General features: G+C 38.4%; 5 protein-coding genes and 3 long non-coding RNA genes across 11 annotated transcripts; 2 read left to right on the top strand and 6 right to left on the bottom strand.

Annotated features, from left to right (window-relative positions):
* Window positions 1-17,845: 17,845 nt before the first annotated feature.
* On the bottom strand, window positions 17,846-19,507 carry LOC119769159. Its single transcript, XM_038261062.1, has one exon. It carries the CDS (start codon window positions 19,505-19,507, stop codon window positions 17,846-17,848), a length of 1,662 nt encoding a protein of 553 aa, XP_038116990.1.
* Window positions 19,508-56,295: 36,788 nt separating this feature from the next.
* LOC119769158 lies at window positions 56,296-63,068 on the bottom strand. The gene is made up of 5 exons (XM_038261061.1): window positions 62,363-63,068; window positions 59,806-60,772; window positions 58,989-59,225; window positions 57,757-58,787; window positions 56,296-56,376 (listed from the first exon to the last, which is right to left on the bottom strand). The coding sequence occupies exons 1-5, from the start codon at window positions 63,020-63,022 to the stop codon at window positions 56,296-56,298; spliced, it is 2,976 nt and encodes a 991-aa protein (XP_038116989.1). The 5' UTR covers window positions 63,023-63,068.
* A 2,058-nt stretch (window positions 63,069-65,126) lies between these two features.
* On the top strand, window positions 65,127-115,961 carry LOC6053863 (unconventional myosin-XV). 2 transcript variants are annotated; one of them, XM_038260183.1, is made up of 6 exons: window positions 65,135-66,322; window positions 91,101-91,469; window positions 113,716-113,944; window positions 114,006-114,322; window positions 114,385-115,204; window positions 115,279-115,961. In XM_038260183.1, exons 2-6 carry the CDS (start codon window positions 91,267-91,269, stop codon window positions 115,438-115,440), a joined length of 1,731 nt encoding a protein of 576 aa, XP_038116111.1. In that variant the 5' UTR covers window positions 65,135-66,322; window positions 91,101-91,266; the 3' UTR covers window positions 115,441-115,961. The 2 variants fall into 2 exon arrangements, with proteins under 2 accessions (XP_038116112.1, XP_038116111.1); XM_038260184.1 differs by lacking the exons at window positions 113,716-113,944; window positions 114,006-114,322; window positions 114,385-115,204; window positions 115,279-115,961 and having other exon boundaries at window positions 65,127-66,322; window positions 91,101-91,234.
* On the bottom strand, window positions 78,260-85,345 carry LOC119768828. Its single transcript, XR_005278243.1, has 3 exons — window positions 85,200-85,345; window positions 80,220-80,358; window positions 78,260-78,442 (listed from the first exon to the last, which is right to left on the bottom strand). It is a non-coding gene; the product is annotated as an uncharacterized LOC119768828 (long non-coding RNA).
* On the bottom strand, window positions 82,040-82,765 carry LOC119768826. Of its 2 annotated transcripts, none has more exons than XM_038260186.1 (3): window positions 82,612-82,765; window positions 82,433-82,518; window positions 82,040-82,274 (listed from the first exon to the last, which is right to left on the bottom strand). In XM_038260186.1, the coding sequence occupies exons 1-3, from the start codon at window positions 82,693-82,695 to the stop codon at window positions 82,112-82,114; spliced, it is 333 nt and encodes a 110-aa protein (XP_038116114.1). In that variant the 5' UTR covers window positions 82,696-82,765; the 3' UTR covers window positions 82,040-82,111. The 2 variants fall into 2 exon arrangements, with proteins under 2 accessions (XP_038116114.1, XP_038116115.1); XM_038260187.1 differs by having other exon boundaries at window positions 82,506-82,518.
* On the top strand, window positions 97,323-100,356 carry LOC119768827. 2 transcript variants are annotated; one of them, XM_038260188.1, is made up of 3 exons: window positions 97,323-97,487; window positions 97,567-97,740; window positions 99,956-100,356. In XM_038260188.1, exons 1-3 carry the CDS (start codon window positions 97,460-97,462, stop codon window positions 100,072-100,074), a joined length of 321 nt encoding a protein of 106 aa, XP_038116116.1. In that variant the 5' UTR covers window positions 97,323-97,459; the 3' UTR covers window positions 100,075-100,356. The 2 variants fall into 2 exon arrangements, 1 of the variants encoding a protein (XP_038116116.1); XR_005278242.1 differs by having other exon boundaries at window positions 97,323-98,092.
* Window positions 115,962-120,284: 4,323 nt separating the features above from the next.
* Window positions 120,285-121,181, bottom strand: LOC119769821. The gene is made up of 2 exons (XR_005278534.1): window positions 120,689-121,181; window positions 120,285-120,626 (listed from the first exon to the last, which is right to left on the bottom strand). It is a non-coding gene; the product is annotated as an uncharacterized LOC119769821 (long non-coding RNA).
* Window positions 121,182-121,864: 683 nt separating this feature from the next.
* Window positions 121,865-124,067, bottom strand: LOC119769898. Its single transcript, XR_005278567.1, has 3 exons — window positions 123,947-124,067; window positions 123,542-123,866; window positions 121,865-122,344 (listed from the first exon to the last, which is right to left on the bottom strand). It is a non-coding gene; the product is annotated as an uncharacterized LOC119769898 (long non-coding RNA).
* Window positions 124,068-144,179: the final 20,112 nt, after the last annotated feature.

The following is a 144,179-nucleotide window of genomic DNA, read 5'->3' as shown; positions in this document are numbered from 1 at the left end:
CCACGTTGGCTTGGTTTTCATGATGACCTAGCTGGTGGAATGGAAACGGATCGTAAACCTTTGACCACCGCGGGTCAGAGTCGAGACGGCTGAAAAAAAGGGGCTCGACAATGTGGGAAAGGGAAGTAATTTGTGATTGTAGACGGTATTGTTTTGATTCGCTGTATGTTGAGTCAACTGCTGTGGATGTACCTGAAACATCGCACAACGGGGTTTCTCTTCTCTTCATTCTCAGCTACCACCTATCTCCTATTTTTATTTTGCTCTACTGATTCTCACTTCTTCACTGATTCTTCTATTTAATATCCATCATTTGATTTTGATTTTACTAACTTTTGATTCGCTTATATCTCAAAGCTTTTCCACTCTTTTTTACCAATTGATACTGCTAAAACAAACTTTGTTTTTTCCTTTAAAATATACTTTTCCTTAATGTACTAGAGCAGCGATTCTCAACCTTCTTCTAGGCTGGTACCCCCTGCCATGTAAATCAAGTAGGCCCGGTACCCCCGTTGAGAATCGCTGTACTAGAGCAATTCTCTGAGATTTCGGTCTTTCGATTTTTTTTGTATTTTTTAATCCGGCTGAAACTTTTTTGGTGCCTTCGGTATGCCCAGAGAAGCCATTTTGCATCATTAGTTTGTCCATATAATTTTCCATACAAATTTGGCAGCTGTCCATACAAAAATGATATGTGAAAATTCAAAAATCTGTATCTTTCGAAGGAATTTTTTGATCGATTTGGTGTCTTCGGCAAAGTTGTAGTTATGGATATGAACTACACTGAAAAAAAATGATACACGGTAAAAATAAATTTGGTGATTTTTAATTTAACTTTTTGTCACTAAAACTTGATTTGCAAAAAAACACTATTTTTTATTTTTTTTTCCTTTTTTGATATGTTTTAGAGGACATAAAATGCCAACTTTTCAGAAATTTCCAGAATGGGCAAAAAATCTTTGACCGAGTTATAATTTTTTGAATCAATACTATTTTTTCAAAAAATCGAAATATTGGTCGCAAAAATTTTTCAACTTCATTTTTCGATGTAAAATCGAATTTGCAATCAAAAAGTACTTTAGTGATTTTTTGATAAAGTGCACCGTTTTCAAGTTATAACCATTTTTAGGTAACTTTTTTGAAAATGGTCGCAGTTTTTCATTTTTTTTAAATAGTGCCCATGTTTGCCCACTATTGAAAAAAATATTTTTGAAAAGCTGAGAAAATTCTCTATTAGAGTGTAACAAAAATGACTTTTTGGCGGGCATTCAGGGGTTTGTTCCGGTGGGCATACTGAGCCCAAATCCCAAATATGAGCTTGATTGGACGTAACAGGAGCTTGCGCTCTGCCTTTCAATTTTAAATGAGATTTAATCCGTAAAAAAAGATTTTTTCAAAAATGTCAATTTTTGAGGCATTTTGGCCACTGAAGCGTTTACCAAAAACATCACTGGCGTGTAGGCCGGATCTTTGCGCATCTTTTGGTATATATAACATTGAAGTTTGGAGCACCCTGGAACTCGGTACAGACCTTCAAAGTTTGGCATTTTTTCGAAAAACCGGCCCCGGCAAAAAAGATATGCGTCGCGTCTCGCGACGCCCGAGACGCCATTTGATTTTGCTGGGACCGATTTTTCGAAAAAATGCCAAACTTTGAAGGTCTGTACGAGATCCAGGGTGCTCCAAACTTCAATGTTATATATACCAAAAGATGCGCAAGGATCTGGCCTACACGCCAGTGATGTTTTTGGTAAACGCTTCACTGGCCAAAATGCCTCAAAAATTGACATTTTTGAAAAAATCTTTTTTTACGGGTTAAATCCCATTTAAAATTGAAGGGCGGAGCGCCAGCTCCTGTTACGTCCAATCAAGCTCATATTTGAGATTTGGGCTCAGTATGCCCACCAAAACAAACCCCTGAATGCCCGCCTAAAAGTCATTTTTGTTACATCCTATTCTCTATATTTTGCTTTTTCGGACTTTGTTGATACGACCCTTAGTTGCTGAGATATTGCCATGCAAAGGTTAAAAAACATGAAAATTGATGTTTTCTAAGTCTCACCCTAACATCCCACCATTTTCTAATGTCGATATCTCAGCAACTATAGGTCCGATTCACAATGTTAATATATGAAACATTTGTGAAATTTTCCGATCTTTTCGAAAAAAATATTCAAAAATTCAAAATCAAGACTAACATTTCTAACGGGCCAAACATTCAATATTATACAGTGTAAACTAACAGGATATCGTTTCAATAAAATTACAATTACAATTACTTTAATTCAATAGGAAGATAAGAAATAGATCAGTGTAGTATACACAATTTAATCATTAATTCAGAAATGATTTAAACATTGATTCTGGATTAGGCACAAGTATAGTTTTTAGTGATTAAGGTATCGTTTAGATTTATATAAAACTAATCAACCTGATTTGATTAACCATTTTTTTAAATTTTGCGTTCTGTAGCCCTTCAAATTTAAATGTTATTGTAAACCAGCATAGAAATTAGAAATGTCAAAGAAATTAATTAAAAGCAATCAACATTAGAGTCTAGTTTAACGCCAAATGTGCAGTAATCAGATTTTCATCCATTCGAATATTGAAATAAATTCATCTAAATTAAATAATAGGCGTTTGTGAAAGTTCTCATTGCTCACATTCCTTTTTGAGTGTTTTGACTTTTTAAATCCCTCTAAATTTATCTGAATCAAGTTAAAAACTCAACCAACCATGAAAGTTACTTTTTTTCCTGACAGGTAGACTTTCAGGTATGTCCAAATTACCCCACAAGCCATGTCCAAATTACCCCCATAGCATGTTCTATCGAAACGAAACTATTGGCACTACGCCCCCCGGGGCATGGCCTTCCTCTAACGTGGGATTTCTGCTCCAGCGCCTCTGACGAGACAGGAGAAACCGGGACCGACGTTTTACTTCACCATCCGATAGAAGCTCAGTGGATAAGGCGGGAATCGAACCCGCGTCTCATAGCATCATCGGGATCGGCAGCCGAAGCCGCTACCCCTGCGCCACGAGACCCATGTTCTATCATAAATTGCAATTTTTGATGATAAAAATGGATAAAATGCACAACTTGTATACGTACATATCTCAGGAATCGTCCAAGCAACCCCCTTAAACAAGAATTGTCCACTTTTTTGCCATATAACCCCGGCAAAACCTTATTTCCCAACCCTCAAATATTAGAACTTAAGGCAGTGCCAACCGGCCTTTGGCAACTTTTACATATTAGACCAAAACTACTTAACCTATTCTAACTTTTTTGGTTTGTCCATACTCCTAGGCCATTACTAGTACTAGCCTTATCACTTAAATTGCTGTTTTCACTTTATATCCGAAGAAAACGTGATTTTTAAAGGGGTGTCCAAATTACCCCCACTGTCCATATTACCCCAAACTCCCCTACTAGCAATGGTGGTCGACAGCTATAAAGTCAACTTCGTTTTTACAGGATTAACACAAATATTACTATTGTACTTTTGGTAAACTTTTATAACATGCTTAGGACCAAAAATTGTAACAAAACACTGCGACAAAAGAAATAGCAACATATAAACACGACTCAACACTAGGAAAGATTTCAGGAAAAAACAATACACAGTAAAATAACAACTAGTTTTTGAATTCAAACTAAAAATAAAACAGTTATTGCTTTAATGAAAGTTGATAGGCACACTATAAATGGTTAGGCGCTTATAGGGGCAGGGGGCAGAATGGTCAGCCTAAGTAAAATGTACCGAAAACCCTTACAAAAACTAACTTAATCCACCTATGTGGTTGGTGCCTTCCTCACTTTTTACCAACATTTGGTGATATGATGGGTTTGGACACAAATTCTATCTATTTCTAATAAAAAAATACTCAAATGTCACTTAAGCGGTCAAAACTTGAAACTGAGCGTTGCCAGATCTTCAATGTTTTGGACTCATTGGAAAGGTCTTTCGATTACCTAAACAACGATGGGTCGGATGATGGATCCGGACATTGTTTACATACATTTAAGTGAGATCCGGCTTCAAAAAAGATCATAATTATCACTTAAGTGGTCATAACTTGAGACAGGGTTGCCAGATCTCCAATGTTTTGTACTCATTTGAAAGGTCTTTTGATAACCTCACCAACGATGGGTCGGATAATGGATCCGGACATAGTTTACATACATTTAAGTGAGATCCGGCTTCAAAAATGTACATAAATTTCACTTAAGTGGTCATATCTCGAGACAGGGTTGGCAGATCTTCAATTCGTTGGGCTCATTGGAAAGGTCTTTCGATTACCTAACCAACGATGGGTTTGGTGTTGAATCCGGACATAGTTTTCATATAGATAAGTGAGATCCGGCATCAAAATTCCAGCACTCGATTCGCAACTCTGACACTTTTTTCTACATAACTTTTGAACTACTTATCGGATCTTCAAATAATTCAATAGTGCAGTATGGGGCACAAAACCGAATCGAATGCAACTTGTTTGACTCAAATCGGATCAGCCAGTGCCGAGAAAACACACACACACACACACACACACACACACACACACACACACACACACACACACACACACACACACACACACACACACACACACACACAAGTATAGTTTATTTTTGCTGCGCAATAGTCACGATTGACGTCAAGAACGCGTTCAACAGTGCGAGCTGGGCGGCCATAGCAGCAGCGCTGCACAAAATGAAGGTGCCTGACTATTTGTGCATGATCTTGAAGAGCTACTTCGAGAACCGCGTGCTGGTCTACGACACTGACGATGGATAAAAAACCGTTGTTGTTACCGCGGGAGTTCCGCAGGGATCCATTCTGGGTTCAGCACTGTGGAACGGAATGTATGACGGAGTGTTGACACTGGGGCTACCCAACGGCGTAGAGATTGTTGGCTTTGCAGACGACATAGTGCTGACGGTAACCGGCGAAAATGTCGAGGAGGTCGAAGTGCTGGCTATGGAGGCAATCGCAATGATCGAGAACTGGATGCTCGAGGTGAAGCTGCGGATCGCTCACCACAAGACGGAGATGATACTGGTTAGTAACCACAAAAAGGTGCAGCAGGCCCAGATACACGTTGGAGAACACGTCGTGCACTCCAAGAGAGCGCTTAAGTACCTAGGGGTGATGGTGGATGACCGGCTGAACTTCAACAGCCACGTCGATTACGCCTGCGAGAAGGCGGCTAAGGCGATCATGGCACTGTCGAGGATTATGCCGAACAACGCTGGACCCAGGAGCAGTAGGCGCCGCCTCTTGGCAAGTGTCGCGACGTCCATACTTAGGTACGGCGGACCGGTATGGTGGACGGCGCTGGGGACGAAGCGAAATCGAGCACTGCTCGACAGAACGCAGAGACTGATGGCCATGCGGGTTGCAAGCGCGTACAGGACCATTTCGTCGGAAGCAGTTGGCGTCATAGCCGGAATGATCCCCATCGGCATCACACTGGAGGAGGACACCGTGCGCTACACCCGGAGAGGCACGAGAGGTATCCGGGAAGCTGCGAAAGCCGAATCGCTGGCAAGGTGGCAACGTGAGTGGGACACCACGGAGAAAGGCAGATGGACGCATCGGCTTATCCCGTCCGTATCCACGTGGGTGAGCAGAAGGCATGGAGAGGTCACCTTCCACCTCACACAGTTCCTGTCGGGCCATGGCTGCTTCAGGAAGTACCTGCACAGGTTCGGACATGCAGAATCTCCTCTCTGTCCGGACTGCGTCGATTGCGAGGAAACACCGGAGCACGTGGTGTTCAGCTGCCCTCGCTTCGAGGCAGCGCGAAGCGAAATGCTGGCCATTATCGGAGCAGACACCAGCCCGGATAATGTGGTGCGAAGAATGTGCAGCGACATCGCCAAGTGGAATGCGGTCGTCGGAGCGGTGACGCAGATCACTTCGGCTCTCCAGCGGAAATGGAGAGACGACCAGAGGAGGAACGACTAGAAGCCTAGTCGAAAACCCACGAGTGTGATTTAAAGAAGCTAAAGAATGCCGAAGCGCTACTCGCAAAGCCAGGCAGTTTGAGCAAGGACGCTCAAAATTCGTCTGGAAACCAGTTCGCTACCCTCCCTGTGGACGTGAGCGAGAAGGAAGAATTCGAACGACGGGAAAAGTTGCCACCCATTTTTGTTATTTTGTTATTTTTATTTTATTGGGGGGGAGGTGTCCACGTGCTTCCATCCCGCCAGTTCATATGTATAGCCTTAGTGTTGTGTTTGCTGTATTTGATATTTTGCGAACCACACCGTATGCTGTACTCGACAGATATGGACTGGTTCCCGGCCGGGCTGATGGGACTCGCAGCTGGCTAGTTGAACGTACCTGTTAGAACATCAAATCATGATGTTTTATCCTTTTGTATCCTTAGTAACAGGAGAATAGTTAGTTCAGCAAGGGAAGCAACAGTTTGATCCGTTCAGCTGTTGAAGCAATTGCTTTCGATTCAAACTTGTGCTGAACATTGTTGGACTACCTAGACTACTGATCAAAGGAAACAAACACGAGGGTACAAAGGGATAAGCTCCCCCCGGATGGGGCTAAATTGTGGAACGCTCCCAGTGAGTTTTCCTGAGCTGCTTTGGACAGTTTAGGTAATAGTAGTATAAAAATAGTTAAAGCTCGGTATTAATTCACTGGGAGGTCGTGTGGAAATTCCGTGCTTGTGAAGTTCTGTTTCTGTGTCACTGTTGTGTTAGCTAGTAACATGTTCGACATTACACTACGAACCAGCAGTGATTAGTTATGCGGAATTCTCCAAGTACGGGAACACGACGAAAATTAGACGACCCGAAGAAATAGTGAATGTGATAGTGAAAGCAAAATAAATAAAGTGTCTATAAAGAATCATGAAGTGAACTATTTATGTTTAATATTATATTACACTTAACATCTGAGTTGAAACTCACTATCAGAATCTAATGTTTTCTTGTGCTCTCTTTTGTTCTTTTGAGCATGAGCATGAGCATGAGCATGGTTGACTGCCAATGAGCTGCTACTCCGTTATTGACAGATCAGCTGAAGTTAAACAATGAATCAAAAATGATCAGTGGGAGCCAACCATCCGTTCACTGTTTAACCTCTGAAGATCCCTTCTTTATTAGTCAATACCGGCGCCCTCCCAAGAAGCCTGCAGTTCAACGAAAGGGAGGAATGTTAGTCCGATAGTTGAAGTTGCAGACTCATCAAGCACACAGTTTTTCGCTATATACTTGTTGATACCGCATGAGACCGTTGAATCCACAGCATCTCCTTCAAGCATCACGTGATTATTATTTTTTGGGTTAGTAGGATAAGGTATTGGCTTTTCGATGCCTCCCGAGCTACGATGCTATGGGGAGGACTTTCATAACAGACCCGTCGGCGAGCCTTCCGAGCAACGATGCTATGGGAAGGTCTTTCTGGTTAACACACAAAATCACTCACACACAATTATTTCACTCCACTATTAATTAATCCAAAATGTCAGTGCGTCTTTCGATCATGGCTCTTTAGAAATGGCTTTTTTACCATACAAAATAAAACCTTATTCGAAAAAATTATACACAATTTACCCGACACCGTGCCTTCCGATCAACGATGATATCGCTTTGAAAATCACAAAACAATTAATTAAGATCACAAAAAAAAAATCACAAAAAAAAACACCAATTACTCAACGAAAAACACGCTCAAGACACAAATAATTCAGTAAGGCATGCTATTATTCGATTACCACAATCACTCACCCCATACGAATAGCGACACAAAAGCACACACAAAAATTAACCTGCATAATCACGACTTCGCGTCCCCACTTCCAGCGCACCAATGATGCTATTATTCGATTACCACAATCACTCACTCTATACGAATAGCGACACAAAAGCACACAAAAAAATTAACCTGCATAATCACGACTTCGCGTCCCCACTTCCAGCGCACCAATGATGCTATTATTCGATTACCACAATCACTCACTCTATACGAATAGCGACACAAAAGCACACACAAAAATTAACCTGCATAATCACGACTTCGCGTCCCCACTTCCAGCGCACCAATCTTGTGTTCTCTTTTGTTCTTTTCGTTTCAAACTGAATGAGCGAGCATCTGACTTGCTACGCAGCCGCAGGATACAACAGACGACGACGGAGCGTCAAACTAACACCAGCTGTGATCAATACCACACCGACTGACGAAGATTGATACCAAGCTTGGTGTTCACGGCTAGATGTCCAACCGAGAGACCTCCAAGGTCGCAGGGAAGTATTAATTAGTATCGCCTTTTTACGTTTGATCCTTTTGTTAATACAAATTCCTTTGCAGATACAAACCACTTTAAAAGTATGCCTCGCGGCCTGCTTTGATCTTTTGCTTATTCTATCCGCTTTCTACCCCCAATGTGTCCTGCACGGAGAACCTGGGGTAGCTTATGGTTGACCTGGGGAGCCCGAGGAATTATGCCGTAGGTGGCTCGTATAGTCTTACTCACCTATCCTCGCGGCAAGGTCTTCCGTAGGTCTACACCCGAACATGCGACGTGGGACTGCATGAATCTTCAGCTGCTGCCGGAAGGGTGTATTCCGAAATAACCGAATTACCGAATTGTTATTTTTTAATTTTATTGTCCATCCGACATTTATGTCTTAATGGACTGGGTGGTAAAAGCCCATTCGAGTTGGATCGCTAAATTCGCCACTCTCGAATAGGCATAAAACCCACCGTCTTTTAAACATGGTCAATACATTTCACGAGATACAATATAAACTTAGATCTAAACAAAAATAGTACGGCGTAAGTTAGAAATAAAGGAATCTACAGACATCGAGTAATCAAATAAATCGTCAAAATCATTGAAAACGTCACACATCGCCCGGATAGGTTCCTGCTGTCCATATTGAGTACGATGAAAGTCTAGGCGGAGTGCGTTCCACGTTCTGAGCGGGCGCGGGATGACGTTGAAGTTGATCCTGGCGAGGATATTAGGAGCGTCGATGGCACCTAATAACAGTTTCCCCACGAAAGCCGCCCGTAAGAACTGCCTTCTCTTAGAGAGTGTTTCCATCCCTAGAGCCTCACAGCGTTGTTCGTAGGATGGCGCTACAACTTGATCAGGCCATGAGTGGAAGCGCAATGCGAATCTTGTGAACTTCCTCTGTACCGACTCGATTCTAGTCACCCATTCATCAGTGTGCGGGCTCCAAGCCACCACAGCAGTCTCGAGGTGAGAACGAACGAGTGCGTAGTAAAGAGCTTGTAGGCAGGCAGGATCACGAAACTCGTTTGCGATCCGAAAAATGAACCCGAGATTGCGGTTTGCTTTGGAGATAACGGCGTTGTAGTGGGCGGAGAGGCTGTGCATTTCATCGAGGAGTATGCCAAGATCCTTAACGACGGTCACCCTCTCCAGCGGCTGGTCTTCGATGGTGTAAGGCCAGCAGATGGGGTGTTTTTTGCGTGTGAAAGAGATAATAGAACATTTAGAGAAACTTACTGACAACAAATTTGAATCACACCACTGAGTAAAAGACTCAATCAGCTGTTGGAGCACCCTGCAGTCGTCTACGTTGTGAATTGGCTGGTAAATCTTTAGGTCGTCGGCGTAGAGAATTCTGCTTCCGGGTGGGAGCACAAAGGTAACGTCGTTGTAGTAGACAGAGAAGAAGCTTGGTCCTATATTACTCCCTTGAGGAACGCCGGACGTCATACAGAACGGAACTGATTCGGAAGCACCGATTTTGACCGAGAGTGTTCTGCCAGTCAGGTACGATGCAACCCAGTTGACGACTTTGCATGAAACGCCGAGGTGGTCGAGCTTGGCGAGTAAGATGCGGTGGTCGATCCTGTCGAACGCAGCCTTAAGGTCGGTGTAAACAACATCCACTTGTCCTCCGCCTTCCATGTTTCGTTTGCAGAATGAGATGAAGTCGACTAAGTTTGTACTTGTCGAGCGTCCCGAAAAGAACCCGTGCTGTGCTGTTGAGATGTAACCCTTCGTTGCGTTTATCAAGAGCGTGTTTACGATGATTTCCATCAGTTTGGAACCGGCACAAAGAGATGTTATTCCCCGGTAATTGGAAACGTCCCGCTTATCCCCTTTCTTAAAGATTGGGAACATGTACGATGATTTCCAGCAATTTGGGAAGGTTTCGGATTGTATGGACAGGTTGAAAATTCGCTGCAACGGTTTTGTAACGGCGACAGCACAGGATTTCAGCACAATTGATGGGATTCCGTCAGGTCCGGCAGACGATGAGGACTTCAGCTTTGCGATCGCCGTTCGTACGTCCTCCTCCGTGATTGGTACAGCGCTCAGGTGAAGTGCGTCTGCGGGGACAGCGCGGAGTGCGCTGCGCACTTGATCCGGAGTTGCAGGCGATGGACGAAATACGCTCAAAAAGTGCTGAGCGAACAAGTTGCACGTCTCCTCCGTGGAGACATCGTCATCGGATTCGGTGCGAAAGTGGCTGACCGGGTTTATCAAATCTGGTGCTTTACGAGCTTCCATACAGCTACGTTCGGGATTTCCTGAACAACACAAAGATTGAATACTACAGCCATGACGATCCAGGTAAACGCCCCATGAAACAGGTCCTCCGAGGCCTGTACGACATGGATGTGAGTGTGCTGAAAGAAGAGCTCAAAATTCTTAAGTTGAACGTGATCGAAGTCTTCAAGATGACGATACACAACAAGGACATCAAGTATCGTGATCAACTGTACCTGGCTCATCTCGAGAAAGGATCGACAACGCAGTCTGAGCTGAAAGCAGTTCGGGCAATTTTCAACATCATCGTGACTTAGGAACGTTATCGTATGGTGCACCGTGACGTGACACAGTGTTTGAACTGTTTGCAGTTTGGACATGGTGGAAGGAACTGTTTCATCAAGAGTCGTTGTGCAACCTGCGGAGGTGAGCACAAAACTCAAGCTTGCGAAACAATCAACGAGAACATCGAAGCGAAATGCTTCAAGTGCGGCGGCGACCATTCGACCAAGAATCGAAGCTGCCCAAAACGAGCTGAGTTTGTAAAAATTCGGCAGCAAGCGACGACGAGGCACCAACCAAATCGTCGCAAAACACCACCAACTTTCACGGACGTGGATTTTCCTGCTTTGGCGTCACCTGGAGCGGGATCTGTTCGAGTGGTTCCAAATCTGCAGCCATTGCCGTTGAATCAGCGGCAAAAAGTTGCAGAGAATACAACACCTCCTGGCTTCAGTCAGCAACCAAGGGAAAACCAACCAGCATCAACGGATGAAGGCAGTAGTGACCTGTTTTCACCACAAGAACTTCTGAACATTTTCATCGAGATGACAACAACACTGCGTGGTCGCCAGGAACAAGTAAGAACTCTTGGAGCATTCATCTTAAAATACAGTTCGTAGTTTACTCGTTCTAGTGATTTTGAATATTTGATTCAATGCAATAATGTAAAACAATTTGAAGTAAATAAAATAAATGTGAACAGTTAATAATAAAACGAAAAATACAACAAAGATGAAGAGCATATAGCCATACCACTTAGAATGTAAATGATATGTACCGTAAACTGGGGTCAATCGGGACACATGGGGCGAATTGGGACAGCAGTTTTTACCATGTTGGAGCACAATATTTTGATTTTTCTGGTTGGTTTCGGTTAGAACAGATTCAGGCCAACAAAATGTATACATCCATATCCAAATTTAAAAGCTTTAAGTGCTCTAAAAACTGCTGTCCCTATTCAGACTGTAGTCCCGATTCACCCCAGATTACGGTAATTATTATAAGAAAGTTCAATAAAGACATATTTAATCAAATTAAAAATGATTGCTAAGTCTCACCCAAACAACCCACCATTTTCTAATGTCGATATCTCAGCAACTAATGGTCCGATTTACAATGTTAAAACATGAAACATTCGTGAAATTTTCCGATCTTTCCGAAAACAATATTTTATTTGTTTAAACCAAGACTAACATTTTAAAAGGGTTTAATATTGAATGTTTAGCCCTTTTGAAATGTTAGTCTTGATTTAATTTTTTTTAATATTGTTTTCGAAAAGATCAAAAAATTTCACACATGTTTCATACTTTATCATTGTAAATCAAACCATTAGTTGCTGAGATATCGACGTTAGAAAACGGTGGGTTGTTTGGGTGAGACTTAGAAAACATCAATTTTCCTGTTTTTAAACACTTGCATGCCAATATCTCAACAACTAAGGGTCGTAGCAACAAAGTTCAAAAAGGCAAAATATAGAAAATTTTCTCAGTTTTCAAAAATATTTTTTTTACAGGTGGGCAAACATGTGCGCTAATAAAAAAAATGAAAAACTGTGACTATTTTCAAAAAAGTTACCAAAAATGGCTTTAACTTGAAAACACTTTATCAAAATTTCACTGAAGTATTTTTTGATTGCAAATTTAATTTTATATCGAAAAATTAAGTTTAAAAATTTTTGCGAGCAATATTTCGATCGAGTATTGATTAAAAAATCATAACTCGGTCAAACATTTTTTGCACAACCTGGAAAATTCTGAAAAGTTGGCATTTATGTCCAGTAGAACATATATATATATATATAAAAAATAGTGTTTTTTTGCAAAGCAAGTTTTATTGACAAAAAGTTAAATAAAAAATCAATCAAAATCAAATCAAAATCAAAATTTTTTACCGGGTAAATTTTTTTTCAGTGTAGTTATTCCATACCTACAACATTGTCGAAGACACCAAATCGATCAAAAAATTCCTTCAAAAGATACAGATTTTTGAATTTTCATTCATCATTTTTGTATGGACAGCTGCCAAATTTGTATGCAAAATTATATGGACAAACTAATGATGCAAAATTGCTTCTTTGGGCATTCCGAAAGCACCACAATAGCTTCAGCCGGATTAAAAAATACAAAAATTCAAATTCTACAAAAATGACCGATTTCGCAGAGAATTGCTCAGCTGTGAACATAACTGAATATTCCTTCCCCGACATTAAAAAATTTCCAGTACGCAGATCCGAAGGAACGCAAAACTCCATATAGTCAAGGCACGAAATCAAAGAAGGTGCTCATTTTTCGTGTCTAGAAGCAAATCGTGTAACAGGCCATTTTTTATGGATCTAGACTAAATCGACCCTCCTGAATCCGAATCTGTTTGTTGATTATCCCGATTTTCAAAGGGAACCGAGATATTCAAGATGGCGTCCAATATGGCGGCTGAATGGAAAAATCACAATAAAAGGATTTTTAAGTTCAATCAACTACTCAAATTTAACTAAATTGGGGTCGCTGAACTCGAATATGATCCCTAGAATACTCCAAAGTACTCAGGGAATGTGCAATCCAAGATGGCGGCCAATATGGCGAAGTTAGAATATTGAAAATGTTTATACAGAAATGTAACAGGCTATCAACAGGTCAAATTTAACTACTTTGGGATCGCTGAACTCGAATATGACCCCTAGAATACTCCAAAGTACTCAGGGAATGTGCAATCCAAGATGGCGGCCAATATGGGGAAGTTAGAATATTGGAAATGTTTATACAGAAATGTAACAGGCTATCAACAGGTCAAATTTAACTAATTTGGGGTCGCTGAACTCAAATATGATCCCTAGAATACTCCAAAGTACTCAGGGAATGTGCAATCCAAGATGGCGGCCAATATGGCGAAGTTAGAATATTGGAAATGTTTATACAGAAATGTAACAGGCAATCAACAGGTCAAATTTAAATAATTTGGGGTCGCTGAACTCAAATATGATCCCAAAAATACTCAAAAGTACTCAGGGAATGTGCAATCAAAGATGGCGGCCATTATGGCGAAGTTAGAATATTAGAAATGATTATACAGAAATGTAACAGGCTATCAACAGGTCAAATTTAACTAATTTGGGGTCGCTGAACTCAAATATGATCCCAAAAATACTCCAAAGTACTCAGGGAATGTGCAATCCAAAATGGCGGCCAATATGGCAAAGTTAGAATATTGGAAATGTTTATACAGAAATGTAACAGGCTATCAACAGGTCAAATTTAACTAATTTGGGGTCGCTGAACTCAAATATGTCCCCTAGAATACTCCAAAGTACTCAGGGAATGTGCAATCCAAGATGGCGGCCAAAATGGCGAAGTTAGAGTATTGGAAATGTTTATACAGAAATGTAACAGGCAATCAACAGGTCAAATTTAACTAATTTGGGGTCGCTGAACTCAAATATGATCCCAAAAATACTCCAAAGTACTCAGGGAATGTGCAATCCAAGATGGCGGCCAATATGGCGAAGTAAGAATATTAGAAATGTTTATACAGAAATGTAACAGGCAATCAACAGGTCAAATTTAAATAATTTGGAGTCGCTGAACTCAAATATGATCCCAAAAATACTCCAAAGTACTCAGGGAATGTGCAATCCAAGATGGCGGCCAATATGGCGAAGTTAGAATATTGGAAATGTTTATACAGAAATGTAACAGGCAATCAACAGGTCAAATTTAACTTATTTGAGGTCGCTGAACTCGAATATGACCCCTAGAATACTTACTTACTTTTCTTTAATTTATCAGCAACAGGTCTATCGACCCAACGCTAAACTAATCGAAGATTTCCAGGATGCTCGATCTTGGGCCGCTCGTCTCCAGTCGCCTACAATGTTGGCCGCTCTTGCATCTTCGTCGACTGCACACAGCCAACGCGTACGAGGCCTTCCACGAAGCCGACGACCGCGTCCAGGTTCGCTGCTGAATATCGTTTTAGCCGCCCGCTCGTCCGACATTCTGGCTACATGTCCAGCCCACTTCAGCCTGTCGTGCTTGATGACTTTTACGATATCAGCATGTTTGTAGTCTTGGTACAACTCGAAATTCATGCGCCTGCGCCACCGGTCTCCTACTTGCTTGCCGCCGAAGATAGAACGCAGGATTCTCCGCTCAAAGACCCCAAGTGCTCTCTGGTCAGCCTCCTTTAGCGTCCACGACTCGTGACCGTAAAGAGCTACAGGGAGTATCAAGGTCCTGTACAGCGTGATTTTCGTAGGCGTTCTTAGGCTGCGGGACCTTAGCTGGCTACGAAGACCGTAGAAGGCCCTGTTTGCAGCACTAATCCGCCGTTTCACTTCGCAGCTCACATCATTGTCGCACGTCACAAGTGTACCAAGATATACACGGAAAGAAGGTTTATCGTGAATCTTACTAAATTTCGGTTAAAAATCATAAAAACCACCAATTTTTTTAGCTGGAAATCCTAAAAATAAATCCTGGATTTGACAGCTGGATCCAGATCCTAAAAATGATAAATCCAGCTAAATTTTTAGTAAATTTTACTAATTTGCAAGCTGGAAAAATGCTGTCAGTCTCAAAAGCTGTATGTTTTGGAAGGTCTGTTAGCTATTTTAGCTAGATTTTATGGTATTCTAGGAAGTTTTATAGTTAGCCCAGCAAGTTTTTAGGCTGTTTCAACTAGTTTTTTTGGAATCATTCTCAAAATTTTCCATTGATGGCTGCGAAGCCAGGTATTTTCACACATCTTTTTAGCTAGTTTAGCTATTTTTACCACTATTCTTGGTAGGTGTTTTGGTTGGAATAGCTAATTTCTCCACTATTTCTACAAGTTTTCTTTCAAAAGCCTCCGTTGCTGTCTGCAAAGCACGCATTATTCACCCAGCCTTTTGGCTGATTTAGCTCGTTTCTTTTTTGTTCTTGCTTCGTTTTTCGGTAAGTCCAGCTAATTTTTCGACTGTTTTAACTGGTTATTTCGAAATCATTTTAAAAATCCCTTGCTGCCTGTAAAGTTGTTTTTAATTTTCAAAAAGACTTTTTGCTGGTGTAGCATGATTTTCCGCTATTCTTGGTACGTTTTTTGGTAGTCCAGCAAGTTTTTTGGATGTTTCAATAGTTTCCAGGCTTTTTAAACTATGTTCTAGTTGATCATCCTTATAGTACGGCTTTGTTATTCTATTGACAAATTAAAAAAAAATGAATACAAAAATACAAAAATACAAAAATACAAAAATACAAAAATACAAAAATACAAAAATACAAAAATACAAAAATACAAAAATACAAAAATACAAAAATACAAAAATACAAAAATACAAAAATACAAAAATACAAAAATACAAAAATACAAAAATACAAAAATACAAAAATACAAAAATACAAAAATACAAAAATACAAAAATACAAAAATACAAAAATACAAAAATACAAAAATACAAAAATACAAAAATACAAAAATACAAAAATACAAAAATACAAAAATACAAAAATACAAAAATACAAAAATACAAAAATACAAAAATTCTAAATAAACAAAAATACAAAAATACAACAAAACTTACAAAAAGTTATTTTGGTTAAATTATATTAAACTGAAGTTATATTTAAACTATGTTTTGCATTCAACAAAGTTTAAATATAACATCAAATTACTTTAATTAAAACTTAATTTAACTTAATTTAACCTAATTTAACTTAATTTAACTTAATTTAACTTAATTTTACTTAATTTTGCTTAATTTTACTTAATTTAACTTAATTTAACTTAATTTTACTTAATTTTACTTAATTTTACTTAATTTTACATAATTTTACTTAATTTTACTTAATTTTACTTATTTTACTTAATTTAATTAATTTTAGTTAATTTTACTTAATTTTACATCATTTTGCTTCAATTTACTTAATTTTGCTTAATTTTACTTAATTTTGCTTAATTTTATTAAATTTACTAAATTTAACTTAACACAACTTAATTTAACTAAATTTGGGCAAATTCAACTAAATTTATCTGAATTAAACTAAATGTTGGCTTAATTTAACTTATTTTTATAAACTCTTCTTAAATTAACTAAAATTAACTAATTTAATAAAACTTAAATTGATTAAACTTAATTTCACTTAATTTAACTTAATTGAACTTCATTTAACTTCGTTTCTAACAATATTTAACACTATTTTTTGATGTGCTTAAAAGGCGTTAGGTGCCCTATTTGTTCGGATTTGTCAAACATCGGCCAATCTATGTCTAGACATTCTGTACCAGCCGCCCCTCCAGGTGGTCAGATGTCCATACAAAAAAGTAGAGTGTGGACAATTGCCAGTCTCCCCTTTCCCCTGCCAAAGTGTTCACGTGGTTTAGGGATGCCCCCACTTTATGTTAAGTACATGTTTTTACCTACGCATCCTCCAAACAGTAACGAGAGGCTCAACTTCTAACCACTTTCCCTCAACACAAAAAACTTCTCACCTTATCAACTGAAACATTCCTTCAGGTGCCGATCCGCAGAAAATCTTCCTGGCTTTTAATTTATTCACTCACACAACACATTCTATCACCTTTTGCACTTGCACTCAAACAACACACTTAATCATCAAAAAAAACTTCACGAACTGAGCGGCTCAAACAGGATCGAACACGACACAGGACGTTGCTTTGTTTTGTTCTCGAACTGATGATCTGTCAAAAATCCATGCTGCCGGTTCCAGCTAGTTTTTTTTTGGTAATTTTAAACAAAATTGTGCTGAAACACCATTATTTTTGGTAAAATCTCTCCTGTCATTTTGGTTTGGGCTGTCAGTTTTGGATAGCAAATCAGCAATCAGGGTTAGCTATTTCACCAATCCCAGATTGGTAAATTTAGCTGAAATTTTAGCTGATTCAACCAAAAAATCACTGTTTCACCAATTTGAAGCCAGCTAATTTGAATTGTTAAATTTTAGATGGAACTCCTTTCCGTGTACAAACTCATCCACCACCTCATATCTTTCTCCATCTATTTCCACCTCCGAAACACCATCACCTGCACTGCCACACGCTCTGCCAGCTACCAGATACTTGGTCTTGGCAGTATTGATGGTCAGTCCGATCTTCGCAGCTTCCCGCTTGAAAGGGACGAACGCCTCCTCCACTGAACGACGGTCGATACCAATGATGTCGATGTCGTCAGCGTATCCAAGCACAGCATGTGCGATTTAGTGATGAGTGTTCTGTTTCTTTGCACGCCTGCCCTTCGAGCAGCACCCTCCAACGCTATGATGAACAGTAAGTTCGAGAGAGCATCGCCCTGCTTCAATCCATCCAACGTAACGAAAGCTTCTGATGTCTCGTTAGCTATTCGCACGCTTGATTTTGCTCCGTCGAGCGTTGCACGAATCAGTCTTATTAGCTTCGCCGGAAAGCCGTGTTCTAGCATAATTTTCCAAAGTTCGTTTCTTTTGACTGAATCGTACGCCGCCTTGAAGTCGATGAACAAATGGTGTGTTTGCAGGTTGTACTCCCGGAACTTGTCGAGGATTTGTCGCAGAGTGAACATCTGATCCGTCGTTGACCGACCCGCTCGAAAACCGCACTGGTATTCGCCGACAAAGGTCTCGGTCATCGGTCTCAGCTTGCTCCACAGGACGCGGGATAGTACTTTGTACGCTGCGTTGAGGATTGTGATGCCTCGATAGTTGGCACAATCGAGTCTTTGCCCTTTCTTGTAGATTGGGGTGACGAGCCCGTCTAACCAGTCGGTCGGAAGCTGTTCTTCGCACCAAATGCGTAGGATGATTTGGTGCAGAATCTCGGTCGTCCGCGTACTCCCGTGCTTGAAAAGTTCGGCCGGAAGTCCGTCCTTTCCCGCGGATTTCCCGTTCTTGAGCTCTTTAACAGCCTTAGCTACTTCCTCCAACGTAGGCGGGTCCACAGCTTTTCCATCTTCCTCAACGTGTATCCTGTCCTCGACGATTCCCTCTCGTGTCTCACCGTTCAACAGCTGCTGGAAGTGCTCCTTCCACCTAGCAGCCACCGCAGTCTTGTCTGTCAACAGGTTGCCTTCCGTGTCGTTGCACATCACAGGGGAAGGCGTGGTTTTCCTTCTTACACCGTTGACAGTTGCGTAAAACCTCCGCTTATCGTTCGCGTTGTACTGCGCTTCCGCTTCGGCGAGTACCGTTTCGTCGTACTCCCGTTCTTTTCGGCGGTGGATTCGTTTCTCTGCTCTTCGTAACTCACTGTATCGCTCACAGTTTCGGCGCGTACCCTTCACCAGCATACGCTTCCTGGCCTCGTTCTTCTCGTCCGTCACTCGCTGGCACTCCGCATCGAACCACCCTTTGGGTTTGCGTCCTCTGGTCGTGCCGATCACTTCGGTAGCCGTTGTGTTGACGATGCTCTGGAGGGCTCCCCATTGCTCGTCCAGGTTACCCGTAGGCGCGTCCTCGTTGATCCGCTCGTCGAGCTTCCGACTGTACTCTGCAGCAACGTCGCTGCTCGCGAGGCGCTGGACGTTCAACCGCGCTATCCTCGCAGTCCGCGGGGTCAACACGTTCGACAGCCTAGCTCGGATCTTGCACGCTACCAGGAAGTGATCAGAGTCGATGTTCGGTCCTCTGTACGATCGGACGTCCATCACGTCCGAGAAGTGTCGACCATCCACCAAAACGTGATCGATTTGTGTGCACGATTCGCCATTCGGGTGGCGCCAGGTGTGCTTCCGAATGTTCATGCGCGCAAAGAAGGTGCTACAGATAGCCATTCCTCTGGCTGCGGCGAAATTGACCAAACGGAGGCCGTTGTCATTCGTGCGAGGATGAAGGCTCTCCTTGCCGATGACAGGATGGAAGAAGGCTTCCTTCCGACCTGCGCGTTTGCGTCTCCGATGACTATCTTCACGTCGTGTCTTGGGCACTCTCCATAGGTCTTGTCGAGACGCTCGTAGAAAGCGTCTTTATCGTCATCGGGCTTGTCGTTCGTCGGCGCGTAGATGTTGATCAGGCTGTAGTTGAAGAATTTGCCCTTTATTCTCAACACGCAGATCCGGTCATTCACCACCTTCCACTTGATGACTCGGTTCTTCTGATCCCCAATCACTACGAAACCGACTCCGTGCATCGCCTTTTCGCCGCCACTGTAGTAGATGTGGTACTTGAAAGAGGTGTTGGCGATGGGGTCCACCGCCGTGAATTCTCGCTCTCCATGACCGGGCCATCGAACTTCCTGGATGGCGGCCACATGCACGTTCAGCTTGTGCAGCTCCCGGGCAAGAAGGCCAGCACGTGCAGGATCTTGGAGAGTTCGAACGTTCCAAGTACCGAGTTTCCAATCGTTGTCCTTTTTACATCGCCTGGTCTGATGCCGATTAATCCGTCCTGAATTTCTTCTTTCGTTTTTCTGAGTTGGTGTTTCGCTTCGGTATGCCGCCTAACCAGGGCTGCGAATACCTAGTCTCGGGGTGGGGCTGCCACCTTGCAGCTTCCGGGACCCAGCTGCGGTTTTCTCTCGACACCGTAACGGGGGCTTTTGTCTCGAAGCTTAACGGTACAGCTACACCCTCCGAAGAGGGTGGAGCCCCCCTTACCCTGTCAGCATACTACCATAGTTCCCACCGGGGTTGGTTACCCGATCTCTCCAATGGTTACTAGTATCCCGGCCAGCGCCGCGGGGAGGCCAGGGTATCGGAGTTACTGAACAAGAGGCTAAAGGACCACTTGGTGGGTCTATTTTATACCTACGGTACTCGAAGTACCTATGGTACGCGTTGTCCAGTCGTTCGCGACCCCAAATTAGTTAAATTAGACCTGTTGATTGCCTGTTACACTTCTGTATAAACATTTCCAATATTCTAACTTCGCCATATTGGCCGCCATCTTGGATTGCACATTCCCTGAGTACTTTAGAGTATTCTAGGGGTCATATTCGAGTTCAGCGACCCAAATTTAGTTAAATTTGACCTGTTGATTGCCTGTTACATTTCTGTATAAACATTTCCAATATTCTAACTTCGCCATATTGGCCGCCATCTTGGATTGCACATTCCCTGAGTACTTTGGAGTATTTTTGGGATTATATTTGAGTTCAGTGACCCCAAATTATTTAAATTTCACCTGTTGATAGCCTGTTCATTTCTGTATAAACATTTCCAATATTCTAACTTCGCCATTTTGGCCGCCATCGTGGATTGCACATTCCCTGAGTACTTTGGAGTATTTTGGGATCATATTTGAGTTCAGCGACCCCAAATTAGTTAAATTTGACCTGTTGATTGCCTGTTACATTTCTGTATAAACATTTCTAATATTCTAACTTCGCCATATTGGCCGCCATTTTGGATTGCACATTCCCTGAGTACTTTGGAGTATTCTAGGGATCATATTTGAGTTCAGCGACCCCAAATTAGTTAAATTTGACCTGCTGATTGCCTGTTACATTTCTGTATAAACATTTCCAATATTCTAACTCGTCATTTTGGCCGCCATCTTGGATTGCACATTATCTGAGTACTTTGGAGTATTTTTGGGATCATATTTGAGTTCAGCGACCCCGAATTAGTTAAATTGGACCTGCTGATTGCCTGTTACATTTCTGTATAAACATTTCTAATATTCTAACTTCGCCATATTGGCCGCCATCTTGGATTGCACATTCCCTGAGTACTTTGGAGTATTCTAGGGATCATATTTGAGTTCAGCGACCCCAAATTAGTTAAAATTTGACCTGCTGATTGCCTGTTACATTTCTGTATAAACATTTCCAATATTCTAACTTTGCCATATTGGCCGCCATTTTGGATTGCACATTCCTGAGTACTTTGGAGTATTTTGGGATTATATTTGAGTTCAGTGACCCCAAATTATTTAAATTTCACCTGTTGATAGCCTGTTCATTTCTGTATAAACATTTCCAATATTCTAACTTCGCCATTTTGGCCGCCATCGTGGATTGCACATTCCCTGAGTACTTTGGAGTATTTTTGGGATCATATTTGAGTTCAGCGACCCCAAATTAGTTAAATTTGACCTGTTGATTGCCTGTTACATTTCTGTATAAACATTTCTAATATTCTAACTTCGCCATATTGGCCGCCATTTTGGATTGCACATTCCCTGAGTACTTTGGAGTATTCTAGGGATCATATTTGAGTTCAGCGACCCCAAATTAGTTAAATTTGACCTGCTGATTGCCTGTTACATTTCTGTATAAACATTTCCAATATTCTAACTCGTCATTTTGGCCGCCATCTTGGATTGCACATTATCTGAGTACTTTGGAGTATTTTTGGGATCATATTTGAGTTCAGCGACCCCGAATTAGTTAAATTGGACCTGCTGATTGCCTGTTACATTTCTGTATAAACATTTCTAATATTCTAACTTCGCCATATTGGCCGCCATCTTGGATTGCACATTCCCTGAGTACTTTGGAGTATTCTAGGGATCATATTTGAGTTCAGCGACCCCAAATTAGTTAAAATTTGACCTGCTGATTGCCTGTTACATTTCTGTATAAACATTTCCAATATTCTAACTTTGCCATATTGGCCGCCATTTTGGATTGCACATTCCCTGAGTACTTTGGAGTATTTTTGGGATCATATTTGAGTTCAGCGACCCCAAATTAGTTAAATTTGACCTGTTGATAGCCTGTTACATTTCTGTATAATCATGTCCAATATTTTAACTTCGCCATAATGACCGCCATCTTGGATTGCACATTCCCTGAGTACTTTGGAGTATTTTTAGGATCATATTTGAGTTCAGCGACCCCAAATTAGTTAAATTTGACCTGTTGATTGCCTGTTACATTTCTGTATAAACATTTCCAATATTCTAACTTCGCCATATTCTTCGCCATTTTGGATTGCACATTCCCTGAATACTTTAGAGTATTCTAGAGATCATATTTGAGTTCAGCGACCCCAAATTAGTTAAATTTGACCTGCTGATTGCCTGTTACATTTCTGTATAAACATTTCCAATATTCTAACTTCGCCATATTGGCCGCCAACTTGGATTGCATATTCCCTGAGTACTTTGGAGTATTCTAGGGGTCATATTCGAGTTCAGCGACCCCAAATTAGTTAAAGTTGACCTGTTGATAGCCTGTTACATTTCTGTATAAACATTTCCAATATTCTAACTTCGCCATATTGGCCGCCATCTTGGATTGCACATTCCCTGAGTACTTTGGAGTATTCTAGGGATCATATTCGAGTTCAGCGACCCCAATTTAGTTAAATTTGAGTAGTTGATTGAACTTAAAAATCCTTTTATTGTGATTTTTCCATTCAGCCGCCATATTGGACGCCATCTTGAATATCTTGGTTCCCTTTGAAAATCGGGAAAATCAACAGGCAGATTCGGATTCAGGAGGGTCGATTTAGTCTAGATCCATAAAAAAATGGCCTGTTACACGATTTGCTTCTAGACACGAAAAATGAGCACCTTTTTTGATTTCGTGCCTTGACTATAGTGGCCAGCGGCAACCGGATCTGGCGTTACCAGGTTGGGTTAAAGAATAGCGGCATGTCCTTAGATGGTCATTATTTGCTATTTCATGAAGTTTGATATGTCGCATGATTTGCTTCCTGCATACTCCGGAAGTGTCCCCAGTGGCTACCGGTAACCGGTTCCGGCGTGACCAGGTTGGGTCATAAGATATTGGCATGACCTCAGATGGTCATAATTTTCTATTTCATGAAGTTTGATATGTCGCATGATATGCTTTCTTGCATACTCCGTAAGTGTCCCCCCGTGTCCACCGGTAACCGATTCCGGCGTTTGATATGTCGCATGGTAGGGTTCTTTGCATACTACGGCAGTGTCCCCCAGTGGCCTCCGGTAACCGGTTCTGGCGTGACCAGGTTGGGTCATAGGATATTGGCATGACCTTAGATGGTCATAATTTTCTATTTCATGACGTTTGATATGTCACATGATATGCTTCCTTGCATACTCCGGAATTGTCCCCCAGTGGCCACCGGTAACCGGTTCCGGAGTGACCAGGTTGGGTCAGAGGATATCGGCATGACCTCAGATAATCATAATTTTCTATTTCATGAAGTTTGATATGTCGCATGATATGCTTCCCTGCATACTCCGGAAGTGTCCCCCAGTGGCCACCGGTAACCGGTTCCGGCGTGACTAGGGTGAGTCAGAGGATATCGGCAAGACCTCAGATGGTCATAATTTTCAATTTCATGACGTTTGATATGTCGCATGATATGCTTTCCTGCATACTCCGGAAGTGTCCCCCACTGGCCACCGGTAACCGGTTCCAGCATGACCAGGTTTAGTCAGAGGATATCGGCATGACCTCAGATGGTCATAATTTTCAATTTCATGAAGTTTGATATGCAACATGACGGGTTTCTAGCGATACCATTATTGGAACCGTTTTGGTGGTATCCTGGAACCGGTTCCGGATTGGCCACAGTTGGCCGGAACGATCCCAAACAGTCAGGGGTAGTGTGTAGAGTGCGTATGTAATGTTTTACAAAAAATCTGGTTGAAAAAATTGACTAATGTGTTGATTTTATAACAAAAGCTAAAAAATTCATGTTTTTCGGATGTTCCGGGTTAACGGAACCGGTGTCCACTTTTGACAAATCATCTCTACGGGAGCTTAAAGTTGAGGTTATTACCCGTCAAATGCAACTGGAAGCAACCCGCTATGTGTTATCGTTCCGGAGATACAGGTCCTCAAAGTCGGGGCCTCAAAAAGGACTTTTTTCGTTTGTAGCAGGTTCCCGGTGGCCACAGTGCCCAAAACCGGTTCTGCCAGTCGGAATCGCAAAGTAGACATTCTAACCTTTCATTTGCGGCCATGACATCCAAAATCGGTCAAGATTCCGAATTTTGGCAGCCAAAAACATTTCTGGGTCATATAGACCCGAGTACCATAAGTGTATGTACGAAACGAAGACCATGGCCAGGTTAACGTTTTGATAATTTTGTATTCAACAGAATAATATTGCGAATCCCAGCGAATCTCAAAATGAAGAATCTTGAAATTAAAAGGACAGAATTTTTTGGTCGAAATGGAGTAAAAAAATGAAGTTGTCTTTATTGCTGTCGGCCCACGTGTCGCCAACTATTATTTGTACAAACCAGCAACCTTTGAATTGTAAGTCCACTGCGGAGTGAAAATAATCATACGAAAATTTATTTTCTAAATGAAAAATTTAATAATAATCTGATATTTAACAAAACATATGTTTCAAAAATAATAATTCAAAAATATGGAAACACAAACATTTCAGAAATTTTAAATAAAACAAAACAAAACAATTTTTAATACCTTAATTTTGGAAGTTTAAAATAAAATTAGGCAGGATTGAAACATAATTTTAATATTAAAGTCGAGATTGAAAAATTTATAAATTCAATAGCTCAAAAAATTTAAAAAAATCGAACCTAAAAAATGTCAGCAATTACAAGTCATAATTTCAAAAGTTTTTAAAAATCAGGAATTTAGAAATTCGAAAATACATATTTACGATAAACCCGAAATTCTTACAATCATAAACTATAATTATTAAAAATTCAAAAACTTCATATTCCAGATTAAAAATGTGGAGTTCAGAAATTTAAGAATTTAAGAATTTAAGAATTTAAGAATTTAAGAATTTAAGAATTTAAGAATTTAAAAATTTAAGAATTTAAGAATTTAAGAATTTAAGAATTTAAGAATTTAAGAATTTAAGAATTTAAGAATTTAAGAATTTAAAATTTAAGAATTTAAAATTTAAGAATTTAAGAATTTAAGAATTTAAGAATTTAAGAATTTAAGAATTTAAGAATTTAAGAATTTAAAATTTAAGAATTTAAGAATTTAAAATTTAAGAATTTAAGAATTTAAGAATTTAAGAATTTAAATTTAAGAATTTAAGAATTTAAGAATTTAAGAATTTAAGAATTTAAGAATTTAAGAATTTAAGAATTTAAGAATTTAAGAATTTAAAATTTAAGAATTTAAGAATTTAAGAATTTAAGAATTTAAGAATTTAAGAATTTAAGAATTTAAAATTTAAGAATTTAAGAATTTAAGAATTTAAGAATTTAAGAATTTAAGAATTTAAGAATTTAAGAATTTAAGAATTTAAGAATTTAAGAATTTAAGAATTTAAGAATTTAAGAATTTAAGAATTTAAGAATTTAAGAATTTAAGAATTTAAGAATTTAAGAATTTAAGAATTTAAGAATTTAAGAATTTAAGAATTTAAGAATTTAAGAATTTAAGAATTTAAGAATTTAAGAATTTAAGAATTTAAGAATTTAAGAATTTAAGAATTTAAGAATTTAAGAATTTAAGAATTTAAGAATTTAAAATTTAAGAATTTAAGAATTTAAGAATTTAAGAATTTAAAATTTAAGAATTTAAGAATTTAAGAATTTAAGAATTTAAGAATTTAAGAATTTAAGAATTTAAGAATTTAAGAATTTAAGAATTTAAGAATTTAAGAATTTAAGAATTTAAGAATTTAAGAATTTAAGAATTTAAGAATTTAAGAATTTAAGAATTTAAGAATTTAAGAATTTAAGAATTTAAGAATTTAAAATTTAAGAATTTAAGAATTTAAGAATTTAAGAATTTAAGAATTTAAGAATTTAAGAATTTAAGAATTTAAGAATTTAAGAATTTAAGAATTTAAGAATTTAAGAATTTAAGAATTTAAGAATTTAAGAATTTAAGAATTTAAAATTTAAGAATTTAAGAATTTAAGAATTTAAGAATTTAAGAATTTAAGAATTTAAGAATTTAAGAATTTAAGAATTTAAGAATTTAAGAATTTAAGAATTTAAGAATTTAAGAATTTAAATTTAAGAATTTAAGAATTTAAGAATTTAAAATTTAAGAATTTAAGAATTTAAGAATTTAAGAATTTAAGAATTTAAGAATTTAAGAATTTAAGAATTTAAAATTTAAGAATTTAAGAATTTAAGAATTTAAGAATTTAAGAATTTAAGAATTTAAGAATTTAAGAATTTAAGAATTTAAGAATTTAGAATTTAAGAATTTAAGAATTTAAAATTTAAGAATTTAAAATTTAAGAATTTAAATTTAAGAATTTAAGAATTTAAGAATTTAAAATTTAAGAATTTAAAATTTAAGAATTTAAGAATTTAAGAATTTAAGAATTTAAGAATTTAAGAATTTAAGAATTTAAGAATTTAAGAATTTAAGAATTTAAGAATTTAAGAATTTAAGAATTTAAGAATTTAAGAATTTAAAATTTAAGAATTTAAGAATTTAAGAATTTAAGAATTTAAAGAATTTAAGAATTTAAGAATTTAAGAATTTAAGAATTTAAGAATTTAAATTTAAAATTTAAGAATTTAAGAATTTAAGAATTTAAATTTAAGAATTTAAGAATTTAAGAATTTAAGAATTTAAGAATTTAAGAATTTAAGAATTTAAGAATTTAAATTTAAGAATTAAGAATTTAAGAATTTAAGAATTTAAGAATTTAAATTTAAGAATTTAAGAATTTAAAATTTAAGAATTTAAAATTTAAGAATTTAAGAATTTAAGAATTTAAGAATTTAAGAATTTAAGAATTTAAGAATTTAAGAATTTAAGAATTTAAGAATTTAAGAATTTAAGAATTTAAGAATTTAAGAATTTAAGAATTTAAGAATTTAAGAATTTAAGAATTTAAGAATTTAAAATTTAAAATTTAAGAATTTAAGAATTTAAGAATTTAAGAATTTAAGAATTTAAGAATTTAAGAATTTAAGAATTTAAGAATTTAAGAATTTAAATTTAAAATTTAAGAATTTAAGAATTTAAGAATTTAAGAATTTAAGAATTTAAGAATTTAAGAATTTAAGAATTTAAGAATTTAAATTTAAGAATTTAAGAATTTAAGAATTTAAGAATTTAAGAATTTAAGAATTTAAGAATTTAAGAATTTAAAATTTAAAATTTAAGAATTTAAGAATTTAAGAATTTAAGAATTTAAGAATTTAAAATTTAAGAATTTAAGAATTTAAGAATTTAAGAATTTAAGAATTTAAGAATTTAAGAATTTAAGAATTTAAGAATTTAAGAATTTAAGAATTTAAGAATTTAAGAATTTAAGAATTTAAGAATTTAAAATTTAAGAATTTAAGAATTTAAGAATTTAAGAATTTAAAATTTAAGAATTTAAGAATTTAAGAATTTAAGAATTTAAGAATTTAAGAATTTAAGAATTTAAGAATTTAAGAATTTAAGAATTTAAAATTTAAGAATTTAAAATTTAAGAATTTAAGAATTTAAGAATTTAAGAATTTAAGAATTTAAGAATTTAAAATTTAAGAATTTAAGAATTTAAAATTTAAGAATTTAAGAATTTAAGAATTTAAGAATTTAAGAATTTAAGAATTTAAGAATTTAAGAATTTAAGAATTTAAAATTTAAGAATTTAAGAATTTAAGAATTTAAAATTTAAGAATTTAAGAATTTAAGAATTTAAGAATTTAAGAATTTAAGAATTTAAGAATTTAAGAATTTAAGAATTTAAGAATTTAAATTTAAGAATTTAAGAATTTAAGAATTTAAGAATTTAAGAATTTAAGAATTTAAAATTTAAGAATTTAAGAATTTAAGAATTTAAGAATTTAAGAATTTAAGAATTTAAGAATTTAAGAATTTAAGAATTTAAGAATTTAAGAATTTAAGAATTTAAAATTTAAGAATTTAAGAATTTAAAATTTAAGAATTTAAGAATTTAAATTTAAAATTTAAGAATTTAAAATTTAAGAATTTAAGAATTTAAGAATTTAAGAATTTAAGAATTTAAGAATTTAAAATTTAAGAATTTAAAATTTAAGAATTTAAGAATTTAAGAATTTAAAATTTAAGAATTTAAGAATTTAAAATTTAAGAATTTAAAATTTAGAATTTAAAATTTAAGAATTTAAGAATTTAAGAATTTAAGAATTTAAGAATTTAAGAATTTAAGAATTTAAGAATTTAAGAATTTAAGAATTTAAGAATTTAAGAATTTAAGAATTTAAGAATTTAAGAATTTAAGAATTTAAGAATTTAAGAATTTAAGAATTTAAGAATTTAAGAATTTAAGAATTTAAGAATTTAAGAATTTAAGAATTTAAGAATTTAAGAATTTCTGTAATTCTGTAATTTTGGAATACATTCGTCCGGCTTCAGCTGAAGATTCATGCTGTCCCATGTTGCATGTTCGAGTGTAGACCTACGGAAGACCTTGCCGCGAGGAGAGGTGAGTGAACCAGTACACGAGCCACCTACGACATAATTCCTCGGGCGGCCCAGGTCAACTCGAAGTTACCCCAGGCACCCCCAGTGCAGGACACATTGGGGGTAGAAAGCGGATAGAATTTTCAGTGAATACAATAATTATGACAATATAGGTTCATATAATCCTTATTTCTTGATCTTACCTTTTGACACTATCAAACCTAGCAATATTACTATTGCATCTTACCATTCCCTTTTGATAGTGTCAACTTCAAACCTTCACCCATTGTGCAATTAACACATAATTTCCGCTATGTTCTTCATGCGGAATCTTCGTCTACTTTCTTCGCCTTATTATCACTGAACCACGGCGCGATATTGTTCTCACATTTTTTTGAGCTTCAACGACCGATTGTTATTCACGCACTTATAAAAATACTTGTTCTGTTTCGCGGCTTTGTGAAAAATACACGTGTCTTGGCTGATACAATGACTTTTTTGGTCATCGTATGCTCGCAAGGTACATGAAAGAGAAAAAGAGAAAAAAAAATTGGATAAGTACAATGTAAAATAAAATCGAACATTGAATAACATACTAACACAGAAAGAAAGAATAAAGAAACCTTATTTTGCAACTAGACAGAACTACCAACTTGTAACGAGAAGTTTACAAGAAAACAACTGAAGTTGTGAAATATGGGACAGGACAAACAAACTAGAATAGTTAATAATATTAATACAACATATTGAACGTACTTTTAATCATATTAATAACAGTTATGCCCAAATTTCTTACCATTTTTTTCAGCAGTTACATTTCTACAATAATGTATTGCGATTCCAAGATTGAAGAATAGAGTACTTAAAGTTTGTGAAGCAAGGGACAAGTTATAGCAATAGCAAAAAATAGATAGATAGATTTTACTAAATTTTATCTTAAAATAATAGGAAAAATCTAGCTTGTTTTGAAAATAGCCAATGCACCAATTGCAAACATACAGCATTTCACGTTCACACCATATGGAGTAAGTGTGATAAACTATATGTCCACATTCGGCGCATCACCTTTTTCAAAATACAGGAAATGATAGAAGGAAGACCCCATTTTGTATAGTGGAAGATTTGTGCAACACCTTGGATTCGGACCAGACATTTTGTCTGAAATAAGAGAGAAAGACAAATATTAAATTGTGGTATTATCACTAAATCCTATCATCCTTTCACCCTCCAAGACATGGTCTATCCTTTCTGCCTTCGTGTCTTGGGTGATGGCGAATTCTCCCTTTTTCAATGATCTTCGGACCACCTCCAACTAGAATTCACAACAGGACCTCCCTCGGCTCCAGTTTACAACATGACAGCGACGAGAACACAGCCGAATGGGAGTTGACAGTATCAAATGCATGCTATACCCTTTGCTTTGCTGGATACTTACTAATAGCAAAGGGCGAGAGTCCTGCGACTCTCAGCAATCATGAATACTGCCCATTTGCCACAAGAATTTAAGAATTTAAGAATTTCTTGACCGCGTTCCTTCCTATCTGCATACTTAGCTAGAAATGTAAATGTGAAGACACGTTGCAATAAATAATATATTTTTCGTGGATCATTTGTTTAGTCTATTTTCAACAACTATTCCAGGTTTTACCACCAGCGCCATCTGGCCCTGCGCCACCACCTCCTATTCGCCCTCCAAATGCAATGCCTCCCGCTCCTCCGCCACCGCTTTTCGCTGGAAATACACATTTATCATCCCAAATTATGCCAATTCTGCAAGAGGTGCCGTCTTTTGTGCAGAGACAGGAACGTGACACTTTCGGTGTCAAGGAACATTTCAATGATTCATGGAATCGTGCTGAAGCAGCCAAATTGGAAATGGTTTATGAGACAAGTAAGTTACATAAACAAAATTGGTTATTTTTGACATTGAAAAATATGGATATTACAGATTACAAAAAGGAAACTGCAATGCAACGTGAAAGGTCCCGGTCTCGGTCAAGATCAAGAGACCGTGAGATTTTTTCCGAGTCAGTATGGGACAGATCAGAGGTCGAAGGTCCATCATCATCCAATAGTGACCGCGAGAATAAAGAACGCGAAAAAAATTATGAAATGTCACAAATTCAACGGGAAAAGGAGAGCAATAAAGTTTATCAACCCCCGCAACTGAAAGACAGGCCCAAGCCAGTGAATAATTATCATAACAACAACAAACAATCAGTAGCCACATTTAAAACCCATATGGTGCAACGGAGTGTACAAGAAAAAGAACGTAAAACGTCGGCGACTACAATATCCTCAATTAATAATGGACTATTTGACGAAGAAGACATGATTGGCCATGATCCTCCAGCACCAGTATTACCATTACCCACTCAATTAAACAATCCTGCTTCTGCATGCTTAACATATAATAAAGTGACATGGAAACTTCATGTACGTAAAGAAGTTTTTCGTCCTAACGAATCTGTCAATGCACCAGCTGCATTAAACCTCATTTTCTCTCAAATAACCTCGGATGTATTGGGAATGACTCCATGTCTTCGAATTACATCTCAAGAACGACGAAGTGCTATTAATCTTTTAAGCAGTCATGGCATAACGAGAGACAATTTGAATATACCTGTGCGTGCTATTGTAAAACGGCATTTATTGGATATGGTTCGAGGATGGCCTCTCTATTTTTCACGAATGTTTGCACTGAACAGTTCGCCTGTAATTCCCAGTGGCACATTGTTAGCAGTATCACATGCGGCCGTATATTTGTCCAGGAAAGAGCAAGATGTTATTTCTGTTCAAAAAGTTATTCCATTGAGTGAAATTAAGGATGTGACGATGTTACCACGTATTTCAACATTCCAACTGACCATAAGTAACGGCAATAGACTTGTATTTCATGCACCTAAAGCTGTAGCTATTCAAAGTATGATACAATCTTTTGTAGCAGAATACAGTCAGGTATGTGGTAATTTGTCGCATTGTATGATTATGTCCTATTATCCACAATCATGTGCGTGCCCAATAGGGTGACAAAAAAATGGATTATAGGGATACCCCTTGCACAAGGTAACCCAGAGGGAGCACTGGCATTTAATTTATTGTTGCGTTATGCGGTGCATCATGGTACATCCCCCCTACAGGCCCGTATCCAGGATTCTTCAATGGGGGGTGTTTCCTCCAATAAGGCGTTAGGGGTGTATGTGTGTTATAGGAAAGGCGTATATAGTCATCAAATGAGTACCAAAAAACGTGAAATTTGCTTTATATATTGTAACAGTAATGCTAAAAAATTATCTAAACATCATTAAGTTTATGAAAACATTGTTATTCATGCACATATTATTGATGTGATATATGTGATTGAAAATATTGCAATAACGTTATTGCATCCTTAATAGTTGAGATTGTTTTTTTTTTCAATCATTTTTTTTATCATCAGTAATTTTTTTTGCCCTCAAATTTTTCGGGAAAATTTTAAAGGAGAGCCTTTTTACCTGTACACAACTTGTACCATCCCAAGCCAAATCAATTTAAAATGGAAATCAACTCGTAAGATCTATCCCAAGTAACCATCCAGCACTAAGAAAAATCATAAATTGGCTGTTTATTAGCATTCAACAGCAAGTTAGCTCTAAAACAACTAAGATGATGACAAATCAGCTCTAAAACAACTGCTGTAGTATAAGCTGAAATGCAGCTGTTTTAATGCTTCTGCTAGCAACACTGCTGTATTTTTTTTCATTTAACTGGCAACACAGATGTGGTGTGAAAGAGAGAGAACTAAGCAAACGAGAATAAAAATATCTATTGCTCGTTCATCCCTTCATCCCCCAGCGGAGAGAAATAAAAATCGGCTGTCAGTCGGTGTGCGAGATTCATCGTAATTTCACGCTTTTCAGTTGCAATTCATGTTTTTGGAAGAATCTCTTCTACAGGATGCATTTCTACGTTGGCTTACCCGGGCCTTTCCGGTGCCAAATGTAAAAGGCAATCGCTTGCTTCAGGATTACCAGGGGGAATCAAAACTTATTAAAGTTTTTTTTACGATCCTTGGCAGGATTGGAGGAATCTTTCGCCTACAGTGTCTGTCTGAGTGAATAAAAATAGGTTTTACGCAAGGCACTACCAGGCCCATATCCAGGATTTTTCAATGGAGGGTGTTTTCCTCCATAGGGCGTTAGGGGTGTATGTGTGTGATAGGAAGGGCGTATACAGGGCGTACCATACAAATTCATTTGTTTTCAGATTTTTTTTTGAAATAACCCAAACGTCTAAGCTGACGGAGTTTTTTTCTTTGTATAATTTGTCATGATAATACAGTAACATACCTCCCAACAATTAATTTGTTTCAATGCTCAGGCATATTACAACAAAACATTTTAGAATCATTCACATCCCGAGCAGGGGTAAATAACACGGAATACCAAATTCTGGTATTACTTGGGCAAATAACAGGGACCAAAATGTGCCCTTGGTTGCCCAGTAATAGATGGTAAAATACCATGAAATCATACCAAAGTGTTATATGTGGAATGTTATTCCAAAGGTAAAATAATACCACAAAATAAAACCATTTCAATACCAAGTTGAGGTCTTCTGGATTTTTGAACATTGCTTGAATACCAAAACTTGGTATTGCCATGGTTTTATTTTTAGGTATTCCCGCGCCCTTGGAAAATCAGATTTTGGTATTCCTGTGGTCTTCCACATACATGATTTTGGTATGATTTCATGGTATTTTACCATCTATTACTCAGAGGCGTACTAAGGCCGGGTGTCACCCGGGGCGGGCTGACTGGTGTCATCCCTCAACCCCCCCCCCTTCTTCTCACACCCCCCTTTCTAGGTTTAATCCCACCAAACTTATGTCACATGGTATTCTTCTTACAAACTGGAATTCTAAATAATACTCTGCAATGAGCAAAAATCTTACAATATAAAAAATACAAATATTTTTATAATGAAAATTAAACTTTTATATTAAAGCAAAGACTTTTTCAAAAGTGTTTATAATTTGATTTTTTCTCATATGCAAATACACGTATTATAATTATCGAAATAATTATATCGAAAAACTAGTTCAAAAAAGAAAATATCATTCAGCTCGGCGATTTTCCTCATAAATAACAGATTTTTTTAAATGAAAAATATTCAGAATATATGTTGTGTCATCAAATACACAAAACATTATTTTTATCGTTTGATAGTGTTTACACAGAATATTCGTTTCATCAAAATCAAAATCATTTTCCTTAAAATTTAGATAGATTAAAAATTCATATACGCTCAACAATCGATACGAGATTGAAAAATTCGTAAATTTTAAATTCAAATATTTATTTTGAAAAAAAAAAAATGCGCGGTATTAGTATTCTCCAGAAATTTTGTTAAGATAAATATTTTTTTAATAATTATAAGACATGACATTTGTTCAAGCTTTATAAATCTTTTTCCAAAGGCAACAAATTTAATAAAGCAAACTGATTTGATTTAATATTCATAATGCATAGCCGTAATTAAAAAAACCATCTATTCCATATTTTCCAAAATCTTTGGAAGCTAAAATAATTGTCAGTTTAAACTTAAAAAGAATTAGAATAAATTAAAGCTAAGCAAAATATTTTAAGCGGTTAAGGGTAGGATATTTTGAAACGTAAATTTCCCTTTGTTGTTTTTAGAAAAGACACTTCTAAGTTTTTTTTTCTAAGAACTGCAGCCTGCCCCTGATCGCATAAATGTCCCATATGCATTTTCTTCGTTTTTGAGTTATTGATGCAGTTTGGTTCAAAATCGTGTCCTCTTTCAGAAAAGCCTATAACATCCAGTACTTTGTTCTAGAAATCAGGAGGAAATCCAGTTTTTGCGCAAAAACTTAACACGTAGCCTTATGCGTGGGACAAACTTCACACGCGTTTTTCTTAGCTTGCTGTTTTTGCATATGGGACATTTATGCGAACATGGGCAGTGCAGATCAATAAAAACATTTTTGGACTTAGGGTTTCTTGAATTGAAATTTTGACACCAGATAAACTGACATTTCACTAGTTTTTTTAAACATTCCAACAATTAGTTTGATCAAATCTGTATTCTTTGCGATCAAAAACGTCATTCCAAGTTTTTTTTTGCCCCGCGGAATTTTGGGCGATTTTTTTAAACGCTCAAATTGCGCAAATTGAATCGAGTAGGGGAACAGCATCTAATTCCAGCGTGCCTCTAATGTTGGCATGTCAGCACTTTGACATTCAATTACAGCTCATTAAAAGCGTTTTCAACAGAAATCGAGTGATAAATAGCAAACATACGAGAATTTCCCCTACTTCAAATTTCTAGGATCATTTAGACATTCTTACAAATCAAAAAAGAAAAAAAGAATCGTCCAAATTGATTGAATTATGCACAAGAACCAGCGAGTAGAAGTTGCCGTTGGGCGTCCGTGCAAGTTTTACATGCGTTGGGTGTTTTAGTGTTAACATAAAACTTCAAATTGTAAAATTTGTTAATCAAATAAAAATGCTCAATAACTTTCTGTTAAGTTATCAAAATAATAAAAACGGAAAAACACAAAAAGTGTAAATTTTTCAACTATTAATAAATTTTATTTCAACCAATAATTTAAATTTTTTTTGCTTTAAATATATTTGTTCATTTAAAATAAAACAGTTTGTTCAAAAAAGCTTGAAATGGTATAATTTTTAAAAATACATATTTAAAAGTTAATTTTTAATTATTTTATAAATTAAAAATTGATTCCGGAAAGTTTAAGAACGCAATGATGTCTTTAAATGAGAATTGAAATGTTATTTTTTTTATTGTGCAAATATTTTTGATGCATGTTTTCCCATCAATCAAAACATCAGAATTAAAAAAAAGTGGTTAACACTGAATCCAAATACTTGAGACATTTTGCCTTGAATTTTCCTTGAAAAGCGTTAATTAGTTTCATTCATATTTTGTTTAACTTTACTGAAACATTATAGAATCTTTCCGAGGACCAGACAAATCATAAGTATGAGGGAAGTTTAGAAAATTAGTTTCCCTTTTTAAAAAGCATATTTTTCAAAATTAAAATATGAATGAACTCATTTCTGATTTTCATGGAAAATTCGAGAAAAAATGTCTGAAGTATTTTTTCAGTGTTAACTGCATTTTTTTGAAGGTATTCTAATTTTTTGATTGATTGATGGGAAATCATACATCAGAAATATTTGCACAATTTAAAACAAAACAAACATCTAAAGATATTTACGAAATCTGAATCTTTTTGTAATAAATTTTTATTTTATGAAATAATTTAAAAACTTTTGAAGATGTATTAAAAAATAAATCAATCCACTTTAATTTTTTTATCAAGCTGTTTTTTTATGCAGCAATTCCCCACGAAAACAGCATGATTCGAAAAAAAAGTTCTCCGATCGGACTCAAATTTTTTCTGGGGGATCCTTGGCCGAAATAATTAGACCCGTATTTTTTTGTTTGGCCATTAGGGTGACCTACGCCGTGTTAGGGTGGTTCGAAAAATGGCAATTTTCGTCGATTTTCGCAAAAACCACTTTTTTCAAAAAATCATATCTCCGCGCCATTTCATCCGATTTTAGCTGTCCTAGACGCAAAAGAAAGGTGATTAGTTTGGCTATTTGGGAAAAATAGTAAAACGTTTCAAAAATCTAGATTAACTTTTGAAAAGGTCGTATGAAAAATTAAAATGCTGTTTTGAAGGTCTCGGGACCAAAGAGCCTATGTCTGAAAATATTTTTATCGGATTCCTCGGAAAATTTCACATAACATATCAAAAAATGGTGAAGTTATGTTTTCGATACTCTGAGATACGATTTTTTGAAAATAAAAACTGGATTTTTCGACGCGCCACGCGCAAAAATGGGAAAATGACGATAACGGCAAAAAATCGGCTTTTTTCGGCCCCCCCCCCTCTTCAAAATTGCCCCGAAACTTGGCCAGGGCCGAGGGACAAAAACTTTTTTAAATATTTGCATCGGCCTTATAGCAAATTTTATGAACTTTTCAAAAAAATATTTTTAGAAATGGTCACTCATGGTCACTATTTTTAAAAATCGAAAAAATGCAAATATTTCGCTAAAATCAAACTTTCGGTGGCTATATCTTGAAAACGGAGCCCTTTATCAAAAAATTTGTAAAGTACTTTTCGATTGCAAATTCAATTTTGCATTAAAAAATAATTAAATTTGTTTTTGCATGAAACTTCGATTTTTTCCAAAAATCACTATTTTTTCTAAAAATCATAACTCGGCGGCAGATTTTTTGACCATGTTTCTCTATGGCTCAAAAGTTGCGGATTTTTGTCCCCTAAAACATATCAAAAATTCTCGAAAATCAAAAAATACGTATTTTGGGAAATTGAGTTTTAGTGAAAAAAAAGTTGATTAAAAAATCAGATTTTTTTTCCGTGTACCTATTTTTTTCTCAAAAGTCCTCAACAATACCTACAACTTTGCCGAAGACACCAAATTGATCAGAAAATTTACTCAAAAGTTACAGCTGTTTGAATATTTACATACCATTTTTGTATGGACAGCAGCCAAAATTGTATAGAGACTTGTATGGGTGAACCAATGACGCAAAATAGCTTATTTGGTCATAGGGAAGGCCCCCACAAAGTTTGAGCCAAATCAAAAAATACAAATAAAATCCATTTCCGGTTTTGGTAGAGAATTGCTCAAATAATAGTTGAGATATAACCTTGCTGACAAAAAACATTAAGAAAAAACTTCTATTGAAAAATGAAAGGTATTTGAAAAAAAAAACATGAAAATACCTTTGTTATGTTGAATTTTAAAATTTCCAAAATCTTAAGTAAGAGAATTTCATATCTTTTCAAATCAACAAAAATGTACATACTTGGGACTACTTAAAAAAATGCATTGGTCTTTTATTGCCTTTAACTTTAAAATAATGCCTTTTAGTAAATTTCTAAAAACATTACAATGTTAAGTTTACTATATAATTATTTTGAAAATAAAAACAAAAATATACTTTTGAAAGTGCTATGAGAACTTCCTAATATTTTTTTTTTAAAGCGCATTTTGTATCATACCGCCATGAAATTTTTTGACTATCTCTTTCATAAAATCATGTGTTTTTGATTATCTTAAATTTACTATAATCTAAAACAAAAAAAAACGAATACAAGGATTTTCATATGATCTAGAAGCACGGCAACAATACGAGCAATGACTGCGCATTCTGTATTTTAATGTAATTGCCGATTACTCTACCTTTTTTGATTTACGGTGCTGTTTTTCAACTAAATTCAGCTAAACTAAATATTGAATAAGCATTAGCACATTTTCCAAAAAGATTTATTAAACGTTAAAAACTAAAAAATATAAATGAAGGGAAGATAATGGAAAAAAAAATATTTCCCTTGTTTAAACATAGATTCTAACTATTTTCAAAAAGTAAATTTTATCAATTTCAAAATCATAATTCTGTGGACTCCTTCGGATCTGCCTGACAATTTTTAAAATAAAATTTAAAACATGGCCGTTAGTGCTCGGTCGAAGGAAAGTTCGATTAAACAATTTCATTGAAACAAAAATAATAAACAATAAACAAATTTAAATTAACCTGACAAATGGCGATATTTTTAAATCTATATTATGCAAATAATATCTCGAATCATGTGTATCTATCTGAAATCAATACTATCTAACAAGTAGGAGTTACAAATTTTAATCATTATACACAAAAAAATCATAATCCTAACAAATGTTGTTTAGGAAACGAATTCGGATTTTTCGTACCTATTTGAAATTGTCGTTAAATTTCCCATCAAAATTATTATTTTCATGTTATATTCTACTACCCGAATAACAAAAAAAAAAGATTATACAATTATATTTCATTTTATTCGTATGTTTATTCGTTATCTTTTTTTTATCTTTTATTAATAATTATGAAATGATAAAATTTGGTACAAAAAATAGTCAATCTAATTAAATTCATTTTTTAAGAATTTTCAATTTTAAATATTCTCTGTCAATTTAATGAAAAAGAAAACAATGGTAACGTGTAACCGTTGGTTACAATTCTTCAACGAACCTTCACTTTTCTACTTGATTCCGTACTTACAACATCACACAATACATGGCAGTAGAAGGGTTTTCGTGCCGCTGTAACGAGATAGTCCTTGACAGCGATAGGGCAGGACTACTCGAATTGGGTGGAAAAGAAAATGGAGCTTTTCCCCTCCCGTTTGGAATTCGAGCGGGAAATGTCTTCTTGGCCCGCCGATGTTTAGCATCGGCCTCTTTTGCCATTCAGGCTTCCGTGTGTTAAGTCGTGTCCGTTGTACCAGTACCAGTACCAGTACCTCTTTGTACTGTGTACACAGCAAAAAATCCGATGGTAAAATCGCATGCAAAAGCATGCACATCACCTTCGTCAAAATAAACACTTAATATTACACACTGCATGTACAATTTTTGCAAACACAAAAAAAGGTGCAACCGATAGGATTCAAACCCAGCACCAACAGTAAGGACTGGCGCCTTAGCCCACTTGGCCATCAGACCGATGTAAAGCTTCAAGGATAAACTTTTCGGTCAAGAAGGTTTCCCATACTGATGGGCTACATATTTCAGGGTGTAAAATCACATAAAATTGCATAAAATAATGCAATATTTATTTTACACCCAAGCCTTTTACACGCAGCTGGATTACTACTTTTTTAGCTGTGTACGTTTCGCCTTCCGGAAGTGGAAGTGCCCACACGGAAGTCTAGTTCCGTCGGCGCGACGGCACACGGGTATCCGGTGAACCTAGCCTTGTGAATGCGCAAGAGCCATCGGCTACGTTTTACGTCAAACACCGACCCCGAATCTCTGGCGCGCGGCGCCATAACACGTCAAGGAGATTATCCCCTCTCGGCACGCCCAAATCAGTGGACTCTGGGGCTGCCGAATCCGCCACTGAGGGAAGACGCCTGCCGCAAGTAGGACCAGCAACGCCCGCTGGCCTACCTCTGCGTTCCAGCCCAACCCAGCAGCAGCTCACGCCATTCGGAAGTCGACGACCAACCAGCAGCTCAAGAACCCCCACGGGATCGCGGCGGCACAGTCGAGGGCGCTCCTGTGACCGGCCTTAGAACAGGTGAACGCCGAAGGCGTTCGAGGATTGGAGTGGAGCCAGCAGCCTCGCTGCGAGTCCAGCTGCTGAACGGTACGTTGTCCCTGGAGTGCCTTACATTCCCCACACACACCCACACCCTACACTTACCCAGAAAATACACGTTTTGATTAGAAAATTGTGGTTCTTGATTTTTATTTCATCCGTGTCTCACTTGAATCGCTGAGTAGAAATGCCGACCCTGAGTGATGAGTAGTCAGTAGCTTAGGTCTACGACTACTTGGGAAACGGTCTCAGCCCTGAAAAGGACTTGAGCTAGCCTAAAACCCCTTGATACTGAAGGACAATAAGTTTCAAACGTTTAGATTGTTTTGTATCTCTCTTTATTGCCTAGTAAAGATTTAGCTGGAATATTTATCTATTGAAAAAGCGTGTGTTTTCTTCCAGTCAGATCGTTTAGATTTAGAAAAAAAAATATTTGGATCTTTTTCTACAATTAAACACTGAATTTCGAAAAACATCATAATATGCATTGTTTTGCAAAACATAAATTTCTCTGATGTAATTTTTGATTCAATTTATTTTTTTAGATTTTGTTGTTTAAATGTATGTTTCAATATTCATTCAAATTGAAAAGAGTAGTAAATAAAATGGGAATTTCTGTACAAACATATTTGTTAAACTGAAAAATAGATTACTTTCTAAAAATCTTAAATTCGGTGAAACAATCCTTAAACTTAATTGAATTAAAGTATCGAATTGAATAACAATTATTTTTTGCACAGGAAATTTTATTAGAAGGAAATTTATAGAAAGGAGACGGACGTAAATCTTGCTAAATATTAAAATTTAAAACATTTAATTAAATCTTAAATTCATATCAAAGGTTGTGCAAAATATAAATACTAAAGAATAATAAATATAATCAAATATTGTTCAAAATGTTGTTGAATACATGAATAAAAGTACATGTTCAAATAAAAAAAAATCGAAAAGGAACATGGCTCTTCTTAACCGTGCACGAAAGATCGGTAAAATGTAACCAAAAAAACATCAGTCCGTTCGGTGAAACACCGATTTTATTACTACACTTTCAGATGTAACTTCATACTAATCTAATCTAATCTAATCAGACCCTAGCGCAGCCAATCTTTCGAAGGGATCCTGGAGAGTGCCTTAGGTTAGATGACGCCTAGCACTCTTCTTGTCATTTATTATCATTTGTAGTGCGCCATTGCATTAGAATGCATTGAAACAACACAAGCGTTAAAGCGGCCAGGCCTACTGCGTAAAGCCATATCGCAGAGATGACTCGTAATTGGGTTGAGTTTGAGCACAGAGTGTTCGAACAACAACACAATTCTGAATCGACAGGGGAGGAAGAAGCGTGGGGACACACCACCATACGCTCCGAGATTTTGGTTGTATTCGTTGGGAGTACCATGCTAAGAAGGTTTGGTACTCCGGGACCCTCTGGGATGGGACATTGTATTTCCACGAATGCCCTGGACACTATTTGCCGTGGTTATAGCGCCACAACTCGCTCTCTTTCAGATGTAACTTCATACGTCGAAAAATGGCTTGTCTCATTTCGTAGAGTAACAATGTATGTAAGCAAAACGATATAAAATAATTCAAGTGTTGCTAACAATCAAACTCACAAAAAAATCTTCCACTGATTTTTTTTAGGTTCAAGGACAATTTTCTCTTGCGTGTTTCGGCTCCGGGTGATGAAAGTTCGTAAGCGAAAAAGTTTTTTTGGCGATTACTCCATCCCTGATTGTCATTAAAATAATTTGCCGTTTTCTGCACCCTTTTATTAGCTTCCAGTTTTGATAGCAAACAGTTGTTTTATTAATTTTTCAATTCAAAGTGTTTTTTTTTATTATTTTTGCTTTCAATTGATACATTGCCGAAGAAAACAAAAATAAACCCACATTCCGAGAAAATTTAAAAAAAATCAAACTCAAACTTTGTCACAAGAACATTTGTATGAGAAAACATTTAACTCTTTTTATAAGCTTGTACATTAATAATATAGGGGTGACACCCCTTACATATGAGTATCTTTATCAAAATTTATTTATTTGATGATCGGGTGTCACCCCTGAAAATTAAATTTTTGAAGTCTTTAGTCTTCATATAAGCATGCACTTTTACTAAATGTGAATACTTAATTTCATCGTTATAAGTATACTATGTAAACATATTCTAAAACATGAGTATTACTTTTGGGTGTCACCCCCATTCAAAATGAATGTTTTAGAAAATTTACCTTGTATGTTTTGTTTATATTAGTTAGATACTTGATGATTTTGTTATGAACATATTTTAGGTCAATTATATTTTTCTTCGTCCGAGTCAGGTGTCACCCCATCAGCTCGGGTGTCACCCCAAGATGGGTGACACCCGGGCGGCCCCCTTAGTACGCCACTGCTATTACTGGGCAATCAAGAGCACATTTTGGTCGCTGGTATTTGCACAAGTAATACCAAAATTTAGTATTTGCATACCATTTTTAGTGCAATTTGGTATTTTCATACCATTTTTAGTGCAGCAGTTGCAGTTAGTGAAAAAACAGAAATGATCCATAAACAACAGCCAAATCTACTCACCTGATGATTCCATGTTGTTCTTAGTGATATTCTTCACCACATCGAATGCATTTGTCATTGATGAACGGCCTGTTTGAAGTTTTTGAAGCTTCTGAAAAATAATAAGAAAGAAAAATAACTGTGAATAAAATGAACCTGTATTGAAATTAACCAAAATTCAATAATCTGCACGGAAAGAAGGTTTATCGTGAATCTTGCTAAATTTTGGTTAAAAATCCTAAAAAATTGGCTGTTTTTTCAACCACCATTTTTAGCTGGAAATCCTAAAAAAATCCTGGATTTGTCAGCTGGATCCAGGTCCTAAAAATGTTAAATCTAGCTAAATTTTTAGTAAATTTTACTAATTTACAAGCTGAAAAAATGGTGTCAGTCTCAAAAGCTGTGTGTTTTGAGAAGGTTTGTTAACTATTTTAGCTAGATTTTATGGTATTCTAGGAAGTTTCATAGTTAGCCCAGCGAGTTTTCAGGCTGTTTCAACTAGTTTTTTTAAAATCATTCTCAAAATTTTCCATTGATGGCTGCGAAGCCAGGTATTTTCACACATCTTTTTAGCTAGTTTGCGGCTTCTGCCTCGAAAGCAGAAGGTTCAGGGATCAAATCCCGGTCGGTACCCTTGAAATTTGGAATCAGGAATTGAACTTTGAATATGCTTTAAGAATCATTCGGATTGGTGGTCTGGGACGCTAGCCATCATGGAGTTATTGCTCTAGAACTGAATTGATCCGTAGTGGCGAAATAATGTCACATCAAACCATTATTAACTACTAGCTAGTTTAGCTAACTTTGTCATCTGCATTACCTATGTCTGTACAAGGATGTTTTGGTCTTTGAAGTAGCAAATTACATACATACATCTTTTTAGCTAGTTTAGCTAACTTTGCCACTATTCTTGGTAGGTGTTTTGGTTTGAATAGCTAATTTTTCCACTATTTCTACAAGTTTTCTTTCAAAAGCCTCCGTTGCTGCCTGCAAAGCACGCATTATTCACCCAGCCTTTTGGCTGATTTAGCTCGTTTCTTTTTTGTTCTTGCTTTGTTTTTCCGTAAGTCCAGCTAATTTTTCGACTGTTTTAACTGGTAATTTCGAAATAATTTTTAAAAATTCTTGCTGCCTGTAAAGTTGTTGTTATTTAAAGTTGTTGTTATTTAAAAAAAACTTTTTGCAGGTGTAGCATGATTTTCCGAAAAAAAAAAATACAAAAATACAAATTAAAATTAACATAATTTAACTTAATTCAACTTAATTCAACTTAATTCAACTTAATTCAACTTAATTCAAAAAAAAATACAAAAATACAAAAATACAAAAATACAAATTAAAATTAACATAATTTAACTTAATTCAACTGAATTTAACTTAATTTAACTAAATTTAACTTAATTCTTCTTAATTTAACTTAATTTTACTTAATTCAGCTAAATTTTACTTAATTCAACTTAATTTAACTTAATTTTACCTAATTCAGCTAAATTTTACTTAATTCAACTTAATTTTAATAAATTTTACCAAACAACTTTCAACAACAATCGAACTTAATTCTACCAAATGTAACGAAATTTCAAAAAATGCATCTTAGTTTAATCAAATTTAACAAAAATTTCTAGATATAACCACATTTGACTAAATTTATTTCTTTTTTACTATGTTCAGTTTAATTATACTAAACTTAACTTTACTTAATTAAACTTGATTTTTAATTAATCATAATTTAACTAAATTTAATTAAATTTATCTAAATTTTACTGATTTTAACAAAATTTAATCAATTTAACTGAATTCTACTTTTTTCTAAATTCAACCAAATGTAATTCAAATTAACTTTCACTTAATTTAAAGTAATTTAACATTATTCAACTCTATTTTTTTATGTGCTTCAAGGGCATAAAGTGCCCTGCTCGTTCGGATCTGTCAAACATTGGCCAGTCTATATCTGGACACTCTGTACCCGCAGCCTCCCCCCCACGTAGGCAGATGTCCATACAAAAAAGTGGAGTGTGGACAAACGCCAGCCTCCACCTCCCCCGCCAAAGGGTTCACGACAAAGATGCCACCAATCGTCCAAACAAAAATTAGAGGCTCAACTTCTAACCTCTTTCCCTCAACACAAAAAAAAGTCAAAGTAGTTATGTCACAGACATAACCGGAATGGCGTAGACTACGTAAAGTTTAGATGTTTGGGTTTGGTGAGAATCAAATCGGGTAGCAAAATGTTTAACTTTCGACACTTTCGAAAAAATGAAATTCTTAGAAATTTTCAATAGGATTAAAAAGATTAATAAATTTTTAGCATTTCTTGGCATGAATCAATACATAATTATTGATTTTGAAGGAAAACGAGAGCAAAAGATCAGGGAAGGTATTTGCCGATGGGCCTCAAAAAAGCATTTTTAATTTATTTCCTTCTATTTAAAGAATTTACTAAAATCATGTATGGAGCACTCCTAATGAACAACTTTGTAGAACATTGGAATGCCATTTTCCAGCAATTGTTTACGCTACCTAATGGCAGATGATAAAACCCATATTTGCCTCCAGCGGTGGGCTTGTTTCAGTGGCAAATTTGCTACCTAGCGGTGGCGATGACGGAGTTTTTTCAAGGTGGCAAATTTGATCTCGGTATTCTTAAGCCGGATGCAAAATTTGATTTGCACTCCAGCGTTGCAGATGCCCTGGGGGCACAAGCACTAACAATTGGAAATTGATTGCGTTTATTGGATGAATTTTTGCAAGAATGCTAAGAGCAGAATGGGGGGAGGGCAGAGGGGTTGGGGGCGAGAGCAGCCTTAGAAAGCTGTGCATTCCGTCGCCACCGAAGACCAAAATTTGTTCCTGAAATTTAAATTCAAATTAGCTCGCTGCCTCGTCCCGGTTGGGACGAGGGCAATTCTTTCAACACTTTAGAATTGGATGAGACGTAAATCTTCCAGAAGTGCTCGCCGCGAATGCGACGAGCTAGTTGGATGTCCTGATTGTTTCACAACCAAGGCTTGACCCACGAGAGGCTTTTCGGCGGAAGGCAGCAGGCGCGCGCCTCATCTTGTTGATGCCTCGTCCCGGGTGGGACGAGGGATGGGGATTGAGGCACCTCCGAACCACAGCAACCACGAAAGATCCAAACGGTCCGGCCATCGAGAGGCAACTGGCTGAAGGTGACGACGAGAAGGCGATGCGCACTTCTTTTCCAGTTCTGGTCCCTCTCTCCTGCTGCTGCTGCTCTGGTTTCTCTCCTGCTGCTGCTGCTCTGGGCTGAGCTTTCCAGCTGCTGCTGCCGGTCCGACGTCTGAGACGTGAATATTGGAATGAAAACTGGCGCACTTTCTTATATATGATTTCGGCCCGCTACTTCCCCTCCTTTTTTGCGACCGACACTCGGTCGCGTTGCTCGGATGATTTTCCCCTCAAAATAGGTACTTGACATTCCCATCCGTGAGTGGGAAGCGCTAATTTTGCTGGCAAAATCTCTGCATTTTGAAAACATTTTAAAACATTCAATTGTTTCAATAGGTAAACTATTTTGCCAACAATGAAAGTTTTATAGAAATTGCTGAATAATTTTCGAATCGAATGGAACATAAATCGTGTCGATTCGATTAGAGGGAAGGAAGATATAATCGTTTGACGGATGACGCAGTAATCCAGGGCCTTCGGCCCGGGTTTTTTGAAATGGCACCCCAGTACCTTCGACAAAGACGTAGTCTACGTCAAAACTTCTAACCTAATCAACTGAAGATCTCAGCCCGCAGAAAGTCTTCCTGGCTTTCAATCCATTCACTCACGCACCATCTCCACCTTTTGCACTTGCACTTTCGACTTTCAAACGCAGAATCGTCACAAAACTCCGCGAACTGAGCGGCTTAAACAGGATCAAACACGATACGAGACGTTCTCTTGCTTTGTGTTGGTCTCGAACTGATGATCTGTCAAAAAATCCATGCTGCCGGTTCCAGCTAGTTTTTCGGTAAAAGTAGGCAAAATTGTGCTGAAACACCATTATTTTGGTAAAATCTCTCCTGTCATTTTGATTTGGGCTGTCAGTTTTGGATAGCAAATCAGCATTCAGGGTTAGCTGTTTCACCAATCCCAGGTTGGTAAATTTACCTGTAATTTTAGCTAATTTAACCAAAAGAATCACTGTTCCACCAATTTGAAGCCAGCTAATTTGAATTGTTAAATTTAAGTTAAGTACAATTAACTATAGTTTTGATTAATTATAAATTCTTACGGCTTCAGCATTTTTGGTACTTTTAACATGAAAACAGCTATATTCATACTCATAATAGAAAAAATATGCGCTTAGGTTGATAACAACAAGCATTTATTGTATATTTTAGAGACACTTTTGCTTGAATGCACAGTTTTCATCATTTTTGAAGGTTTAATTTACAGGGGTCCACTTTTGGAAAAGTTTGGATTTTCGTTGTCCTATATTGGACCCCCCCCCCTATTTTTTGCTCGAAAATTGCAGTTCTTCGTTTTATTTTAGTAAAGATCCTTAAACTTACATTATTTCGACTTGCTGAAGTTAAATAATAAGTCAAAAAATGATTGAATGGTTAATTCAATCATAAAATATAAATGCAGTTTTGTTGTGAAAATGCTAGTGGCCATGGCTGATTTCAGATGTCGAACTAAAAACACTTATTTTGGTGAAAAGGAAAATTCAATGTCAGTCAACATTGTTCTAAATGATGCTGAACATGCCAAATAAAAGATTTGTAGACAACAACACGCTTGAAATTGTGATTTTATTGAATTTTCCATTAAAAACCCTTCGGAGGGTCCACTATAGGAAAGGGGTCCACTAATGGATAACGTACCCTACTCAAAAGTCAAAGTTTTCTTTTTAATCAGCAAATACATAGAGAAAAAGAAAAAGAAAAAGCTTTCGATAAAGTAAACCATTCTTTCTTGTGGGACGTGCTAAAGAAATTTGATTTTCCGGAACCATTCATCAACTGTTTAAAAAATTTATACAAAGAAGCGACATCGAAAATATTCTTTAATGGTTTTTTAACCGACTCCATCGAAATTAAATCATCCGTACGTCAAGGTTGTCCATTAAGTATGGCCCTTTTCGTATTGTACGTCGAGCTATTGATACGTTTGATTAGTGATAATGTTAGAGGTTGTTTCATTGCTGATACCTTTATTAAGGTAATAGCATATGCAGATGATCTCAACATTTTCATTCTCAATGATCATGATTTCGATACGGTACTGGAGATGATCAATTATTTTAGTATATATTCTAAAATAAAACTGAACGTTAACAAATCGCACTTTATGCGGTTAAATAACTGTGTCTCCGGTCCGCATTTAATCCCGGAAAAGGACGCATTAAAAATACTAGGAGTTTATTTTGAAAATTCTTTTTCTCGAACAGTTAAATTAAATTATGATTCTGTTATACAAAAATTAAAACATTGTTTAAAATTGCATTCTTCGCGTCATTTGAATTTGATACAAAAAATTTGGATATTAAATACATTTATACTTTCAAAGATTTGGTATTTGGCTCAAGTTTTTCCGCCAAATAAAGTGCATATTGCTCAAATTAGCAACTCTCTGCGAAATCGGCAGATTTCGACCATTTTTATTTTTTGTATTTTTTGATTTAACTCAAACTTTGAGGGGGCCTTCCCTATGACCAAATAAGCTATTTTACGTCATTGGTTCACCCATACAAGTCTCCATACAGTTTTGGCAGCTGTCCATACAAAAATGGTATGTAAATATTCAAACAGCTGTAACTTTTGAGTGACTTTTCTGATCAATTTATTGTCTTCGGCAAAGTTGTAGGTATTGTTGAGGACTTTTGAGAAAAAAACAGGTACACGGAAAACAAATTGCAGATTTTATCAACTTTTTTTACTAAAACTCAATTTCCCAAAATACGTATTTTTGATTTTCGAGATTTTTTGATATGTTTTAGGGGACAAAAATCCGCAACTTTTGAGCTATAGAGAAACATGGTCAAAAAATCTGCCGCCGAGTTATGAATTTTTAAAAAAATAGTGATTTTTGGAAAAAAATCGAAGTTTTATGCAAAAACAAGTTTGACATTATTTTTTAATGCAAAATTGAATTTGCAATCGAAAAGTACTTTACAGATTTTTTGATAAATGGCTCCGTTTTCAAGATATAGCCACCGAAAGTTTGATTTTAGCGAAATATTTGCAGTTTTTCAATTTTTAAAAATAGTGACCATGAGTGACCACTTCTAAAAATATTTTTTTCGAAAAGATCGGAAAATTTCACGAATGTTTCATGTATTAACATTGAAAATCGGACCATTAGTTGCTGAGATATCGTCATTAGAAAATGGTGGGCTGTTTGGGTGAGACTTAGAAAACTTCAATTTTCGTGTTTCTATTTCTTTAAGCCGCTCTATCTCAGCAACCCAAGGTCCAATCTTCAATGTCAAATTTATAGCAAATTTTCTGAAATTTTCAAAAAAAATATTTTTAGAAATGGTCACTCATGGTCACTATTTTTAAAAATTGGAAAACTGCAAATATTTCGCTAAAATCAAACTTTCGGTGGCTATATCTTGAAAACGGAGCCCTTTATCAAAAAATCTGTTCGATTGCAAATTCAATTTTGCATTAAAAAATAATGTCAAACTTGTTTTTGCATAAAACTTCGATTTTTTCCAAAAATCACTATATTTCAAAAATTCATAACTCGGCGGCAGATTTTTTGATTTCATGTTTCTCTATGGTTCAAAATTTGGGGATTTTTGTCCCCTAAAACATATCAAAAATCTCGAAAATCAAAAAATACGTATTTTGGGAAATTGAGTTTTAGTGAAAAAAAAGTTGATAAAAAAATCTGCAATTTTTTTCCGTGTACCTATTTTTTTCTCTAAAGTCTTCAACAATACCTACAACTTTGCCGAAGACACCAAATTGATCAGAAAATTCACTCAAAAGTTACAGCTGTTTGAATATTTACATACCATTTTTGTATGGACAGCTGCCAAAATTGTATGGAGACTTGTATGGGTGAACCAATGACACAAAATAGCATATTTGGCCATAGGGAAGGCCCCCACAAAGTTTGAGCCAAATCAAAAAATACAAATAAAATCCATTTCCGGTTTTGGTAGAGAATTGCTCAAATATATTCAAGTTGTTCGATGTTTCTATGGAATAACCATTTTTTTACTGTAACCCGTAATCAGATGTTCTTAGATGTAAGTGATGGAGGTTTAGGATTAGTAGATGTAGATTTGAAATCGAAGGCTTTATCTATAAAAAATATTTTATTCTCTTATCCTGATGCTAATGACCCTATGGACCGTTTCATGATGGCACAATGACAAAATACTTCTCTAACAAAAACAACACGAGAATGGCTGAGCGAAGTTTCGCGTATTGCTCTATATCAAGATTTAATAACAACTAAGTCAATTTATAGATTTCTACAATCAGAAAAAATATTTGTACCAAAAGTGGTTCAAGAAAACCCTGATCTTGATTGGAAGCTTATTTGGGAAAACATTAGTAGTAATTTTTTTACATCAAATTCAAGAGAGGCTCTTTTTTTTAGTAATGAATGACGTCATTTGTACAAAATCTAAGCAGTTTAGAAATAACGTTAGAGGTGTAGAAAACAACATTTGTGATTTTTGTAATTCTATCGATACTACGGAGCAAAGGATAAAATATTGTACAGGATCAGTAATTGTTTGGATTTGGCTGAAGAATGTACTCAATGTAAAATTAAAAATTATGATCGATGATCCTGAAGAAATATTAGCAACGGATATTGATAGTAAGGATAGTAGATTGAAGGCAGCACTTTTTCTTATAGGCGAGGTAATTAGTTTTGACACAAACGTGTAGTGCAGTAGTGCGCGCTAGAGAGCCTATATGGAGAGGCGAAATGTCACTCTCAGGGTTCCAATCGAACTGTCAAATCGGGGTTCCAATCGAGCAACAAGATCATGCAAGTACAAGGTCGGAATCAATTTAAAATAATTTTGGAAAAAAACGAGACTTATAACAATCACAAGTGTTGTAAAACTGTTGTTAATAATTATCTGGTAGTTTTTGTTATGTTTGTGCTTGTTCGGTACAAGAAAAGTGCCAGCACCAAAGAAAAACTACAAGTTTTCCAACCTTAAATTTGAATGACTTTGGGTATTTGAAATTTTTCCCAGAACATTTCATTTCCCTATGTAGGTCCCTAGTGCGCGCTTGTTGTGCCTCGATACGGCTCCGCGAAAGTATCCTCAAAACCACGGTTACTCGGTTTTATCGCGACCCAAAGTGATACTAATCAACGCGGGAAGGTGCCGGGAATCAGTGCAGTGAATTATATTTCCCCTGCGACCGGTGGCGGAGCAGAAAAGTGAAGGTTATTCTGCTGCACAGCGGCGGCATCGTGGGAAGAAACAAAGGAAGCAAAACAAGTGATCGGTCGTGGCCTGGGCTAGTGTTTCGCTACGGGTGACGACACGCACACCATTAAAGGTCGATCGCGGTGTGTCGAGAGTGCATTTTTTGAAAAAAGTGGTAAAAGTTTTGAAATTGTTGAAAATTTAAAAGTGGTTTCGGTAGCGCAAAAGCACACAACTCCAAAGCAGCAAATTTATGTTTTGCTGCTACGTTCGCTTCCGGATATGAAGACCGTTAGGCTTCGAGACAAAAGCCCCCGTTACGGTATCGAGAGAAAACCGGAGCTAAGTCTCGGTAGCTCGTAGGCGACCTCGTCGCCCCGAGGCTAGGTAGCGCGGCCCTGATAAGGCTGCCTACCGAAAAAGAGGATCGCGAATGGCAAGAAGATTGGAAATCCGGAGCAAACGGCAGAAGCCAATTAAAAGCAGATCACCGATTGGCGACTCGGTTCTTGGAACTGCAGATCCCTGAACTTTTGGGTTTCCAGTTCGCATTGGCGAATGAGTTGCAACCTCGCAACTTCGATGTTGTGGCACTGCAGGAGGTGTGCTTGGAGGAGGAGCAGGTGCTCGACTGGCCAGGTCGGCAGACCGATTCCCGTTTTTCTGAGCGGCGGCAAGGACAAGAAGCTGGGTACCGGCTTTATTGTGCGGGGCAAGATGCAGGATCGCGTGTTCGGCTTCACGGCGATCAGCGAGCGGATGTGCAAGTTGAGGATAAGAGGCCGTTTCTTTAACTACAGCATAATCAACGTGCACTGCCCCCACGAGGAAAAGTCCGATGATGAAAAGGAAGCATTCTACGCGACGCTGGAGGAGGTGTATGACGGCTGTCCGCGGCAGGATGTGAAAGTCATCATTGGGGATATGAACGCTCGGTTTGGGAGGGAGGAAATGTATCGGCCGACAATAGGCCCAGAAAGCCTGCACTCGGTCACGAACGACAACGGCCAACGCTGCATTGACTTTGCAGCCTCCCGAGGAATGGTGGTCAGGAGCACCTACTTCCCTCGCAAGGACATCCACAAAGCCACCTGGACATCACCTGACCAACGGACGAAAACGCAAATCGACCACGTCCTGATCGACGGCCGATTCTTCTCGGACGTAACGCACGTGCGCACCTTTCGCGGTGCGAATATTGACTCGGACCACTACCTAGTTGGAGTTGACATGCGCTCGAAGCTGTCGACGGTGTTCAACCAACGCCGAAGCCGGCGGGCCCCTCCGTTCAACACCGCATGTCTGCAGAACGGGGAAGTGGCCCACAGTTACGCGCAGCAGCTGGAAGCGAATCTGCCAGGTGAGGAGGAACTTGGCGCAGCCTCGCTCGAAGATGGTTGGAGCCGTATCCGCTCAGTCATCGGCAGTGCAGCGGAAGCCACACTGGGTAGTGCGATCCGAGTCAGCCGAAACGATTGGTACGACGACGAGTGCCAACGGATTACCGCCGAGAAGAAGGCAGCTTACGACAGGAAGCTGCACAAGGCGACGAGAGGGAACGTGGAACGATACAGGCAGGCTCGGAATCGGCAGGTCACGGTCTTCAAGCTCAAGAAGCGTCAGCAGGAAGACCGGGATTGCGCAGAAATGGAGCAGCTATTCCGAGCTAACGAGTCGCGAAAGTTTTACGAGAAGGTGAACCGGTCCCGCAAAGGCTTCGTGCCGCGAGCCGATGTGTGCAGGGACAACGAGGGAAACCTGATCGTGAACAAAAGCGAGGTGTTGGACAGGTGGAAGCAGTACTTCAACGAGCACCTCAACGGCGATGAAGCGGACGGAGACGGCGTTGGAGTCAACCTTGGAGCGCCCGCAGCTGATGAACAGTTCCCGGCGCCTGATCTAGAAACGGTGAAGAGGAGATCAGGAAGCTGAAGAACAACAGAGCTGCCGGCAAGGATCGGTTACCCGGTGAGCTCTTCAAATATGGAGGAGAGAAACTGGCGAGGGCGCTTCACTGTGTAATCTCCAAGATCTGGGAGGAGGAGAAGCTACCGGAGGAGTGGATGGATGGTGTCGTGTGCCCCATCTACAAAAAGGGCGATAAGCTGGACTGCGGCAACTACCGCGGCATTACGCTTATCAACGCGGCCTACAAAATCCTCTCCCAGATCCTCTGCCGCCAGCTGTCACCCCATGCAAGGAGGTTCGTGGGGCCCTACCAAGCGGGCTTCACAGGCGCGCGCGCCACCACGGACCAAATATTTTGTCTCCGACAGATCCTCGAGAAATGTCGTGAGTACAACGTGCCCACACATCACATCTTCATCGACTTCAAGGCAGCCTATGATACAGTCGACCGCGAGCAGCTATGGCAGATCATGCACGAGAACGGATTTCCGAATAAACTGACTCGGCTGATCAAGGCTACCTTGGATGGTGTGATGTGTCACGTGCGTGTTTCGGGGGATTTAGCGGAACCCTTCGGATCATGCCGAGGGCTGCGGCAAGGTGATGGCTTATCCTGTGCGCTGTTCAACATCGTCCTTGAGGGCATCATTCGAAGAGCGGGCATCGACACGAGTGGCACGATCATGAACAAGTCCTACCAGTTGCTTGCTTTTGCCGATGACATCGACATTGTGGCAAGAAACCTGGAGACGGTGAAGGACGTCTACACCCGACTGAAGGTACAAGCAAGGCGTGTAGGACTTGGCATGAATACGACGAAGACGAAGTACATGAGAGGAAGGGGTTCGAAGGACGTTGGCCCCCCGTGTCTCACCCCTCTAGCTGTGGATGATGATGAGTTGGAGGAGGTGAGCGAGTTCGTGTACTTGGGATCGCTGGTAACCGCCGACAACGACACCAGCAAAGAGATCCGGACTCGTATTTTTGCCGGGAATCGTGCGTACTTCGGATTACGGAAGACTCTCACATCAGATCGAGTGCAACGCCGCACGAAGCTGACGATGTACAAAACACTGATTAGACCGGTAGTCCTCTATGGCCTATGACTTGGACGATGCGGCAGGAGGACGAACGTGCCCTTGGAGTTTTCGAACGGAAGGTGCTACGAACGATCTACGGTGGAGTGCAGGTGTCTGACGGAGTGTGGCGAAGACGCATGAACCACGAACTGCACGCGTTTCTTGAAGAACCGACCATCGCCACCCAGGCGAAGATCGGGAGGCTCAGGTGGGCCGGCCATGTCGCCCGAATGGACGAGAGCCAGCCTGTCAGACTGCTTTTGACCGCGCTGAACCAGCTGGCGGAACAGGCAGAAGAGCAGGGAAACCGCGCGCACGGTGGGGAGATCAAGTGAATGGTGATATCCGGAAGATCTGTAACCTGGGAAATTGGAGAGTAGCAGCTCAAGATCGAGAAAGATGGAAGCGTCTTCTTGCTACAGCACGCGTACCTGGTGCGCTATGCTGATTGGTATGGTATGTATGAGGTAATTAGTTTTAACTTAAGGGTGCACAGCAACGAAGGAAGTTGTTGTCTTCTTATACCAAAATAGTCAAACTTACGGACCCAATCCTGCAATATTGGGAATGTAAAATTAATCAAACTTTGTTGTAAATTACTTTGTGGACCGTACTTTAGGGATGAATAAAAAACAATTTCGATATAACCCGTAGTTTTGAAGATACTAAAATGTCTGTTACAAAAATCTGGGTGCAAAAGCTCTGGTTGATGTGCACCGTTAAAGCATTATTTTGGTAATTTTCTAAACATACTTTGAGATTATGGACAGATGGATTTTCAATAAAAACAGTTAATTTGAAAAAGGTGATGTGCATGTTTTTGCATGCGATTTTACCATCGGTTTTTTTTGCTGTGTGCTCTCAAATAAAAGTGCGGAATCCAATCGATGTAAAATTTGTTGAGAAGTTTGATCGAGTCGTGAACACTCAGTTGGAAAAATAAATTCGAGTGAAATGGTCAATAAATCATTTGGGAGAATGATTCTGAATGATCCCTCACCAATTTTGAGAAATTTACTCTGTATATAAAGAAAAATCACACAGCTCTAACTTTTGAATCAACCGTCTGATTAATATCAAAATTTACTCGAATACAATTCATACACCCAAACGGCGGTCGCATGATTGTGATGCATGGCGGCATGAAAGTATATCAGAATCTGCATGAAAACTGTCCTCATGCATTTTTTGCGATATAGGGGTATGACATTTTTGCCCGTTACCGACAATTATCGACATTACCGACGGCTATTTGGTTCTATTGCACAAGAAAAAAATCTTACCAGAACGAGGATAGAACCATCAACTTCTTGGTAGTTGATCCGACACGCTACCACGACATGGACGCTTGATGAATTGAGAGGGATTGAGCACCAATATCTTTTTCTCTCTGAAGTTTTGCTCGAGAACGCGCTAGCATTATATGTGTTGGTGAGAACTGCAGATCGCTGACATGTTTACACACGAGCAAAAATGAGCTATGAGCTTGCTGCAAAAAATGTTATAAAATGTAACATTTTCTGCAGCAAATCCACTGTTGCAAATTTTGAGATATATTTTTCCTTTGGGTATATAGCAATTGAATTTTCACTTTTTGTGCACATGGCTTGTAATAGGCCAGATGGTTCAGATTACGAAGAAATTCCTGATTACAATAAAACCAATTATTCCTTAATAAAACGTAGATTACTGGAAGTTGGCTGGAAAAATTGTTCAGAATAATCCCGTAAATTGCCAAATTCCGGGTTTTACCGGAGTACCGGGAACCGGTCCCAAAGTGGCCAGTTAGGTCAAAAGTGGTTTTGGGGATCATGGATGAGCTTGATTTTGAAAATGATGAACTTTGACATCCATATACGAAGTTGACTTTATAGCTGTCGGCCACCATTGCTAGTACCAACCACTAGTGTCTTCCTTTTTATCTACAAGGACTTCGCCGCCCTGGGCTCCTAAGTGTATGAAAGTATGGCACGGAGCGACGGCGCCGAATACCCATATTTACACAAGGAATTTTAGAGCGCCCGCCGCGGGATTCGAACCGGCGACCTCTGGATTGTGAGTCCAGTGCGCGGTCCGACGGGCGGGACAATCCACATTGCCCTGTCAAAAATTATTCAGAAATAATCCCGTAATTTGCCATATTCCGAGTTCCACCGGAGTACCGGGAACCGGTCCCAAAGTGGCCATATCGGTTCAAAAGTGGCTTTGGGAATCATGGATGAGCTAAATTTTGAAAATGATGAACTTTGACATCCATATTGCCATGATAGAAATAGTTTTATTCCTGGCCGTCCCTTTACCGGTTCCCCCGGGGTAGGGAACCTGCCCACTCAATCCGGAACATCCCCGGTGGTACAAAATCCATGGTCAGTATTGTCTGTTGGTAGAACAAAGATCGTAACATGAAAAATGTGTTTTTTCCAAGTTTTCTATTAACAAAATAGTGCGGGACCCAAAAATGGCCATTTTTGACCCTGTTTGACCCAGTGACCCACCGGAATATCTCCGGCCACCGGAACATTTCCGGGTTCTGCGGGTCATTTTCGGAAAATAGACATTCTAACGAGTCCAACTAATAAAGAAGCATGCAAATTGGTTGAGTTTTCGCTGAGTTATGGCCATTTTAGTGATTCCAATTTCACCCAGGCCTATACGGGTTAAATGTAACATTTTCTGCAGCAAATCCACTGTTGCAGATTCTGATATATATATGTATTTTTCCTTTGGGTGACCAAATGCTTGCGATCGAGAATGGGCTGGGACTTTGAATTTAATGTTCAGTATATGATTATGTATAAAACAAAAATTTAATAGGAAAAAACACGGTAAAAATAAGACGTAAATCACTAATACTCGGGTGAGTTTTCAAAAAGCCGTAAGAGCCATTGGTAAACAAAGCCTTTTTTGCATCGGTATTCGACCTACTTACAGAAAACCAATTTCAAAAATGCTTGAGATTGTTCATTTACACTTGAAGGACGTGCCCTAAACTAAAAACAAATGAACTATTGTTTCAATTTGAAGAAAAACGAAAATTGGTGTCGGAGGTCACGGTGGCTCTTACGGCTTTTTGAAAACTCACCCGAGAATATGGCTATATCTCAACTCAACACGAGCGGTTTTCCAACGATGGAAGACACAAATTTTTAAGAGCGGATATAGACATCGCACAAGTATTTCAGAAAAAGAGCTCTCAAACATCAGGCTTTGAGTTCCGGGTTTCGGGCCAAAATTCAATCGAAAGAGCGCATCAAAACCTTCAAATTAGTAAAAAGGTTTTTTTTCTGGGACGATTCCCCGCTGTGCACGATTTTTTAAAGATTTATGAGAAAAGCTTTTTTTTTAAGCAAACATTAAACCTTTCTTTTGTAAGAAAGGCAAAAAGATGTAATCAATGTTTTTTTTTACAAATATTGTTGAAACTTGTTCAATAGAGACTCTTACAACATAAAATAGCATATTTATAAAAAATAGTTGTTTATTAACTAATGTTTTGATAAGTTCATCTTAAAAAACTAAATGTTATCCAATCTATCTATCTATACATATATATAAAAAAATTCGACGGTTTTGTTCGAACGCGAATCAGTTCAATACGGAGCGTCGGATCGAAGTGCTTTTTGTTGCGTTGTGTTGTTGTTTATTTTCTCAACAGGCACTTGTTGCCCAAATGAACTTAATACTAAAACTAAAACTAAAACAGTCGTCTTAACACTGATAAAAACTTAGATTTTAACACATCACGGGACAAACTGACATCAAAAACATTGGACACTTTATTGAAGGACCGCTTAAGTCCGATGATAGCTCCGTTGGCACTGTAATTGGTACGGCGGAAAGGAATCTGCATGATTGGCGTGTGACGTAGCTGGCGGGCAGGTGCGGTCAAGCTGATCTTTTCTCGGAGAGAAGGGCAGTCAATTCTGTCTGTCAATACGTCTGACACAGTCAATGCACGGGCCAGATCACGACGCAGCTGGAGGGTGTCCAGATGCATGAGCTGGCAGCGGTCTTCGTAGGGCGGCAGCTGATGGGGATCTCTCCAAGGCAGTAATCTCAAGGCGTATCTGACGAACCTTCTTTGTATACTCTCGAGCCGGTACACCGCATTGTTGTAGTGAGGATTCCAAACCGACGAGCAGTATACAAGTGATGACCTGACCAGCGAGCAAAACAGCGTTTTCAGGCAGTGGATGTCGGTGAAGTGGCGAGTCATACGGATCACCAGGCCGAGCTGTCGGGATGCTTTGGCAGTAATGAAGGAAATGTGCTGCTTAAAAGTTAGTTTTGAATCCAGTATGACACCAAGATCCTTGACGTGATCAACTCGTTGCACCAGCGTGTCGCCCAGGTTGTAGTTGTAGAGAACTGCAGTGTGCTTCCGGCTAAAGGTGATCACTTGGCAATTTTCGGGGTTTAGGATCATGCAGTTCGCCTCACACCAACCAGCAAACTTGTCCAGATCGCGTTGCAGGGCTTCGGCATCTTCAAGACAGTCGATCTTGGCGAACAGCTTGAGATCATCCGCATAGGAAAGTCGGGGTCCGCTCAGGGTAAAATTGGCGTCGTTGAAGTAGAACAAGAACACCAGCGGACCGATGTGACTGCCTTGAGCTATACCAGAGGTGGAATCGAAGCTTTCGGAAAGCGCGTCATAGATTTTTACCCGCAACGAGCGTCCCGAAAGATACGACCCAAACCATGCCAGCAGACTACCACAGAATCCGAGCTTCTCAAGTTTGGCGATGGCTATACTGTGGTTGATCTTGTCAAACGCAGCCGACAAATCTGTGTAAACGGCGTCAGTTTGAGAACGATTATCGAAGCGTTCAATAATGAACTCAGTGAAGCAGAGCAGATTCGTGGCAGTGGAACGATTTGGGAAAAATCCATGTTAATCGCTGGATAGTTCCTGGCGGCAATGGGCGAAGATGGGATCGATCACCACCAGCTCGAACAATTTCGACGCGGCGCACAATGTGGAAATACCTCTGTAGTTCTCGATGTTTCTCCGGTCGCCTTTTTTGTGCACTGGAAATATGAAAGCCAGCTTCCAGGCACGCGGGAACTTTCCGGATGCGAGAGAAAGACGAAACAGGTGCAGCAGGGGCGCTAAAAGCACCGATGAGCATCGCTTTAGCAGTGTCGAGGGGATCCCGTCCGGACCTGGGGAGCTAGAGTGCTTCAGTTTGGTCACTGCTGCTGAGATGGTGTCTTCGTCGATGTCTATCGCAGCAAGAGACCTGGCGCAGCGGGGAACGTTGTTGGCAGCAGTTAGGATTTCCTCTTCGGTTAAAGGTTGATTCGAGAACAAACTCGCGAACTTTTTGGCGAACAGCTGGCATATTTCTTCGTTGCTTTCAGCTTCTTCGTTATCCAAGTGCATGGTCGATGGCAGCCCAGATTCTTTGCGATTCTCATCAACAAATTTCCAAAATTTCTTCGGGTTAGATTTTAGCTCGCGCTGCTTCCTGCGTTGGTAACTAGCCTTGCAACTGCGGCTCAAACGTTTGTATCTGCTGTTGATTCTGAGGTAGTAGTCACGAAGGGGTAATGATCCACACCTGGAGAAGACTTTAAAAGGCGGCTCGCTGAGGTTTCGGAGCTCCGGCGTTTGCCACGAAAGGTGAGACGAGATGATTTTCCTAACCTTGGGCACGAACTGCTCGATGTGGTCTCGGAGGATTGATGAGAACGTATCGACAGCGGCATCGACGTCGACGGAATCCAGCACACTTCCCCAATCGATGTTACGTAGTGCCAGAGACATCCCCTCGTAATCAGCACCTCGAAAGTTGTAACTTACAGTGTCCGGTCGATCTCGAGCCATAGAGCTGTGACGGCCGTCTATGGTGACCACGCGCGGGATGGCGATGGACGATCTTAGCGAGCGGAGCCGGGGCAACGATTAGCGCTGGGGCGAAATCTTGTGCGCTTACAAAGCAAAGATCGAGTCGGCGACCGTCTTCGTTCTCGACATGGTTGACTTGCTGCAGGGTAGCCAAGTTGTAACCAGCGAGAAGGTCACGTGCACAAGGGTGGAATTGAGAGCGATCAGGATCCGGGTAAAAGAATCCGTTGTGAGAAGGTGTCCAGGTCAATTTAGGCAGGTTAAAGTCACCAACGATGATGATTTCGTCCATCGGGCGCGTTCGTTCTGCGATAGACGCTACGGAATCGAGGTGGGTCTTGTACAGGTCCTTGTCGTAGATACGATCCGGAGGGAAGTAGACCACACAGAGGTATAGGACACGGTCCGACAGCTTCAAAGACACCCATACCTGCTCGACCGCCTTCCAAGCACCTTTGGAAATCCGGCGTGGCTTGAAACATCGGCGTGCAGCGATAAGGACACCTCCTCCGTCCGTTTTCCTGCTGTTGTCTGGTCCGCGATTACAGCGAAATACTTCGTAATTCGGTCCGAAGATCTGCGAGGAAAGCGTGTTCTCCTTAAGCCAAGTTTCCGCCAAGGCGATGAAATCGAAGCATTCTCCTGAGCTGGCGTGTAGGTAGTCGTCGATGTTGCCATTCATGCCCCCAGCGTTCTGATAATAAAGATGGCATTGCTGAGTGCTCGATGAATCTCGAGCCAACAAGCGAGGTTGAGTGAGCGGTGCGCCAGAGAAATGCTGAGAGCTGGAAGGTTGTGAAGCGTCAGGGAGCATCGACTGAACGGAAGAACGCGTATACATGCCTGGGAGCGCATTGTGGAAGCCCCCTTCTCTTGTACCGTACACAGGGCCGGGACGACTTTGATGGCCGGAACATGATGAGTCGCAGCAGAGCGGTCACTCCCTTGTGGACCACCGATCAGTGAGGTACTCCTGGATATTAGCTCCTGAATAGTGCTTTAAAAGTGCAAAAAATGCCTCACGGCAAGAAAAAGAGGCGGTCCTCACCAGCAGGATCGGCAGATTTGAAGAAGCTAAAGAATGCCGAAGCGCTACCTGCAAAGCCAGGCAGTTTGAGCAAGGACGCTCAAAATTCGTCTGAAACCAGTTCGCTACTCTCCTGTGGACGTGAGCGAGAAGGAAGAATTTGAACGACGGGAAAAGTTGCCACCCATTTTGTGAAAACATCGTCATCGGATTCGGTGCGAAAGTGGCTGACCGGATTTATCAAATCTGGTGCTTTACGAGCTTCCATTCGCTTGTGTGCTGATGGACTCAAAATTCTGCTACCTACCAGAAAGGATTACAACTACGTTCGGGATTTCCTGAACAACACCAAGATTGAATACTACAGCCATGACGATCCAGGTAAACGCCCCATGAAACAGGTCCTCCGTGGCCTGTACGACATGGATGTGAGTGTGCTGAAAGAAGAGCTCAAAACTTTTAAGTTGAACGTGATTGAAGTCTTCAAGATGACGAGACACAACAAGGACATCAAATATCGTGATCAACTGTACCTGATTCATCTCGAGAGAGGATCGACAACGCCGTCTGAGCTGAAAGCAGTTCGGGCAATTTTCAACATCATCGTGACTTGGGAACGTTATCGTCCAGTGCACCGTGACGTGACGCAGTGTTCGAACTGCTTGCAGTTTGGACATGGTGGAAGGAACTGTTTCATCAAGAGTCGTTGTGCAACCTGCGGAGGTGAGCACAAAACTCAAGCATGCGAAACAATCAACGAGAACATCGAAGCGAAATGCTTCAATTGCGGCGGCGACCATTCTACCAAGAATCGAAGCTGCCCAAAACGGGCTGAGTTTGTAAAAATTCGGCAGCAAGCGACGACGAGGCACCAACCAAATCGTCGCAAAACACCACCAGCATACACGGACGTGGATTTTCCTGCTTTGGCGTCACCTGTAGCGGGATCTGTTCGAGTGGTTCCAAATCTGCAGCCATTGCCGTTGAATCAGCGGCAAAAGTTGCAGAGATTACAACACCTCCAGGCTTCAGTCAGCAACCGAGGAAAACCAACCAGCATCAACGGATGAAGGCAGCAGTGACCTGTTTTCTCCACAAGAACTTCTGAACATTTTCATCGAGATGACAACAACACTGCGTGGGTGCAAAACTCGTGCGGAACAAGTAAGAACGCTTGAGGATTTATCTTAAAAATACAGTTCGTAGTTTACTCGTTCTAATGATTTTGAATATTTCAATGAATTTATTTTTAGTTTTAAGTTAGGATTAGTTGTTAAAGTGATTTTTTTCTTTTTACCCAAATGTATTCGATTAAATGCAATAATGTAAAACAATTTGAAGTAAATAAAATAAATGTTATCAGTTAATAATAAAACGAAAAATACAACAAAGATGAAGAGCATTAGGCCATACCACTTAGCATGTAAAAGAAATGTAATTATTATAAGAAAGTTCAATAAAGACATATTTAATTTCAAAAAAAAAGTCGCAGCAGAGCGGTGGCACGACTGTGACGGGAGAGTCGGGGTCTTCCATGATGCGTAGGTTCGTGCGTCCCGGGGCAGCAGGGTCCATTGGCCAACGGGGCGGTGGCTGGTAGCGATAGCTACAGCTCGGTGGGAGGTCGCGCTGCACTGGCGTTGTCCGGTCGTTGAGGTGCATTGGCGTCGTACGACCTGAGACTGGTATTTGGAGGACCCGTTCTCTTGTACCGTACACAGGGCCGGGACGACTTTGATGACCGGAACATGATGAGTCGCAGCAGAGCGGTGGCACGACTGTGACGGGAGAGTCGGGGTCTTCCATGATGCGTAGGTTCGTGCGTCCCGGGTCAGCAGGGTCCATTGGCCAACGGGGCGGTGGCTGGTAGCGATAGCTACAGCTCGGTGGGAGGTCGCGCTGCACTGGCGTTGTCCGGTCGTTGAGGTGCATTGGCGCCGTACGATCGTCGCTAGAAATCAAGCGGGCATCAGGGTCCAACACGTAAATGTTGCAGAAAGCGGGAATGTACTTGCCTGTGTTTGGCATTTGGAAGTCTCCTTCTCTGGTACCGTACACAGGACCGGGACGACTTTGATGGCCGGAACGAGAAGGGTCGCAGCAGAGCGGTGGCGCGACTGTGACGGGAGAGTTGGAGACTTCCATAATGCGAGGGTTTAAGCAAACATTAAACCTTTCTTTTGTAAGAAAGGCAAAAAGATGTAATCAATGTATTTTTTTTACAAATATTGTTGAAACTTGTTCAATAGAGACTCTTACAACATAAAATAGCATATTTATCAAAAATAGTTGTTTATTAACTAATGTTTTGATAAGTTCATCTTAAAAAACTAAATGTTATCCAATCTATCTATCTATACAGACATCCCTCATATTCGGAACAGTTTACAGATCGGCCAATGATCAAAAAATCATAGAAAATCAATGATTGAACTTAATGATTCGCATTTACCTTCATTTGAAAGCTTTTCTTGCGATCTTTCGAATGCTGTATCGAACAACTGCAAATTTTAACTTTTATATCAAGTTTTTGAAGAAAAACTTTGACCCTTGAAATCCACAAATTCGGAACAGTTTTTTCTTACGGATGTAAACAAACTTTGGTTCTCTCCATGAGTACATAATTTTTAAAAAATAATGACTTCAGGCACTGAAACCAACGAAACTCATTCTTAGTTATGTTTTATGAATGGTCTGATAACTTTTTTTGTAAAAATATCAGTTAAATTCAGGTGTTCCACAATTGTGGGAGGCACAATAACATCCCACAATTATGAAACAGGCAATTTGGAGGCAATGTTTTGATGCTCTGGATAAAATTATCTTGAAATGAGGTTTTGTTTAAAAGTACTACTTTTACCAGTGAAATAGCAAGAGAACGTCCAAATGAAGGTCCTACAAATAGTAGGGTCGACAGAAAAGCTGCATTTGGCATGTTATTGACAAATTACCACAAAGTGTTCCGAATTTGTGGGTGTTCCGAATATGTGGGATGACTGTATATATAAAAAAAATCGACGGTTTTGTTCGAACGCGAATCAGTTCAATACGGAGCGTCGGATCGAAGTGCTTTTTGTTGCGTTGGGTTCATATAAGCTCAAGGAAGGTTCTTACGCTAATTAATTGACACTTTGGCCACTCTGGAACCGGTTCCGGAGCATCGGCAAATTGTATGGAGAAAATTACGTAAAATCATATTTTGATCACAGGAGACTGAATAAGCAAAAATCAAAAACGTCAACAAACGAAAAAGGCAGAACGAAGTTTGTCGGGTAAGGCTTGCTTTTTTCAAGGCCCACCACACTCCCCATACCAAAGAGTTCAATTTGAGCCCCTGGTTATGGACTCCTTACTGTCAACAGCCCTTTAATATGCAGCACATTAACAAATAAACTAATTTTAACAGGGCTGAGGCGTTTACATGTTTCATACAAAGCGCGGATTACAAAAAAAGAAAGGTGTGTGGAGGACGTGACACATTTATTAGCTAATGAATATTTATTTAATTTTTATATAAACTTGCTAAACACAAAGTACACAAGAAGTAAACAAAAGTTCACAGTTGTTACAAACTGGCTAGAGATACTTGTATTTGACACAGAAACAATATTTCATACAAGAATTCACTTGAAACGATCAGGTTTTGTACTTTTATTACGGACAATTATTTGACCTCTTTTGTTAATTTTTTTCAGTAAACTATTTTTGTATTTTTTAGAATAAGTTTCATTACAAATCCAATGAGTGGATCTTGAAGAGGACATAAAACTTGGTACTTTAGTCGAATTTTATGAACTTTTACATCACAAAAAGTTTCCGTACGGGGAGGATTCGGACAAATATTTGACTATTCACACCATTCACTTTTGCCCTGTAGACCAACAAGACGGCCTTTTTTAAGATCAATGTTGACATGTTGACTGAAAATTTTACATCAGGTCGAGGTGTTGCAGCAAGAAAGTATAAATATTGATATTGGTCCAAATTAGCCACTAACTTTCCTGTAGGCACAGCACAGAACAGGGCAAATTGAAAATTTGTTATTCCGCTGTTTTTTGTTTCTTTTCATTTTATTTTTTGTTATGCGGTGCGTGCAGAAAATAAATATCGGATTTTTCTTCATCTTGAAAATGGGAGCTTTATTTCTGCTCTCTCACGAGAGATGCTCATGTACACACCGTTTGCAGAGAGAAAATTTGCTATCAATAGGAAAGTATGTTGGAGAACGGGCGGGTGCTTTCACGTATGCTAGGCTGCAGTGTCTGGCCTTACTTTGACCAACGCATTACGTTTTACCGTTTGATAGCTGCGGTTATTCGTGATTTCTTTTTTCATTATTTTTTAATTCTGGATTATTTGTTTTTCGTTTGCAAAGTGCTCATTTAAATGATTGGCAAGATTTCGAGAAAAATTAAAGATTTCTGAGTTAATAACTACTATAGCTATTAAAGTAAAATTAAGCTATTCCAATTTAATGACGATTTGTATATAGTGATATGTGGAGAGAGTGTAATTGCGTGCATCAAGATTTAAAATGTCAAGCAAATTAATACTAGTGCAAGTGATGAACGAGTTGTTGAACGTGGCAAATATGTGATTAAAAAGTGAATTGCAAGTTAGCATACATTTGTGAATACTTTTGCGAAATATATTCAATTGTTGAAGATAATTTTGCTTTAAATACATTACACCATAAATGATCAGCGAATTAAACGAAAACAAAACATAATCAGAGCAAAGAGTAGAAAGTGGTCAGTGTTTTCGTGTGCTTGCAACACCATTTAAAATATGGGACTAACAGACGATGAAAGAGTTGCTCAAAACTTGCTACATTCGTACGATCCAAATAGCTGCAATAGTAGCAGTTCGTACAAGTGTTATGAAAGTATTCCGACGCCGAGCCCAATCTCTCAGGCGGATTGCACGATGATTCAAAGCAGCGGTGATCTGCAGAGTAGATCTGCCATTTTGGAAGTTTTAATGAACTTTTCCGAATCTGCACCTATTTTGGACGATAAACTTGATCGGTTGTCCGATTCTGACTCTGTAGCAGAAATAGGCGAAATAACTGGTGAAACTCACGCAGACATACACCGCAAGAGCGATTTGGATGACTCACCAAACGTCAAACCTTTAGACGAACCCGTCATCAAAGCATATTTGGAGAAATCCCACGTCAAGTGTGAATTCAAAAACTGTGGATACAAAAAAGAGCAAACGGACCAAAACGCAATAGATGCCATTGAAAGTGATTTTTCAGTAATGACAAATTCTAACACCAGTACGTCATCCTTGATTCAATCACCGTTGAAAAACAGACGTAACAGTATCGCGAGCACAGGATCAATGGGTAGAATGGAGACCATCATTGAAGAGCCTTTAGAGCCTAAAGTATCCGTAAAAGAAATTTTAGCGCGCTTCGAGACACTTCGAGAAACCGCTGAGGTAAATTTAACCACACGAAGTTTTCAATTAAAGCACAATTTCATAACTCATTGTACAGAACCATGAAATATCAAGTTCTACATGTAAAAACTAACTAGTTTTTCATTACTTCAATGCAAATATTTTTCAAAGTGTTTTTCTCTCAACTCTGGCCGAGGTCCAGAGGGTTGGGTGGTGAGGTGAGAGAGGTGAGGGGGAGGTTTGCATTCAAATAACAAAAAATATATAAATTATAAGCCAAAATTTCAAAATTTCAATGAAAAAGTAGCTGGACAATAGATTATAGACTAGTACAGTTGGTATGCAATCAATAATTTTCAAAAATCTAGGTTAGGGTAGCGTAGTCGTCCATGAGACACTTTTGGTTTTCAACTTTCAATAATTTTTGTATTTTTATCATCTGCATTTTTCAATGAGCTTTTGTTACATTTTCTTTCTATTAAAGTGTTCTAGCACTGACCAAAATATGAGATCGATCTGATGTCTCCAGCCAGAGTTATTCAACTGTCTCATTGTAGACGCACTTGGCAGGAACAATGAGACAGGTGGGGAACAATGAGACACTCTATAAAAATCAAAACTTTTCGAGCTAAACATCATGTTTTTGTGTTGTATCATTGCAGGTGACTTGGCTTGAACATTTTAAAGCAATTTTGTCAACTTGAAACTTTAATTAACAAAAGTTATATTAAAAAGTATCTAAATTTTGTAAAATCCATATATTCATACCAAATAACTTTATATTTTGGTTAAATGAAGTATAAACTCAATAAATATGCCAAAAATCACTTTTTGAAAGATTTGCAAAGATTTTGAAAAGTTTAATGAAGAAAAATCAAAGTCTCATTGTTACCCATGGGCTGAAAAGAGTGGGAACAATGAGACAGTCCTAATTCTGGGTATATTCTTAATTTTGGTCAAAACTGATGAAAGGACATTGTAGCCCAACTCATTCCCTATGAATAGTCGAAAGAAATCTGAAGAAAAAATAGTTTTTGTGTTAATGGCAGCCTATGAGCGAAAATGTAATTTTTGTCCATAATTTACTTTTATACCCCAGAATCAAATATTTATGAATAACTTTGCAAGGGAGCGTCCATAACCAAAGCCACTATTATGGCAAACGTGTATCAAGTAGACACACCTTTCCCCCAAATATGCATATGATGAGCCTGATTGGTGAAACTACGATGACTACGATGACTACTCTACCCTATGCTGTACACTGAAAATTTAAAATATTTTTAAACGAACCTAAAAATTATAAAATTAACGCAGAGGCACTTCAAATTTTGCTGAAATGGGGGACAACAACTTTGAAAAATATTTGCAACAGCCTTAATCAATTGTTTCTATGCTCAGAAATAAACATTTCCGAGAATAAATTAAGTTTGCCCGTTTGCATATCATGGATGCACGTCTATAACCCGCGTCCATTAGAAGACTATTTGAAATTGTAGTGGCAGTGCGTGGCCGAATGGTTACGCTGTCCGCTTTGTGAGCAGATGATTCGGGATTCGATTCCCATCTGCTCCTACCTTCCATCGGATGAGGAAGTAAAATGTCGGTCCCGGCCTTGGTTGTAAGGTCGTTAAGTCATTCCAGGTGTAGGAGTCGTCTCCACGCCATAAGTACAAACAACACACCAAACCAAGCCTACTCCGGTGGAATCGCTGGCGGCGGTTGGACTCGCAATCCAAAGGTCGTCAGTTCAAACACTGGGGTGGAAGGTTCCTTGGAGTATAAAGAGGTTTGGGTGCTCTCCCATTCAAGCCTTCGGACTCCTAGGTTCGAGCAGAAACTTGCAATAAAGACCCCAGGTCGTTAATGTGGATGGTTTGATTTCTTGATTTTTTTTTTAATTGTATATGAAATAAAACTTAAACATAATGAATAATATCTCGAAAAATATTGAAAAATATTGTGCCAAAATTGTCAAACTTGCTTACTCAATCCTGCACCAATCTGATAGTGCAAATAGTATTTTTTTTTTGTATTTTTTCTTACTTAAACATACTGCCGCTCTAATCGTGTCCGTCCCATATGAAAAAACAACAAGCCGAGAAAAACGCATGTCAATTTTGTCCCGCCCATAAGGCTACGTGTTAGAATTTCACGAAAAAGTGGATTTTCTCCGGTTTTCTAAAACAAAGTACTAAATTTTATTGGGTTTTCTGATAGTTTACATGATTTTGAACAAAACTGCATCATTACCTCAAAATTGACGAAATCACATATGGGACGGACTTGATTTGAGCGGCAGTATATCTTTATTAAACTTTCTTATAACAATTACATTTCTCTTACATGTCAATTGGTATGCCTAAATGCACTTCATCTTTGTTGTACTTTTCCTTTTATTATTAACTGATCACATTTATTTTATTAACATTCTAAATTGTTTTACATTCTTGCATTGATTACATTTGGGTAAATATATATATATATATATATATATATATATATATATATATATATATATATATATATATATATATATATATATATATATATATATATATATATACAGCAATTCCATTTCAAAAGAGCCTAAACCGAAAAAAAAGTTCTCCGATCGGGCTCAATTTTTTTCTGGGGGTTCCTTGGCCAAAATAATTAGACCCGTATTTTTTTGTTTGGCCATTAGGGTGACCTACATCGTGCTAGGGTGGTTCGAAAAATAGCAATTTTCGCCATTTTTCGCAAAAACCACTTTTTTCAAAAAATCATATCTCCGCGCCATTTTATCCGATTTTAGCTGTCTTAGACGCAAAAGAAAGATGATGAGTTTGGCCATTTGGGAAAAATAGTCAAAAGTTTCAAAAATCTAGCTAAACATTTAAAAAAGTCGTATGAAAACTTAAAATGGCGTTTTGACCGTGTCTGGACCAAAGAGCCTATGTCTGAAAATATTTTTATCGGATTCCTCGGAAAATTTCACATAACATATCAAAAAATTGGCGATGTCGAACCGTACGTTTCGGAGATATGATTTTTTGAAAATAAAAACTGAGTTTTTCGACGCGCCACGCGCAAAAATGGGAAAATGACGAAATCGGCAAAAAATCAACTTTCTCCACTAAAACTGCGATAACTTTAAAATTTTAGCGATGACCTATAGATGTTATGGTACCAAAAGTTGCGTCTTTCAATTACGAAAATTTTGATACCCAAACATCTATAGGTCATCGCGCGAAAGTTATCGCATTTAGTGGAAAAGTCGATTTCTTGCCGATTTTGTCATTTTCCCGTTTTTGCGCGTGGCGCGTCGAAAAACTCAGTTTTTATTTTCAAAATATCATATCTCCGAAACGTACGGTTCGACATCGCCAATAAAAAAAGTTTAATTCTTTTATTTGAAAACAAAACTTTTGGTATACTTTTTAATGATTTTTGCGCAATATTTATTACCAAGAATTGCAAGTTCAACTCTATAGTTTTAATACAAATTATATAGCCCAAATGGAAATACAAATTAACAAAAGGCATAGAAATAGAAACCCTGTGATGTTATTTACACTGCATGTCTCGATTAGATAAAACAAATATCATATGGACCATGTACTCACAACAAAAAAGTGAAAATGTAATGTAAACAGTACATTTTATAACCAAAACACACAACAATATGTTGATTCGGTTGAAATCCAAAATTCATAAATGTGACTTACAGTTGAGCATAAACCCAACCAATTAAACTTTTCTGTAGTGATTAATATACACTCAATGGGCCCAGAAACATTTCTCAAAAAAGAATTCATCGAAATAATGATCTGAATATCAAAAACATTGCGGTTTTTGGGAAAGGGGTGTGCAATTTTATCAGAAAATCTCCCAAATTTTCAATCAAACCTTTATAACTTTTTCCCTTATTTTCAATCACTTTGCGTGCTTCAGGAAAAATATTCCTTGCATCATTTCCTATTAGAAATTATATGATCTGAACCATAAATCATACCCATGTAGACTTATAACAATACTAAATTGAAATAGACGAAATTTTGCCCCATAGGAAAAAAGTTCAAAAACTTCAAATGAGGATAACTTTGATTTTTCCCGACCAAAGATTTTCGTTCGCCCCGCAAATGAACGGAGATGTTCCACACTTTCATATGTATATGACAGTTTTCTTGCTATTTCTCAAAAAATACTACCCCCCTGAAAAAGACGCCGTGTATGGTGACCATTTGACAAATAGTCTTCAAGGTCCGCCAAATAACATTATTACAAATGGTGACCTTATCTCATAAGGTTTTTTTAAGTTCCTCATCTCAGAAGGTCGAACTTTATGAAAAATGGTAGGGTACCATTTCCGATATGGTATTTTTAAGGTTTTCCTACCATTTTTCAAATAGTGGTTACGATCTCTGAAATGGTGAGAAAACCATTTAACAAAAGTTTTTTAAAGTTCTCGTTTATGCGGGTTCGGAAAAGTTGTTCTAAATTTAATGAAGGTTCTACATTTGAGCAATGGTAAGAATCGGATAATTAGGGCCTTCCACAGGTAAAAAAGTAAAACAGTTGCTTTTCTCCATACATTTGGACGATTTTTCCCATACAAACTTTAAGCGATTGGATGGAAGGGTTCCCGTGGTCAGAATAAGCATAAGCATAAGCATAGGTGCCCACCCGCAGTTGCTACTCCGTTATTGACCAGGACCTCCAGAAGTTACATCCACGAGCCGTGGAAGATAAGTGGGTGCTATCTTTCCTCGCTTCGCAACTTCTCAAAGGCCCCTATCATGCTGATCAATACCGGCGCCGGCCACGACCAGTGGTAGGGTCACGGGGAAGTGGATGGGAATGTTAGTCCGATACTTGAGTGATAGAGACCGCCCAATCGACTGCTTCTCCGACAAAGTATCACATGAGTTTTGAGGGGATTAGTAGATGGGTATGAGGTCAGGATTCACGAGTGGCAGTGATGTGACCATGAGCATTTTGTTTATCGGTTGAAATTTTAAATCTTAGGCAGCCGGCTGCGGAAAGATAAATAATTGATTATTTAAAAAGTTTGTTTTAATCGAACGCGTGCCAACCGAGCGGTAATGCTATGGGCTGGACTTATCAGTATATTTTACTGTTGGTACAATTAAGATAACGCAAGCAAATGTCAAAAATAGTAGATGAGTTAATACTAAAGCTGCCAGTTGGAATAAATTATTACGATCAACGAATATAAACGAAAAGAAAACAGGACACCACGTAACCGATTGTAATGAAATTAAAACAATAACTTAAACGAACTTAACCGGCGACGTGCCTTCCTATCAACGATGATAAAAGAAGGACTTATAAATTTAAAATATAAAAAGACTCCAAAATACGTTGCATAGTAACCGCGAAGTCCCGCTACTCACAATCGAATCCGAAAGATAGCTATCTAGAATTTTAAATATAGTATTAATTCGACCGCGATCCTCCAGAAATTCTTCGTCGGCGTGCCTTCCGATCAACGGTGATGTAAGAAGGGCTTTATTCATTAAAATGATTTTATACCATAAGCCTTAAAACATATTCGTCGGCGTGCCTTCCGATCATCGATGATATAGAAAGGACTTAATCCAGCAATACGACTTGCTTGTCTCGAAAAAAAAAGAATTCGGATCGTTTCTATCGAAAACTATGTAAAGAGAACAAAAATAAACTCATTGGCCAACGAACGCGCGAACTAAAAATAAAGAAAAAAGAAGAAGACCAATCACCCCATGCACACAAACAGCGACACAAAAGAGATGAAAACAACACGAATCAGAAGAAATCCAATCACCCCATGTACACAAATAGCGACACAAAGAGATGGAAAATAACACGAAAAACAGGACTGCGCGTCCACACAGGCACCACACTACTGATGCCATTATTTAATTATAATGACCAATCACCCCATGCACTCGAACAGCGACATAAAAGAGACGGAAAATAACACGAAAAAACAGGACTGAGCGTCCACACAGGCACCGCACTACTGATGCCATTATTTAATTATAATGACCAATCACCCCATGCACTCGAACAGCGACACAAAAGAGACGGAAAATAACACGAAAAAACAGGACTGAGCGTCCACACAGGCACCGCACCACTGATGCCATTATTTAATTATAATGACCAATCACCCCATGCACTCGAACAGCGACATAAAAGAGACGGAAAATAACACGAAAAAACAGGACTGAGCGTCCACACAGGCACCGCACTACTGATGCCATTATTTAATTATAATGACCAATTACCCCATGCACTCGAACAGCGACACAAAAGAGACGGAAAATAACACGAAAAAACAGGACTGAGCGTCCACACAGGCACCGCACCACTGATGCCATTATTTAATTATAATGACCAATCACCCCATGCACTCGAACAGCGACACAAAAGAGACGGAAAATGACACGAAAAAACAGGACTGAGCGTCCACACAGGCACCGCACTACTGATGCCATTATTTAATTATAATGACCAATCACCCCATGCACTCGAACAGCGACACAAAAGAGACGGAAAATAACACGAAAAAACAGGACTGAGCGTCCACACAGGCACCGCACCACTGATGCCATTATTTAATTATAATGACCAATCACCCCATGCACTCGAACAGCGACATAAAAGAGACGGAAAATAACACGAAAAAACAGGACTGAGCGTCCACACAGGCACCGCACCACTCAGGAAGGGTTCCCGTGGTCAGAATGAGCTCAAATTTGGAATTTAGCCTAGTTATGGGTCAATATTTGATTTCAGGGGGTAGCCCCAAAAAAACCCGGATTTGAAACACCCTCCTCTACATACCTCGTATATCGTACACAGTAAAAAAAATCATGGTAATATTACATCTGGGAAGGGGTACATCTTTTATTTCAGAAAAAATTGTAATTTTACCTCTGAAAATATGTAATTTTACCACATTTCTATTGTAATGTCACTTTTTCAGTCTAAATTAAGGTGAAATTACATCATAAAAGAGGTAATATTAAACCTTCCAAAATTACACCTTCCAAATTTACACCATTTTTTACTGTGTATATTAGGGTGGTCCAAATCCGGACTTTTTGGGGCTACCCCCTGAAATCAAAGATTGACCCATCACTAGGCTAAATTCCAAATTTGAGCCCATTCTGACCACGGGAACCCCTCCCTCCAATCGCTTAAAGTTTGTATGGGAACAATCGTCAAAATGTATGGAGAAAAGCAACTGTTTTACTTTTTTACCTGTGTAAGGCGCCATAGTTATCCTATTCTTACCATTTCTCAAATGTAGAACATTCATTATATTTAGAACAACTTTCCCGAAGACACCATATTTTTAGGATTTTTTCCCGCGAAGTTATTAGCGCCCAAAACTGACCATTTTTGCGCGGCTAGCTGTAAGGGGCTACCTAACAACGATGTTTATTTCCAATTCGTACACGCTCGTGCTCTCTCTCAGTTTCAAACTCTCTCACGAGCTTGCTCGCCTGCCTGCCTGTTTACCTTAGCGCGCGCTGTTTCTCTGCTTGGATTTTTGTCGTCGTCGTCGTTTTCGTTTGCTATCCGCTGCGCTGCGTTCCTGGTATGTTTATTATAATTTTCAAGATATATTTCGATATTTATTTCGAGATATAAAATTAAATGTAATATATGTAATAAACAATAAATATCTTATTATCAGAGCGTGTGTGAGAGAATACAAATTTCGATAAATTAGTTCCTCCATGAATTGTCATCTGTTATTATTAAGTAAATTTTTAAATAGGGATATTGTAATTGAAATTTATGCCTTTTTTCAAATTATTTTTTTCAGTGCATTTTTTTTTTAATTTTGACATAATCTAAGAATTTATATGCTAAATATATCTCAAAACAAACCTGCTATTTTAGTTGAAAATCATAAAAAAATAGATCGTTTCCATTGTCCCCTACTGGTATCAATTTCATGTAAAACTCATGCCTTTCGAGCTTCAAGCTGCAGCTTTTTCCACGATTTTAACAACGCTGACTTTGCTGGTATGTGTGTCTACCTGAATAACATCAACTGGAACGATTTGCTGCATAACCTCGACGCGAATGGAGCCGCCGAAACTCTGATGAACATCTTACGTCAAGCAATCGACACGTTCGTGCCCAGGAAGGAGCGACAACCCGCTAGATATCCACCATGGACAAACGAGCGCCTACGGATCTTAAAGACAGCAAAACGGGCTGCGCTTAGGAAGTACTCAAAACATCCAACCGACCGCTGGAGAAACTTTTTCTGGGCAGCTAGTAACCGATACAGCCACCTGAACAATCGGTTATACCATCAGCACCTACACTCCATCCAGAATCGCTTGAAACGGGACCCCAAGAAATTCTGGAACCACGTCAACGAGCAGAGGAAAGAATCCGGCCTACCAACCGTGATGGTTCGTGATGACACCGAAGCGACGAACCCGGAGGATATCTGCGATTTATTCCGCTCCCAGTTCAGCAGTGTTTTCAACGACGAGATCGTAGACGACGCGATCATCTCTAAGGCTGCCAACAACGTCCCAGTTCGCCCTCCGATTGGACAACATCCGTTTGTGAATCCTGATGCGGTCCGCCGAGCTTGCTTGCGCCTGAAAGGATCTACAAGTTGTGGTCCAGATGGCGTTCCCGCCCTAGTGCTGAAGAAATGTGGGGACAGCTTAGCAGCACCATTGTCTCTCTTGTTCAACCTCTCGCTTCGTACTGGTGTGTTCCCGTCTTGTTGGAAGAAATCTTTCGTTTTCCCGGTACACAAGAAGGGGCCAAAACGTGATGTTCGCAACTATCGTGGCATCGCCGCTCTTTGCGCAACAAGTAAATTGTTTGAGCAGATTGTTTTGGACTTCATCAAGTTCCAGTGCTCCAGCTACATTGCGCAGGAGCAACACGGGTTCATGGCTAAACGATCCACCAGTTCCAACCTAGTGGCATACACTTCCTTTATCCTGCGGACCATGCAACATCGAAAGCAGATCGATGCCTTATACACGGACCTGTCTGCGGCTTTTGACAAATTGAATCACCGTATAGCTGTGGCAAAACTGGAGCGTCTGGGATTTGGTGGTTCGCTTCTTGACTGGCTAAGGTCCTATCTCGCTGGTCGAACGATGTGCGTCAAGATCGGTGATGTTGTTTCTGCTGCTTTCGCTGTATTTTCAGGCGTACCCCAAGGAAGCCATCTTGGTCCATTCATTTTTGCTCTATATGAACGATGTACATCTACTTTTGAAGTGCCACAAGCTGTCTTATGCTGACGACATAAAGCTGTATGCCGTCATCGAAACGCGTAGTGACGCATTGTTCCTGCAGGACCAGCTTAACATGTTCGCCAACTGGTGCATGGACAACAGGATGTTGTTGAACGCTTCCAAATGCGCTGTAATCACTTTCACTCGGAAACGCTCCGCTATTGCATTCGACTACAAACTTACTAACACACTCTTGTCCAGGACATCTTGCGTTAAGGATCTCGGCGTAATGCTAGATAGCAAATTAACATTTTCTGATCACCTAGCATACACCACAGCGAAGGCTTCAAAACTCTAGGTTTATTTTTAGAATCGCTAAAAATTTCGCCAAATAAGCTGCCTCAAGGCATTGTACTGTTCCCTTGTCCGATCCACTTTGGAGTACTGCTCGGTTGTGTGGTCGCCCTTTTATCAGAACAGTATCCAGCGGATCGAGTCTGTTCAACGGAAATTTGTTCGTTATGCACAACGGCACGTTTTATGGGCCGACCCGTTGAATCCTCCATGTTACGTCGAGCGCTGCAAAATGTTACAACATGACCTTCTCTCTACTCGACGTGATGTGGCTAAAGTAACATTCGTTACCGACCTTCTCCAGTCCTCAATCGATTGCCCATCAGTTTTGGAACTCATCGACTTCAACATACGCCGGCGCACTCTCCGCACCCACTACTTTCTGAGGGTTCCCTTGAGCACTTACGAATTACGGACATCATGAGCCACTATCCAGCATGTGTCGTATTTTCAATTCCTGTTCTGATTTTTTTGATTTCTCTCTCCCCTCGCAACACTATCAAAAATCGAGTCCTCAATCATCTTAGGAATTTGTAGCGAAGATCTGTGATATTATTTTTAAGGAAAGTGACATAAATGTTAATCGTTAATTGTAATAATTTGTTAGATTTAAGTATGCTCGTCTTGTATCATTGGAGTTTGTAAACTTGTTGATGCGTTAAGACGAGGTGGTTTTGTGCCTCTCTGAGAGAGTGTCCTCTGACACAACTGAAAGGGGCTTTTCCCCACCTCCAAATAAAAAAACAAACAATAAACATGCCAGGAACGCAGCGGATTTAAACGAAAACGACGACAAAAGTCCAAGCAGAGAAACAGCGCGCGCTTGTTGGTAAGCAGGCAGGCAGGCAGCCAGACAGGCAAGCAAACTCGTGAGAGAGTTTGAACCTGAGAGAGAGCACGTGCGTGTACGAATTGGAAATAAACATCGTTGTTAGGTAGCCCCTTACAGCTGGCCGCGCAAAAATGGCCAGTTTTGGGCGCTAATAACTTCGCGGGAAAAAATCCTAAAAATATGGTGTCTTCGGGAAAATTGTTCTAAATTCAATGAAGGTTCTACATTTGAGAAATGGTAAGAATCGGATAACTATGGCGCCTTACACAGGTAAAAAAGTAAAACAGTTGCTTTTCTCCATACATTTTGACGATTTTTCCCATACAAACTTTAAGCGATTGGAGGGAGGGGTTCCCGTGGTCAGAATGGGCTCAAATTTGGAATTTAGCCTAGTGATGGGTCAATCTTTGATTTCAGGAGGTAGCCCCAAAAAAGTCCGGATTTTGACCACCCTAGTGTATATGCAGTAAATACAATAAAACAATAAAAAAAAATAAAACAATACAATAAACACATAGAGGTACATTGGCTTTGATCATCCAATTTTCACAGTTGGCCGTGCGGGTTGGGGCGCGGACTTAGTAAGCTTGATATAACTACCGCCGATTTGATATTTTTTGGGATTACAGGTATTTTTTCTAAATCTAACGACTAATCGGCAGACTAAATCGGCCGACTGCAACCGACGAAATCGATTGATGGATTTAAACAGCGTTCTGAAGTAACCCGGCTGGCCAGATCAACCGGATTGAGCCGGATGTCAAGGTCACAAGAGCAGACTCTTCCACAGTGTTGAAATTCGAGCGAGAAGAAGGAAAGCATTTCTCGCTCGCGAACGAGGGAGAGAACTTGTAGTACTTTTCTCTTCTCGCTCGCGCTCGCATTTTCGTTCGCGTTCTCGCTCTCGACGCGAGCGCCTCTGGCTATCCGTTCGTCCCAAGCTAGCAATTTGTTTATCAGGCTTATGAATACGGACCAGGCGATGGTATAAAGGTGTAACTTCAATCGCTGTGTTGTTTTTTGTTCGTTTCTAGCACGTTCGACTTCTCGCGAACGGGCAATTTTGGCTCGCGAGAAAGCCCGTTCGCGAGCGGAGGAGAGCACGGGCAATCGGTGAGTTTCTCTCGGCATCTCGAGACTCGCGGCGAGAACACGAGAGAGAGAAATTTTTCTCGCGAGAGCGCGTTAATACCAACACTGCTCTTCCAACACATTTACACCCTGTGTAGCACCCAATTGGAAGCTGACCAGGTTTTGAATTAAATCTATAAAACTAACCTCAATTCTCTTCGATGTCTTCAATAATGTTAGATGTTCCGGAAACCTGCAGCAGGAACAAGAACTGTCATCATAAACTATTTGTCAAAATGGGCTATCTTCCGGATCTCCCAAAAGTAAAGTTTATCCGGGAGACGTTTGTTCTTGTGCTTTGTTTAATACAACTTTTACAAATCTATAAAAATAATTTAAAAAAAGAATAATCCATCAAGATTATTATTAACTCCACTTACTGCTAAAACTTATGCAATTAGTGATTTCATTATGAAAAACATACCCATAATAATTGCTCTCTAAACGAATTAATTGAAAAACAAGCTGCCACCAAAATTTTCACTAAGTCCTCTTTGTAAACAATATTGTTTACCACGGTGGATTGCTCGGTGAGATTATTTGATAGATTTGATAAATCTATTTTGCTCGTTTTATTTGAGTGGGTAATACAGGAGTATGCCTCTATAGGATCAATTGCACATTCTGCTAAAAAAAATTAAATTTTGAAAGAAATATGGATATTTTTTTAAATGCAGGGAGGATGTGGGATATAAGATTGCGCTCTCCCTGTACCGAGGCTGCGTCAAAGCTAAGTGACGCATGTGACGTTCACACACACAAAGAAAAAATACTCTAAATTTAAAAAGATCGTTCGTTGGATTAAAAGTTCGCGTTGGTGAATATTCGTAGAAAGTTCAAACTTTTTAATTCAAAAGTTAAAAAGTTGTTGATACTACCATGCATTTCTGGAACAAAATCGTTGTATAGGTAAAAGTTTTTTACTTTTAATATAAGAAAAAGCTTGTTATGGCAAGAGTAAATAACATTTAACATTACAGTGATGATTTTTAAAACATGTGATGGATTTTATTTCAATATTTTAATATTAAAACAGTATGTTTTCGATTTTTTTTTGTATTTAACGGATCTGCTTATGGTTGGCCAACTTCCGCGTCCAAGCTGTACCGATTCTTACGGTATGCCACCGGTCACGTTCGAAGGCCCCAGGCTGAGCAGGTTACGGATGGATGTTTCGTTAGGAGCAACATCGCGGCCTTTATTTTGGAGCGCGACAGCGATGTAGAGAACAGGGTGGTCTCGTTGCCGGCCATCATCAGGACAGGGTTGGAGAAGTTGGCCATTGGTTGTTGATTCGGGAAGGGAAGTCGACATTTTCGGCAAGGAAGTGAAGCGCATGAACGGATAGTTCACGATCACTTCGTAAATGAAATTGGCTAGACACTGAACACATTCTCAATACTCACCTGTAACTTCTTCGTTGATGTTTTTGATCAGGTTCGTCGGATCTCGCTCTAACCTCTGGAAGTAATCTGAGTACGACAGCTCCAAGACCTGCGGCTTTCGTACAGACGGTCCTTCCAGAACTAGTGCAAACTGTTCTTCCGGATGTTTAGGTAATACTCGTCCCGCAACGAGAAATGGACTGCGGACCCTCGGGACATCCCACACTGTCCCGTCATCACTTCTGGCACATAATGCTGCTGATGGTCGTAAACCGCCGGCACCGAGTGCAACATCCGCGCTGACCACCTCCGATTATGCTGCTACTCGTCGTTTCCCTCTTCCGTCGGATCCTTCTCCACACCGTGAAAATTAACTTTTTCGTACTTGTTCAAAAAGCGGATGTAAATCTGCTTCAACGTCAATCTCGTCTATCCACCCCGGGCCACCACCACCGAATACAACCGGTGCAAATCCATATCCCGACCTCCGATCTTCGGCAACCACATAAACGGCGTCCTACAAAAACAAACAAAATAATCTCAAACGCCATCAAACACCCAAGCTTCATTCTTACCCATATCGATCGTGAAACAGCTGCAGGTCCTGCAGGAAGCTGCAGCCATGTCCTATCCTTTTGAAAACCAACTTTCCCCTAATCTCCCAACCTTGTTCCGCACCCGCACCCGAGCCCGCACCATCCTCTTTCGAAGGTTTCCGCGTCCAAGTCCTGGCAGCGGCCGCGTTCGGTTTTGATAGTCGTCGTGGACCACCACTCACCGGAATCACCAAAACGTTTGTTTACATTTTGGACTTAGGCGAACACGGTTACACGAGGACGACAAAATGAAAGAAATTTTACAGTCGAATTAAAAGTGAAAACTTTTAAATCAGTGAGCAATGAGATTTTCAAAAACTGTAGCAGTAAAAGTTTTCTTTTTCAAAACAAGAAAAAAACTTTTAATGTAGCAAATTTTAACAACTTTTTAATTCTAAAGTAAGTTACTTTTGTCATTACCGTAATATTTTTTTGTGTGCAGTCAAGCTGTGGGCCCGCCGCATTGTGGTGTGTGTGCGACATCAGCTGGCTCGGCCTCTTTGATCTGTCAACCGCCGATGATGAGCGGCTGTAGTTTTTGGCAGGTGGCATGCTGTTTCTGTAAAGAAATAAAGATCATTTATTTCATTTTAATGAAAATAAGAAAATTTATTAAGCCACCCCGTATGTAAGCTATATATCTATTATCCGCGCACCACCAAACCAAAGTGCGCATCTCTTCTGCTGCGCGAAAAAAATCTGTTGCGCCGTGCAAAAATTGAGTGGTTTGTCTTAAGCGTGTACATCCGCCCGTGTGGATCAATCGGACCGCGCACTGGACTCCATTATGAGCCGAGAAAAAGATGGTCGAAACTACGACTAGCGAGAGCCATTTTATCATTGTCCCCGTGTCTCATTGATGACTACTCTACCCTACAGTATTAAATAAACCATTCATACCAAGGGGCTGGAAACTCTTAGAACTTTACCTATGTATATTAATAAGTATACTTAAATAATGTTAGTATACTTACGCTCTTCCACCCTAACATGAATCATCTTGAAAAAACGTCGGTGTGACGTCTAGAAATGTCACAACGTTTTTTTGTTTATTTTGGTTTTTGCCAAACCCGCCAAACCTAACCAACAAATCGACGGAACCGGCAAGTTGAGAAATAGTTCCTCCAGGGCTTGAGAATCGTTCTGGAATAAATTAATCAAAAATCCCCTCTTATTCTTCAGGGCAGCGCCAAACTTACATCCGGTTTCAAAGCTCTCCCGGAGTGGTGACTTTCGTTGGCTTGGAGGGGGCTTCTGGCGATTACATTTTGATTTTTTTTCAATGATATTATCGCAGATTAAGCGCGGATACGAGGACTGTGCGAACCCGTTGCGGGAATGATTTTGGTGGAGAAGATTGCGCCAGTTGCACGGAATTATGCATGAAGCGATTGATCACTCAATGGACCGGCAGGCCAGTTCGGTACTGCCGAGAGGAGAGCTTATAGTACATTATAAGGAGGAATCCGTCGTGGGTTACTGAAGTGGGGACCTTACTTTTGGGACAAAGTATTTGTAAAAAGATGAAAAATTCTTGATTAACTGGGCTCTTGACCCGGAACCCGCGGCAATATTATATAAATAGTCACAGACCGAGGAATTGCCCTTTTCGGTACATAAAAAAGGGGATATGCTGTCTGGGTGATCGAATGGTGGTTCTATCATGTGAACCATGTCGTTTTCAATCAATTTTCAGCTTTAAATCTATGATTAAACTAAAAAACTGCCACCTCTTGAAAATTTTAATGCTCAGCCTCGTGCTCAACGTAAACATAAACACAGGCAAGCAAACGAACGAATCGAACTGTCAAAGCCAAGAAGCGTATAGTTAAGGTGGTCTCGTGTTTCGAATTTCGTTAGTATATTAACAAGTATATTAAAATAACGTAAGTATACTTAAATTGACTAATTATACTTGGAGTTTCCTGCCCCTTGATTCATACACGCAACCGAGGTCGGCCGATATTTGAGAGGGATCCCTCCCGAACTGAAGGGAAAAAACTTCCGTGCTCGGACAGGCGAGTTTTACCGCACGATGCTTGTGAGGGAAATCCACGAAAAAAAGCTTCACGCCGAAAACTGAACTTACACTCACACATCCAAACTACTCACATGTATTGGTGGCATTTTATTTTTTCCTTTCATGTCAATGTATTGGTGAACAGGGATCGTGTGTGTGAGTATTAGTGAGTTATTATGCTGATAAAAATGCTTCTTCCAAAAATGAAAAAAAATTAGAAAAATTTAGGAACACATATTTTATTTCAATTTATTCACATTATCACAATAAATTCACTTCACTTTAAACTCACTCACTTTACATCGGCTGTGGTTGCTACAGCTGCGACGGCTTTTTTTTCTGTTGCTGCGACGGCTTGCTTTAGACCGGGATAATCCGGAGCAACCACTCCAACCGCATTATATCTGGCCTTCCAACGGTGCCGACTGGCGAGCAGTGTCGATGACTTGTCCATCCTGTGTCAAGGCACAGAGTAAGACAGAGTTACCACTGCCTCTTGATTTTTGGTTCAACTTGGTGGTACATCGCAGGTACATCACACGCCTGCTACCAGCAAACCTTATGGAGCCATAAAATGAAATGACTTTTCTTCGGACTGGTCACTCTGTGTTACTCTGTGGTCAAGGTGTGGCCAACTGAACTTAACCCGCGACATTCCTGCAGTCGCGATGAAGTTCCGATGGCACCTGGGTGATGACGCTGAAAATTAAAGGGAAATTTAGGTTAGTTTAACAAAAACAGAACAAGTCGTAGCACCACAATCTAACTGTGAAGCTGCAAATTAAAAATTACCTGGTATACGCTGCAAACTCCAACTAGTTGAGAACTCATCAGTGCACTGCACTGCAGTGTTATATTTCGATTTGGTTCCGGCATGTTGCAACTTGAAAAAACACAGCCTCTCAAGTTGGAGGCTCTGGCGAACTGTCACTTTCATTCCACAGTGCAAGGTACATCAACGGTAGCGGGTATGGCAGATTTGATTTGCAAATAAAATAAAATTTAAAAATTAATCTTTCCTAATGCATTGTAGATGTTGTTGATATATAGGGGAACTATACCCTCTCTCAGCCTATTTCTATTATCGGCCTATCAGCACTTTGAACATGAATTAAAGCTTTCATAAAGTGTTTTTGACTGTTCCAAAGTAATAAATAGCTCAAATAAAAGTGAGCAAGCAACTCTCCATTGTTGATACATGTGAAAATGTTGATTTAATAGCGGAAAACGGCAAAAGTGATGAGAATTGGAAAAACGGCTTAGTGTGATTAAAATGGGTATATTTCCCCTAATTGATTTTACATTATTTGTAAAAAAAATGTTTTTATTTGATCTACTTGTATTAAGTCAAACTATGTATCTCAACAATTTAAAAAAAAAGAAAAGTTATACCTAAAAAAAGACAATTTGACAATTTGACAATTTGAAAATTTGACAATTTGACAATTTGACAATTTGACAATTTGACAATTTGACAATTTGACAATTTGACAATTTGACAATTTGACAATTTGACAATTTGACAATTTGACAATTTGACAATTTGACAATTTGACAATTTGACAATTTGACAATTTGACAATTTGACAATTTGACAATTTGACAATTTGACAATTTGACAATTTGACAATTTGACAATTTGACAATTTGACAATTTGACAATTTGACAATTTGACAATTTGACAATTTGACAATTTGACAATTTGACAATTTGACAATTTGACAATTTGACAATTTGACAATTTGACAATTTGACAATTTGACAATTTGACAATTTGACAATTTGACAATTTGACAATTTGACAATTTGACAATTTGACAATTTGACAATTTGACAATTTGACAATGTGACAATGTGACAATTTGACAACTTGACAATTTGACAATTTGACAAAAAAAAGGAACAATTTGACAATTTGACAATTTGACAATTTGACAATTTGACAATTTGACAATTTGACAATTTGACAATTTGACAATTTGACAATTTGACAATTTGACAATTTGACAATTTGACAATTTGACAATTTGACAATTTGACAATTTGACAATTTGACAATTTGACAACTTGACAATTTGACAATTTGACAATTTGACAATTTGACAATTTGACAATTTGACAATTTGACAATTTGACAATTTGACAATTTGACAATTTGACAATTTAACAATTTGACAATTTGACAATTTGACAATTTGACAATGTGACAATGTGACAATGTGACAATGTGACATTGTGACAATGTGACAATGTGACAATGTGACAATGTGACAATTTGACAATGTGACAATGTGACAATGTGACAATGTGACAATGTGACAATTTGACAATGTGACAATGTGACAATGTGACAATGTGACAATGTGACAATGTGACAATGTGACAATGTGACAATGTGACAATGTGACAATGTGACAATGTGACAATGTGACAATGTGACAATGTGACAATGTGACAATGTGACAATGTTACAATGTGACAATGTGACAATGTGACAATGTGACAATGTGACAATGTGACAATTTGACAATGTGACAATGTGACAATGTGACAATGTGACAATGTGACAATGTGACAATGTGACAATGTGACAATGTGGCAATGTGACAATGTGACAATGTGACAATGTGACAATGTGACAATGTGACAATGTGACAATGTGACAATGTGACAATTTGACAATTTGACAATGTGACAATGTGACAATGTGACAATGTGACAATGTGACAATGTGACAATGTGACAATGTGACAATGTGACAATGTGACAATGTGACAATGTGACAATGTGACAATGTGACAATGTGACAATGTGACAATGTGACAATGTGACAATGTGACAATGTGACAATGTGACAATGTGACAATGTGACAATGTGACAATGTGACAATGTGACAATGTGACAATGTGACAATGTGACAATGTGACAATGTGACAATGTGACAATGTGACAATGTGACATTTTGACATTTTGACATTTTGACATTTTGACATTTTGACATTTTGACATTTTGACATTTTGATATTTTGACATTTTGACATTTTGACATTTTGATATTTTGACATTTTGACATTTTGACATTTAAACAATAAATAATTGCTTTGAGTCAAGTTAATTCAGCGCCTACCTGTTAGATAAATTTATCCTGGTTGACTGAAATAAGCAAGCACGCATACATGTACACATCACCGACTTGTTGGGTGTTTGGTATGGTGTTTACGAAATAAAACTGAAATAATTTGAGCTTTTCTTGCAATAGTATGCGTGAATTACAAAGTTCGCTTTGAACGTGAGGGATTTCCGTACGATTTGACTGGGACAATGCACAATTTGATTTGGGAGGGCCACCCTCGCGGATTTCTCGTTTGCGTGTATTACCTTCGATTCTGCCAGGCGAGAAGCCTCGTGCTGCTGCCGTTGCTGGGTCCAGCTCGTCCTGCAGCTTTTGCAACTGATGCTCGTGACCCTGCAAAAAGTAATCCACTTTAACGACCCCCGGGTCTTTTGTGGTCTCTGTTGCAAGTTTCTGCTCATTTCTAGGCGTCCGAAGGTTATGTGGTGAGTCACCCAAAACCTCTTTTACGCTAATGGACCGACGTTTTACGTCCCCATCCGATAGAAGGCGTGGTCAGGCAAATCTCGTCTCGAAAAATGCCACCGGGTCCGTCTGGGATTGAACCCAGGCCATACTGGGGTTTAGAGGCTACCACGCTAACCACTGAACCACCGGACCCTGCACGATGTCCTGCTGGTGCTGTAAAAAAATAAGATCATATTTTTCATTCTGGGTTCGATTCCCACACAGAAAAAAATAATGTAAATTTGGAAGCTGTAATTTTGGAAGGTTGAATATTACCTCTTTTATGATGTAGTTTTACCTCAATTTAGACTGAAAAAGTGACATTACACCAGAAAAGTGGTAAAATTACACATTTCCAGAGGTAAAATTACACCTTTTTTCTGACATAAAAGATGTACTCCTTCCCAGATGTAATATTACCATGATTTTTTTCTGTGCATCTGCTCCAACCTTCCATCGGATGAGGAAGTAAAATGTCGGTCCCGACCTTGGTTGTTAGGCCGTTAAGTCATTCCAGGTCTAGGAGTCGTCTCCAGTACAAACAACACACAAAACCAAGCCTACTCCGGTGGAATCGCTGGCGGCGGTTGGACTCGCAATCCAAAGGTCGTCAGTTCAAACACTGGGGTGGAAGGTTCCTTGGAGTAGAAAGAGGTTTGGGAGCTCTCCCCATTCAAGCCTTTGGACTCCTAGGTTCGAGCAGAAACTTGCAATAGAGACCACAAAAGACCCGGGGGTCGTTAATGTGGATGGTTTGATTTTTTTGATTTTATTTCAATGAAAATAAGAGCATTTATTAAGCCACCCCAATTGAAAGTTCTCAATCTTAAAGGCTAATTTTGAAGCCACCAAGTTCTAAGTTTTATTTGCTCATTATTAAGTCATCCCATTTGCAAGTTCTAAATCTTATCTGCTCATTTATAAGCCACCCCATTTGCAAGTTCTCAATCTTATCTGCTCATTTTTAAGCCAACCCATTTGCAAGTTCTACATGTAATCTGCTCATTTTTAAGCCATCCATTTGCAATAAACCAACTCATAATACCTTCGATTCTGCCAGGCGAAGCCTCGTGCTGCTGCCGTTGCTGTTCCAGCTCGTCCTGCAGCATTTGCAACTGCTGCTCGTCACCCTGCACGATGTCCTGCTGGTGCTGAGCAGTTCTCTCAGATTTCGATCATTCGATTTTTTTGTATTTTTTAATCCGGCTGAAACTTTTTTGGTGCCTTCGGTATGCCCAAAGAAGCCATTTTGCATCATTAGTTCGTTCATATAATTTTCCATACAAATTAGGCAGCTGTCCATACAAAAATGATATGTGAAAATTATCAGGCAAGACTCCTGCTTTTAATTGCTCATCTTCTTGCAGTTGCTCCTCTTCTTGTATTTGCTCCTATTTTTGTTGCTGTTCCCGTTCCTTTTCCAAAGCAAGTTGAAGTGATGACACTAGAGGGTGACGAGCGGGAATTCCCGGAAAAAAATTCACGGGAAATCGACAATTTTTGGACCTCTCGATTCCCGGGAAATTCGGTCGAGATTCCCGGGAAATTTTACCCTAATAAATATCGAAGCAAATATATATATATATATATCCGTTATCCGGATATCCGGATATCCGAATCCGGATAGATGACCCGGATAAAAGCCGGATCCACGGATATCCGGATAATTATCCGTAATTATCCGCTATCCGGATATTTTTTTCATCAAAATAAAAAAAATACAGGAAAAATAGCCGCCGCGGCAGGGGGTGCTGGATTTAGACAAATTATAAAGCTAATTTGCTTAAGGTCTTGGAAAAGACCTGAAATAACAGCACCACCCCGAAAATGACGCTTAAATTTACAAAAATTTAAATTGATCGGCATAACAACCCAAAAATTGATTTCCTTTGACAGCATTTCCATTTAACTCGTTTTCAATTGATGTAAGCTAATTTACTATTATGAGTCTGGCAGCACTGTGCATGAGTTACACCCCTTTGGTCACTTACATTGGCAACGCATGATTGAAATTTCTTTTATATGAAATGTAACAAAAATCCACGGAGTTTTTTAGGTTTTTATGGAATATTTCAAGATTGAAATCGAATTTTGGGGATCAGTGAAGGTCAAAAGGTATCCCTAATATTTAGCAGTTACACCCTAGAGATGAAATCAAATGTTTTATTCTCAAATATTTTTTTATTATTTCTAAGAGGGAAAAGCTTTTTCATGTTAAGTTCAATTTCCATATCTTTTTTCGAGCATAGTAATCCTCATAATCTAGTTTTTTTGTGAACATTTGGGTTTTCCTGATAACTGTAAATATGTTTTCATTGAATATTTACAGTTACCTTTAAAATTACAAAAAAACAGTTTATTTTTTTTTATTTGAGTCGTTGTTTATCATATTGCAAAATTCCCGATACAGTGAAAGCTTTTTCTACCCGGTGCGTTACGTTTTTCTAATTTGTCGATTTCTCTGGAACGACGCAACATTTTTGCAATGTTTTAAAGGCAATTTGTAGGTTTTGTTCAGATCTACAAAACGCTTTTTGAAGCTTGCAAAAATATTGTATGGTTTAAGTTACGAAACAAAAAGCGTAACGCCACCGCGTAAAAAGAGGTTTCTCTGAACTGGGAAATAAGCTATATTAGTCTTTTTATACAAAAATCTAATTACAAGTTTGTCCAACTTTTGAAAAATCACTCAGTGCAAATTAAAATTCGTAAATAGTTTAAAATACAATTTTGCGTCTTAAAAGCGCAAGAAACGATTATGTATTTGCAGATTCAGAAAAAAATCAAAAGGTTTTATATAGTTCCTCAAAATTATGAGGTTACTTAAATAATCGTTTTATAGAATTAGTATGAATTAATTGTAACTGAATTCATTGAAAAACAAATATGTTACTTTTCATTTTAAATTTTGCACGATTGGCATAGTCAAAAAAATCCGGACCAGGAATTCCCGGAAATGGCAAATTCCACTCTCGATTCCCGGAAATTGAAAATCTCGAGAATCGTCACCCTCTAGATGACACAATTATTTACCTTTGGTGGTGTTTCGGCAGGCCCGGAATGATAACTCCATAATTAAGCGGCTATTTTGGTATTCTTCTAATTTCAGGTGTTTACACTTGTGTTTTAAAAGTGCTTCGTAGTTTACGAACGTCGAGTTGCATATTTCGCAACCCATGAGATTCTGGCATGACTTTTCCGGAAATGTTTGGTTGTGCCTGATAACACATTTCGTATTTGGGTAATTCTCCGCCAACTCACACAGCAGTTGCCCCGACCCCTCTTCGATTTGCGTGAAACTTTGTCCTAAGGGGTAACTTTTGTCCTTGATCACGAATCCGAGGTCCGTTTTGATATCTCGTGACGGAGGGGCGGTTTGACCCTTCCATTTTGAACATGCAAAAAGAGGTGTTTTTCAATAATTTGCAGCCTGAAACGGTGATGAGATAGAAATTTGGTGTCAAAGGGACTTTTATGTAAAATTAGACGCCCGATTTGATGGCGTACTCAAATTCCGAAAAACGTATTTTCATCGAAAAACACTAAAAAAGTTTTAAAATTCTCCCATTTTCCGTTACTCGACTGTAAAAATTTTGGAACATGTCATTTTATGGGAAATTTAATGTACTTTTCGAATCTACATTGTCCCAGAAGGGTCATTTTTTCATTTAGAACAAAATATTTTATTTTAAAATTTCGTGTTTTTTCTAACTTTGCAGGGTTATTTTTTAGAGTGTAACAATGTTCCACAAAGTTGTAGAGCAGACAATTACAAAAATTTTGATATATAGACATAAGGGGTTTGCTTATAAATATCACGAGTTATCGCGATTTTACGAAAAAAAGTTTTGAAAAAGTTGGTCGTCATCGATCATGGCCGTTCATGGTCACCCGCGACAGACACGGACGACGAAACAAAGAGAAACGCAAAAAGTAACTTTTTCAAAACTTTTTTTCGTAAAATCGCGATAACTTGTGATGTTTATAAGCAAACCCCTTATGTCTATATATCAAAATTTTTGTAATTGTCTGCTCTACAACTTTGTAGAACATTTACACTCTAAAAATAACCTGCAAAGTTAGAAAAACACGAAATTTTAAAATGAAAATTTTGTTCTAAATGAAAAAATGACCCTTCTGGGACAATGTAGATTCGAAAGTACATTAAATTTCCCATAAAATGACATGTTCCAAAATTTTTTACAGTCGAGTAACGGAAAATGGAGAATTTTAAACTTTTTAGTGTTTTTTCGATGAAAATACGTTTTCGGAATTCTGAGTACGCCATCAAATCGGGCGTCTAATTTTATAAAAGTCCCTTTGACACCAAATTTCTATCTCATCACCGTTTCAGGCTGCAAATTATTGAAAAACACCTCTTTTTGCATGTTCAAATGGAAGGGTCGTACCGCCCCTCCGTCACGAGATATCAAAAAACGGACCTCGGATTCGTGATCAGGGACGAAAGTTACCCCTTAGGACAAAGTTTCACGCAAATCGAAGAGGGGTCGGGGCAACTTTTCCCGATTTCGTGTGAGTTGGTAGAGAATTACCCATTTGCTGTTGCCAAACAGCAGAAACTACAAAAATATCGAGGCCCTTTAAGGAATTTGATGTTACGATGCTGCTCTTTGCAAATGATGGCCATTTTTATTGGAAAATGCCAATTCTTCCTTTCCGCATAAGTCCTTCCGCCCAATCATTCATATTGTGCCGAAACGTCGGACAATCTAAAATGAACTACTCTACTAGTTTCTGACTGATACGCCGAAAAAACAATCGCAACTTGGAACTAGATTTTATGTTTTGTCCAACATTAAATATTATTGACACATTCTCTAACAACAAAAAACGACACGTTTTGGCTGATAGGTCATTTTAATTATTTATTCGTTGTTTTATTGGTCCAATCATGAAGCGCAGCTGGATTAACATTAATTAATTAATGTCGATCCCGGCCTTGGTTGTTAGGCCGTAAAGTCACTCCAGCCCAGTCAAATCAATTCGAATTCTGAAACGGAATCTAATTAGAATCGTATACAAATTCCGTTTCAAACGCAACAACCGGCTCGAACACGGAACCGGTTGTTGCGTTTGAAACTGGAATTTGTATACTAATTAGATTCGTTTCAGAATCGGATTGATTGACTGAAATGTTGAATTGGAGCCATCTCCATGCCATAAGTACAAACAACACACCAAACCAAGCCTACTCCGGTGGAATCGCTGGCGGCGGTTGGACTCGCAATCAAAGGTCATCAGTTCAAACACTGGGGTGGAAGGTTCCTTGGAGTAGAAAGAGGTTTGGGTGCTCTCCCATTCAAGCCTTCGGACTCCTAGGTTCGAGCAGAAACTTGCAATAGAGACCACAAAGACCCGGGGTCGTTAATGTGGATGGTTTGATTTTTGAGCTGGATTAACAATTATAAATGTGTATAATAACTAAAACTTTACTTATTAATTTGTATGAAACCAAAAAGTGTCGAAATTTCGCTATTTCTCACTCCGTTGCAACGTCAGTTTTCCATGAAAATATTAAAGTTTGGGACATATTTTGACGAGACATATTTCTGAGTTTGTCACATGTTTTGATATCATACGAGACATATTTCTGAAAAAATCGTGACGTTGCAACGCCGGAATGTGTCTATTACATTAGAATTGAACACTTTTTACTGAATAGCATATTTTTTTTACAGACACAAACCAAAGGATCCACAATTTCTTCGGGTGTGCGCCAGGCGGCGGGCTACTCTTAATGTTCCCCTCGAACGGCTAGAAATATCTTCAAACAGTCCAAATTCGCCAAACCTTCTAACTCCAACGGAAAAGTCTCACCATGAAACAGAAGGCGATTTTGAAAATATGCACACCGATAATAACATACACCAGCTACATAGCCACGAAAATACTACTTCTCAAAACAGCCCAAGTGACTATGGTCATAATGGATATCAAAAGCACTCAGTTAGCTCAATGGGCAATGCTGTAAATCAAATGGATTCATCTTCACCGCCTATGTCCAAACACTCGTTGCTACAATTCGCAATGCAGCATTTTAGAAATGAGTAAGTAGCACGACTTTTTAATAAGATATTTAGGGTATTTTAACTAGAAAGTTTATTGGAGAACGGACAACTCAAATCCAGTACCAATCGAAGCAGGAGAACTGTCAAATGGAGGTACCAATCGAGCTAAAGACAATAGAGGTTTCTACGTGCGCATGTATTGCGTGTACGTACACGAAAAAGATTGAGGTTAAATTTTGTCCGGCCAGCAAAATCAAATGGTGCGCTAGTGTGCGTACGCGAAACGTCATAAAGCTCTATAGAGCTATCTAAGCCCGCTCTCACGCACACTAGCACACCATTTGTTTTGCTGGTCGGTACAAAATTTAACCTCAATCTTTGTCGTGTACGTACACGCAAAACATGCGCACGTAGATAAATCTATGGATTTTGCTTGATTGGAACCTCCGTTTGACAGTTCTCGTGCTTCGATTGGTACTTTTGATTTGGGTTGTCCGTTCTCTATTCAACTCAAGGTTCACTAATTTTAATCATTCCCAGTCAAATCAATCCGAATTCTGAAACGGAATCTAATTAGAATCGTATACAAATTCCGTTTCAAACGCAACAACCGGTTCGAACACGGAACCGGTTGTTGCGTTGAAACGGATTTTGTATACGACTCTAATAGATTCCGTTTCAAATTCAGATTGAATTAACTAGGTTAGTGGACACTAGAGGTAACACTAGGATGCCGGGACTGCTTGGGCAGTGGTAAGCGTGGTTGCCTCTCACCTAGTTGGACTGGATTCGATCTCAGACGGTCCTGGTGGCATTTTTCGAGACGAGATTTATCTCATCACGCCTACCGTCGGATGGGGATGTAAACTCGGATGTAAATGTTGACCCGGTCTAACCTAGAGGTAGGTCGTTAGCTCAAGTTCAGGTCGTCTCCCTGGGTCTTGGCTCGGTAGAGTCGCTGGTAGGCAGTTGGACTCACAATCCAAAGGTTTCGAGTAGGAATCTCGCAATCGAGAACGCTTAGGCAATGCTGTAGAGTGCGAACATTTTTATTTGATGCTACACACAAAAAAAATTCCGAATATTACATCATTTATGATGTAACACTTTGGCACGTAATTAAAGTAATCACGAATGAGCGAAAAGTGAGCGCTTTTGCATTGTGTGGTAGCAAAATAGTGCCATTCAGCAATAAACCCCTAAATCTGCCTTACGGTTTGAAAGATTAGGCATGATCACATGAAACCGATTTTTATATAAACTATTCCGTTCCCATCGCTGTCGTCTGCGCCCAAGAACTCGGTGGAAAGTATGCAGTTTCAGAGCAGTTAATCGTCAGTTGCATTGCCAGGACTTTATTGAGCGCTGTCGTACGTCATCGGAAGGATCACCACATTACTCTTCCATAATCTGAAGAGCACCAGTTGGGTGGAACCTGTCCTCCGGAAATTTGCGGGGAGATATTGTGGACAGCAACACTGCGCTGAGTGTCATTTTAATATGTTGTTCAATTTGTTTATCTTGTTCGTTTCGTCAATAAAGTAAGCCGCATGTGTTTTAGCTCGTAGTAATTATGATGTTTTAATTGTGTTCCCTGTGCAATTGTCCGTCCAAGAAAGTGGGACGTGGTCCGAAAGGGACCGCACATCAGGACACAAAAGAAATAAAGTGCACCGTTTTAGAATATTTTTTTTCTACAAATATTCGTTTCAAAGGAGAATGGGCCAATTTGTATGGTAGCTGGTCCAAGGATGTACACGAACGGGAGAAACTTTATTCGAAAGATCTCGCCGAGACATCAAAAAAAGTCTTCTGGACGAACTCTCTAAACCCCGGGGTTCAAAAGTTACAAGTTGTTGAAGTTTAAGTATTTTGGGTTAAAATGTACAAAAAATTGTATTTTTGCTATTTCTAAAATCATTCATAAAATCCTTATTTTATTATACATTTTGATCATCTTGACTTCATTCGACGCGTATCAGCAAAAACTATAAGTTCTGATGTGTTTTAGCATGATTGAAACATGACTACTCTTGTCTTTATACGTTCGAACCGTTTGTGCAAGAGGCTTACCATAGAAACAAGTCGAAACTTGAGGATTTTGAAAACGGATCTTTCTGTAAGTTTTTTGAAAACTTTTTCTTACTCTTGCCTTCTATTTAATATTTATAAGTGGGTAATTCTCTACCAACTCACGAAATCAGGAAAAGTTGCCCCGACCCCTCTTCGATTTGCGTGAAACTTTATTTTAAGGGGTAACTTTTGTCCCTGATTACGAATCCGAGGTCCGTTTTTTGATATCTCGTGACGGAGGATATGAACATTGTTCATATATTACACTCTAAAAAATAACCCTGCAAAGTTAGAAAAAACACCAAATTTTTAAATGAAAAAAATTGTTTTAAATGAAAAAATGACCCTTCTGGGTCAATGCAGATTCGAAAAGTACATTAAATTTCCCATAAAATGACATGTTCCAAAATTTTATACAGTCAAGTAACGGAAAATGGGAGAATTTTTAAAACTTTTTTAGTGTTTTTTTCGATGAAAAATACGTTTTTTCGGAATTCTGAGTACGCCATCAAATCGGGCGTCTAATTTTACATAAAAGTCTCTTTGACACCAAATTTCTATCTCATCACCGTTTCAGGCTGCAAATTATTGAAAAACACCTCTTTTTTCGCATGTCAAAAAATGAAAGGGGTCGTACCGCCCCTCCGTCACGAGATATAAAAAAACGGACCTCGGATTCGTGATCAGGGACAAAAGTTACCCCTTGGGACAAAGTTTCACGCAAATCGAAGAGGGGTCGGGGCAAATGCTGTGTGAGTTGGCGGAGAATTACCCAAGTAATAATACATTCGATTGAATTACGATGTAACACACAGCTGAAAGGAACTCCAAACCACTGTTATGTACCTTAACGAACTCATTGTAACTTGATTATTCACAAATAAACCGAATTGAATTGAAAACGGATCCTACCCAGACTGCTTCAGTTACTATGGAAGGCTACAGTGCATTGTTGTAATAACTTATTGAGATGTTCTGGGTCATCCAAGAACTCCTTGGAGTTAAGACCGGTGGGTCTACCGCCGTAACAAGCAAGAGGTCAGTGATTTTTTACCACTGATTATAACCGCATAGCTTCAGTGAGTATGGTGGACTACTTTGTTATTGTTTTGAAATGTCCTGGGTCATCCTAGGACCCACTGAAGTTAAGAGCTGTGGGTCTACCACCGTGACAATCAAGATTTCCACCTGTTTGACTACTGATCATACCCGCATAGCTTTAGTCAGTATGGTAGACTGCTTTTTTAATGTGTTGGGATGTGTTGGGATGTCTTGGGTTATCCCAGGACTCACTGGAGTTAACAGCTACAGATCATTACTCCAGGGAGTCCTTAGGTGATCCAAGACAGCCCAAGGTCATTTACAAAGTAGTCTAACCTATTCTGAAGCTATGCGGGTATGATCCGTGGGTAATACCGGTCGTAGACCCACAGATCTTAACTACAGGGAGTCCTGGGATGATCCTGGACATTTCAAAACATTAACAAAGTAATGATAGACTCACTTAAGCAATGCGGTTATGATCAGTGGTAAAAATCACTGACTTCTTGCTTTACGACAGTAGACCCACCGGTCTTAACTCCAAGGAGTTCTTGGACGACCCAACACAACTCAATAAGTTGTTACAACAATGCCCTGTAGCCTTCCATACTAACTGGAGCAGTCTGGGTAGGATACGGTTTAAAATCTTGAAGTTTCGACTTGTTTCTATGGTAACCCTCGTGCACAAATGGTTCAAATGTATAAAGACAAGAGAATTTATGTTTCAATCATGCTAAAACATATCAAACTTATAGTTTTTGCTGATACGCGAATGAAGTCACGATGATTGAAATCCATAATAAAATAAGGATTTTATGAGTGATTTTAGAAATAGCAAAAATACGATTTTTTGTACATTTAACCCAAAATACTCAAACTTCAACAACTTGTAATTTTTGAACCCCGGGGTTTAGAGAGTTCGTTCAGAAGACTTTTTTTCATGTCTCGGCGAGATCTTTCGAATAAAGTTTCTCCCGTTAGTGTACATCCTTGGACCAAATCCGCCCATTCTCCTTTGTAAATTGTGCCAGCTGCCACTGGGTGACTCACCACACATAACCTTCGGACGTCTAGAGATGAGCAGAAAATTGCAACAGAGACCACAAAAGACCCGGGGGTCGTTAAAGTGGATTGCTTTGCTTTTTTTTGCCAGCTGCCATTTATTTAAAACATACAAAATGTTGAAAAAAATATGTTTCATATTTTGAATATTGTAAATACGACCTTTCTTCGAGGAACATCGTTGAGGGATTTGGGCGAGAAGAGCGGGAGAGCAAAAGAGGGAGAGAGAGAGCCGTTAGAGTTTTTGTGGAAGTGGGAGACGAGAGGGAGACTTTTTTTATATAGGCAGAGCTCGTTTGCTGACAAGAGTCGAAGAGTGAAAGCGAGGGAACGAAGAGCAGAAAGAGGAACCAGGATCAAACGTTGTGAGAGCTCGGAATTGCGACTGATCAATGTGTTTTGCTGTGAGAAGTGCCATAAGGCGAACGTGTGTGTGTGGCAGTGTTTGCCACAGACAAATGGAAAAGTATTTCTGAAAAATCTAGCCAATCGTTCCTGAGCACCTGACGAGAAAAACTAAGCGAAGTCTTTGGAAATGAATTATTTCATTGATCAAATCCTACAAACATCGACGCGAGGAAATCCTTCGAATTTGGTGAGATCGTTTTATGTTGTGTGTGTACAAGTGTATGAATGTGTGTTTGGAAGAAAGCGGGTAGTTGAACTTTTGTGCAAACATTCAGGATCACGTAAACAACAAATTTCTTAGTTATTGCCACGGATTTTTTTTTACGCGCCGGGTAATTTTCACGATTTGCATAATTCGATTTAGTTTTATTAATTCTTTAAGATAATTGGAGTCCGAGCACGCAGCCTCAAAAATTTACGGTCGGTCATATATTTCAACTAAATAATTATTGCTTAAACAAAACAAAATATTAAAAACTTGTTGCGATCATTTCGGAATACTGCTATAAATATTACAACTAAACTCAAAACTATAACCGATATAAACACTACAACCGATAAAAAATTTCGCTAACTTACAAATCTATTCCTAGTGCTAACCTTATGTTATCAAATCGTAAGATTATATTCTGATTAAAAACAAAACAATATAAATCAGTGTTTTCACTCTTCAGCCGGCTTTTAGAGTTTAATTTCCAAAGGTTAAAGCAGACAATGCACAATTCACAATCAGTTAAACACTTATCACTCACCCGCAATATCTCTTGAGGTATATCCTAGGGTACCTTTCATACTAACATTGAGTCCAAAACCACCCTACAAACATCTATACCACTAAGGTGACGCAGGGATCCTTGCGCACTTTAGATAGGTGTTTAATAACATTCCTTCCGTTCCCCAAAGGATAGCTTGGACCCGGCGAGGACCCCTTATGCCCTGGGCTGTATTACACACTCATCAAAAGATGAAGACATGGTATCTCCCGTGTTGGATTATTGTTCCGGATGAGGGTCTAACACAACCACACCAAACAGAGGGATAAGCGTTGTGGAGCCATCCGTGGATAGGGCGTCCTAAAATGCTAATGCTAAAATGCTAATTGTAAATACGACCTTTCTTTGCTCAAATATTACACAGCAAAAAATCCGATGGTAAAATCGCATGCAAAAGCATGCACATCACCTTTGTCAAAATAAACACATAATACTACACCCCTGTTTGAAAAATGTCGCACGTCGTACAAGCTGTCGCGCGGTTTTGGTTTTACCGTTTCGATATCGATTGGTCGAAAGGACGACAAACACTCGACATGCCCGACATTGTTTTTTCCATCGATTTCCCTTCAATTCGACGTCACGATTTTCGTCGACGCAAACAGTTTGACAGTTCTCTTCAGTTTGTCTTGTTTGGACTTGAATGCAACCGAATCGAACCAGTTATTGTTGATGTTGGGCTTCGGAAGGATTTTGACCGGTAAGTTGTGCTTCTTTTTCTGTCGGAAAGTTCCGGCCGGAGTGGGCAAGTGGCCAAATTATAGTTTCTTATGTTCCAGATATTCAGAATTCTGTCTTCGTGGCGGTGGAGGAGGAGGACGAGACGCATGAATCCGGCGGGCCAGATCTTCGTGGCGGAAGACAGGACCGGGAGGAACCGAGCTTATGGAGGATATGGTTCATTCCAAAGGAGGAGGAGGATGAATCACCGAATGTCAAAAGTTCTACCCAAGGTAAGAGAAAAAGGGGTACAGAATAATCATCTCGTGGCGGTGTTTCTGATCCACCGGATTTTTTAATCAATAGAACTGTTGCTTCAAGTCATTGAAATGATGGAAGAGGCGCATTTCAAAGTATCGGGAGTGAGCTTGGAAGACCGGAAGTATGAGGGCTAATATTGGGTGTTATGATTATTGGACTTCAGAATTGTATAATAAAAAACTCTAACATTTGACTAATCAAAAATTAACTCCTTAAGGAAATTTTTAGTATCTCTGATTTAACCCTTCAAGGCCCAGAACTTTTTGTACAGTTTTTATTACCTAAAAAGTAGTTAACATTGAAAAAACGGATTTTTGGAATGGTGTAAGTGCTCCGCCAGGAACATCTTGATGATGAGTTGCAATATTTAAAAACTACCAACATCCTGAATTCTCCAATATTTTACAGTTTTTTTTTATATTTTTTTACCGAAAAAATAAAATTAATTTAAATAAAAAAGGTTGAAAACAAAGCAGATTACAAAAAAATTAATTATTTTTAAAAGGTTTACAAAAATATTTTTTTAAATGAAAAAAATATTTATGATAAAATTATAACAAATTGAAAAAATGCAGATTACAAAAAGGTAAAAGCAATATCTTTTTTTATTTCAAACACTTAGAATAAAATTCTAAAATAATTCTAAAATTCTAAAATTCTAAAATTCTAAAATTCTAAAATTCTAAAATTCTAAAATTCTAAAATTCTAAAATTCTAAAATTCTAAAATTCTAAAATTCTAAAATTCTAAAATTCTAAAATTCTAAAATTCTAAAATTCTAAAATTCTAAAATTCTAAAATTCTAAAATTCTAAAATTCTAAAATTCTAAAATTCTAAAATTCTAAAATTCTAAAATTCTAAAATTCTAAAATTCTAAAATTCTAAAATTCTAAAATTCTAAAATTCTAAAATTTAAAATTTAAAATTCTAAAATTCTAAAATTCTAAAATTCTAAAATTTAAAATTAAAATTCTAAAATTCTAAAATTCTAAAATTTAAAATTCTAAAATTCTAAAATTCTAAAATTTAAAATTCTAAAATTCTAAAATTCTAAAATTCTAAAATTCTAAAATTAAAATTCTAAAATTCTAAAATTCTAAAATTTAAAATTCTAAAATTTAAAATTCTAAAATTCTAAAATTCTAAAATTTAAAATTCTAAAATTCTAAAATCTAAAATTCTAAAATTCTAAAATTCTAAAATTCTAAAATTCTAAAATTCTAAAATTCTAAAATTCTAAAATTCTAAAATTCTAAAATTCTAAAATTCTAAAATTCTAAAATTCTAAAATTCTAAAATTTTAGAATTTTTAAATTTTTTAGAATTTTAGATTTTTAGAATTTTAGGAATTTTTTTAATTTTAGAATTTTGTGATCTTAAAATTTTAGAATTAAAGATTTATAGAAATTAAGAATTTTAGGGTTTCAGAATTTTAAAGTTCTAAAACTCTAAATTCTAAAATTTTTTTTAATAATTTTGAATTCTTAGGTTCTACAATTTTTAATCTCTTAAATTATTATGTTGTATTACACTCAGCCCCGGTGGTTGGTCACTTTTCGTTTGTAAAATGGGTGTCAAACTAAAAGTGACCCCTTTCGTTTGACAACAGTTTGTGTCAAGCCATCGGGTTTTGAGTGTATTCTTTAATTCTTGATATTTGTAAATTTCAAAAATATCAAACATTAAATTTCATTTTTAAATTATTCAGATATTTTGAATTTTTACGATTAATTTAAACATTCGAACATTTTAAAATTATTTAAAGTCTTTTAAGTTCTTAGCTTCTTCAAAGCATGAAGACCCCAAGTCTTCAGAAACACATGCATTTTAATTTAAAAAATCAAAAATATTTAAACAGGTCCAGGTGGGGTTTCTTCATTAAACTTGCGTAAATGTTGATTTTTAATTTGAAATTTAAAATGTTAGAATATTTTGTTGTCTTAAATTTGTTTTAATCTTTATTTTCTGAATAAAATAAGGTTTAATTAACTACTTTTTAATTAATTTGTTTTCAAAATTTTACATTGAAAGTTAAACTTTTGAATATTCCACAATTAATTATTTTATGAATTTTCACAGATTTTTTGAGTATGATATCTGTCATGAGATTCCCTTTGTTTCAACAACAAAACTCTAGATATGATTTGGATATGATTATTCAGCCGAATGACGTTATCTTTTTTCAGGTAACCAAACATATTCCAATCTGATCCTGCTAACAACCCAGCGTCTCCGTGTTGTTCCACGCAGCTTGTTGAACGGAAGCTGTAACGACCGCAAAAACACCTGCTCCAGAAGTTCGTAAACGTTGTCCCGTACTCCGGTGGCCATCAATCCATGGGACATAAACGGTGGCGCCGCACCCCGCCGTATCTGCGGCTAGTCGAGGAGCAATAGTCCTTCTTGATCAAGATGCTTCCCCGCACGCTGGCGTCGGCTCGAAAAGATGGCTGACAAAATCCGGACCCGGAAGACAACGCCAAAAAAATCCGGCCAAGATGCCGAGCGACGAGGAGATCTGGAAGACCAACCGGAAGACGACACCAAGATGTACGTGAAGATCCGCGACACAACAAGTATAATGAAATAATTGATTTTTACTGTGAAATGTGCAAATTACATGAAAAAATAAAATAAATTAAAAATAAACAATCATCTATTTTTTAACTGCAACATAACCTAAAAACCTGAAAAACAGCACACGACAAAGGCACGACAACCTAAATAACAAAACCGTGCGACGTCGGTCGAATGTCGTACGACAATGTCGAACAATTTCGATGATCGATCGCACGACAAATACGACATTTTGGTGCAAAAACGTATGACATTCGTGCGAATGTCGCACGACATTGTCGTGCGACGTCGTACGGTTGCACGGACGACAAACGACGGACGTCCGACGGACTTTTCAGTCAGGGACACTGCCTGTACAATATTTGCAAACACAAAAAAAAGTTGCAGCCGCCGAGATTCAAACCCAACACCAATAGTAAGGACTGGCGCCTTACATCCCTGACTGAAAAGTCCGTCGGACGTCCGTCGTTTGTCGTCCGTGCAACCGTACGACGTCGCACGACAATGTCGTGCGACATTCGCACGAATGTCATACGTTTTTGCACCAAAATACGACATTCGACCGACGTCGCACGGTTTTGTTATTTAGGTTGTCGTGCCTTTGTCGTGTGCTGTTTTTTCAGGTTTTTAGGTTATGTTGCAGTTAAAAAATAGATGATTGTTTATTTTTAATTTATTTTATTTTTTTATGTAATTTGCACAATTCCCCACAGTAAAAAATAAATTATTTCATTATACTTGTTGTGTCGCGGATCTTCACGTACATCTTGGTGTCGTCTTCCGGTTGGTCTTCCAGTTCTCCTCGTCGCTCGGCATCTTGGCCGGAATTTTTTGGCGTTGTCTTCCGGGTCCGGATTTGGTCAGCCATCTTTCGAGCCGACGCCAGCGTGCGGGGCAGCATCTTGATCTAGAAGGACTATTGCTCCTCGACTAGCCGCAGATACGGCGGGTGCGGCGCCACCGTTTATGTCCCATGGATTGATGGCCACCGGAGTACGGGACAACGTCGGTTTACGAACTTCTGGAGCAGGTGTTTTTGCGGTCGTTACAGCTTCCGTTCAACAAGCTGCGTGGAACAACACGGAGACGCTGGGTTGTTAGCAGGATCAGATTGGAATATGTATGATAACGTCATTCGGCTGAATAATCATATCCAAATCAAATCTAGAGTTTTGTTGTTGAAACAAAGGGAATCTCATGACAGATATCATACTCAAAAAATCTGTGAAAATTCATAAAATAATTAATTGTGGAATATTCAAAAGTTTAACTTTCAATGTAAAATTTTGAAAACAAATTAATTAAAAGTAGTTAATTAAACCTTATTTTATTCAGAAATTAAAGATTAAAGCAAATTTAAGACAACAAAATATTCTAACATTTTAAATTTCAAATTAAAAATCAACATTAACGCAAGTTTCATGGAGAAACCCCATCTGGACCTGTTTAAATATTTTTGATTTTTTAAATTAAAATGCATGTGTTTCTGAAGACTTGGGGTCTTCATGCTTTGAAGAAGCTAAGAACTTAAAAGACTTTAAATAATTTCAAAATGTTCGAATGTTTAAATTAATCGTAAAATTCAAAATATCTGAATAATTTAAAAATGAAATTTAATGTTTGATATTTTGAAATTTACAAATATCAAGAATTAAAAGAATACACTCAAAACCCGATGGTTTGACACAAACTGTTGTCAACGAAAGGGGTCACTTTTAGTTTGACACCCATTTTACAAACGAAAAAGTGACCAACCACCGGTGGCTGAGTGTAATACAACATAAAAATTTAAGAGATTAAAAATTTTAGAACCTAAGAATTCAAAATTATTAATTTTTTTTTAGAATTTAGAGTTTTAGAACTTTAAAATTCTGAAACACTAAAATTCTTAATTTCTATAAATCTTTAATTCTAAAATTTTAAGATCATCGGGCTACCTACGTTGGAGCCAGCCATAACAAAGTTTTAGTGCTCCGTATACCAGCTACGTGTGAAGACAGCTAAGGCAGGCCGGCAGGCCTCCGGCGTCCCCTCCGTCACCCCCGTCCCCACACGCAACGAGTTCGAGCCGCTGAGTGGTGATGATGAGGACAATGAAGACGACTGCAGCACCAGCAGTAGTGACGACGACGACGACCCTGCACGCGGGTCGAAGAAAGCAGAAACCAGCAAAACTGCGGCGAAGGGAAGAAGACCTCCGCCGATATTTGTCGTCGACACATTAGCAGATACAGTGGACGAGCTAATGATGGGTCTTAGTTACTGTTTGAAGATCGGGAAGAAGAATGTTCAAGTAATCACGTTTGATAAATCTGGGTTTGATAAAGTTCTTTTCGTTCTTAAATCGAACAACGTGAAATACTTCACATTCGACCCGGCTGAAACAGTGCCGGTCAAAATAGTCCTGCAAGGGTACATGGATCGGCCAGTGGACGAACTGGCTGGGCACCTTGCCGACGCAAAAGTTCACCCCTGGGACATCAAGGTGCTCTCAAGAACGACCACGGTGACGGGTACCCACGTGCTGTACCTTCTCTACTTCGACCGTGGTACCGTCAAGCTTCAGGACCTCCGGCGGATAAAAACGTTGGATGGCTTCTGGGTGACTTGGAGGTACTTTTCTAAGAACTCGACGGACGCAGCCCAATGCCACCGTTGCCAACAATTCGGCCACGGCTCAAGAAACTGCAACCTCCAACCGCGCTGCGTTAAGTGCGGTGAAATGCATTTCACGGAGAAGTGCAAACTTCCCCAGAAAGCAAGGCTGAGTGAAAGCGACGCTCAGCAGCAACGGTCTCGTGTCAAGTGCGCGAACTGCGATGGAAACCATACAGCAAACTTCCGTGGCTGTGCCGCGAGAAAGGCCTACCTCGAGGAGCAGGCTAAGGGGAAAAAGAAGCTTCCAGCGACCCGGCCACCTCCAAGATCAAGATCAACCGTTCCTGCAGCTGGACAAGGCGCGGCTGACCGGAATATTCCAGCATTTCCTCCCGGCTGGGGAGGTTCTTACGCAAGCGTGACCGCGGCGAGCGGTGGTACGGTTCCGGAACAAGCAGCGGTGTCCGGAGATGACCTCTTTACCCTGCCAGAGTTTTTCGCTCTCGCGGGGGAAATGTTAACCCGTTTTCGTGCCTGCCGTAACAAGGCAGAACAGTTCATGGCTCTGGGAGAGCTCATGATTAAATTCGTGTACAATGGATAAGCTGCCTCGTGCAGCGCTGTTCTTCGACGTCAAAAGACAAAATCATTCTGTGATCTAGCTTTAAGTTTTCCTCTAACTATCCCGTCTCTTTAGTAATTGTGTAGGTTTTTTTTTTTTTTTGAACTTTTTCCTACCTTTGATTAGCCCTTTAGTAATGAACAATTGTGTCACTAGACAAATTATATCAACACATAGCTGAAAGGACCTCCAAAACTCTATTATGCTTAATAGTTAAACACATTGTGAATTGATTATCTACTGAATAAAAACTGAATTGAAAAAAAAAAAATTTTAAGATCACAAAATTCTAAAATTAAAAAAAATATATTCCTAAAATTCTAAAAAAATCTGAAAATTCTAAAAAATTTTAGAAGAATTTTAGAATTTTAGAATTTTAGAATTTTAGAATTTTAGAATTTTAGAATTTTAGAATTTTAGAATTTTAGAATTTTAGAATTTTAGAATTTTAGAATTTTAGAATTTTAGAATTTTAGAATTTTAGAATTTTAGAATTTTAGAATTTTAGAATTTTAGAATTTTAGAATTTTAGAATTTTAGAATTTTAGAATTTTAGAATTTTAGAATTTTAGAATTTTAGAATTATTTTAGAATTTTATTCTAAGTGTTTGAAATAAAAAAAGATATTGCTTTTACCTTTTTGTAATCTGCATTTTTTCAATTTGTTATAATTTTATTATAAATATTTTTTTCATTTAAAAAAATATTTTTGTAAACCTTTTAAAAATAATTATTTTATTTGTAATCTGCTTTGTTTTCAACCTTTTTTATTTAAATTAATTTTATTTTTTCGGTAAAAAAATATAAAAAAAAACTGTAAAATATTAGAGAATTCAGGATGTTGGTAGTTTTTAAATATTGCAACTCATCATCAAGATGTTCCTGGCGGAGCACTTACACCATTCCAAAAATCCGTTTTTTCAATGTTAACTACTTTTTAGGTAATAAAAACTGTATAAAAAGTTCTGGGCCTTAAAGGGTTAAATCAGAGATACTAAAAATTTCCTTAAGGAGTCAATTTTTGATTAGTCAAATGTTAGAGTTTTTTATTATACAATTCTGAAGTCCAATAATCATAACACCCAATATTAGCCCTCATACTTCCGGTCTTCCAAGCTCACTCCCGATACTTTGAAATGCGCCTCTTCCATCATTTCAATGACTTGAAGCAACAGTTCTATTGATTAAAAAATCCGGTGGATCAGAAACACCGCCACGAGATGATTATTCTGTACCCCTTTTTCTCTTACCTTGGGTAGAATTTTTGACATTCGGTGATTCATCCTCCTCCTCCTTTGGAATGAACCATATCCTCCATAAGCTCGGTTCCTCCCGGTCCTGTCTTCCGCCACGAAGACCTGGCCCACCGGATTCATGCGTCTCGTCCTTCTCCTCCACCGCCACGAAGACAGAATTCTGAATATCTGGAACATAAGAAACTATAATTTGGCCACTTGCCCACTCCGGCCGGAACTTTCCGACAGAAAAAGAAGCACAACTTACCGGTCAAAATCCTTCCGAAGCCCAACATCAACAATAACTGGTTCGATTCGGTTGCATTCAAGTCCAAACAAGACAAACTGAAGAGAACTGTCAAACTGTTTGCGTCGACGAAAATCGTGACGTCGAATTGAAGGGAAATCGATGGAAAAAACAATGTCGGGCATGTCGAGTGTTTGTCGTACGTTTGTCGTCCTTTCGACCAATCGATATCGAAACGGTAAAACCAAAACCGCGCGACAGCTTGTACGACGTGCGACATTTTTCAAACAGGGATGTCGTACAAGCTCTCGCGCGGATTTCTACTTTTTAGCTCTTTAAAAATTAAATTAAAATTAAAACTGGGATTTTTGTGATTGTTATATGTTGGAAATTATGGATCTCATTTCAAATGGTACAAAATCAACAACACAGTGAATATAGCTCTAAATTTAAAGATCAAGGCTTTTCCTTCAAATTGTCACACAAAATACACTCTTCTTATATTTTTTCGTGACCTGTACTCAGCAACAAAAGAATGGATAAAAAAAATGTTAAAAAAGCAGTAAAGAATTTTCTCAACCATTCGATTTTTAGAGATGAAATATAATAAAATAATAATTTAAAATTAAATAGCATTTTTTAATCTGAAATCAAAACAGATTTTGATAATCTTTTAAATGTACAGTGAGTCAAATATTTGTCCGGAAACTTTTGTGATGTAAAAGTACATAAAATTCGACTAAACTATCTTTCCACAGCTGGCTGTCTAAGACTAAATCATTTAATTTAAAATTTAACAACAGATAAACAGGAAATGTCTCATCCGCAGCATCCGATTGCTTGCCTTGAGAATAATACATAATATCGTTCAACAAACACTATGATTTTGGGTCGCATCATCATCTTCTATGATGAATCCTGACCAAACACCCTATCAAGTTTTCAGGTTCCTGGCGCTCGTGGGGTGTAAGCACAGAGTAAATCAGCTGCCCTAGTAGCAACCTGCGCTAACTAACATTCCCGTCCCTTAAAATCGAGGTCTACAAACTGACATGGCGGGCGCCGTTGGTGGCCAATGACTGTTACCTATTCGCAACTGATCTAGCTTTAGCAATCATGGTGTTTTATCTTTTCAGCGCATTCATACATGCTGTTGATAAGGGAAACACCACTAGATCGTCGAAGCCTATAATCAGTAGTGCTGAAAGGATATTACGGTTCTGTTCAGCAACGGAGGGGCAACCATGGGTGATCTCTCATGCTCATGCTCATGCTCATGTAAAAGAACATAAAATTCGACTAAAGTACCAAGTTTTATACATCAATCGACGCGGCAGAATGTCCTCTTCAAGATCCTGTCAATGGGTTTGAAAAAAAAATTAAAAAACTACAAAAATAGTTTATTAAAAATGTTTTAAAAAGAGGTCAAATTATTGTCCGTACTAACAAAAGTGCAATATCTGATCGATTTAAGTGAATTCTTTTATGAAATGTTGTTTCTGTGTCAAATACAAGTACCTCTAGCCAGTTTTTGACAACTATGAACTTCTGATAACTTTGTTCAGTAAGTTTATATTAAAAATTGGTTAAAATTTAGTTTTTAAGTTAAACTTATCAAAACATTAGTTTATAAACAACTTGTTCGGTCTAACACTTGCCCCCACCCGTGCGGCGAAACTGACTACGCCGCTGCGCAACGGCAGCTGTCAACCTCACCGACAGCAACAACGGCCCGCTTACTGCGCGCAGACCATTCCCGAACCATCCATTGAATGCGTCGCACGTGCAGCCAAAACACAGCAGAGCAGAAGCAGAGACAGAAGAGGAAGGCGAGAAAGTGAAGTGATAAGAGGAGGAGAATAAAAGAAAATTAGAAAACCTAAACCCTCCCAGTGTTTGCTTCCCCGGACAATCTTCCGCCGCGATACAGTCCACTCCCGCGAGTTTGAAGGGCCGCCGTTGGTCCGAACATAACTATTTTTATAAAATGTTGATTTCATCTTTTTTACTCACATTTTTCGACCAAAAATACTGTTTCGGAACAAATACGTTAAACAATCCAGATTGTACCGGAACCGGTTTAACCCCCAGAGGAAAATTTCATGGTGGTCAGATAAAGGACAAAAAAACACCTCTTGCAATTAGAAGCATCCAAATTCGTCCACTACAGCCCGATTACGAGTCCCTAGTCTGAAATTTGAAATTTTCACTTTTCGTGCTTAGAATTTCTGTACCGTCCTGGGTCAGAATGTTTTGCTTAGGGAATTAAAAGAAAAAAGATACAATAGCATTGATTTTTTTTTATAATGACTTGAAGAAAGTACTATTGAATTAAATTGCATTTTTAAATCTGAATTTATAAACAGATTTTGAAAATCTTTTAAATGTATATTTTGGGCAGTTTCAAAAATATCTCTTTTACTCATGTATTTATGTTTTCTATTATGTGTTTACAAAAAGAAGTAGGTTTTTGGTGCCACTGCTTTGGTGGTTTTCCTGCCTTAAAAAAAGTAAATAAATTCAATTCAATTCAATTCAAAAACAATTCGTCCGTCATCAAAAATTTACATTTTAATTCCCGAATAAAAAAATCATGTATTTCTGTTGTGCCTTTCTTACTATAGAAAGGTATAGGTTTTACTTTATGGCTGGACGTCATTTTCATCTTCGTAAATATGTCGATTCAGCATGAATTTTTATCGGAAAAATCGCCAAAAAATCACACTGCATCGATTTTCGACGCTCTATCTATTCACCTAGACAGAACTCGTCTATCTCCAACCCTCGAATTTTGAGAAAATAAATTCCGTGGAGTTCGAGTGATGTCCGTGTGTGGTACATTTTTTGCCAAATTTTGTGTCACGTAGTCCTCGGCTCCCTATTTTCGATCTTGATTGTTCCAAGTGCGTTTGAAAGCTGGTGTGCTGAACAAGGGTCATTTTGAGACCGAATTTCGAAATATCCATCTGTTTTCGGATGCAGCCAGACTTTTCAACAAAATACACTGTTTTCAAATGAAAATATGGTAAAAAATTATCATTTTCATATCTTTTTTTTATCTCAAAATTGTATTTTTCGAGCTCTACAACCTCCCAAATTTTCATCCAGATCCATAATCTGGTTCTGGAGTTAGAGCAGTTTGATTAACCTACCAAAAGAAAAAAAATCCCTAAAAAAAGGTAAAAGCCCACCTGGTGACCTTCGCCAACAGGTTTTACTTTATGGCTGGACGTCATTTTCATCTTCTTAAATATGTCGATTCAGCATGAATTTTTATCGGAAAAATCGCCAAAAAATCACACTGCATCGATTTTCGACGCATCGTCGCCAAGTCGACAAGTTGTCAGGTTGAGCTTCGAATACTGACGTGAGAATGCTGGCGCATATATTTTATGGCTCGACATATACTCATTTTGTAGTAGCTTGTCTACCGATGTTTCCTACAACATGTAAGATATCGTAGCTTTTCGGTTTCTTTTGCCGTGTCCGTTTTTGCATAACTTTCCAATGTTTATGCAAAAACTTTTGTGACATAGGACATTCATCCGGCTACAATCAATTTGTTTCCCGTGTGCTCCTTAAATCGCCTAAAAGTAGACTTAATTTTTTTTTCGCGATTTTGTAAGTTTATTTAACAGGGTTCATTGGATTCCAACAGGAGCTTTCTAAGCTTTTCATCGTTTATATCGTTTTCAAAGTTTTCAATGCTGGCGACGCCAATGGCTTTCTACACAGCAAATTCTGATATTCGTTTTCAGTTAATTCCATTCAATTCAATTCAATTCAGTGTTTATTATTAATACTTATCAGATTACAGAAGATGTATCTTGTTTACAATTTTTAGTGTTGTGGGATTCCTTGCATCTAATTTTAAGTACATTTGCATCAGAGGATGTTTTTAAAGTATGAAAAAGGGTTATCGGGAGCAGGAAAAAACTAGCAAAAAAACCTACTGTTATTGCGAAAGAAATGGGATAGTTAGAGGAAAACTTATATCTAAGGCAAAAACTAGCTAGGTCGCTCCTAGCATCGTAGGACGTTATCCATTGTACTTAATCATCAGCTCCTATGTACTTAATCATCAGCTCCCCAAGGGCTAAAAATTGCTGTTCTTTATTCTGGCAAGCACGGAAACGGGTGAACATTTCTCGCGCTAGCGCCAGGAACTCAGTAAGAGTGAAGAGGTTGGCACCATCAGCTGTTGCATTTTGGGTCGGGTCAGCTCCGCTGGCTGAAGCAGCGACGCTGGCGTAGGTCCGTCCCCACCCAGGTGGGTGTGCTGAACGCTGGCCTGCTGGTTGTTGAGCTGTCGAAGTCGTAGTTGTTGAAAATCGATTTGATGTCGTCTTCCGCTGCTTTTCCACAATCTCGAGGTAAGATTTTCGGACGGAGCATCCTCGGAAATTTGCTGTGTGGTTCTTTCCACAGTTTGCACACTTGACTTTGGTTTTTGTTTGCTCGGCGTTGTTTTCCCCCAGGCTTGATTTCCGGGCAGCGAACAATCTTCTGTAAGATGAGTTTCCCCGCATTTCACACACTTGGGGGTCAGTGTGCAATTGCGGGAACCGTGACCAAAGCGTTGGCATCGGTGACACTGCGCTGCGTCGGACGGTCGTCTGGTAAAGTACCTCCAGCTGACCACGAATCCGTCCAATGATTTAATCTGACGAAGGTCCTGGAGCTTTACCGACCCACGATCGAACACTAGCAGGTAAAGGACGTGTTCACCTGTGACTGTTTCCTTACTTGAGATCACTCGTATCTCCTGAGGGTTGACATTGTACTCAGCAAGGACATCCGCCAGCTGCGATGGGTTCACTGAAATATATCCGGCAAGCACAATTTTCACTGGGGTCTTCTCCCGCGAATCGTATGAGTAATACGGAACATTGCCATTTTTCAGCACCGACAATACTTTTGTGTACATCGGGCCGTTAAGTGTTCTAATCCGAATGCTGTTTTTCAAGATCAGCATCTCAAACTCACATCCAGCACGAGACAATAGATTGTTGACTGCTGCTGCGGGGTAGTCGGGAATCACAATTGGCACTTGTTTTTTTGTTCTTCACTTTCGCTTCGTCCACGGTGACTGCGTTGTTTTGATCGTGTTGACTTTCGCCGTCGTCGTTGCCTTCTTCTGCATCACCGTCATCGTCATCGCTCAAAACACTGAACGTGATTGAGGTTAGGACTGCAGAAGTTGATGATGCTGAATTTCCACCGGAGAATTCTCCGGACGAACCTGCCTTCTGCTGGGTGCTACCTTGGGCCGTCTTAGCACGAGTTTGAATGGGGCTTCTTACAGCATAGTTAGGATGGAGCTTCGTTGGTTCAGGTACGTTCGTCCTGCAGCTTAGGAAAACAGACGGAGACCAGATGCGTCTGGTAGTATCCGTTGGTTTCGTGATTCGTCCCGGGGAGGCACTTCGCGATTGACCCGGTTGAATGAACGGGTTACGTCGATTCGGGAAGGGTTTCTGCCCCGCGGGGGACCCATTCGCGGATAAATAGTTAACTCACGCCAAGAAAAATCGAAAATTTGGTTGAGCTCGGAAGACTATGAACTTGCTGGCTCAAAGCTTGCCAGTGCACCGTTTTCAGTTAATATTTACTGAAAACTGCACTACTGACATTTTCATTTAGTTTTTCGCTGAACATCAGTTAAAATTTGTATGGAGCTGTCAAAGTTTTCTGAAATTTCAGCAAATTTTCGTTTACTGAAAATATCAGTAGTGCAGATTTCAGTAAATTTAACTGAATTCAGTAATGAGAAATTGGTGTGTACCTAAGGTACTCGCGATTATGTGTGATGGTGCGGTTTAAAAAATAGCTATCTCTGACTCTGTTACTTTCGTAGAAGTTGAATGGCTATCTTTCCTGCACCGTGCAGCACACACGGTTCACTTGTACCTCGGTTTTTCTTTACGCCTGCTTTGTTCGGTACGATGGTACGATGAACCAAAATACCAACACACACAAAAGCTCGAACCGAAGCTAGAAAACCAAATCCGCGGTGTGCGTTGTCACTGACGCAAGGGAAGCTTGCTATGCTCGCGTTTGTCATAAACTCTTGTTTATTAGGAATATGTACGATTACAAATATTCTTTTGGTGTAAAATGCGTGTTTTATTTCTTTTGGAAAGCATATCATTTATAATACTTTGCTTTCATCATTAGACTTTCTTTTGTACTGACGTTATAAATAAACAAAGTCGTTGTTATGAATTTAAAGTAGAAGTTCTACTATTGTTATATTCTTTAGTAAGAAAGGCTCTATCTCACCCCAGGTGGGATTAAATCGGGTTTGTATTATGTGTTTACAAAAAGAAGTAGGTTTTTGGTGCCACTGCTTTGGTGGCTTTTCCTGCCTTAAAAAAAGTAAATAAATTCAATTCAATTCAATTCAAAAACAATTCGTCCGTCATCAAAAATTTACAATTTAATTCCCGAATAAAAAATTAAAATAAATAGGGGAAATCTACCCTTTCCAATCAAACACCTATCTTCGTCATATGGAGAGTTTGATGCTCGATTAAAGCTCCAAAAATACTATTTGGGCTATAAACTTACCAGCAACAGCACCGCCTCGAGTAAGCACGCAAATGTATGCCACTTACTGGCCAAAAAGATCACATTTAATGCACTTTTGATCATAATTTGTATTTTGCGAGACCACTTCTCATCATTTTGTTGGCACACACAGTGACACACACGAGAATCCCTCAAACGCTTAATGAATATCGCCAAAATTAACTTTTCACTTTCGCTTACTTTTTCACGGCGCTTAAGATATGAAATTGCTTCCAACTACCGGCAACATGTTCTTTTGATCATTAGTAAGGCACTCACTTGAAGAATAATCCCGAAAAATGTAATAAATTAGCAAGCGCCATCAAAAAAAACAAACGCGCCAAGTCGTTTGACGTTTCAATTTTCACTTTGCATTCCAACCGAAGGCTGAAGAAAACCGAGCGAGAGACGAAGGCAAAAAAAGAACAAAGGCTGGCCGTCAACACCACCAGCAGCACAGCCAGCGATGCCAGGAAACTTTCCCTATAAATGCCACTTTTCGTGAGTGTTCGTTTGAACTGTCAGCGCAAATGGCAACACTCGACAGAGTGTTGGAAGAAAAAGAACTAAGCCGATATTAGAAAAATGGGCGTGGCCCAATGCATTCGCCTCGATTAGAATACCATTGGGAATTTTTTTGTTAAATGCTTGGTAAAGAAATAGAATAACTTTTAGTGAAAGTGAAAATAAACAGAAATGTTCACAAAAACTTGCTCTACTCGTTGGTGTACTTGGTTTTAGTAAAATTCAAGGAAGACTCTAGATTATCCAGCATCATTCAAACACGACCGCTTATTAGGATTAAAATGGGTAGATTTCCCAAGAGATTTCCCCTATATGTATACAGCAATTCCATTTGAAAAGAGCCTAAACCGAAAGAAATGTTCTCCGATCGGGCTCAAAATTTTTCTGGGGGTTCCTTGGCCAAAATAATTAGACCCGTATTTTTTTGTTTGGCCATTAGGGTGACCTACATCGTGCTAGGGTGGTTCGAAAAATGGCAATTTTCGTCATTTTTCGCAAAAACCACTTTTTTCGAAAAATCATATCTCCGCGCCATTTCATCCGATTTTAGCTGTCCTAGACGCAAAAGAAAGGTGATGAGTTTGGCTATTTGGGTAAAATAGTAAGAAGTTCCAAAAATCTAGCTTAACTATTGAAAAAGTCGTATGAAAACTTAAAATGGCGTTTTGCCCGTGTCTGGACCAAAGAGCCTATGTCTGAAAATATTTTTATCGGATTCCTCGGAAAATTTCACATAATATATTAAAAATTGGCGATGTCGAACCGTACGTTTCAGAGATATGATTTTTTGAAAATAAAAACTGAGTTTTTTGACGCGCCACGCGCAAAAACAGGAAAATGACGAAATCGGCAAAAAATCAACTTTTTTCACTAAAACTGCGATAACTTTCAAATTTCAGCGATGACCTATAGATGTTTGGGTATCAAAATTTTTGTAATTGAAAGACGCAACACGAGGGGGTACCTGCAGCTCAAGTAACAGAAAGGGGTACCTAGTCTAGAAACGGTTGAGAACCGCTGCTTTACAGCATTGCCTAGGTGTCCGAAGGCTTGATTATTGAGGCAGCTGCAAACCTCTTTATACACCTTACCTTAGCTTCTATCCACCCCCGGGATTCGAACTGACGACGTTTGGATTGTGAGTCCAACTACTTACTAGCGACTCCTCATAGGCAGGACCCAGGGAGACGACTGCTACACTTGGACTGAGCTAACGACCTAGCCTCTAGGGATGTGCGGTCAAATTTGAATTCTTGGTGGAACGTCAGTTCGTCAGTGCTAATATGTCCTTAATATGTTGTTCGAGCATTATTAGAGTCGCCGCGTCTACAAGTGTGTCCACTAATAGTAAAAATAGCGTTTGCAATCATTTCACATGGATTGATTTTACATAACTTGTATGTTGACCGTTTGGTATGAGTTGTATGAAACCAGCCATGCATAACGGGGATGCATATTGGAAACTATGGACAAAGTTTCATCCTAATAAAACAAATAAAGATCTCGATTTTATTTTCAGAAATTCAAGAGAGTCACTTTAAAAAATATATATCTACTTTTCTTTTCTTTTAGTGGAGAAGACATAAAAATTAAAAGAAATGATGTGCGTTCTTCAGACAACAATCTTCACGTGGATCTTGTTAAGTGGCAGGGTCATCCACTACAAGCACCACTACTGCGATTACCACCTGATTTGACAAATCTGGCCTTGGAGTGCTTTGACTGTATCTTACGGTATTGTGGGGATCTTATTCCAGACCCAGAACTAACGGAGGTTAAGTGTGTTTACACGGTTCTTATGGTGAGTTGGTTACCCTTTATTTTATTTTCATTCAGATCTTTTTAAACATCTTATTTTGCAGCACTGTCATAAACACCTAATTTTGAGAGATGAGGTGTACTGTCAGCTGATAAAACAAACAACATCCAATCGATCCCCATGCTCAGAATCTGCACAACGCGCGTGGCGTTTACTGAGCATTCTAGCCGCCTATTTCGGATGTTCGGACGCGCTAAGACCTTATCTGATTGAACATCTGACATCGGCTGCATCAGATCGGCATCGATCATGCCATGGAACAGCAGCTGTTTGTTTAACAAATCTACGGAAAACGGCTCGCTGTGGAGGTCGTAAAAATGTACCAAGCGTGGAAGAAGTCACGGCGGTTTCAGCTGGACGGTAAATAATCGTAATCAGCCAAATATTCTTCAAGTATATGATTATTATTTTTTCTTATTTAGCTCTGCTCGAAGACAAATCTATCGGTTACCAGGAGGAGCTGAACGTATTGTTAATACCAGATGCTCAACCGTTGTTGGAGATGTAATCATCGAGTTATGTTCTCTTTTGGGGATAGAAATCCCTGCCGAGCAACAGGAGTTTTCCCTTTATTGCATTGTGCAAGGAGACGCTTTTACTATGCCACTAGCTGCCGATGAATACATTTTAGACGTGACAACCGAACTGCTGAAATCGGGACAACCGTTTTATCTTATCTTTTGCCGTTCCGTTTGGCATTTCCCTCTGAAGCGCGATCCCGCACCAACGCCTTTATACATCGAAGTTCTGTTCAATCAGGTAGCTCCGGATTATCTAGAAGGACTTTTGCTTGAGCTTCCAAATGGTGGAGCTCCAACGCCAGATTACATTCGTGATATGGCCAGAATTGCAGCTATTCTCCACAGAGCAGCAGATTTAAATCACTTACCAGCTATGAAGGAAATTAAATTTCTGCTTCCAAAGCCAGCTCTTTCGTTGCGAGAACTTCGACCGGCTCAATGGGTAGCTCTAGTTCAATCGGCATGGCCATCTATTGCAGGATTAAGTCCTATTCAAGTAAAAGCGCAATTTCTAAATGTACTTTCATCTTGGCCGCTCTTCGGTAGCAGTTTCTTCGCAGTGAAACGTGTTTGGTCTGAAGAAGCACTGCCCGAAGAAGTGAGTCCTATGTGGAGAGAGCTCATACTTGCTCTGAACCGACGTGGCGTTCTTTTCCTGGACCCTAACACCCACGAGACGTTGCAGCATTGGCCGTTCAATGAAGTAATTTCGACCAGAAAAGTATGCATTCCGTTAAAACTATCAGTGCACTATTTAATATATATATATATATATATATATTCTTTTCCATTCAGGTACGATCCGAAGATGGGGCATTATTTTTGGACATGAAAGTTGGAAATCTTTTGCAACAACGAGTTATCAGGGTTCAAACGGAACAGGCGCATGAAATATCTAGACTTGTTCGACAATATATCACCATGGCACAGGCCCAGCTTAGAGAGCGTCGCGAATAATTCTGCAGTGAATCGTCAGCAGAGTGCTCCCTTACTTTTCTGCAACATAAAATGTTTTTAATCTTGCCGAATTTCGTAAAAGATAGAAGCAGTTACAAGCAGAGAGCGTTCCCGTACTTTTTCAAAGGCAGTCTTTTCTCCTGCTTGTCAGCTTCCTAGGGAGCGTTATTTTATTACGTAACACAAAATTTGGCATTTTCAGACTACCTCCTCCACGTAACACACTTTCGTACGCCCCTCTCCACCTAACTGCGTTATGGATAAAACTCTCCCTTATGTAATATCTCTCTCTCCCACTCTGTTGTTCTATTGCAAAACTTTTGCAAAAGGGAAGGTTGCAAAAATGTACGAGAACGCTTTTTGCCTAAAATTTTCTTTTTTCTGGTTGCAGAACTTTTGCAGAGGCTGCAGAAATTTGGCGATTCTGCAAGTACGGGAACATAACTATTGTAACGGATCTGTTAAAAAAATGAAAATAAATACGTTAAAAATATATATTTTCAAATAAATATTTAAAATGAGTTACTAAAGTTTTTGATCAACCCGTATGAAAAACTACTATAAAAAAACTTGTTATCATATGGTATATGTATTCAGCAATGGAGCACCGGCAGTCGAGCAGTTTTTGACAGTTCGCTCCATAAGAAATACATTGTAGAAAAAAAGCAAAAACTGCTCGAATGGAAATGCTCCATTCCCCACGAAAACAGCATGATTCGAAAAAAAAGTTCTCCGATCGGGCTCAAAATTTTTCTAGGGGAAAGGCTAGTATGCAGATCGGAAGGAAAGGGGTCAAGAAACAGCTTTACGAACAGCAGAACAAAGGAGAGGGAGCGATTTCTTGGGACTTTTCTTCACCCTCTCTGACTTGCTTGCGCTGCCGCTGCTGCCCATTTGATTTTTTTCTTGACCGGTTCCTTCCGAAGTGCGTATACCGCTGAATCCTTGGCCGAAATAATTAGACCCGTATTTTTTTGTTACGCCATGTTAGAGTGGTCCGAAAAATGGCAATTTTCGTCGATTTTCGCAAAAACCATTTTTTTTAAAAAGCCATATCTCCGCGCAATTTCATCCGATTTTAGCTCTCCTAGACGCAAAAGAAAGGTGATTAGTTTGGCTATTTGAAAAAAATAGTTAGAAGTTTCAAAAATCTAGCTTAACATATGAAAAGGTCGTATGAAAACTTAAAATGCTGTTTTGAAGGTCTCGGGACCAAAGAGCCTATGTCTGAAAATGTTTTTATCGGATTCCTCGGAAAATTTCACATAATATAAAAATTTCACATATATAACCCGTTTTCGTCATTTTCCCATTTCTGCGCGTGGCGCGTCAAAAAGCCCAGTTTTTATTTTCAAAAAATCGTATCTCAGTAAATTGAAAACATAACTTCACCTTTTTTTTGATATATTATGTAAAATTTTCCGAGGAATCCGATAAAAATATTTTCTGACATAGGCTCTTTGGTCCCGAGACCTTCAAAACAGCATTTTAAGTTTTCATACGACCTTTCAAATGTTAAGCTAGATTTTTGAAACTTCTTACTATTTTTCGCAAATAGTCAAACTAATCACCTTTTTTTTGCGTCTAAGACAGCTGAAATCGGATGAAATGGCGCGGAGATATGATTTTTTGAAAAAAATGGGTTTTGTGAAAATCGACGAAAATTGCCATTTTTTGGACCACCCTAACACAGCGTAGGTCACCCTAATGGCCAAACAAAAAAATACGGGTCTAATTATTTCGGACAAGGAACCTCCAGAAAAATTTTGAGCCCGATCGGAGAACTTTGCTGTATTATAAATTATATTTTTAATACTGGTTTTCATAAAATTGATTATTATTTGAGAAATGGTAATGATAAGGTTGGCTTGAATTTGTACCATCTCTGAAATGGTTTAACCATCGTGCATCATAGCGGTTAGCACTGTGGTAACTATATAAAAATCAGTACAATTCCCGGATAAACGAAAACTATATGAATTCTAGTGAGGACCTTAAAAAAAACCTTACGAGTTATGGTCACCATTTGTAATAATGTTATTTGGCGGACCTTGAGGACTATATGTCAGATGGTCACCATAAGTAATAGAGTTATTTTAATGTATGTAATGGTAAACAATTTTCTTGATGACTTTAAAAAACTATTTGCAGATGTTTTCTCAAATGTTTACCCTAAATCATAAGGTAATTTTAATGTTCAAATGATTCAACTGGCGGATCTTCATGACTATTTATCAAATGGTTACCATTAGTAATAGAGTTATTTGAATATTTGTAATGGTCAACAATTTTCTTGATGACTTTAAAAAACTATTTGAGGATGTTTACTCAAATGGTTACCCTATATCATAAGGTATTTTTGAAGTTCAAATGGTTCATATTGATTCACGAGTACCATATAGAATCATTAAATAACCATTGGGAAAATAGTTACAATTTGCAAAAGTGTTTACCAAATTTGAATAAGTTTTGTATTCAAATGAAAGAAATAAACTTTTTTGTATATAGCTTCATAAGGGGTTGGGTTGGTACTGGAGTCGGATTTGGGCAACTTCCAGAACAAGATTTTGTCTGATTAAGATGCCGACAAGTGTGGGAGTTCTTAAAGGGCATCTAAAGTGTCAAGTCGAAGCCACGTCAGGCTCTCGCGGAAAAAAATAGTTTTAAGTGGGATTTTTGTGTTGTTTAGGGTAGAGAAGTCATCAACAATGATAAAATGGCTCTCACAAGTCGTAGTTTCAACCAATCAGGCTCATATTTGGGGGAAAGGTGTGTCTACTGGATACACGTCTGCCATTATAGTGGCTTTGGTTATGGACGCTTCCTTGAAAAGTTATTCATAAATGTTTGATTCTGGGATTTACATCCCAGAATCAAACATTTATGAATAACTAAAATTATGGACAAAAATTACTTTTTCGCTCGTAGGCTGCCATTAACACCAAAACTAATATTTCTTCAAATTTTTTTCGACGTTCCATAGGGATTGAGTTGGGCTACAATGTACCCAGTATCCAGGACTGTCTCATTGTTCCCCACTCATTTCAGCTCATGGGTAACAATGAGACACTTTGATTTTTCTTCATTAAACTTTTCAAAATCTATGGAAATCTTTCAAAACATGAATTAAAAGCGATTTTTGGCATATTTATTGAGTTTTAACTTCATTTCACCAACAATACAAAGTTATTTGGTATAAATATACGGATTTTACAAAATTTTAATACTTTTTAGTATACCTTTTGTTAATTAAAGTTTCATGTTGGCAAAATTGCTCTAAAATGTTCAAGGCAAGTTACCTGCAATGGAACAATACAAAAACATGTTTTACTAGAAAAATCCAAGAAAAATCTTGATTTTCGTAGTGTGTCTCATTGTTCCCCAGCTGTCTCATTGTTCCTGCCAAGTGCGTCTTCAATGAGACAGTTGAATAACTCTGGCTGTAGATGTCGGATCGATCTCATATTTTGGTCAATGTTAGAACACATTAAAAGAAAGAAAATGCAAGCTCATTAAAACATGCTGATGAAAAAATGAGAAAAATCTTTGAAAGTTGAAAACCAAAAGTGTCTCATTGATGACTACCCTACCCTAGGCATAAAAGTGGTTTAAGTTTAAAGAATAAATCAAGCAAAACAATGCCAAAGCCGAAGTGTAAACAAACAGTCTGTCCTGCTTACGTCAGTGGATGTTTACATTAGGAACGAGCAGGACAGACTCTTTGTTTACACTTCGGCTATGGCCCATTTACATTGTTTTGCTTGAAATGTCTATACAGTACGGAATAGGGGAAATCTACCCATTTTAATCCTAATAAGCGGTCGTGTTTGAATGATGCTGGATAATCTAGAGTCTCCCTTGAATTTTACTAAAACCAAGTACACCAACGAGTAGAGCAAGTTTTTGTGAACATTTCTGTTTATTTTCACTTTCACTAAAAGTTATTCTAGGGGAAATCTACCCTTTCCAATCAAACACCTATCTTCGTCATATGGAGAGTTTGATGCTCGATTAAAGCTCCAAAAATACTATTTGGGCTATAAACTTACCAGCAACAGCACCGCCTCGAGTAAGCACGCAAATGTATGCCACTTACTGGCCAAAAAGATCACATTTAATGCACTTTTGATCATAATTTGTATTTTGCGAGACCACTTCTCATCATTTTGTTGGCACACACAGTGACACACACGAGAATCCCTCAAACGCTTAATGAATATCGCCAAAATTAACTTTTCACTTTCGCTTACTTTTTCACGGCGCTTAAGATATGAAATTGCTTCCAACTACCGGCAACATGTTCTTTTGATCATTAGTAAGGCACTCACTTGAAGAATAATCCCGAAAAATGTAATAAATTAGCAAGCGCCATCAAAAAAACAAACGCGCCAAGTCGTTTGACGTTTCAATTTTCACTTTGCATTCCAACCGACGGCTGAAGAAAACCGAGCGAGAGACGAAGGCAAAAAAGAATTGTTAACAAAGGCTGGCCGTCAACACCACACTCAAAAAACTGTTCACCACAGTGCTGCATGAAAAGGTATGTGGTTTTTTTCCAAACCTATTCCCATGCGGTTGTGACATGAAATTCATGCATACCAAAAACCAGCTGACACACACATAGAAAGCAAGTTTGCATGGGTCACTGATGGATTTCACGGGACTTTCATGCAGCTTTTACTACATTGTCCTGTGCTTTTTATTGGAAATTAACGTGATATTCAACCGCAGCAGTGTAGTCGGTCGCTGGATTTTCATGCGTTGTTGCTTCGAGAGTCTTGTGGTTTATTACTTGTATACAATTCTTTTTTTTTTCGTCTTTTTATGGAAGAAAAAAGGGGTTGTCTTTTAACTTGTTTTATTCACCAAATTTTATGTATCACTTTTACACAACGTTTCATTTTCACTTCACACTACATTCACAACATACTCAAATTGCCTTGTTTGCCGGCGTAGGAGGCATTTTCTACGAACAATCTCACACTCACACGCCTGGTTCTCCTTTGCGGAACGGGGGTCAGTCTCTCTGGTCACTTTAGCGATCCTCCTTCTGCCGGACGCGACCAGTGCCTACCTTCTTCCTGGTTTGTTTGACTCTCTTGTCCTGGACCGGCTTTATGTTACGCTTGGCCATGTTGCGGTGATTTGCACCGACGTTGTTGCACTGGAACTTCGGTTTTCCTGGCCTAGATAAAAGCAAATGAAAAAGTTATGCAAAATACGACGAAATAATGGGGAAAATGCTTACTATTGCATCAATAAATCTCACTTCGAAAAACAGCGCTGAAATGTTCCGGCGCAAACAGAAAGAAAATAAAAACAATGTTACTTTGATGAGAATCAGCAGCCAACTGACCGTCCTCAGACTTTCAGGCCCATCTCAAAATTTGCAGACAGGAATTTCACGCAACCTCAAAAGCTTTGTTCATCGCCATCATTTTTCACTTCAATGTTGCATGAAAAGGCTAGTGACTTTTTTCCATAGCAGTTTCCATGTGGATATGACAAGAATTTCATGCGAACCAAAACACATATGACTGCATGCCACGCCTCCAATTTTTCAGGCATGAATTTCACGCAACTTTAGTTGTGTGGGTGAGGGTTGCGTGCAAATCAGGTAGGGTTGACATGAATACACTGCGACAGTTGCAAGATTCATGTAAAACGTTGTTCTGGATTGAAAATTATCTGCCACCGGAGTTTTCATGCAACCCTGTGGTGAAAGATTTTTTGAGTGCACCAGCAGCACAGCCAGCGATGCCAGGAAACTTTCCCTATAAATGCCACTTTTCGTGAGTGTTCGTTTGAACTGTCAGCGCAAATGGCAACACTCGACAGAGTGTTGGAAGAAAAAAGAACTAAGCCGATATTAGAAAAATGGGCGTGGCCCAATGCATTCGCCTGGATTAGAATACCATTGGGAATTTTTTTTTGTTAAATGCTTGGTAAAGAAATAGAATAACTTTTAGTGAAAGTGAAAATAAACAGAAATGTTCACAAAAACTTGCTCTACTCGTTGGTGTACTTGGTTTTAGTAAAATTCAAGGGAGACTTTAGATTATCCAGCATCACGACCGCTTATTAGGATTAAAATGGGTAGATTTCCCCTATTTCTTTACCAAGCATTTAACAAAAAAAAATCCCAAGGGTATTCTAATCGAGGCGAATGCATTGGGCCACGCCCATTTTTCTAATATCGGCTTCCCTGACTGAAAAGTCCGTCGGACGTCCGTCGTTTGTCGTCCGTGCAATCGTACGACGTCGCACGCCAATGTCGCGCGACTTTCGCACGAATGTCAGACGTTTTTGCACCAAAATGTCGTATTTGTCGTACGATCGATAATCGAAATTGTTCGACATTGTCGTACGACATTCGACCGACGTCGCACGGTTTTGTTATTTAGGATGTCGTGCCTTTGTCGTGTGCTGTCATTTCGGTATTTTGAGGGTATTTTCAAAATAAAATTCACTTTGTTTATGTTTTTGATTATGTTTATTCATTTGTATTAGTTTGCACTGGCCTGGCACTTTGTTTTTGAAATATTTACTATCACTGCAGCCATAATTTTCTTAATTTCGCTTAATGACGGGATTGGCCGTTGCACAAGAAGGAAATACAAACTGACTCCTTTTGGTCCGACGATGGCCAACCACTTTTGGAAAGGTTCTGCTTGTCTACCCTTCCAATGTTCGAGTGCTGCCCCGTGGGAAGTTTGTCCACCTCGATCGCCTTCACCCGGAGGATGTTCTCGGCCGGAAGTATCTCCAGGAAGAAGACTGAGTTTTGATAATGGCGCTTTTGAGATTCCGCTAGAAGTCCAACACCACCAACGCATTTTCATTGTCCTTTTCCTCTTGCTAGTCCACGTCCAGCAAAAGCACTCTGGAAGCTGTTTGTACAGAACTGGAACGAATAAAATAATTTTAAAAAAATGCAGGATTCAAGAATTTAAAAATTCTAAGACATGACGTGTTTTATAAATATTTTGCATTTCAAAATTTTGAGAAAGAAAGATTCATGTTTTGAAATTTAAAAAGCTGACTTTCATCAGAATTGTTGGGTTTAAAAAAATGAAACATGTTATGTTTGATTTTATTGTGGGTAGCAGTGAGGTTCTGATGTATCCAATGACAAAAATAAAATATTTTTGAAATGCCGTTGCAAATATTTTTCAAAGTTATAAATAATATTTATAAAAAAAAACCTTAAATATTTGAAATCACAAAATTGTAAAACAAAAACATAGATAAATTTGAAAACTTATTATCTAGTTTATTATTGTATTTTTTAGAATTACAAACCTCAAGATATTAGGAATCAGAAATTTTAAAAATATTAAAATATTAATACGAAGAATTTTAAAAGTATTAAAACTTTCAAGAATTTTTAAACTTCTAAATTATTTGGAATATAAAAACTTGAAGAATTAAAATACAATTTTTCAGAATATCAGAATGAAGGATTTTCGAATACTATGTTATCTTGAGAATTTTATTAGAACTAGGATCTTTAATTTTTTTCAAATTCTTAAGATTATTAATAACCTTGAATTTTCTCATTTCAACATTTAATGGTTTTTTAAACTATGCAATTTGAAGAATTTGAAAAGAAGCAAGGAATTGTAGAAATTTAAAAATTTAAAAAATGTTGGAATTTTTTAACTTAAAATTTTTATATTTTTTTAAATTAAAAATAAAAATTTATGGAATTTTAGATTGATAGCATTAGGAATTTTAGAATCCTCGATTTTTTTTAATTTAGGATTTCAGAAGGTAAGAATTTTGGAATTTTAAGAATTTTTAGTTTTTATTTCAGAACGAAAGAGTTATATTTTTTATTTTTGGATTTTAAAATTTTAAATATATCATTTAACCTCCAAATTTTAAAGAAACTAAATCTTTTAGAATTTTTGAAATTAGGATTTCAGAAGTTAAGAATTTTGAAATTTTAAGAATTATTAAATGAAAAAATCTTAAATTCAAAATTGTGCAATTTCAAATTTGAATATTTTTCTTCGTCGAATTATTGGTTTTATGTTTATGTTTAGTTTTGCGTCATACAAACGCACTCCCAACACACCTCATCTAAAACACTACTCACCGGTTCCATTAACAAATTCTGGCTGTTTAGAAACGTCGCGGGAGTTTATTATTCCATCCTCCTCCATCTTTTTATTCACGCGGAACAGTGATTGACTCCCGAGCTTGAATGTTCCGTCTCCCTCCTTCTGTTTCCGACACATTCAACACTCGGACACTCCTTCTCCTTTGGAAATGCAACTTCCGCGGAAAGCAAAACACCAATCCGCTTTCTCAATCGCAGACCGATTCCTTCCGATACCGTCCTCCGGCACAGTCCATGGACATGGCCCACCGATTTTACGATATGTCCCGTCTTCGTCCTTCACCGCCACGAAAACCGAAATCTGGAAATCCAGAACATAAGACTATGATTTGGCCGTTCGCCACTCCAGCCAAAACTTTCCGGAAAAGTAACACAACTTACCAAAATCCTCCAGTAGCCCAACAGCAACGACAACTGGTTCAATTCGGTTGAAATCAAGTCCAAACAAGATCAACTGAAGAGAACTGTCAAACTGTTTGCGTCGACGAAAATCGTGACGTCGAAATTAAAGAAAATCGATGGAAAAACAATGTCGCGCATGTCGAGTGTTTGTCGTGCGTTTGTCGTCTTTTCGACCAATCGATATCGAAACGGTAAAATCAAAACCGTGCGACAACTCGTACGACGTGCGACATTTTTCAAACAGGGTTAGTTCTTTTTTCTTCCAACACTCTGTCGAGTGTTGCCATTTGCGCTGACAGTTCAAACGAACACTCACGAAAAGTGGCATTTATAGGAAAGTTTCCTGGCATCGCTGGCTGTGCTGCTGGTGGTGTTGACGGCCAGCCTTTGTTCTTTTTTGCCTTCGTCTCTCGCTCGGTTTTCTTCAGCCTTCGGTTGGAATCACGGGGATGCTTCGGCTGTCATCTGCATACAATGTCATTGAAGCCTAAAAAGTACCAAAGTTTTGGTGTCTAGTTTCAAAATTATGGGGAGTAACATGACAAAAAGGGCGCAAAATCGAAAGGATGAAAATATTTTTTTCTTTATTTTTGTTTCGTTAGTTAAAATGAAATTAAATGTGTACTATTATCTGGGGCAAATCGAGACACATGGGGTGAATTGAGAAGTGATTTTAGCAATGTTTTTGCACAATATTTGAATAGTTTTTAATTTGTTTCAGTAGGAATAGACACAAAACAACAAAATTAGTTTGTAAATTTGAACTTTTATGTTCTGGCTTTCTTGTCGAAAATTTACCAACACATTCAAACCACGGGGTACCATAGAAGTTGGTTTGTTTGACTCAAAAACATGCTTGCTTGTAAAGCCCCACAACGTGAGTCCCACAACGTCCCTAACAATGGGCTATGCCCTGTTCGTGGACTCGCTCTTAAGGTTTCCCAACAACATGGTTGAGCTCAACCGCCTCAAATTTTAGATTTAAATTAACATTATGATGATCTGTAAGTCCATTGGCCAAATAAGAATTTGCGGAAGACATTTCAGAGGATTTGAAAAGACACCTGCTGGGAAGCTTTGCCTGAGACCTGATGCTAAACATATATTGTTGTTGGCGGCATTTATGGTTTATTTTAATGAAAAGAATCAATATGAGCAGCTACAGGATTATTTTCCAAAAAATTAAATAAGACTTATTATATTTTGATTTGTGACCCTCTGAAATGTTATTCCCGAAACAGCGCTACCAAACATTTGGTGGTGGCTTCAGCAAGCTACGTCAGTATCACGGGCCTGGTTGGAATGCAAAGTGAAAATTGAAACGTCAAACGACTTGACGCGTTTGTTTTTTTGATGGCGCTTGCTAATTTATTACATTTTTTCGGGATTATTCTTCAAGTGAGTGCCTTACTAATGATCAAAAGAACATGTTGCCGGTAGTTGGAAGCAATTTCATATCTTAAGCGCCGTGAAAAAGTAAGCGAAAGTGAAAAGGTAATTTTGGCGATATTCATTAAGCGTTTGAGGGATTCTCGTGTGTGTCACTGTGTGTGCCAACAAAATGATGAGAAGTGGTCTCGCAAAATACAAATTATGATCAAAAGTGCATTAAATGTGATCTTTTTGGCCAGTAAGTGGCATACATTTGCGTGCTTACTCGAGGCAGTGCTGTTGCTGGTAAGTTTATAGCCCAAATAGTATTTTTGGAGCTTTAATCGAGCATCAAACTCTCCATATGACGAAGATAGGTGTTTGATTGGAAAGGGTAGATTTCCCCTAGTGAAAGTTTTCTAGAAATGTGAATTATAGCTGATATTCAGTGTGTTCGGCCCAATCGGCCAGTCCCTACGTTGTGTTCTAACTCTTTGTGGGACTGCCAGAACCAACAACTCACGGACGACGGTGGAGCTTCAGGGACGATGGCGGACGCAGACTTTTCTCACCGTACAAATAAAACACGGTGATTTCTTGGTCTCCGAGAGGCCACCTGCCTCCTCGGAGGTTCAACACAGAAGAACTTTATTTCACAATTATACAAAATACGAAATCTTAAATCTAAATCACAGAAATAACATCACGAAGATAAACAATAACAAACGTGACAGTCTGTACTGTCAACCTACTAGCGCTCCCAGCGGTCAATGAGAGAAACACTACGTGACCGGGGGGTAATACAAAATTATCATAATAGGGTCCGCGACCCAACATACCGGTCCCCTAAAATGACACATTTTACCTTCGTGACCTCTTCGTTTCTTGGTGCTTCTGCTGTTCCGGTCCCCATGATGTCCTCTGCTTCCTCGTCGTCGTCTTCAACGCTGTAGCTGCTTTGCGTTCCTGGTCCCCAACAGTAGTACCGGGACAGCGATGGAGAGGGCAGCCATTTTGCTTCGAGAGGCTGTTGATCCCGCTCCCCTAAACCTTTCATCCCACATCGACAGGTCCTTTTGACCCCGTGGGAAGTTTGGCGAAACAACACTGCAGAAGAAATCTGCCTGCTGAACGGCAACGATTGATACTCCCACATCAGCAATTGCTCCACAATCCACACTGGAAAGCTCCCGGCCTAAAGACTCAGGAACCATTGCACCACAGCGTCCTCCAAAAGTTCCAGCACGACCCACAATCAGGCACAATCCTGGTCATGGCACCAATGTTCGGCCCAATCGGCCAGTCCCTACGTTGTGTTCTAACTCTTTGTGGGACTGCCAGAACCAACAACTCACGGACGACGGTGGAGCTTCAGGGACGATGGCGGACGCAGACTTTTCTCACCGTACAAATAAAACACGGTGATTCCTTGGTCTCCGAGAGGCCACCTGCCTCCTCGGAGGTTCAACACAGAAGAACTTTATTTCACAATTATACAAAATACGAAATCTTAAATCTAAATCACAGAAATAACATCACGAAGATAAACAATAACAAACGTGACAATCTGTACTGTCAACCTACTAGCGCTCCCAGCGGTCAATGAGAGAAACACTACGTGACCGGGGGGTAATACAAAATTATCATAATAGGGTCCGCGACCCAACACAGTGCTTTGAAACTACCGATGTTGGAAATAGGAAGGCGGGTTTCCTCTGATAGAAGCATCACCCCTGGGACGGGACGGCTGGATAGAGTCTTCTTTTTGAGTGTTTACGTTTGTATTCTTCTTCTGTTTTGACAAAGAACTTTGTCCTAAGGTTTCTATACGGGGTGTCAATCCAAAATTTTCGCGAAGCGAAAACGTTACGTGACGAATTCCCTCTCGGCAAATTTCTTTTGATGCACGCTGGTTGGTTGAACAAACGTTTCCCAATCAGTCAATATAGAGACGTGAGATTGATGTATCTAAAATCACCCCCACTCTACCTCATAATTTTCGGATCGTCGACGCGGCAAAAAGCGAATAAGGAGATGTAGGAGAATGGGTGCAAAAAGGCGGGGCATACGTCCCCGATCTAAATTAACAAAAAGCGGCTCGGTCGGTCCCGAAAATTCATTCTGTTGCTGGACGTCGACGAGAACACATCAGGAGCATATGACCTGGTGGCCCGTTTGCAGACGGCCTGGAGGCCCGGGAGCAGATAGCCTGGATGCATGGACACGCCAAGACATGCCAGCCGGCATGAGCGGGAATTGGAATTGGCCACCACTTGGGGGATAGGGGACTTTTCCCGAACCATAAGAGTTGGGGCAATATGGGTATCAAACTGTAGGGTTTTTGATACTGCACATGAAATTTTACATTTTGGCAGTAGTGGCCACAATCCGGAGGGCCCCGCGGATGTTCCGATGGGGGGACATTTGTGGAACCATAAGTGTTGGGGCAATATGGGTATCAAACTTTAGGGTTTTTGATACTGCACATGAAATTTGACATTTTGGCAGTAGTGGCCACCACCTGGAGTGGCCGGAGGCCCCGGGGATGTTCCGATAGGGGGACATTTGCCGAACCAAAAGAGTTGGGGCAGTATGGGTATCAAACTTTAGGGTTTTTGATACTGCACATGAAATTTGACATTTTGGCAGTAGTGGCCACCACCTGGAGTGGCCGGAGGCCCCGGGGATGTTCCGATAGGGGGACATTTGCCGAACCATAAGAGTTGGGGCAATATGGGTAGCAAACTTTAAGGTTTTTGATACTGAACATGAAATTTTACATTTCAGCAGTAGTGGCCACAATCCGGAGGGCCCCGCGGATGTTCCGATGGGGGGACATTTGTGGAACCATAAGAGTTGGGGCAATATGGGTATCAAACTTTAGGGTTTTTGATACTGCACATGAAATTTGACATTTTGGCAGTAGTGGCCACCACCTGGAGTGGCCGGAGGCCCCGGGGATGTTCCGATAGGGGGACATTTGCCGAACCATAAGAGTTGGGGCAATATGGGTATCAAACATTAAGGTTTTTGATACTGAACATGAAATTTGACATTTCAGCAGTAGTGGCCACAATCCGGAGGGCCCCGCGGATGTTCCGATGGGGGGACATTTGTGGAACCATAAGAGTTGGGGCAATATGGGTATCAAACTTTAGGGTTTTTGATACTGGACATGAAATTTGACATTTTGGCAGTAGTGGCCACAACCTGGAGTGGCCGGAGGCCCCGGGGATGTTCCGATAGGGGGACATTTGCCGAACCATAAGAGTTGGGGCAATATGGGTATCAAACTTTAAGGTTTTTGATACTGAACATGAAATTTGACATTTCAGCAGTAGTGGCCACAATCCGGAGGGCCCCGCGGATGTTCCGATGGGGGGACATTTGCCGAACCATAAGAGTTGGGGCAATATGGGTATCAAACTGTAGGGTTTTTGATACTGCACATGAAATTTGACATTTCGGCAGTAGTGGCCACAATCCGGAGTGGCCGGAGGCCCCCCGGATGTTCCAATGGGGGGACATGTGCCGAACCATAAGAGTTGGGGCAATATGGGTATCAAACTGTAGGGTTTTTGATACTGCACATAAAATTTGACATTTTGGCAGTAGTGGCCACCACCTGGAGTGGCCGGAGGCCCCGGGGATGTTCCGATAGGGGGACATTTGCCGAACCATAAGAGTTGGGGCAATATGGGTATCAAACATTAAGGTTTTTGATACTGAACATGAAATTTGACATTTCAGCAGTAGTGGCCACAATCCGGAGGGCCCCGCGGATGTTCCGATGGGGGGACATTTGCCGAACCATAAGAGTTGGGGCAATATGGGTATCAAACTGTAGGGTTTTTGATACTGCACATGAAATTTGACATTTCGGCAGTAGTGGCCACAATCCGGAGTGGCCGGAGGCCCCGCGGATGTTCCGATGGGGGGACATTTGCCGAACGATAAGAGTTGGGGCAATATGGGTATCAAACTGTAGGGTTTTTGATACTGCACATGAAATTTGACATTTCAGCAGTAGTGGCCACAATCCGGAGTGGCCGGAGGCCCCGCGGATGTTCCGATGGGGGGACATTTGCCGAACCATAAGAGTTGGGGCAATATGGGTATCAAACTTTAGGGTTTTTGATACTGGATATGAAATTTGACATTTCGGCAGTAGTGGCCACAATCCGGAGTGGCCGGAGGCCCCGCGGATGTTCCGATGGGGGGACATTTGCCGAACCATAAGAGTTGGGGCAATATGGGTATCAAACTGTAGGGTTTTTGATACTGCACATGAAATTTGACATTTCGGCAGTAGTGGCCACAATCCGGAGTGGCCGGAGGCCCCGCGGATGATCCGATGGGGGGACATTTGCCGAACCATAATAGTTGGGGCAATATGGGTATCAAACTTTAGGGTTTTTGATACTGCACATGAAATTTGACATTTTGGCAGTAGTGGCCACCACCTGGAGTGGCCGGAGGCCCCGGGGATGTTCCGATGGGGGGACATTTGCCGAACCATAAGAGTTGGGGCAATATGGGTATCAAACTTTAAGGTTTTTGATACTGAACATGAAATTTGACATTTCAGCAGTAGTGGCCACAATCCGGAGGGCCCCGCGGATGTTCCGATGGGGGGACATTTGCGGAACCATAAGAGTTGGGGCAATATGGGTATCAAACTTTAAGGTTTTTGATACTGGACATGAAATTTGACATTTTGGCAGTAGTGGCCACCACCTGGAGTGGCCGGAGGCCCCGGGTATGTTCCGATGGGGGGACATTTGCCGAACCATAAGAGTTGGGGCAATATGGGTATCAAACTTTAGGGTTTTTGATACTGAACATGAAATTTGACATTTCAGCAGTAGTGGCCACAATCCGGAGGGCCCCGCGGATGTTCCGATGGGGGGACATTTGTGGAACCATAAGAGTTGGGGCAATATGGGTATCAAACTGTAGGGTTTTTGATACTGCACATGAAATTTGACATTTCGGCAGTAGTAGCCACAATCCGGAGTGGCCGGAGGCCCCGCGGATGTTCCGATGGGGGGACATTTGCCGAACCATAAGAGTTGGGGCAATATGGGTATCAAACTGTAGGGTTTTTGATACTGCATATGAAATTTGACATTTTGGCAGTAGTGGCCACCACCTGGAGTGGCCGGAGGCCCCGGGGATGTACCGATAGGGGGACATTTGCCGAACCATAAGAGTTGGTACAATATGGGTATCAAACTTTAGGTTTTTGATACTGAACATGAAATTTGACATTTCAGCAGTAGTGGCCACAATTCAGAGGGCCCACGGATGTTCCGATGGGGGACATTTGCGGAACCATAAGAGTTGGGGCAATATGGGTATCAAACTTTAGGTTTTTGATACTGATATGAAATTTGACATTTCGGCAGTAGTGGCCACAATCCGGAGTGGCCGAAGGCCCCGCGGATGTTCCGATGGGGGGACATTTGCGGAACCATAAGAGTTGGGGAAATATGGGTATCAAACTTTAAGGTTTTTGATACTGAACATGAAATTTGACATTTTGGCAGTAGTGGCCAGCACCTGGCGTGGCCGGAGGCCCCGGGGATATTCCGATGGAGGGACATTTGCGGAACCATAAGAGTTGGTACAATATGGGTATCAAACTTTATGGATTTTGATACTGGACATGAAATTTGATATTTCAGCAGTAGTGGCCACAATCCGGAGTGGCCGGAGGCCCCGGGGATGTTCCGATGGGGGACATTTGCCGAATCATAAGAGTTGGTACAATATGGGTATCAAACTTTATGGATTTTGATACTGGACATGAAATTTGATATTTCAGCAGTAGTGGCCACACTCCGAAGTGGAGGCCCCGGGATGTTCCATTTTAGAATTTTAGAATTTTAGAATTTTAGAATTTTAGAATTTTAGAATTTTAGAATTTTAGAATTTTAGAATTTTAGAATTTTAGAATTTTAGAATTTTAGAATTTTAGAATTTTAGAATTTTAGAATTTTAGAATTTTAGAATTTTAGAATTTTAGAATTTTAGAATTTTAGAATTTTAGAATTTTAGTGATTCGTATGGGGTGAGTGATTGTGGTAATCGAATAATAGCATCATTGGTGCGCTGGAAGTGGGGACGCGAAGTCGTGATTATGCAGGTTAATTTTTTTTTGTGTGCTTTTGTGTCGCTATTCGTATGGGGTGAGCGATTGTGGTAATCGAATAATAGCATCATTGGTGCGCTGGAAGTGGGGACGCGAAGTCGTGATTATGCAGGTTAATTTTTTTGTGTGCTTTTGTGTCGCTATTCGTATGGGGTGAGTGATTGTGGTAATCGAATAATAGCATCATTGGTGCGCTGGAAGTGGGGACGCGAAGTCGTGATTATGCAGGTTATTTTTTTTTTGTGTGCTTTTCTGTCGCTATTCGTATGGGGTGAGTGATTGTGGTAATCGAATAATAGCATCATTGGTGCGCTGGAAGTGGGGACGCGAAGTCGTGATTATGCAGGTTAATTTTTTTTGTGTGCTTTTGTGTCGCTATTCGTATGGGGTGAGTGATTGTGGTAATCGAATCATAGCATCATTGGTGCGCTGGAAGTGGGGACGCGAAGTCGTGATTATGCAGGTTAATTTTTTGTGTGTGCTTTTGTGTCGCTATTCGTATGGGGTGAGCGATTGTGGTAATCGAATAATAGCATCATTGGTGCGCTGGAAGTGGGGACGCGAAGTCGTGATTATGCAGGATAATTTTTTTTGTGTGCTTTTGTGTCGCTATTCGTATGAGGTGAGTGATTGTGGTGAACGGCCCGAGCGGTTTAGGCTTTCAGGATTTTTGTGATATTTACTTGTAGAGTCAAAACAGATCAGTAAACATCACTTATCTGTATATTACACTTTTTGAAGATTACATTAATGCGGTAACACTTTCAACTTCTACGCGCACGATCACATCACTCAACTTTTTGTTGCTAATTTCATTAAGACTTTCGTCGATCCAATTCTCTATGTTGAAGCCAGACTTGTCCTCCAGACCTCTGCGCCGAGCCATGCCAGACCCCGAACTCCTAAGTCCCGGGTGGACTCTTCACAGCGGCTAAGTCCCGGCGGACTCTTCACAGCGGCTAAGTCCCGGCGGACTCTTCACAGCGGCTAAGTCCCGGCGGACTCTTCACGGCGGCTAAGTCCCGGCGGACTGCGGCTTCCACCGCTAAGTCCGGCTGGACTGGGGCCTCTGCTACTGGTGGCTGCTGGCGGGTCCGGCTGGTCTGGGGCGTCTTCTGGAACTGGAACTGCACTGGAGTGGAGCTGGCTGGAACTGACTGGAACTAATTCTGGAACTAACTGCCCTCCTCAAGAATTTTGGGGTTTTTATAGTCAGTCCCCGAAAACTCTACTAAATTTTGTTCTACTAAAAGTTGTCCGTTCCGATGAGAAGCATCGATGAACCTCATGAATTAAATTGTGCAGACCTCTGCAATTCTTCATGACTTTCCGTATGGTGTAGTGAGTTCACCTCAAAATCGGAAGTCATGGGTTCGAACCATTGTCGTGAAACTTTAAATTATGTTATTGGAATATCAAAATAATGTTCCTCAAATATTCTCAAAAATGTAAGTCAATAATGAGAAGGTCGAATTCTCCATTGAACAAACATGCCAATGAATTTGGTTAAGCCACACCTTCAATTTCCCTATGGAATAACATCGCACATTCATAATTGAAAGCTTAACCATTTTTGTGATTGCCTAATAATTGGCGAAAATTAATAAAGGGCTTTTCAGGTGAGGATGACTCATGATCCACACCTGTACATAAGCTTAATTATTTGTCGCGCAACGCGAGTCGACGGGTAAAATTATTTATGCTTGCGTAAGCGCGCATGGTCAGAACTGTGGTGAGGTTCGAAAATGGACAAATTTAATGATTTAAATTTGAGGTCGCTGCATTCCCCCACACTTACCAGCTAGATGTTTGTATTCTTGAAAAGCATTAAGAACATCTATCGAAAGTTATTTGTAGGTTGGAAGAATATTCCCAAAGTTAATAATTTAAATTGTGAAAATTACTTTGCAAAAATCATAAAAATATTTAAATGGCTGGCTATAAAAATTTATTTAAAAATTGGTTCGGTTAATCTCCCCCACACTTATCAGCTAGATGATCGTCTGAAAGAATTGATCATCTATGGAAAGAATATTTTCGGGTGTAGTGATCGTGCGGTTTACAATTTGTTCTTCTTGTGCTTTCTTGTAAATTGTTTTATAATTATAATTGCTCTTTTGATTTTTCTACTGTAAAATTATTTTCATTACTCTTTTGATCTTCTGTCCTGTTAAATTACCTGAATTACCGTTTTGAACTTCTATATTAAAAATATTTTCGTTGAAACTGATTTAAATAAACTTGCATTTGAAATTAATTTTCATTATCTATCCTAAAAAAATCATTGCATTTTTCTCACTGTAAGCAAAATCTGTTGTAGAACTGTGTTGATCGACTGGTTGTTATCGTTGTCGTCTTCCATCAAAATCGTCTTTATCGTGAGGCTATTCATTCCACAGTGACTTTGTCAATTGGTCCGTTTTCGAGGCTAAGGTGTTTAATTTCGTCGATTAGTGCAATTGTCGTTTCCATCATGAATTATGCTTCATAACCCAGCTGTGAGTTGACTATGGTCAGTTTTGAGGGTGCATTGACTTCTTACTTGCCGAGTATTGCAGAATTGTTCGTATATCCAGTATTTTTGTCCAAAATTGACTTTTCCAGTTGCTTTGCATCTTTGACAATCTCAAATTATTGACATCGGTTGATGTAATTCTTTTATCAAATGTTTAGGACATGTTGTTAGTCCAAAATTGTCTTTTCGTGTTATTTGCAACTTTTGCTTTTGTAAATTAATGACATCGAATGATGTTATCATTTGTTTATCATGATCTTCTCCTTTTCAATAGTTTCAGACGTGCAGTATGATCTCAACTTGCATTTTTTTGTTCCATAATTGATGTTTCGCATTTCAATCATCTTTACTTCGCTTAATTCCACATTTCGATTTAGTAATTTGTTTTACGTGAATGTTTCGTTACTAAACTTGCGTTTTAATTCGACTTGATCCTCATTGATATGACCTTTTACAACAACATCAACACCGTTACCTATTCAACTTCCCGCATGACTTTGCCACTCACCATCTTGCCATCACAAACTTCTGCATACGAACGCGTAGAACTTCTCAGCATACGAACGCGTCGATCATCCTTGTGTCTCTGCCATACTTCAGTTTTTTTAGTTTTGTTTCTCCCACACAAATTTCTTACTTGTTCTCTTCGCATGAATATCATTTAAATTATGTGCAAAATTGAATTTAAAATTTACTTACAATTTTATAAATCTTGTTGATATTTTTATATGAAATCAGTTCTATTATTTTCAATACTAAAAAAAATCAGTTCTAATTGACTATTATTTTTATACTTGAATAAAAAAAATTACTCTATAAAGTTTTTCATTGATCTATACATCCTATCATCTTGTCATTGCAATACTGCGCATGTTAGAATATCCTTTCTGTTATATCAACTTTTTATGAAACTTGTCTGTCACTTTGTGTTTTCAAATTTGTCAAATCCATTCAATCAATTTGTTTATTTGAGCAATTCGCAATAAAATGCTGAATCATTATGATTTTTTTTTATCCCTCTGAATTTTATCAGTTTAAAGGTGTTTTTCCCTTGAAGCATTTTTTTTATCCCTTGAAAATCCCTTGAAGCATTATTTATCCCTTGATTTTCCCTTGAAGCATTATTTATCCATTCCCTTTAATAATCATTTGACTATCCCCGTAAAGTGCAAATGTTTTGAAATGTTTTTAACATATTGAATCCCCCCATGGATTACAACTGTTTTGAAGCTTTATTCGACAAAAAAACTCTCCCCATAGAGTACAATTGTCTACTTTTAATCCCTTTGGCGTTGCTTTATCAGTTTATGTATCCCTAGATCGGAACTTTTACCGTCCTTTCCGATTCCCACGATATACTCACAAATTTTACCTTTCCTTGAGCTGTAGTTCATATTCGTCCTTGTTGAAATTGTTGTCTTCTTGATCGTCTTCCAATGGTTTCCTGTAAATCCTTCGTATTAGCGTATAAAAATCTGAAAATATATTCTTAATCCATTGTTAAGTAAATTATAAAACACAAGTTTACATTCAACATTCATTCTGGTTGGCCTTCCCTTGTCCAATTATTCTCACACACATTCTTACTTGCATACATGTTGTTTTGGAACATTTAATAATCACACCATCTCCATTTGCTTGTCGTTGAAATTTCATTATTGTTCAGTCCGTTTGATTTGTTTTTATTTGTAGTTAAAAATTGCGTAATTGTTTTTCTAAAACCCTGTTAACCCATTTAAGCTCAATTAAGTATATTCCCAAAATTGCAACCCAACAGCTTCTTAATTGTTTTAACGTGTTTCATCACTGCTTCATTATTATGTTTATATTTGATCATTATCGCTTCACGTGTTTTTCAAAAAAAAATGTATAAACTCAGTACTGGTATTTTCTTAATCTGTTTCTTTTTAAACCCCATCAATTCAATCATATAAAAATTATCTTTCATCCCCAATTCATAACATTCTTGTTTGCGCATTTTTTGATAATAATCATTCATATTTTGTTTAACTCAACATTAATTCATTTATCATATCAAATCAATCATATATTCTTTTTTCATGTTTATTTTTCTATATAAAAAAATCGGTATTTGTAACACATTTGTTTTGATTCATTTAGTTCTCTTGATAACAATCGTTTTTTCTAATTCATCAATCATATCAATTCAATAAGTTTTATATTATTATTTTTTTGTTCAATATACATAAATAATCCCGTGTGTTAAAAATAAATATTTTCCTTCATTGTAGTCTTTTGATATTAATCGTTTATGATACTATGTCATTCATTGCATAAATCGCTTATTTATTTTTTTTTAATTGTACTGTAATAGTCATTTCAAAATATTTTTCTTGTATTAGAGCATTTGATTTTAAATTATGTTAAATGTATGTTAATACGGGTACATTGTGAACTATCATTTAGTGTTATGTTAATCATTATATTTTCTTAGTCTATTATTATGTACATCTTCAAATTTGTTTCCATTTTTAATAGTGGTCGTTTGATCGCTGTTAAATTTAACGATATCATAAGGGCCTCGCCACTTATTTTGTAACTTTTGACCAATTCCTGTCTGTACCATTTGTACCAAAACTCTATCTCCCCACATTGGTACCCAATCATTTGTCTTTTTGTCATAAATTTCCTTTCTTTTTCTTTTGACAATATTAAGTTGTTTCTAGCAGTTTCATGAGCATCCTTGAATATATTTTCATTGAACAAATATAGTCGTCATAATTTAAATCTGAATCATTGATTTTATAAATTGTGCTTGGTATAGTAGCTTTTCTTCCATACAAAAGTTCATAGGAGAATATCCAGTTGATGAATTTTCTGTAGTGTTGTATTCAAACATAAAATATGGTATTAATTCATCCCAACATTGTGGATCTTTGCCAATAAAATTTCGTAAATAAACTTTCAACTCTCTATTTGATCTCTCTACTAAATTAGCTTGAGGATGATATGCACTTGTAACAATCTTTTTAATGTGTAATATTTTGCATGTGTGTTGCAATAATTTGCTTACAAAGTTTGTACCTCGATCGGTTACAACTTCTTTAGGAGCACCAAATTTACAAACAAAGTTTTCGACAAAAGTTCTAGCAACTGTAGTACTTTCTTGGTTTTCCATGGGAGCTACAATCAAAAATCTTGTTAAATCATCTTGTATCACAAGTCCACAATTGTTTCCATTATTAGAAATTGGTAACATAACCACATCCATATAAATTTTATCAAAGGGTTCATACGATGTTGTCGTAATTTTCATTGGCATCTTATTTGCTGGCCATATTTTATTCTTTTGACAAGAATCACATTGCTTTACATAATTCAAAACATCTCTTCGCATATTTTCCCATGTAAATAGAGGACTCATTCTTTTATCATTCGTTTACCTCCGACGTGACCACCCAACGGTGCGTCGTGAAAATCGTTAAGCACTTGATCTCTGTCTTCTGGCTTTACATAAATTCGTTCATTTTCTGTTGCATATAGTGTAAATGACTTTGAAAGTTTCATTGCAAAAATCGTAATAAGTTTAGTTCCAACTCTGTTTTAAATATTCTATGAGAAATAATTTGTATAACTGATGCATCTTTAGCAAAATCAGGATAATCTTTAAAGCTTTCAAATAAACCATCGAAAAATTCTTCATTCTTAACTGCTGAACGATATGTTCCATTCAAAATTAAACCCCAAATTTTCTTTTGCGGGAATACAAATATATTTTCTTTGGTGTAATCCTTAATACCATGTGGAAGGTCAATGTATTTACTCAATTCTTTGTGTACCGTAACACTGTTTAATATCATAAATGTAGCTTCGGCTTGTTCAAATGGTATAATATTTTTAGAAAATTTTAAAACGTTAAAATCGATATCTGTATCTTGGAAATCCTTGTAGGTAAATGTTTTATCGTTGCTATCATCGTCATTATCTAAATTTATGTCAATTTGTTGAAGTCCATTCATATTATTATTCCAATTAGTATTGTTTCTAGATGAATTCTGTCTGTTTGGAGTATTTGTTGAGTTTTGATTATCTGAAATATTTTGTCTATTTTGTTTTGCTTGTTGACGAGTTGTAATTGCTACTAATTTTGATGCTTGTTTATCATCTGCATGATCTTCATCATTATTTAAACGTGAGAGAAAATCCGCAACCACATTTTCCTTTCCTTGCTTGTAACGAATTTCACATCCAATGCCTTGGATTTTCAAACGAAGCTTTGTCAAAGTTGGTGATGTTTCCTTCAAATGCCATAGAGCTACCAATGGTCTATGATCTGTGTAAACGATAAAATCTTGGTTATAAATAAAATGTTTGAAGTGGTCTACTGCCCAAACAATAGCTAGTAGTTCTTTCTCGATAGTAAAATAATTTCTTTCAGCCCCGATAAGCGCACGACTTGCGTAAGCGATGGGGTGATCATTTGATTTCTCATTAGTAAGAACTGCCCCGATAGCATAATCGCTAGCATCAGTTGTCAAAACAAATTTGTCATTGTAGTTCGGTCTAACTAAAACTGGTTCTGAAATTAAATAGTTTTTTAATTCTTCAAAAGCATTTTCGCATTCTTCTGTCCAAATAAATTTCACATTTTTCTTTAATAATGCATTAAGTGGCTTACGTTTATCTGCAATGTTTGGAATAAATTTTCCATAAAAATTAACAGTTCCCAAAAATGATCTCACATTTTTAATCGTCTGCGGCCTTTTCATGTTTTTGATTGTATCTATATTTTCACTAGTTGGTCGAATACCTTCTTCATTAATAATATGACCCAAATATCTGACTTCTTTGCGTAAAATTTTACATTTTGATGGTTCAACTTTTAAATTATGTTCATGCAATGCATTCAAAACTTTATATAAATTTTCATTGTGTTCTTCGATAGTTCTACCGAATATAATAATATCATCCAAATATACAAACGCATTAACTGGTTGTATTTCATAAATAAGTGTGAATGTAAACTTCTGGAATGTTGCTGGACTATTTTTCAGTCCCATTGGCATTCTTAAAAATTCATAATGTCCTAGAAATGTTGAAAAAGCGGTTTTCGCAGCATCCTTCGGGTTAATTGGGATTTGATAAAATCCTGATTTCAAGTCAATGGTTGAGAAATATCGAGCTTCTCCAATACTGTCCAAAATTTCGCTAATAAGCGGTATAGGATACACAAATGGTTTAGTAATTGTATTTAGGTCTCGAAAATCCACTACAATTCTGTAGCGTTTGTTGCCTTCGGCGTCTAAGTCTTTCTTTGGGATGCATAATACCGGTGCATTCCACGGACTTTTACTTGGGCGTATTATCCCTAATTTTAGCATTTCTTCCACTTGTTCTTCAACGTGTTTCTTGGTGGCTTCAGGAAATCTATATTGTCTTTTGTTAATTGGAATTTCAGTTGTTGTCTCAATATCATGCATGGTTAAATTGGTATAAGTCAACTCGTCACCCTCTAAATAAAATATTTCATTAAAATCATGTAAAATATTATTAATTTCTTGATTGATATCACCTTTCAAGTGGTCTGTTTTAACCAATTCATAAATTTTTCTCATTCTTTCGTTGCCTGTAAGTTTCTCATGCTTCATGTTTTCAATCACATCATAATCCCGATCATTTTCTAAATTCATCTCTTTGGGTAATCTTGGTTATCATCATCAATTTCAATTTGATCGTCATAATACTCTTCAATGCACGGTTGGATTCTGCCATTGTAGCGATTGTCATTATCATAATTATTTCCATTATTTTCATCATAATTTGTATTAAAATTTTCATAACTATTTGCTTCAATACCTGCCATATTTACTTTGTTTATATTTTCAATGTCATTGATTCTATATAAATTGGTCATTTCATGATTATTATATTGCATATTATTTGTATCAGGCGTTCGTAAAACTATGTTGTCGAAACTTTGACTAATATATAAGGTGTATTTCTTTAGAAAATGTGCTCCAAGAATTGCATCATCAGCGAAATGCTTCAAAATGTAGAACTTTTCCTCGTATTTTGAATTTCCTATAATTAAAATCATATTTACAGATCCAACTGTATCTTCTGCTATTCCATGAACTCCTCTAATGGAAATTCTATCGTTGAAATCAATGTTAGTTAAACGCATATTACTAACCACATCCCATCTTACAAAATTGTTACATGATGCGGAGTCAATTATAAATTTGTGAAATTTTGTTGGCCTTGCCAAGGTAGCAATATTTGCATAAAATATTGAATCATTATTGAAATTGATTTTTAATGTTTCATGTGGTGGAATGTATTCGTTAAATTGCATTTTAAAATTATTTGGAATTTGATTTTTATTGCGTCGACTATTTGTATAAGTTCGTTTAAAAGTGTTCTTTGCAGTATTCGTTTTATAACATTCATAAAATTTGTTAGCTTGATAATTATTTCTTTGATAAAAATTTGTATTTTTATTGTATCTGAAATTTCTGTTTTTCTGTCAAAATTAAGGTTTGAATTTTCAGTACTAGCAAGTAACCTTTGTTCGAGAGTTCTTAAAGACTCTCTGTCAATTCGTTCATTTTCTAAAAATTCTAGCAAATTTTCCAACTTCATATGACGGTTATTAGTGGCAATTGCTTTGATTTCATTATTTATAATTCCAACTATAAAGTGGCTTTTAAGCAGTAAGCTGTAAATGAATTTTCGTTGTAACTTTGATCAATTTTTATGATTTCGTATTTTATGTCAAGAACTCTTCCTGCATATGATTTAAATGATTCATCCTGTCCTTGTTTCAGAGTTTCAATTTGTTCAATTATACTACCAAAAGTAGTTTTGATACCAAACTCTCTAATTAAGTTTGCCTTGGTTTCTTCCCAAGTGCTTGCATAAATTCGGTTAATACGTGCTGCTGCTTTAAATTTTAGTTTCATAAAAACAATATTTAAAAATTTACTCTGATCTTCGCCTTCAGGAATTTGATCAGCATAATAATCTATTAATATTACAAATTGCTCCAGTGAGTCTAATGACCCATCAAATTCTGGAATAAGCTGGATTAAATCCGTCATCTCCAAATTCGCCATCTTTAACGGTGCACATCAACAAGAGCTTTTGCACCAAGATTTTGTTACAGATATTTTAGTATTTTCGAAACTAAAGTACTGTCTACTAAGTGATTTACAACAAAATTTGCCTGTTTTTACAATCAGATTTGTGCAGGATTGGGTCCGTAAGTTTGTCAATTTTGGCATAAGAAGACAACAACTTCCTTGGTTGCTGTGCACCCTTTTAAGCGTGTTTTTAACTATTTACATCAAATTTCGGTATAACTTTTGTTTACTCACCCTAAACTGCCAGATTTCCATGGTCGTCTTCTTGGGTGTTCGATGCGGCTGAATTTCGTCTCCAGTTGATCCAGATGATCTCGTCATTGTTGAATCCCTAGTGTTGTCCATCGTTGGCCGGTTTTGAAATTTTCGATGCTTCTGCCATTGGTCGAGCCCGTTTTGATTCCATCTCGTACTGCTGCACATTTGCTTCCATCTTAGAACTCCTCACATAACATTTTCTTCAATTTAACGTTTTTTTACACTATTTTAACTGTTTGTTACTTCGCGAAATCATTTTGTTCATTAGCTTTCACACATAGTCACATTTTCAACTCTCGGTTCTGTCCAATCATAATGGCGATTCCAAACACACACAGCGTTGCTTTCCGCTAGTCACCACCTGAACGGCCCGAGCGGTTTAGGCTTTCAGGATTTTTGTGATATTTACTTGTAGAGTCAAAACAGATCAGTAAACATCACTTATCTGTATATTACACTTTTTGAAGATTACATTTTTGCGGTAACACTTTCAACTTCTACGCGCACGATCACATCACTCAACTTTTGTTGCTAATTTCATTAAGACTTTCGTCGAGCCAATTCTCTACGTTGAAGCCAGACTTGTCCTCCAGACCTCTGCGCCGAGCCATGCCAGACCCCGAACTCCTAAGTCCCGGGTGGACTCTTCACAGCGGCTAAGTCCCGGCGGACTCTTCACAGCGGCTAAGTCCCGGCGGACTCTTCACAGCGGCTAAGTCCCGGCGGACTCTTCACGGCGGCTAAGTCCCGGCGGACTGCGGCTTCCACCGCTAAGTCCGGCTGGACTGGGGCCTCTGCTACTGGTGGCTGCTGGCGGGTCCGGCTGGTCTGGGGCGTCTTCTGGAACTGGAACTGCACTGGAGTGGAGCTGGCTGGAACTGACTGGAACTAATTCTGGAACTAACTGCCCTCCTCAAGAATTTTGGGGTTTTTATAGTCAGTCCCCGAAAACTCTACTAAATTTTGTTCTACTAAAAGTTGTCCGTTCCGATGAGAAGCATCGATGAACCTCATGAATTAAATTGTGCAGACCTCTGCAATTCTTCATGACTTTCCGTATGGTGTAGTGAGTTCACCTCAAAATCGGAAGTCATGGGTTCGAACCATTGTCGTGAAACTTTAAATTATGTTATTGGAATATCAAAATAATGTTCCTCAAATATTCTCAAAATGTAAGTCAATAATGAGAAGGTCGAATTCTCCATTGAACAAACATGCCAATGAATTTGGTTAAGCCACACCTTCAATTTCCCTATGGAATAACATCGCACATTCATAATTGAAAGCTTAACCATTTTTGTGATTGCCTAATAATTGGCGAAAATTAATAAAGGGCTTTTCAGGTGAGGATGACTCATGATCCACACCTGTACATAAGCTTAATTATTTGTCGCGCAACGTGAGTCGACGGGTAAAATGATTTATGCTTGCGTAAGCGCGCATGGTCAGAACTGTGGTGAGGTTCGAAAAATGGACAAATTTAATGATTTAAATTTGAGGTCGCTGCAGTGGTAATCGAATAATAGCATCATTGGTGCGCTGGAAGTGGGGACGCGAAGTCGTGATTATGCAGGTTAATTTTTTTTGTGTGCTTTTGTGTCGCTATTCGTATGGGGTGAGTGATTGTGGGAACCGAATAATAGCATGCCTTACTGAATTATTTGTGTCTTGAGCGTGTTTTTCGTTGAGTAATTGGTGTTTTTTGTGATTTTTTTCTGTGATCTTAATTAATTGTTTTGTGATTTTCAAAGCCCTTCCTATATCATCGTTGATCGGAAGGCACGGCGTCGGGTAAATTGTGTATAATTTTTTCCGAATAAGGTTTTATTTTTTATGTTGAAAAAGCCATTTCTATATATTGATCGAAAGACGCACTGACATTTCGGATTAATTAATAGTGGAGTGAAATAATTGTGTGTGAGTGATTTTGTGTGTTAACCAGAAAGACCTTCCCATAGCATCGTTGCTCGGAAGGCTCGCCGACGGGTCTGTTATGAAAGTCCTCCCCATAGCATCGTAGCTCGGGAGGCATCGAAAAGCCAATACCTTATCCTACTAACCCAAAAAATAATAATCACGTGATGCTTGAAGGAGATGCTGTGGATTCAACGGTCTCATGCGGTATCAACAAGTATATAGCGAAAAACTGTGTGCTTGATGAGTCTGCAACTTCAACTATCGGACTAACATTCCTCCCTTTCGTTGAACTGCAGGCTTCTTGGGAGGGCGCCGGTATTGACTAATAAAGTCGGGGTCTTCAGGGGTTAAACAGTGAACGGATGGTTGGCTCCCACTGATCATTTTTGATTCAATGTTTAACTTCAGCTGATCTGTCAATAACGGAGTAGCAGCTCATTGGCAGTCAACCATGCTCATGCTCATGCTCATGCTCATTTTAGAATTTTAGAATTTTAGAATTTTAGAATTTTAGAATTTTAGAATTTTAGAATTTTAGAATTTTAGAATTTTAGAATTTTAGAATTTTAGAATTTTAGAATTTTAGAATTTTAGAATTTTAGAATTTTAGAATTTTAGAATTTTAGAATTTTAGAATTTTAAATTTTAGAATTTTAGAATTTTAGAATTTTAGAATTTTAGAATTTTAAATTTTAAATTTTAAATTTTAAATTTTAGAATTTTAGAATTTTAGAATTTTAAATTTTAGAATTTTAAATTTTAAATTTTAAATTTTAGAATTTTAGAATTTTAGAATTTTAGAATTTTAAATTTTAAATTTTTAAATTTTAGAATTTTAGAATTTTAAATTTTAGAATTTTAGAATTTTAAATTTTAGAATTTTAAATTTTAGAA

Source organism: Culex quinquefasciatus, chromosome 3, assembly GCF_015732765.1.
Source record: "Culex quinquefasciatus strain JHB chromosome 3, VPISU_Cqui_1.0_pri_paternal, whole genome shotgun sequence".
NCBI classification, from domain to species: Eukaryota; Metazoa; Arthropoda; class Insecta; order Diptera; family Culicidae; genus Culex; species Culex quinquefasciatus.
Note: the sequence above shows the minus strand (reverse complement) of the source record. Positions and strands in the feature narration are given on the sequence as shown.

Coding starts and splice junctions, on each gene's coding strand:
- LOC119769159 (XM_038261062.1), bottom strand. CDS start 19,507: ATGGCTATCTGTAGCACCTTCTTTGCGCGCATGAACATTCGGAAGCAC.
- LOC119769158 (XM_038261061.1), bottom strand. CDS start 63,022: ATGGAAGTCTCCAACTCTCCCGTCACAGTCGCGCCACCGCTCTGCTGC. Junction 58,788..58,988: donor AAACATCGAGAACTACAGAG/GTATTTCCACAT, acceptor CCGTTTACACAG/ATTTGTCGGCTGCGTTTGAC. Junction 56,377..57,756: donor AAGTGTCCAATGTTTTTGAT/GTCAGTTTGTCC, acceptor TTCTACCAACAG/ACAATACTGACCATGGATTT.
- LOC119768826 (XM_038260186.1), bottom strand. CDS start 82,695: ATGCCGGAACCAAATCGAAATATAACACTGCAGTGCAGTGCACTGATG. Junction 82,519..82,611: donor GAGTTTGCAGCGTATACCAG/GTAATTTTTAAT, acceptor TTTAATTTTCAG/CGTCATCACCCAGGTGCCAT. Junction 82,275..82,432: donor GGCCACACCTTGACCACAGA/GTAACACAGAGT, acceptor GCCTTGACACAG/GATGGACAAGTCATCGACAC.
- LOC6053863 (XM_038260183.1), top strand. CDS start 91,267: ATGCACACCGATAATAACATACACCAGCTACATAGCCACGAAAATACT. Junction 91,470..113,715: donor ATGCAGCATTTTAGAAATGA/GTAAGTAGCACG, acceptor CTTTTCTTTTAG/TGGAGAAGACATAAAAATTA. Junction 113,945..114,005: donor GTGTTTACACGGTTCTTATG/GTGAGTTGGTTA, acceptor CTTATTTTGCAG/CACTGTCATAAACACCTAAT.
- LOC119768827 (XM_038260188.1), top strand. CDS start 97,460: ATGTTGGGCTTCGGAAGGATTTTGACCG. Junction 97,488..97,566: donor CTTCGGAAGGATTTTGACCG/GTAAGTTGTGCT, acceptor CTTATGTTCCAG/ATATTCAGAATTCTGTCTTC. Junction 97,741..99,955: donor TGTCAAAAGTTCTACCCAAG/GTAAGAGAAAAA, acceptor ATCTTTTTTCAG/GTAACCAAACATATTCCAAT.